The 142172-nt window shown below is 48.6% G+C and overlaps 3 protein-coding genes, 2 long non-coding RNA genes and 1 pseudogene across 6 annotated transcripts; 3 read left to right on the forward strand and 3 right to left on the reverse strand.

Moving 5' to 3' along the window:
* Positions 1-3382: 3382 nt before the first annotated feature.
* On the reverse strand, positions 3383-29973 carry Dpm1 (dolichyl-phosphate mannosyltransferase subunit 1, catalytic). Its single transcript, XM_045156481.1, has 8 exons — positions 29836-29973; positions 26017-26116; positions 18248-18281; positions 14782-14858; positions 14558-14583; positions 11039-11134; positions 4623-4737; positions 3383-3745 (listed from the first exon to the last, which is right to left on the reverse strand). The coding sequence occupies exons 1-8, from the start codon at positions 29970-29972 to the stop codon at positions 3641-3643; spliced, it is 690 nt and encodes a 229-aa protein (XP_045012416.1). The 5' UTR covers position 29973; the 3' UTR covers positions 3383-3640.
* On the forward strand, positions 12661-13526 carry LOC123462798. The gene is made up of 3 exons (XR_006638532.1): positions 12661-12879; positions 13115-13165; positions 13452-13526. It is a non-coding gene; the product is annotated as an uncharacterized LOC123462798 (long non-coding RNA).
* A 183-nt stretch (positions 29974-30156) lies between the features above and the next one.
* Positions 30157-31868, forward strand: Mocs3 (molybdenum cofactor synthesis 3). The gene has a single exon (XM_004663862.2). It carries the CDS (start codon positions 30298-30300, stop codon positions 31672-31674), a length of 1377 nt encoding a protein of 458 aa, XP_004663919.1. The 5' UTR covers positions 30157-30297; the 3' UTR covers positions 31675-31868.
* An 8182-nt stretch (positions 31869-40050) lies between these two features.
* Positions 40051-61187, reverse strand: LOC123462904 (annotated as a pseudogene).
* Kcng1 (potassium voltage-gated channel modifier subfamily G member 1) lies at positions 59219-84037 on the reverse strand. 2 transcript variants are annotated; one of them, XM_045155712.1, is made up of 4 exons: positions 83984-84037; positions 70079-70236; positions 69166-69967; positions 59219-62296 (listed from the first exon to the last, which is right to left on the reverse strand). In XM_045155712.1, the coding sequence occupies exons 2-4, from the start codon at positions 70207-70209 to the stop codon at positions 61526-61528; spliced, it is 1704 nt and encodes a 567-aa protein (XP_045011647.1). In that variant the 5' UTR covers positions 70210-70236; positions 83984-84037; the 3' UTR covers positions 59219-61525. The 2 variants fall into 2 exon arrangements, with proteins under 2 accessions (XP_045011647.1, XP_045011646.1); XM_045155711.1 differs by lacking the exon at positions 83984-84037 and adding an exon at positions 83855-83948.
* On the forward strand, positions 83452-89881 carry LOC123462711. Its single transcript, XR_006638477.1, has 3 exons — positions 83452-83519; positions 89012-89074; positions 89749-89881. It is a non-coding gene; the product is annotated as an uncharacterized LOC123462711 (long non-coding RNA).
* The last annotated feature ends 52291 nt before the right edge of the window (positions 89882-142172 follow it).

Consider the following 142172-nt stretch of genomic DNA (forward strand, 5'->3'; position numbering starts at 1 on the left):
TTACCTGGACAGGCACCCACCTGCCCCGAGGGTGGGTGCCCCCAGCACCCCAGCCCGCCTGGGGAAATTATATAATCCCCACTGAGAGGGAGCTCTCGCGAGAACGAGGCGGCTTTGCCATTGACCCACTAGGAGGCGCCGCGGATAATGGCCGCAGTGCGCTCTCGGGCCGTGCGCTAGGCGGGCGCCTTCCCCTGGCCGCAGCGCCGGGCGGAGGCAGCAGCAGCAGCAGCGGGCCGCAGCACGCCCGACGCTCAGTCAGGTGGCTGTGCTGGATCCCTGCGCGGGCCCGGCGGGGCCTGGACTACGTGTGGCGGGAGGGGTGCGCGGGCGCCGAGGCTCCACGTGCTCGCAGCGCGCGCTCTCACAGGCTAGCGGCGGCGGGAAGGGGTAGGGACGCTGCGGGTCGCCTCCGGATGCCTCCTGTCCTAGGAGGTGTGAGGACCTCGTGCTTCACACGCACTTCACATGACATGACAACCGAGGCCACCTTGGCCCTTCCCGGTGGAGAGCTCAGGAAGGGCTCAGTTTTATAGGTCTGCTGTTGCCTTTGCACTGCACATGTTTGCAAGTCACCAGGATGGCTGCTTCTCTCTGGCTTGAAAAAGTGGGGTGGGATCTCTGGTGTTGAGGCCATAGAACGGACAAAGACCAAGCATGAAGTTACATGGCCCATGGACCTCTCCCGGCTCCTACACTGTAGTTCTAGGATCAGTAACATTTCATCCTCCCCGAGTCTGAAGAACGTGACAGCACGCAATTTGCTAACTTTGTCAACCCGTAGTCCCGCCTTCAATGGCACAGGCATCCAAGGGTGTATTGCCGGCTAAATGAACCACAAAGTAGCAAGTGCACACACAGTTGGACAAGCCCATTTTAACAATGTATATCTCTACTATGTTACAAGTTAAAACTTATACTTAACAGTATCTCGAAAGAACCTCATAAATTCCATACATGCAGCTAAAACTCTTAATTTGGTTAAAAAGTTAAACTCTCACCCAACACACTATCCATTAACTTCTTGGATTACGATACTGTATCTATAAAAGTCAAATCAGGCCTGGCATGGTAGCACAAGCCTTTAGTCCCAGCACTAGAGAGGCAGCGGTAGGAGGATTGCTGGCAGGCAGTTCGATGACAGCCTGAGACTACGTAGTGAATTCCAGGTCAGCCTGGGCTAGAGCAAGGCACTATGGGAGGCGGGGGTGGGGAGAGGCAAATCAGTATTTTAATGGAAAACCAAAGATGCAAGAAGTTGTTTAAATAAAAAAGAAAGTGGAGATGGGGCAAAGAATTCCATCTAGATTACAGATGAAGAATCTACACATTGTACAAGACAGGGAAAGTTTTTTCTTTATACATAGATATTTCAGCACAAAGTTAGGACATCTGTATTCAACCCTGGCTTCTTTAAGCAAACAGGGCTGCTAAATTCAGATGTAGAGTCAGGGATTTTAGTGTTTATGCCACCAAGCAACACAGAAATGCATAGAAATAATCGATATTTTTAAAATTTTTATTTTTTTAGGTTTTTTTGAGGTAGGCTCTGGCTCTAGCCCAGGGTGAATTCACTATGGATTCTCAGGGTAGCCTCAAACTCACAGCAATCCTCCTACCTCTGCCTCCCGAGGTACTGGTGCTCCCATGCCCAGCTCCAGATTAGTTTCTAAATAACGATTTTAAATACAATTGAGAGAAGGAAAAAGATAAAAAGGCCGGGCGTGGTGGCGCACGCCTTTAATCCCAGCACTCGGGAGGCAGAGGTAGGAGGATTGCCATGAGTTCAAGGCCACCCTGAGATGACAGAGTTAATTCCAGGTCAGCCTGGACCAGAGTGAGACCCTACCTCGAAAAACCCAAAAAAAAAAAAAAAAAAAAAAAAAAAAGATAAAAAGACAAACTAATCTACATGCATGTGTTATGGGAAGGTAATTCTTTCTGCAGTGAGTTTTGAGGTCATTACTTAATTTCTGCTCCATGTACTTGATACTGGCAACTCTGTGTTTAAGATGAGTAGATGTGTCATCACTCCAAAAAAAAAAAAAAAAACCAAAAAAAAAAACAGACAATATTACAGTTTTATTACTGTAGCTTAAAACTGATTTTACATTAAACACTGATCAATTTTTTTTAGTTATTCATGATGAAAGTAGTCACTTCCCCAAGGAAGCTTGGGTAGGCCAGCCAAACAGGTTTTAGCAAAAGCAAGAGAATAGTGGCTCTCACTGAAGTGTGTATTATACATGCAGGTGAAGAGGGAAGGGTACTAATATCCAAAATGACACCAAAGGTGTTAGTCCAACACTACTCATCCTGGTAAGATCAGACAGATATGAAAATGAAACCAGACTGCCAGTTTCTCCATCAGCCAAATTAAGATGAGAAAATGTAAATGATATAATACTGTCTGGGTGTGCTGGTGCATATATATATTCCCAGCACTCAGGAGGTGGAGGCAGAAGGATCAGGAGTTCAAGACCAGCCTTGATTACATAGTTGGAGGTCAGTTTTGGATTATATGGAATTCTGTCTTGATGCATGCAAGGCATGGTGGCACATGCCTTTAATCCTAGCACTTGGGAGGTAAGGTAGGAGGATCACTGTGAGTTTGAGTCTCAGGCCAGCCTGAGACTACATAGTGAGTTCCAGGTACTGTCTCAGTTCACTAAGCATGATTATAAATTATCTGAGTGACACTCTTTTTTTTTTTCCTCTAGGATTTTTTGTGTTTTCCAGGAAGGGTCTCGCTTTAGTCCAGGGTGACCTGGGATTCACTCCGTAGTCTCAGGGTGGCCTTGAACTCAGGGGGATTAAAGGCGTGTGCCACTCTCCTTTACAAAGAAAAGTCAGCTAGAGCTTATAAGCTTATGCGCATACTGGCAAAGTAAAGATGCTGCTTAACTCCAAATAATTACTCCCACTACTCACTAGAAGTCTAATGAAATAGCTGTTTTAGAGAAGGTATGTAAATGAGTGTCAGCCCTAGCTCCATGGAGCAATTTATCCATTTTAACTAGCAGAACATCTTCCTCAAGAGAAAAATATTAGATATTTTGTCATATTAGAAAAGATATGAATCTTGAAGTAATGTAAAAAGCCACTATTTTGAGGTAAACAAAGGGAAAATATTTCCTTCCAATAATGTTATTGCTTGGGGGGGGGGGGCTGCCCAGCTATGCAATCAGCAGTTGCAATGTTTTTCTGTCTTCCAATCTACAAACTAACTTCACACAGGTTTGCTCAGACCTATTCTGGTTATCTAGCACAGTTTAATCTAGTTTGGGAATTTGGGTATAAAGAACTAAGACTGGCTGTTAGGAAGACTATTTCCGATTCTCCCCATATAAGAAACCACACTCATACACTCAGGAAAGCAACATCTTATGCAAAACCTACATGCATTTATTCTTATGTCTTCATACAGGAAAATGCACATGAAAATAGACACCACTGTTCATTAAACCAATAACTATACATTTTAATTTGGAAAATAAAATGGGCTTTTTCCAGAGAAAAGATTTGTACAAAATTGACCTTACCTTATAATTCAGGCTCTAAGGGTACATTTATAAAAATTAGTAATCAGGCTTCTTTTTAAGTTGAAATGAACATGGTAAACATTAATGAATAATTTCTTTTATGTAGTAGCAAAGAGAGTCAATAATCCTTTTAGGAAAGAGACTATTTCATTTCCTCCCAACTTGGATTCACCATAAACTCGATCCACAAATGATATGGGAACCTGTTTAAAAAAATAGATTAAAGTTATTTTTTAAAAAACATAAGTGTACCAAGGACACAACAATTACTAATAAAAATGGCAAAAGGGCCAGCCCTACAACAGAAGTCCTTCAACCAAGAGCAGGATGAGGGGATCAAAGTAATGGCCTTTAAGCACATACTTTGTTATCTAAAAATAAAGTCATCTGAAACAAATCTGCAAGTGTTTAAAAAGCACCGACCTTGAATACAACCTTAATTTATTCAAGTTTTGGGCTGTATTTCCAGGAGAAGCTATACTTTCCAAGGACCACATCTTGCATTGTTAAGAATGCCACCTTAAGGCCAGGCATGGTGGCACACAGCTTTAATCCCAGCATTAAAGTATGATGACTGCTGTGAGTTCGAGGCCACCCTGAGACTACATAGTGGAAGTCCAGGTCAGCCTGGGCCAGAGTGAGACCCTACCTTGAACCCCCCCCCCCACCAAAAAAAGGTACCTTCTACTATCACTGGTGACATTAAAAGACTGCAATTTCCACAAAAGAAGGGACATCCTAGGGTGGCTGTTTTCTTGCTATGATTAAGAAGTTGGCATTGAATGAGGGGATCCTCTAATAACTCAGCCTGGAGCATTAACCCCTGACTCCAGACCCTGCTATGAAACCCTGGCAACACACGCTATGATGCTAACCACAGGAAATAGCAATAACAGTTACTTAAAAGGAAGCTGCCTTGGTGTAAGTCACAGTAAGTCAATTCCAGTAAGTCACTGGAATCTCACCCTCTCGGGCATGGGCATTCCAAATAGCCAGAAGGCCAAGGACATTACTTCAGCAATTAGGAGAGGAGCTTGTGAGCCTCCACCTTCTAGCTCCTGTAAGGAGGAAGCTGCTCACCTCACCCACAGTGCAGCCCAGCTGTCGGGCTCTCACAATCACCTCCATCTGGAAGACATAGCCTTTAGAAACACAGCTTTCTATTATTTTCTGTAGGACTTCTTTTCGGTATAATCTGTAAGGAATCAGAATGTATATAAAATTGTGGACAGACACACTTATTTACATACATATATATATGTATGTAAATAAATAAAATATATATATATATATTTTGTTTGTTGTTGTTGTTTTTTTGAGGTAGGGTCTCACTCTAGCTCAAGCTGACCTTAAATTCACTATGTAGTCTTTGCGTGGCCTTGAACTCCCAGCAATCCTACCTGTGCCTCTGGAGTGCTGGGATTAAAGGCATGCGTCACCGTGACTGGCTCTACATGTATCTTAAACTTTCAGAGGTGGTTGATATTTTTGATGCACAGAAGCTCCACTAGCCATTGGTGTACAGACACATCCTCTCCTTGCTGATGACTATAGTACATATACATTATGCAAGGAAAAGGGCATGAAATCCATGCTAAGGAACTTGGTACAATTTAAAAAATGAATTCTTATTGAGAATTTATACTGAGAAATTATTAAAATATGGAGGTTTTCTGATACAGCAGCACTTATTACTTTTAGGTTTTTTTTTTAAACATTTTTTTTGGGCTGGAGAGATGGCTTAGTGGTTAAGCACTCGCCTGTGAAGCCTAAGGACCCTGGTTCGAGGCTTGGTTACCCAGGACCCACGTTAGGCAGATGCACAAGGGGGCGGCACGCGTCTGGAGTTCATTTGCAGTGGCTGGAAGCCCTGGCACGACCATTCGCCCCCTTTCTCTCTCTGTCATTCTCAAATAAGTAAAGTAAACAACAAAAAATTTTTTTTCTTCGGCCTAGAGATTACTCAGTGGTTAAAGACACTTCTTTGCAAAGCCTGACAGCCCAGGTTCTATTCCCCAGTACCCACATAAAGGCAGATGCACAAAGTGGAACATGCATCTAGAGTTTGTTTACTGTTCCAAGAGGCTGGGGTGTACCCATTTTCTGTCTCCCTAAATGATAACATTAAACAAACAAAAATAATGCATACAGCCACATACAGAGAGAACAAGGTATTACATGAAATGCGGTGAATGCAGCTGATGTGTGTTTGCAGCAGTAGGGAACCTTGGCACACGCATGCACACACACATGCAAATAAATAATAATACAGAAAGGAAAACAACTTAACATGAACATTTTTAACTATTCTGCAGATCCTGCTGTGGTTTCACATAACTGCAGAAAATGACTACAATTCAATACCTGTGTTCTTCAGTGCACACTCATGACAGCAATAATCAAAATAAGCAGTGGAGCCCAGCACTTGGGATCAGTACTCTAAAACCTGGCATGTTGCTTCTAAAGAAAAAAATTCAACAGGTTTCCTTAGGCTTCACTAGAAGTTTCTCTGGAATTGCAGTTTACCTTTTACCATTCCAAATAAAATCAGGATGGAAGGAAAAGCAGTTCTTTAAAACAGCCGCTGTAAAGGAAGGCATTCTAGGTAAAATGTCACAGATGGTAGAAATGTTCACTGTACCTGAAACTCCCAGTTAAATCCGACGCTCCTGGTCTCAGCAATATCTGAGTTATGAAATTGGCCCCGCGGCTGCCAAATCAATCAGACTGTCCTTAGTAATGTCATGTAGCAAGAAGAGAAACACCCAAGAGCCGAGTGTAGGAAATGCCACCCTTGCCTTCTAAGTATAATACTAAGTTATCTAAAATAAAGACAAAATTTTGCTCAGTGAAATAAGAGCTGGTGCTTATCTTTTAGAAAACGGGGATTTTCCCCACCTTTCTAAGTGAATTTTGGACCTAGAAAGTAAGCATCCTTCCAAACTTCAGCCAAGAGGGGTCTGTCTGAGATGGGGCTTGCATGGTGGGGGTTTGCTTATATATGAAGCCCTGGGTGTGGACAATCAGAAGTTCAGCTACATAGCCAGTTTGAGGTCAGCACGGAATACGTCAGATACTACCTTAAACATGCAGACACACGCTGTCTCTCTCTTCAGCTAAAAATACAGATGATTTTGTAATTTAAAAAAAGTTTTCTTATTTATTTGAGACAGAAAGCCCAGTCTCAAAAACAAAACAAAACAAATAGACCCCAACAAAAACAAATAAAATTGATAAGGAGTTTGTCAAAAGAAGAGGGAAGAATATGGTAATCAGTTTCCAAGAAACAAAGAAAGCTGGGCATGGTGGTGCACGCCTTTAATCCCGGCACTCAGGACACAGAGGTAGGAAGATCACCATGAGTTCAAGGCCACCCTGAGATTACAGAGTAAATTCCAGATCAGCCTGGGGTGGGACCCTATCTCAAAAAAAAAAAAAAGAAGCAAACTGTGGTAGTTTGAATAGATGGTGCCCAATATATTCAGTTTTTTATTTTTTATAGTTTGCATCTGCAGCTACCTGGCTGGAAACAGTGTTACTGGGTGGATCTAAGGTGTGGTGGTGGGTTTCAGATTTCAATCTAAAGATATGCAAGTGTGCCTAGTTGGAGTTCCTGAAGTGGCTTTTTGGCTTAGGCTTCTCTCTCTCTGCTTGGTCCTGTGAAGGCAGGCCAGCTTTTTCTGCCATTTATGGAACTTCCCCTGGATCTGTAAACTTCAGTAAATATCCCTTCCTCCATAACTGTGCCTGGTCTGGAAGTTCATCTCAGTGAACCTGAAGCTGTCTGACACACAGACAGACAGACAGACAGACAGACAGACAGACAGACACACACACACACACACACACACACACACAGAGCCAGGCATGGTGGCATACGTCTTTAATCCCAGCACTTGGGAGGCAGAGGTAGGAGGAGCACAGAGAGTTCAAGGCCACCCTGAGACTCCATAGTGAATTCCAGGTCAGCCTGGACTAGAGTAAGGTAAGGCCCTACCAAAAAAAAAAAAAAAAAAAAAAAAAGCCTTCTTTACCTACCATGGTGGGGCATACCTGTAACCCCAGATGCTAAGGCAGCAGGATCAGAAGTTCCAGGTCAGCCTGGGTAATTTAGCCATCTCAAAAACACAAACAAGGGCTAGAAAGATGACTTAGCGGTTAAGGCACTTGCCTGCAAAGCCAAAGGACCCAGGTTCGATTACCCAGTACCCATGTAAGCTAGATGCACAAGGTGATGCATGTGTCTGGAGTTAGTTTGCATCAGCTGGAGGCTGAATAGTATGCCCACTCTCTTGCTCTCAAATAAATTAGAAAAAACAAAAACAAAAACAAAACACCACAAACAAAAACCTACTAAGAGGATATACAGGTAGAATGAATGCCTTAGTTTCTGGTGATCTTTGGAAATTGACTCGTTCCTGGAGTCTCAGTCTGTGCGGCTAACAAAGCATCTCATGCTGGTCTAAACTATGACCTTTTGTTTTTCCTGGCTTTGGAGGCTGTGAAATCTAAACCAAGAACCTGGCTCCTATTCTCATGCACTGCCTGAGGTAGTGGTGTACGAATGACAGGTAAGAAAGTGCATAAGGACACTGATGTCCACCATGGGGCCCGTACTCTAAACTCATTAACTTCCCAAAGACACAACAGCCTCTACCAAAACACTGCAGGGGTCCTGATTACCACATGGCTGTGTGAAGCATAGTCTATACCAAGGGCTCTGGGGCAACTGCCTCAACAATAACTATCAAGCTATTAGTGACTAACTGCTGTATAACACTTCATAATGAAGTACAGGATCTAAAGAAAATAACTTTGGACTGCAGCCATTTTAGTACAAGTTTCCAAGACAAGTGGAAGGGAAGTTTCTCTCCATAAGCCAGGGCTTCCTTAGCAAAGACCATCACACAAGTCACAAAGTGAGGGAACACAGCTAGATGCTGATCAACACAAAATTTTTTCTTTTAATTTGTGCCTAATGGCTATTCACATTCCAAGACACAATTTAACCCCTACAATGTATTTATATGAAATAAATACATATGAGATAGGGTCTTGCTATGCTGTCCTAAGTGATCCTCCTGCTTCAGCTTTCTGAGAATCTGAGATTACAGGCATGTTCCATACTGTTTGGTGATGATTTTTTTAATTGCATGTACTGGTGGTGGAGCAATGGATTAAGAGGGTTAACAGGGAGGGTTTTGGGCTGGAGAGATCGCTTAGTGGTTAATGTGCTTCCTGTGAAGCCTAAGTACTCATGTTCAAATCTCCAGGTCCCACATAGCCAGATGCACAGTGACACAGGCACACGACATCACATAGGCACCACAGGGGGACGCACACATCTGGAGTTCGTTCGCAGCAGCCTGAAGGTCCTGGCGTGACCATTCTCTCAAAAACAAAAACAAAATAAATAAAAAAGACAGGGTTTTGCTATGTAGCTCAGGCGGCCTTGAACTGGGGTCTTTTGATTATTATGCACTCAGCCTGGGTCTCAATTCCAGTTCTGGGTCATGCTAATGAGACCTACAGCTTCCACTCTACACAGTGCTGTTACTGTTTAGTAACCATGATGAGTATATACAACTCAAGGACACACCTAGAAGGCTGGAATGTGTGTGTTTGGGGCTAATTCTTGATGAAATTCAGAGTGCCTTAAGAGAGTGCTCTCTTGTCGTCTTGGCTACACAATGGCACCATGTGGGGAGTCCATGGAAAATGGTTTGGCCTTTGGATACTCATTCAAATGGTCTGCAGTGCCAGAGAGGGGGAGAGAGGATAAAGGTAGTTGTGCCTGGTTTTCCCCCTCATGTGATTCCAGTGTTTAACAGGAATAAAAACCATTGTTTCATCCAATCAGTTCATTTCATGGAAGACTGTTTGTATTGACTGTCCCAAGGTTCCATAGGAGAAGACATTAATGACAAGACTGGGGAGATAGTTCAGTGGCTAAGTCAATTGTTTGCAAAGCCTGCTGGGGTCTGGGGTTCGGTTTTACAGTGCCCACATAAAGGCAGGTGCACAAAGTTGCACCTGCATCTGGAGTTTGTTTGCAGAGGCAAGGGGTCCTGGCATGCCCATTGATTCTCTTCCAAATTAAAACAAGATGAATGACAGAACAAATCTAGCCTTTCTACAGCCTTGAACAGGAGATGCACTGATGAGAGTTCTTGGTGGTCATCAGGAGATGACAGGGACTCTTTCCCTCACCCTTTATTCACAGGATGCTGTGACCAAAATACTCATGATAAGGAGCCCCAGAGACCCTTATTTAGGAGTTGCAGTTTCTACCTTTGTGTTTGTGGATACTGCCCTTAGGAAGTTATGTGGAGGGTAGGAAAGATGGCTTAGCAGTTAAGACACTTGCCTGTGAAGCCTGAGAATTCAGGTTCCATTCCCTAGTACTCACATAAGCCAGATACACAGGTGGCACATGCATGTGGAATTCATCTGCAGTTGTCAGGAGGCCCTGGTGTGCCCATTCTATCTGACCCCTTCCTCCCTCAAAATAAGTGCATAAGTACACAGATAAATAATGTGTGGAGATCCTACATCCAAAAACAAAATTAAAAACCCAACTAAACAAACCACAGTTATGTGAAGAAGTTGCGCTAGCCTTGTGAGGAGAATTCATAATCAGAACTGAGGTGCTCCAGTCAACCACCAGCACTAAATGTCTGCTGCAAGTGAGGCCAACACACAATATTCCTCCTACTAGACTCTGGGGATGGGCCATCAGACAGTAACAGAAAACTGAAAACAGTAGGTTTTAAGTCAAAGTAAAAAGGTAAATAGCACTGGAGGATGGCTTAGCAGTTAAGGCACTCGCCTGCAAAGCTAAAGGACCCAGGTTCAATTCCCCAGGACCCACATAAGCCAGATGCACAGGACAACTCATATGTTTGGAAGTTCATTTACAGTGGCTGGAGGCCGTGACACTTCTATACTCTCTCTCTCAAATAAGTAAAACTATTTTTTAAAAAGGTAAAAATACACAAAGGAACATAGTAAAACAACAGAGATTTTAACCCAGATCTGTATGATTTAGCAGCTGAAACTGCTGTACATGGTGTTGCACGCCTTTAATCCCAGCACTCCGGAGGCAGAGGTAGGAGGATCACTGCGAGTTCAAGGGCAGCCTGGGACTACAGAGTGAATTCCAGGTTATCCAGGGCTGGAATGAGACTCTACCTCCCAAAAAGCCAAAAACAAAAGAAAAAAAAAAAAAGCCTGACATTATAAAGTGCCTCTAGGAGAACAACTAATACTAAATGGACCAATTATCAAGGAACCTAAAGTTCATGCTGATTTATCCTCAGTGAAAAACACCCAAATAAAACATTCTAAGCAAAGGAGATACTATAGAGGGAAGATGCTGAGAGTTTTACTACAGTTATAATATGACCCTAGAAATCCAAAAGTACCATGGTAATGTGATCTAAATAGTGTTTTCAGTGGTTAGGCTAAGAGTGAAATTACCACACATGTGTATTTACCTGATTAGTTTTCTTTTCAAATCCCAGCCATACACACCTCCATTTCCTTTGTAGCGAGTTCCAGAGACAATATCAAAATTACCCTCCTTTTGCTTCCTGCAGAAGAAACAACTGTTGATTAGGAAAAGCTATTGGACTTTCCTCTGAAAAGCAGAAAAAAGGAACAAAGCCATGGAACTAGACTATCTACCCTAAGATGTTTTAGAGGGAGCTTTCAAGCCTGATTGGGTTTCTTTTATTTACTTTTAAATGAATAGAGGAAAACCATGAAACTGTACTGTCTGTTGACTGGCCACCATATAAAAATATCTTACCAAGTGTTAGTTAGCAAGATGATACATTTTCTCAATCCCTGCTCCATCCTGTCTGTATACCCTTTGAAGATAGCATAATGTCAAAGAGGCCAGGGATACCTTGAGATGGCTCTCTTTCCTTGTAGAAAATAATTATACCCTTCCCGAAGGATTTTAGTTACATTTAGAAAGGCAGAATCCAAAAAGTCACGTTGTGACTTAGGTTTCATCAATTAGCAATATATATCATAGAATCATAGACATCCTACAGGTCAGCAGAGATATTCCCAATTCTTTTTTAAAGACTGGGTCACAAACAATCAAACAACAGGGTTTCATTCTATAACCCAGACTGGCTGCAAACTTCTGATCCCCATGCCTCAGCCTCCCCAGTACTGGGATTAAACGCATAAACCCTCACATCTGTTTAATACCTATAAAAATGGTTGAAACTGTTCCACTAAGACCTCTGGGTTTTATCTCATAGGAAGCTCTCCTTATCTCAACAACAAAATCACAATGAGTAACACCAGAATAAACTTTTTTTTTTAAACTTTTGGTTTTTCGAGGTAAGGTCTTGCTGTATAGCTCAGGCTACCCTGGAATTCACTATATAGTCTCAGGCTAGTCTTGAACTCAGTGATCCTCCTACCTCAGCCTCCTGAGTGCTGGGATTAAAGAAATGCACCAACATGCCCAGCCAAAATAAACATTCCTAAAAATATATATCATGGTGCTGAGACTCCTTAAATGGAATAGTCTATCATGGCCAAAACAAAGTTCACGAGTGCTTTACTTTTAACATACTTCTAGAAATTATTTTCAGAAAAGTTCTACAACTCACACTTCCTTCAGTAGTACTTGAGTTTGTACAGTTTTCATCCTCTTACTGTTAATGACATCTCTGCTCTAAAAGTTAAATTTTGACAAACTAATGGGTGATAGTAATTTTAATTTGTATTTTCTTGACCATTCTAGGATGGGCTTCTCATGTTCCATTAGTCATTTGGATTTTTAAAAAATATTTTATTTATTTATTTATTCACTCATTCATTCATTTATGAGAGAGAGAGAGGAAGAGAGAGAGGGAGGGGGAGGGAAGGAGGGAGAAAACGAGCCCACTAGGGCCTCTAGCCACTGTATATGAACTCCAGACACATGCATCCCCTTGTGCACATGGTTTACGTGGGTCCTGGGGGATCAAACCCGCGTCCTTAGGCTTCACAGGCAAATGCTGTAACCGCTAGGCCATTTCCCCAATCACTTGGATTTTCTACTGATGACAGGTTTTTTTCCTCTGCACCTATTTTCTATCCACTAGCTTCTTTCCTTATGAGGCCCAAGACGCATTAGTGTATGAGAGGTGGCAGAGAAGTCTATGAAGGCAACCTGACGCAGGAAGAGGGAACACAGCTCTGCGAACTCAGTAACCAAGTGAAGAGGCCTGAGATGAACAGGGGACAGTAGGGGGCACCAAGGAAGACAGAAGAACAGCTTATCCAGATTTGAGGGATACAGGAGAGGAAATCCCACTCTCCCATCCATCAGGTGTGTGGTAGTTTGAATGGATGGCCCCCAACATATTCAGGACTTTATTAAAGTTTGTAATTTAGATCTGCAGTCACCTGGCTGGAGGAGGTGTCACTCTAGGTGGATCCCAGGGTCCAGCCCTAAGGTGTAGGGTAGACTGGAATTCTAGTCTAAAGCTATGCAAAGTGCTGGAGCTCAATCTGCAGTTCCTGAAGTGTGCTTTCCATGGTGTTGCTTTCTCTCTCTGCTCCAGCCTGAGAACGTGGGCCAGCTTCTTCCGCCTTTATGAAACTTCCCTGAATCTGTAAGTTTTAATCAATCCCCTTTGCCCACAACTCTGTTTGATCTGGAAGTTGGTCCCAGCGTCTACCAGAGGGGTAAGTGGGAGCGTCTGAAGCCCCTTATGTCCATGAGCCCCACAGTCTGGTTTATCAGTTAGCGTACACTTAGCACAGGATCCAAGCTATTACTGAGCGATTCCCCAGGCTCTTGGGTTTCTAAAAATATAAATTTATCACCTTCAAATAAATGCAATTTTGTATGCTTTACCAGCATTTACCTAAAATTCTTATCTTCCTTGAAACCCCCAGGTCCAGTGGTAGCGGGCACAGTCATCTCACTGCACTGGTTGGCCGTGGCTCAGCGCTTCACTATTCTATTCTGCACAATGTCTGTATGAGGACAAAGCCATCTTATTTATTTTTATTATTATTGTTTTCGAGGTAGGGTTTCACTCTAGCTCAGGCCGACCTGGAATTTACTATGTAGTCTCAGGGTGGCCTTGAACTCAAGGTAATCCTCCTACTTCCTGAGTGCTGGGATTAAAGGTGTGCACCACCATGCTTGGCAGATAAAGTCATTTTAATTACACCTATGTGATTTCCTTCTATACCTACCCAAGTTCTAAAAAATATTCTATTTGGGCTGGAGAGATGGCTTAGCGATTAAGGCGTTTGCCTGCAAAGCCAAAGGACTCCAGTTCGATTCTCCAGGACCCACCTAAGCCAGATGCACAAGGTGGCACATGTGTCTACAGTTTGTTTGCAGTGGTTGGAGGCCCTGGTGTGCTCATTCTCCCCCCCCCACAAATAAATCAATAAAAATAAAGTTTTTTAAAAATATTCTATTCATTTATTTGCAAGCAGAGAGAGAATAAATAAAAATGAATGGGTGTTCCAGAGCCTATAGCCGCTATAAACAAACTCCACATATATGTATCACTTTGTGTATTTGGCTATCCATGAGCACTGGGGAACTGAACCTGGGTAGTTAGGTTTTGCTGGCAAGTGCCATAACTATTGAGCCATCTCTCTAGCTTCCAAATGAAGTTTTATTACAAAGGGTAACAAATACCTCTCAGCCTTTCTAAGCAATCCCACTACTTTCACTGTTAAAATGATAACTGAATTAAGCTAAGGGCTCCCTGTTGACAATCATCCTGGCACTCCTGGAATATACCCCATTTGTCTACTATGTAACTCAAGGCTTAATGCCAGACTATAAGAATTCATCTTTTCTTTGCTCTGAAAGGACCAACAACAAACGTTATCTACTGATTTGTCCCTACAAGCTCCTAAAACCTATCATGTAGTCACATCTAATTTATTAAGTTTCAAGGCTACATGTTGGTTGTTCACTTCACAGGAAAGTTTAGGTAGCACGTCCACTTTCAATTAATGAGAAGAACAATACCCACCTGATGAATTCAGGAATAAATTTTGGCTGAAATTTAGAAGAATAAACAGTAAGTCACTAAGACATGTCAATATTCATATGAATAGTATAAAGAAGTATGTGGCAGATGAGGCAGCCACATGGCATGCAGGAGGATCACCAACAAGTTCAAGACCATCTGTCCCATAGAGTAAGACCATCTCAAAATGACTCTGTGAATAAATAAGCAGTAAGCTAGCCCCTTACATGGTGTGAAAGATCAGCATCCATAATAATGATGTAGTTTCCTGTGGCATGCTTTATTCCATGAATGTACGCAGTTCCTAACAATGAAAGTGAAAATGAAAACCATTAGAAGTCACCATAGGGCTTAGGCAGGCATGCATACACATGAGCAGGGAAGAGATCATTCAGCATTCCCAAAGCAAACACCAGTCCTCTAGAAGTAATAAGACGGCAACTGCTCATCTATTTCCTTCCCATTTGAATGCTATATTTTTTTCCCCCCTGAGGTAGGGTCTCACTCCAGCCCAGGCTGACCTGGGATTCACTGGCCAGTCTCTGGCTGGCCTTGTATTAATAGTAATCCTCCTACCTCTGCATCCTACGTGCTGGGATTTAAGGATTGTGCCACCATGCCCAGCTCTAATGCCAATTTAATGGGAAATATCACACTTACATTTCAATTTAGCAAAAAAATGCGCCAAAGTCTCTGCCTAGATTTTTTGTTTTGGGGACGGGGTCTCACTCTGTAGACCAGGTTGGCCTCGATTTGATGGTGATCCTTCTGCCTCAGCCTCCCAATTATTAGGATCACAGAGATAAACATTATCGCATTCTTGTGACTTAAAAAAAAAATTCTTGGAGCTGGGTGTAGTGGCTCACACCTTTAATCCCAGCACTCAGGAGGCAGAGGTAGGATTGCTGTGAGTTTGAGGGCAGCCAGAGAATACTTAATGAGTTCCAGTTCAGCCTGGACTAGAGTGAGACCCCACCTTGAACACCAAAAACTCTTGGGGCTGGAGATGGCTCAGTGGTTAAGATGCTTGCTTGCAAAGCCTGGTGGACTGGGTTCAATTCTCCAGTACCCACACAAAGCCAGATGCACAAAGTGGTATATGTGCAGTGACAAGAGGCCCTGATATGCCCATACTCTCTCCTTGCAAATGAATAAATTATTTTTTAGCTGGGTGTGGTGGCGCACACCTTTAATGCCAGCATTCAGAAGGCTCAGATAGGAGGATCACCTGAGAGTACAGTGAATTCCAGGTCAGCCTGGGCTAGGGGTACCCTACCTTGAGCCACCCCCTTCCCCACAAAAAAAATCTTTTTGGCACTTCTTTAGTGTGCTCCCAAGACAGGTGGCCAGGTCTCTCCTCAGAACCCCAGAGTTATCCACCACCTTCCTGTATGTTCTCTTTACACGGCTACTTGGAATGATCACCGATTAGTTTCCTGCCTCCACACCTATGCTTTCCAAACTACATTTTCTAAGTCAAAGTGATTCTAATGCCCTAGCCATTTCTTGGATTCTCTTCTTGTCTCCACCATCATGTTTTGTCGCCCCACTGGCAGCTGATTCACTACTTAAGTCTCCTGCTCCTCCCAGTCCTCCAAAATCCACTTCCACAAAAGCCGTACACGAAGGCTGACTATACTCGGCCAGGTACATCAGGCTATCACTGGGCACAGCTAGCAATTCTTTTCATATTTTTGCCCAAAGTCTCCCATTTGGGGGCTTGGAAGATTGAAGTTAATGGGTCAGGAGGATTTGGGCATTGGTGCCTCTCCAGCCCCATACCAACATACTTAGGAAGACAATTTTTCATGTTCCACAGCATGGGCTAACAACTGATATTTCAAAATAGAGAGGATTAGGTCCCCCACATGCCACAGGTCTACTTAATCTTTTATTTGTTTGTGTTCCTTTTTCCCCTGAGAATTTTTTTGGTCTACGTGTGTCCATGTGTGAGTGTGGGTGCATGCATGCCATGCCATTATGCATGTGAAGTCAGAGGACAGCCTCAGGAGTCAGCCCTTGCCTTCTATCTAGCTTGAATGGGTCTTTTTGTTTACCACTGCATACAGCAGGCTAGCCGGCCCATGAGCTTCTGAGATCTCACTGCAGGCATGCTAGATTACAGATACTCATGCTACCTGGGTTCTGAGGATTTTATCCACTGAGCCCTCTCTCCAGCCCCAAGAAATTTTCATGTAACTCTGGATATGTAATTAGGTAAAATGTATATATAAAACATTTGCTGATAGTAAGTAATAAAGACATTGATTTTAAGACAAAAAAATTCAGACTGAAATAAGAAAATAGTGTAATAAAAATAGAGAGAATTTTAAATGTTCCCAACACAAATGATCTATGTTTGAGTGACAGATGTATGAATTGCACTGATCTGATTGTTACACACTGCACATATCACAATGTATTCCAGGAGTGTGTACAATTATTTTGTATCAATGAAAAATCAAAGCATAGTCTAATGGCAGTGGCTAAGCAAGCATGAAGAGTTTGAGTGTTTCACTGCTCAGTAATTCTTTTTTTTTTTTTTTTTTTAATATTTTACTTATTCATTCGAGAGAAAGAGAGCGCCAGCGAGCACACCAGGGCCTCCAACCATTGCAAACAAACTCCAGGAGCATGTGCCACCTTGTGCTTACGGCTTATGTGGGTACTGGGGAATCAAACCTGGGTCCTTAAGCTCCACAGGCAAGTTCCTAAACCATCAATCCATCTCTCCAGCCCACTGCTCAGTAATTCTTGGCAGCTTTCATAATAGTTTACAAATTATTTCCAATGCCAAGGACCCCCAGTGCTGCTGGGAACTGACATTCTTCAGGACAACAGCTTTTGAGCTTTAAGGGCTGTACTTTTTCCAAGCGCCCCGAGTTCTCAGTAATAAGTCCGTCCATCCTCAACAGGAGCAACTGCAACCAACAGCTACATAACGGTTCTCAGAGATTCACCTAAGAAGCACTGAATGTACCTGGAATACCCAAAATACTCTATACTTAAAGCCAAAAAAACTTTTCATGACTACAAAGAATCACCTTTTAGACTCAAAATGTAAATGGTGTTCAAAGGTTAACAACTAATGGCCCTTCCCTACTCTAGGCTACATGGTGGTCACCCCTCCTTTCATGGTTCTCTTGTCACTTGGCTTCCAGACACCTTTGAGAGGTACAAGAAGAGACATAAGGGAAGTTTACGGTCTGCCTCCCCCCACCCCCCGGCCAACCACTTACACTGTACCCAGCACAGTGCCTAGCTCCATGAGTTTATCTCCTGCCAGGCTTGTCCCTATCGTTTCAGGCCCCTCTAAGTAGATCAGACTTCCAAAAATACAAGTAACATCATCATTCTCCAGTGTCCTCTCATCCTTACTCCATGTCCAGGGGTGGGAGGAACCACCTGCAGTCAGTAATCTCTTAGCAGCCTCTGTTCCACTTGGCTTCCCATCAATTCCTTCATCCGTGTATAACCAGAGTCACTGTACTCATTTCTACACCATGGTTACTGTCTTAAGTGCCTGACCGACGCAGGCAACCCAAGGGAAAGCATTAAACATATTAAACATCATGAAGAGCCGTAAGCAAGTTGCTGTACTTTTGCCTTTTTCCAAATGAGGACAACACACACTGGATAATATTCCCTAGGCCAAGGAGTAGGAAAGGAATAAGGGCTGGAGATCTGACTCACCTAGTCCCAGCTTTTTTTCTCGTGGTCTTAAGAGCTGTAGGAATAAGAAACAATATTTGAGGACAAATTGAAAGAAATCTATTACATATTTTATTTTATTCTTATGAGCACAATTGTAACTTTGAAGCAGGGTATTTATTCTTTTGTTTTGTCAAAGTAAAAAAGGCATTTGGTACCATACTGACCAATTCAACACAACTCTGAGCAAAGCAACCTTTGGTAACTCTAACCTGACAGGCAATACTTGTATTTTTGTTTTTCCTGGTGCCACCCACCCAATATTTCACAGTACCACCTTTACAGGCATTACTTGATCTATTGTGTCAACCCTACCTATGGTTTCTTCCAGAAAAACAGCCCTTTTCATCATTCTATGGCTTTTTGGAGTGCTTGGCAGCCACACTCACCTTCTTTCCATTCTGAGGCGACTCTCTTCCATCAGCTGATCTGGCTGCACACCTGGATAACCATCCCTCATGTCCACCATCCCAAGGAAATGCTCTTTTAAAATGGAATAGAGGGGGGTATGCTCTTTTCTCAGCTTGTCACTTAGTCTTTGGAAACTTCCTGCTTAATAGCTGGACCTGTACTTTACTGTTAAGCCTTTTCCTTCTGGCTGGACACTAGTGAGCAGCATCCTGCTCTGTCTGCATCTGCCAAGCACCGCAGACCTCTAGACAAAGTCTCTTCAGCTTCATCCAGAGTGTGGTGTCACTGTTCTGAAACTACATGAAAGCTGCTGGAGTTCTTGGGTAGAATTAAAGATGAGGAAAAGATCTTCCTGTCCAATAAGAGATGACAGGAAAACAGACATTGCCGGGAGTGGTGGCGCACACCTTTAATCCCAGGATTTGGGAGGCAGAGGTAGGAGGATTGCGGTGAGTTTGAGGCCAGCCTGGAGCTATAGAGTGAGTTCTAGATCAGCCTGGGCTAAAGTGAGACCCTGCCTCAAAAAAACTAAAACAGCTGGGCATGTTGGCTCATGCCTTTAACCCCAGCACTTGGGAGGCAGAAGTAGGAGGATCGCTGTGAGTTCAAGGTCACCCTGAGACTGCATAATGAATTCTGGGTCAGCCTGGGCTAGAGCAAGATCCTACCTCAAAAAACCAAAAACTGAAACAAAGAAACAAGAAAAACAGACATTCAGCAAACATGTCATATGACAGCTAGACTAGATTTTCATTGTGTGACTGAAGAGTTCTGACAAAACCCAGATCCCACCTGGTATCTGACATAAAAAAGGAAATTCCTTAAAGCTCATCAGAAATTTCCTGTTAGATTTTATTAATTACATAATTTATAATTACTTATAATTCTCCAAGTGCTTAAAGGTTCAGTTGTATAGGAAAAAACATTAAAGTAATTCAAAGAAATACAGGCCTCTAGTAACAAAACCTTTCTCAGATATGACTGTAAGTATTAATGACACAGGCAGATCACATTTAAAAGAAAACTGCATACTATCTACTTCCATAAATGCGTGTACACACAAATATTCATAAGCTACATGTGTGTGTATACACACACATAGAAATGCATGCACATAGCACACACCGAACTACCGAGCTAACACTCCGCTACATGAGGAAGTGCGGCACAGAACAGGAGGTGCCCCCTGATGGCTGTGAAATGTGCCCCACAGGCTCACGTGCTTGAGCACTTGGTTCCCAGCTGGCGGCACTGCTTCGGAAGAAACATTCAGGAGACAGAGCCTTGCTGAGGAAGTCACTGGGAGCAGTCCTTGAAGTTTTATAGCTTGGTTCCACCTTCTGTCCCCTCTGTGGTCTCAAAGTGACCAGCTGCCTGACATTTCTGCCATCATTCTTCTGCCAAGATGGACTATATCCCTTCTTAAAATCTAAACCAAAATAAGCCCTTTCCCCTTAACTTGCTTCTTGTCAGACGTTTGGTCACAGATATAATAGGAACTCCCATACCCATCAGAGCCAACTTTAGTCTTACTGATAACATTTACCCTTTTAAATAATATACTTATTATTTATTGTTGGGTTGTTTTTTTGAGATTGAACTCACTGCGATCCTCCTACGTCTGCGTCCCAAGTGGTGGGATTAAAGGGTGAGCTACTATGCCCAGCTTTCTTTACTTATCGTGTGTGTGTGGGGGGGGGAGGGGGGGATGAATTGGTGTGCCAGGGCCTCCAGGCACTGAAGTTGATCTCTAGATGTATGTGTCACCTTGTGCACATGTGCCATCTTGCACATTTAGCTTACATGGCATCTGGGAAATCAAATGTGGGTCCTTAGGCTTTGTAGGCAAGCACCGTCAGTGCTCAGCCATCTCTCTAGCCCCTGTTATTTCTTGTGCAAGTAAGTTCAAATTGTTTCTAACTAGTGCTTTACTTTCAGACCCATAGTTCTACTTTCCACATTCCCTGAGCCCCCCTCAGAAACCTCTTCACATTCTCCTGATGGCCCCTTTCTGTTTAAGGCAAGGCACAATGGCAGGAAACTGGGACCAAAATAGTCATTTGCCAACTGACTCTGGGCACAGGGCTGGCACCATATGCTCAGAAGTACATGCACTTATTTTATGTAATATTATAATTTCATTGATCAAGAACTGTGTGTGCACATGTGAAGGTCAAGAGGATGTTGCTCCTCTCCTTCCACCTGGTTTGAGAGAAATCTCTCCTGTCTGCTGCTTGGGAAGGCAAAATAGCTGGCCTGAGGACTCTGGGATTCTCCTGATTCTGCCATGTGCCATGTGCACTGGGACTACAGAGGCATGTGCCTTTTTATATCTGGCTTTATTTGAATGGTGAGGATCTAAACTCTGGCCAGTAGGTTTATGGGGCAAATGCCTTTAACCACAGGCCATCTCCCCAGCCCACTTAGTGGTAAGTTTTTAGCACAGAAAATCTTGAGAAAAGATCATTGGTAGGCATGTCTGTTTAAAATGCAGTTTTGGATCGGAGAGATGGATTAGCAGTTAGGGCGCTTGCCTGCAAAGTCTAAGAATGCTTGTTTGAATCTCCAGGCCCCACCTAACCAGACCCAAAGTGACGCAAGTGTGCAATGTTATACAAGAGGGCACACACATCTGGAGTTCATTCATAGTGGCTAAAAGGCCCTGACATGCCCATTCTCTGCCTTTCTTTCTCTCTCAAAAGAAAAAAAAATTTTTAAATGCAGCTGTACTAGTTCAACGATACCTGAGTGTAACTGTTAACCACACTCCCAAAGCACTGGGTATTCAGGTGTGTCCAGAAGTTCATATTTTATGTACTCAAATCTCTTGAAGCTATGCTTAATGCCTTAAAAATAGTGAATAAAGGGATGGAGAGATGGCTTAGTGGTTAAGGCACTTGCTTACAAAGCCAAAGGACCCTGGTTCAATTTCCCAGGACCCATGTAAGCTAGATGTACAAGGTGGCACATGTGTTTGGAGTTCATTTGCAGTAGTTGGAGATCCTGGCATGCCCATTCTCTTTTTATCTGCCCCTCCCCCAGGAAATAAATAAGAAATGTCTAAAAGAAAAAGTACAAGTTGAGACTCTCATCAACTGTATGGTAAGATGAGCTATTAACATATTATAAACCTGACAACTGCAAGGAGAACACATCTTTAGTGTTTCTGCCACACTCAAGCAACCCACGTAGAAAGGGCAATGACATGGGGTGCAGGATGTGTGCAACATCCTTACCAAGGTAATCACTTCACAATGTAAACATATATCAGCACATTGCACACTTACAGGAAAATGACATGAAGAGATGTCTCAGCAGCTAAAGGCGCTTGCTTGCAAAGCCTGATGGCCTGGGTTCAATTCCCCAGTACCCATGTAATGCCAGATGCACAAAGTGGCACATGCATCTGGAGTTAGTATGCAGTGGTAGGAGGGTCTGGAATACCCATTGTCTCCTCACACCCCCACCCAACAAAAATAAAAAAATAAATTGCTGAACAGCTACCAGGTTTCTTGAATCTTGGGCCTGCAACTGCCATTGGACTACCGTAAGATAATCCAATAAATTTCCTTTAAAAAATTAAAAAAAAAAAAAAAAAAAAAAAAGCTGGGCATGGTGGCACACGCCTTTAATCCCAGCACTCGGGAGGCAGAGGTAGGAGGATTGCCGTGAGTTCAAGGCCACCCTGAGAATGCAGAGTGAATTCCAGGTCAGCCTGAGCTAGAGTGAGACCCCACCTCAGAAAAAAAAAAAAAATTGATGTGGGTGTGGTGCTATAAACCGTTAACCCTAGCACTCAGGAAGCAGATGTAGGACTGATGAGAATTCAAGGCCAGCTGGGCACCACCAAGTGAATTCTAGTTCAGTCTGGTCTAGAGTGAGACTCTACCAACGGGCGGGGGGTCTGACAAAGTATGGGTAACAATCTGTCCCCACATTAGTGGATCAGAAGACTCCATGACCTCACAGAAGCAGGTAAGAGAGAAGGCTGTCACCCTTCACAATCCTGGCTCCCTGCCCAATCAGGACTGCTCACAGGTCAGAGAGCTCTCCATGTTTTCCACAATCCCACCACTGCAATTTACAATCAGTTTCCTCACTCAAACTGCTGTTTGTTGGTTGGTTTGGAGATAGGTTCTATGTGCCCCAACTGGCCTCAAGCGCTCAGTCCTCTACTCCCACTTCCCCAGGGCATGCATCAGCACAGTGTTTTCCTCTACAGAGCTAGAGAGCTGATGTTCTTGGCTTTTTCTGAAACGTGGTTTCAACCACTGGAACTGTGCTGAGTGCTTTCTGAGCTATTCCAAACTGGCTTCATCATGCGCTTATAATACCCTCCACATATAATATGTACCCACTGCCTAAAGAAATGAGTACCATTCCTGTCATGGCTTTTTCCCCTTCAAGACAAATCACAATGTTGCAAGGCAGGGCTTCAACTACTAGGCTGAAGTGATCCTTCTGACTCAATCTTCCCAGAAACTGTAACTGCAGGCCCATACTATTGTGTCTGTATCTAAGGCCATAAAATAAAGAAGTGTTGCTGGGTATGGTGGAGCATGCCTTTAATTCCAGCACTAGGGAGGCAGAGGTAGGAGGAACACCGTGAGCTCCAGATCAGCCCAAGACTACATAGGGAATTCCAGGTCAGCCTAGGCTAGAGTGAGACCCTACCTTGAAAAACCAAAAAATAAAAATAAAAATAAAAATAAAAATAAATAGAGGAGGAGCTGGGGAGAGGACTCAGTGGTTATAAAGGCACTTGCTGGCAGAGCTGCCAGGCCAGGTTTGATTCCCCAGTGCCTTCATAAAGCCAGGCACAGAGTTGTGCATGCAACTAAAATTCTTTTGCAGCAGCAAGAGGTTCTGCATGCCCACCCTCTTTCTCACCTTGCAAATAAATATTAAAAAAAGGGGGGAGGGTGCTGGATGGAGAGATGGCTTAGCAGTTAAGGTGCTTACCAACAAAGGCTAAGGACCCAGGTCTGATTCCCCAGTACCCATGTAAGCCAGATGCACCTGTTGGCATATGTGTCTGGAGTTTCTTTGCAATGTCTAGAGGCCCTGGTGTGCCCCCCCCCCAAACAAATAAATAAATGAAATACTTTTTAGCAAGAAGGGGATTGGAGAGATGGCTTAGTAGTTAAGGTGCTTGCTTGCAAAGCCAAAGGACCCAGGTTCAATTCCCTAGGACCCATATAAGCCAGATTCACAAGGTGGCACATGCACCTGGAGTTTGTCTGCAGCAGCTGGAGGCCCTGGTGCACCCATTCTCTCGCTCTCCCTTTCTCAAATGAATAAATATTTTCTTAAGAAAGGCAAAAAAACTGAGCACACAATTTTGTATGAATGCAATTTTTTTCATTATTTTTAGTTTTATTGGGGTGATGGAAAAAAAACAGAACTCTTAATCAAAGTTGTTTACTAATTTGAAGAAAAAAATCAATTGAGTAGGTACTCTAAAATCAATCACCCAGCCGGGCGAGGTGGTGCATGTCTTTAATCCCAGCACCCGGGAGGCAGAGGTAGGAGGATCTCCATGAGTTCAAGGCCACCCTGAGACTCCATAGTGAATTCCAGGTCAGCCTGGGCTAGAGCAAGACCCTACCTCAAAAAAAAAAAAAAAAAAAAAAAAAAAAAGTAAAGCTCTCCTGAGCTGGGCATAGTGGCTCACACCTTGAATCCCAGAGCACTCAGGAGGCAGTGGGAGGAGGACTGCTGTGAGTTCAAGGCTAGCCTACTATAGAATGCGTTCAAGGACAGCCTGGGCTACAGTGAGACCCTACCTTGAAAAAGCAACACAGGGATGGAGAGATGGCTTAGTGGTTAAGGCATTTGCCTGCAAAAGCCAAAGGACCCATGTTCGATTCCCCAGAACCTACATTAGCCAAATGCCCCAGGTGGCACATGCATGTGGAATTCGTTTGTAGCGGCTGAAGGCCCTGACATGCCCATTCTCTCTCTGTGTTTCAAATAAGTAAAATTAAATTAGGGGGGAAAAAAGCAAAGCAAAGCAAAGCAAAAAACAACAAAAATTCTTCTGAGATTTCTTCTATTCTATAACAATGGTAAAAGGACAATTTTGTCTTTAAGAGGACACCTGTGGTTGCCAAGTAGGAAAGGAGGCTGCTCCTGGGATCTCACTGATAAAAAGCTGTAACTAACTACCAACAGTGTGGTGGTTTTAATGGGGTGTCCCTCATAAACTCATGTGTACTGAATGCTTGCTCCACAGCTGGTGGCAATGTGGGAGGTGTAGTCTTGCTGGAGGAGGTGTGTGGCAGGGGTGAACCTTGAGTTTTCTTGGCCTCCAGCTTGCCACTGTTAGCTCACTCTCCTGCTCATTTTGCCACCTGCTATGTCAGAGGTGATGTCTGCCTCTGCTTATACCATGCTTTCTCCTGCAATCATGGAGCTTCCCTTCAAGACTGTAAGCCAAAATAAATCCTTTCCTTCCATAAGCTGCTTCTGGGCTGGATGTCTGTCCCAGCAATGAGAAGGTAACTTCAACATAAAGATTACACAGAACAGCCAGGTGTGCACGCCTTTAATCCCAGCACTCCAGAGAGGCAGAGGCAGGAGAATCACTGTAAATTCAAGGTCACCCTGAGAATACATAGTGAATTCTATGTCAGCATGTGCTAGAGCCAGTCTCTACCTCCAAAAAAAAAAAAAAAAAAGCCAAAACAAAAATGATGAAGTTGGGAGCTGGGAGATGGCTCAGTGGATAAAGTACTTGCCACTCAAATGGGAGTTTGGAGCCCATCATCCACACAAAGGCCATGCATGGTGGTGTGTGCTTATATAATCCCAGCACTGGGGAGGTAGAGACAGATGGGTCTCCAAGACTTGCTAACTAGCTAGCCCAGCCAGTGATCTCCAGGTTCAGTGAGAGTCTGTGACTGACTTCAACCTCTAGCTTCCACAGATGTGCCCACATACATATGCAAACATGCACACACACCACACACCCATTAAAAAAATGCACAGCCGGGTGTGGTGGAGCACACCTTTAATCCCAGCACTTGGGAGGCACAGAAAGGAGGATTGCTCTGAGTTCAAGGCCACCCTGAGACTACATGGTGAATTCCAGGTCAGACAAAGCTAGAGTGAGACCTTACCTCAAAAAAACAAAACAAAACAAAAAACCCATATCTGCAGAAGTAGTCAGAAAGCTCACTCCTTTATCAAGGGTATGTAAACTTATAAGTACAGAGAAAGAGTGTGTAAATCCTATCAGCAAGCTGCCCTGGCTGCCCTGACATTTAGTCACATAAGTATTATTGTTCAGGTGTCAAACTTTCCTTACACAAATACAGAAAAACGTTCAAGTGACTTACAATTCTGTCTGACCCATAGATCTTTTCCAACTGTTCAGCAACTTCTCTTGTTCCATCTGGGCTTCCATCATCTATGATTATAATTTCATAGTTGATTGCACTAAAATAAAATTGAAATTTGCATTAATGTGGAGGAGAGGATCTCAAATTTTAAAATAATTTAAAAATTGTAAACTGGAATTGGTGGTAAAAGTAAAAAGTAAAAGTAAAAAGTAACTGTACAAGTGCTGTAGCACCTGGGAGGTGGAGGCAGGTCTGGGAGGTGAGGGCCAGCCTGGACTACATTAGAGCCTGTCTCAAAACCCACCCCAATAAAAAAGCAATTCCTGACCAGCATAAGTGGAGATTTATTGCCAGATTAGTCACTAAGGCAAATTTCAGTTCTCAAATTGAATAAATACTAAAAACACTTTGTATTTCACCTCTAGTCCAGTATATTGCTGGAAAAAAAAATGTGTTGGTCATCCATATAAATCAAAGAATTTAAGTTGAAGATAATACATGCATTCATATAGCCTATGCAACTTGATTCACCTACTTTGGAAACTGTGGAACCTTAGTAACAAATGATATAACAAACCTTCTCATGGCAGGACTTGGGAGTTGGAAGCAGAATGTTCAAAATCATCTTTGGCTACATATTGTGCCGGAGGTCAGCCTGGGCTACATGAGACCCTATCTCAAAAATGCTCCCCCCCCATATGGGGGAAGGGAAACAAGAGTGGTAGGAGGGGATTATGATCAAAATACTTAACAATATTCAACTGAAAAGATTAAAATACATAATGGGGCTGGAGAGATGACTCAGCAGTTAAGCTGCTTGTTTGTACAGTCAGCTGACCTGGTTAGAGTCCCCAGTACCCACATACAGCCAGATGTACAGGTTGATATGCACCTGGAATTTATTTGTAGCAGGCAAGAGGTTCTGGCATGCAGTCTTTCTTTTACTTTCTCTGTGTTTGCAAATAAATAAAGATTAAAAAGTACATCACAGGATGGAGAGGCAGATGGCCTAGCAGTTAAGGTGCTTGCCCACAAAGCCCAAGGACCCATGTTTTGTCGTCGTCTCCAAATCCCACCTAAGCCAGCGGCAGAAGGTGATGCAAATACATAATGTTGCACATGTGCACACGATGTCGCACAAGTCTGGATGCCAAAGGCCCTGGCATGCCAATTCTCTCTCTCTTACAAAAAAAAGTACCTCAGGTACATGTAAGAATTGTCAACAAAGAGTTAAAAAGTGGGGCTGGAGGGCTGGAGAGATGGCTTAGCCATTAAGCGCTTGCCTATGAAGCCTAAGGACCCCAGTTCGAGGCTCAATTCCCCAGGACCCACGTTAGCCAGATGCACAAGGGGGCACATGCGTCTGGAGTTCGTTGGCAGTGGCTGGAGGCCCTGGCGCGCCCATTCTCTCTCTCTCTCTCTGCCTCTTTCTCTGTCTGTTGCTCTCAAATAAATAAATAAAAATAAAAGAAAAAGATTTAATAAAAAAAAAGTAGGGCTGGAAACATGGCTCAGTGATTAAAGGTGCTTACATGCAAAGCCTGCTAGCTCAGGTCTGATTCCTCAGTACCCACATAAAGCTGGATACACAAAGTAGCATGTGCTCCTCTCTCTCTTGAATATATATGTATGTGTGTGTACATTATTTTTATTATTATGTTTTGTTTTTGGTTTTTTGAGGTAGGGTCTCGCTGTAGCTCAGGCTGACCTGGAACTCGCTATGTAGTTCCAGTGCACAGTGATCCTCCTACCTCTGCTTCACAAGTACTGGGATGAAAGGCACATGCCACCATGCCTGGCTTCAAATAAAATTTCTTAAAAAGTTTTGTAAAAAATATTTTATTATTTATTTATTTCTGAAAAAGAAAGAGACAGAGAGAAAGAGAGAATGGGCACGCCAGGGCCTCTAGCCACTGCATACGAACTCCAGACACATGTGCCCCCTTGTGCATCTGGCTTATGTCCTTTTGGGGACTCAAACCCGGGTCTTTAGGCTTCGCAGGCAAATGCTGTAACTGCTATGCCATTTCCCTAGTCCCCAAAAGTTTTTTAAAATATCTATCTATTCTGAGCCATTCACCACTTTGTCCATCTGGCTTATATGTGGGCACTAGAGAACTGAACCTAGGTCATCAGGAGGCTGGAGAATAGGGAATTTCAAGCCAGCCTTGGGCATAGTGAGGATCCTGTCTCAGAAAAAAAAAAAAAAAAGGATATTTAATAAATAAGATTGCAGTACATAAAAGATTAAACAACAGAGCAAAAAAATCATAAAATCAAATACAAGTGCAGAGTACAACTAGCTATGTAACGATTAAACTTTTCTACTTTGGAAAGAGCTTGTCAGAATCAAGTGAAAACAAGAGACTTAAACTTTGAGGGGTCATCATTTATATGACAACTGTTATTCAAAGCAACAAAATGCTGAGGACACAGCTCACTGTAGAGTGCTTGCCTAGCTGTAATCCCAACATTTAAAGAAACCGTCTTCAGTTAGACTTCAAGGCCAACCTGAGCTACATGACACCTTGTATCCCGTAAAAAAAAACAAAGTCCAGTAATCAGTGGCTTTCACCAAACAGTCAGCACTTCCAACAACTGAGATCTAATGCTTAGGTTGCCTCCTTTGTACGAAAACTTGCAGCCATATCCATCATAAAGACAAACTGCTGTCTTCTTTCTTTCTTTTCGAGACTGGGTCTTGCTGGCGTCCAAGTGCATGGAGACCCTGTTGCCTCCCAGGAGCTAGGATCACAGTCCGGATATCAAGTGCTTTCCTAACTGCTGGATAACATGAGCATCATGTCCCCATTCTCATTTGAAAGGCAGAAGTCAAAGAAGAAACAGAAAATTCACGCATCTCCGCTCGGGGGCGAGATTGGGCCGTCTAAACAAACAGCAGTCGCACGGGGCATTACCTGACTTCCAAAATCATGACTGGATGCTGAGATGGAAAAATGCCCAGACCTTTTTTTTTTTTTTTTTCCCTGGATGATCCTATTTGTCTCGCCATAAAACAAGTCCCCAAACACTGACAGCACGGGAGTTACTTCGCTTTGTTTACTTTGTTCTTTTTTTTAAAAAAAATTGCATAACGCTTAGAATTTCAAAATTCCCATTTCTAAGCTCATTCGCAGAGCGCTTGCCTAGGACGAGCTAGGCCCCAGGGTTTCACCTCCAACACAGCAAAATAAGCAAACACGAAGCAGACAAATTCCCCGTTTCTGACGACGACACCCAACGGATCTTGGGCGAAGGTGCGCATCCCTCCCTCCCTCCCTCGTTGGCGCAGCATCGGGACGCCCAGCCCATCGGTGGTTCCCTAACCCAGAGCAAACCTCAAGCTTACATAAGCCCTGGGCACCCGGTGTGTGTGTGTGGGGGGGGGCAGGGAGGAGGGAAGCGAGCTTGCTAGCTCGGACGACAGATCGTGACCGAGGGGAGCTCAGGCTTTCAACCTCGCCCCGAAATATAAATGTTGTGTGTGTGTGTGTGGGGGGGGGGTCAGACAGCCCTTCCTTGGAAGGAAGAGGAGGGGGAGGGTGATGACACCCATCTGTCATCAAGATAAACGACTGTCTCACAGATGCCCCGAGCAGGAAGGACGACCCAGGACACGTGTGGCAGGGCAGCCTCCTTGGCTGTCCTCGCAGGTCAGGGTGTCCTGCGTGAACCCAGGGAGCAGACGGGCCGGGTCGGGCCGCCTCGCGCGGCCAACCGCCGCTGCCGCAGCAGCCCGGGCCGGGGAAACGGACCGGCGACGTCTGGCTCCTCGGGGACCGGGGTCGGGGACAGGGACGGCGGGCGGCGCGCTACCTCTCCGAGAAGCTCTTCACCAGCAGCCACACGATGAGCGGCAGGTTCTCGCGCTCGTTGTAGGTGGGCAGAAGCACCGAGTACTTGTCCAGTCGCCCAGAGCCGGCGGCACGGCGCCCGGACTCCGCAGACGCCATGGCGGAACTGCGCGAGGCGCCGGAGGCGGAAGTACGTCACCGCGCGCGGTGGGCCGTACCATGTCTGGGAAGAGACGGGGGGGGTACGGTGCGACGCGACGGGAGCCCGCGATGCTACCAGCCTCCCTTACGCTTCGACGGGAGAAATTCAGAACTCATGAAGATATCCTCTACCTACCCTGGATGTTTGTTCTGGGAATATCTATTCATTGCATTTCCCGTCCCCCCACAAACGCAGTACAGTGTCTTGGTCTATTCCAGTCGCTAGGAGACAGGAGACCAGAAGCGGAAGCTCAGTTCTCGCGAATTTCCGGAAGAGGTCGTCATGGCTGCCCGCGAGGACGACGTCGCCGCCTTGCAGGCTGAAGTGGCTCGGCGCGAGGAGGAGCTGAGGTGTCTGAAGCAGAGGTTGACGGCGGCCCTGGTGGCCGGCCAAGAGCCGGTGCGGGAACGGCCGGCTCCGGTGTCGCCGCTGCCGCCCAAGGCCGCCCTGTCGCGAGGGGAGATTCTGCGCTACAGTCGACAGCTGCTGCTGCCGGAACTGGGCATGCGCGGGCAGCTGCGCCTGGCCGCCGCGTCCGTGCTGGTGGTGGGCTGCGGCGGGCTCGGCTGTCCGCTGGCTCAGTACCTGGCCGCGGCCGGCGTGGGCCGCCTGGGCCTGGTGGACCACGACGTGGTGGAGACGAGCAACCTGGCCCGCCAAGTGCTGCACGGCGAGGAGCGGGCGGGCTGCGCCAAAGCCCTGTCGGCCGCCGCCTCGCTGCGCCGGCTCAATTCGGAGGTCGAGTACGTGCCCTACGCGCAGGCCCTGTGCCCGGCCACGGCGCTCGAGCTCGTCCGCCGCTACGATGTGGTGGCTGATTGCTCGGACAACGTACCCACCCGCTACCTGGTGAACGACGCCTGCGTGCTGGCCGGTCGGCCCCTGGTGTCGGCCAGCGCCCTGCGCTTCGAGGGTCACCTCACGGTCTATCACTATGGTGATGGGCCTTGCTATCGGTGCATCTTCCCCAGCCCGCCGCCGGCGGAGACGGTGACCAACTGCTCGGATGGCGGGGTGCTCGGTGTCGTGCCCGGGGTGCTGGGCTGCCTGCAGGCGCTGGAGGTGCTGAAGATCGCCACGGGCTTGGGTCCCTCGTACAGCGGCAGCCTGTTGCTCTTCGACGCCCTCGGTGGACACTTCCGCCGTGTCCAGCTGCGGGGACGCCGGCCGGACTGCGCGGTGTGCGGCCAGCGGCCCACCGTGACCGACCTGCTGGACTACGAGGCCTTCTGCGGCTCCTCGGCCACCGATAAGTGCCGCCCTGTGCGGTTGCTGAGCCCGGAGGAGCGGGTGTCCGTGAGCGACTATAAGCGGCTCCTGGATTGCGGGGCACCACACTTGTTGCTGGACGTCAGGCCTCAGGTGGAGGTGGACATCTGCCGTTTGCCTCATGCCCTGCACATCCCTCTGAAACAGTTGGAACGAAGGGACGCAGACAGCCTGAAGCTCTTGCGGGAAGCCATCGGGGAAGGGAAGCGGGACACCCGGGAAGGAGCCCCCCTCTCCCTTTATGTGATCTGCAAGCTGGGAAACGACTCTCAGAAAGCCGTGAGGCTGCTGCAGTCGCTCACGGAGTTAGACTCATTACCAGTTCGGGATGTCGTGGGGGGCCTCATGGCCTGGGCCACCCAAATCGACGGGACATTTCCGCAGTACTGAGGTGACTTGGTCTAGTCTGTGGTCGTGACCATAATAGCTCAGAGACAATTTATTTGCACTTTTGCAATAATTTTAGGGAACAGCCTGAGATTCTACAGTGTCTGTGAATATATATGGTTTCCTTTCTGGTGGGAACCTTTTGAGTGTATCAGATGACCGACGTGAATGGGTTATACACCATTTCTGAGAACTGCCCTGTGTGTGTGTGTGTTTTTGTTTATTTGTGGGAATAGACAGAGGGAGACAGACAAACATGGGATGCACCAGGGACTGTTCCCTCTGCAAATGAACTCAAGACGTCTTCCCAGCCTGCCTTGTGTTTTGAACACTCTGTAAGGTACCTTGAACATTTGAGATGGAAGATGACAGGAGTTTTTGCACCACTATGTCTGGTTTCTATGTGGGTGCTGGAACGTGAACTCAGGTTTCCATGCTTGCACAGCAAACATTACCCATTGAGCCATCTCTGTGGACTGGGTCTGTCCCTCTAGGGAAACCCTTCACAAGGGCCATTCCTGCCAGAAGAAGGGGTTATCTGTTATAGATAGGACAGCAACTCATTCACTTCAGCCCTAAGTAATGTTTGGGGCTGCTGATAAGAACCTGAGGGAAGGATTAATGAATAGTTCCTAAAATTGGGGACCAATACAAGAACTCCTTACATTGGAGAATTCCATACAGAAATGCGGGCAGATCCCGAGTGATCTGTGTGATCACTTTCTTGCACACAAATTTTGAGCAATATCCCTTGGTAATTCCCTCCCTCCCTTCACTTTGCCCTTTGAAATTCCACTCTCCATCATATCCCCTTCCCCTCTCAATCAGTCTCTCTTTTATTTTGATGTCATGATCTTTTCCTCCTGTTACGATGGTCTTGTGTAGGTAGTGTCAGGCACTGTGAGGTCATGAATATCCAGGCCATTTTGTGTCTGGAGGAGCACGATGTAAGGAGTCCTACCCTTCATTTGGCCCTTACATTCTTTCTGCCACCTCTTCCGCAATGCTTTTCAAGGTATGGTCTGGCTCTAGCTCAGGCTGACCTGAATTCACTATGTAGTCTCAGGCTGTTCTCAATCTCACGGCGATTCTCCTACTTCTGCCTCCTGAGTGCTTGGATTAAAGGTGTGTACCACCATGCCTGGCTAGAGAATGGGTGTGCCAGGACTTCTAGCCACTGCAAGTGCACTCCAGATACCTGCAGCACTTTATGCATCTGGCTTTATGTGGGTACTGGGTAATTGAGCGCAGGTAATTAGGCTTTGCAGGCAAGTGCCTTGACGGCTGAGTCATCTCTACAGTCCGGGAACCTATTAAATTTCAGGAGAGAGACAGTTCCGACTAGCCACAATTTGCAGGCTCCTGTTGAAGGCTTGTTAATACTTTCATTGCTGGCTGATACACTGTTGCACCAAGGCGTGAAACCTACCTCACTCTCTGTGAGGCATAGGGTACAATCAACTGCACCAAAAGCATAGTTGATGCTTGGTGTCAACACTTGGCAATGCCAAGGTCCTCTGTGCCCAGCACCCACGACTTCATTCACGTGCATGAAGCTGCCACTTGGCAAGATACTTTGTCACAACTAGTGAGAGCAGAGCATCTACTGGCACCTTGTGAAGACAGAACAGGGGAGCTGGTGAACATCCTATAATGCATGGGACAGTCCTTGCTACAACTGATCCTTCCCCCAACCCCGCCGCCCCCCCCCCCATTAATTGTGTTGACGTAAAGAAGAAAATGCTGGTTTTCACCGAGTGTGGTGGTGCATGACTTCATTTTTTTTAAAATACTGTTTGTTTGTTTGTTTTTGATTTTTTCAAGGTAGGGTCTCACTCTAGCTCAGCCTGACCTGGAATTCATTCTGCAGTCTCAGGATGGCCTCGAACTCATGGTGGCCCTCCTACCCCTGCCTCCCGAGTGCTGGGATTAAAGGCATGTGCCACCATGCCCAGCCTGTTTTTTTTTTTTTTTTTTTTTTTTTTTTTTTTTTTTAAGTCAGAGTCTCACCTAGCCCAGGTTGGCTTTGAACCACTGATGGCTCTGCTCAGCCTCTCAAATGCTGAAATAGCAGTGCAGTGAGCCAGCAGCCCCTATGGGTGAACAGCTTAAAAAAATATTTTTTTTTTCAAGGTAGGGTTTCGTTCTAGCTCAGGTTGACCTGGAATTCACTATGTAGTTTCAAGGTGGCCTTGAATCTCTGCAATCCCCCACCTCTGCCTCCCAAGTGCTGGGATTAGAGGCATGCGCCACCACACTCGAAGGATTACCATGAAGTTTGAGACCAGCCTGGGCTACAGAGTGAGTTTCAAGTCAGTCTGAGCTAGAGAGAAACCCTAACTTGAAAACAAAAACAAAGAAAACAAAATAAAAATTATGTTTAAGTAATTTAAATGCTTTCCCCCATGTTTTGAGTCAGGGTCTTAAAATGTAGCCTTGATTTGACCTAGAACTTGCAATTCTAGAACTTGTGCATCTAGGCTCATAGGTATGCACCACCATGCCTGCCTCATATTTCAGTTTTGTTACAGGTCAGGAAGGGAAACAGCAAAGGAGTTTCTGAAAGGATGTAACTTCCCTTTCAGCGAAGGCCTCCTGAAGAAAAGACCAGAGACAGGAGGAATGCACGTGAGGCAGACAAGCCGAGGAGGGCAAATATTTGTTTGCAAGCAGAGGGAGACAAACAGACAATGGGAGTGCCAGGGCATAGTGCCACTGCAAACAAACTCCAGATGCATGTGCCACTTTGTGCATCTAGCTGGGGAACTGAACCCGAATCATTAGGCTTTGCAGGCAAGCACCTTACTTGCTGAGCTATCTCCCCCAATCCCTATTTTCTTTGTTTCAATTTTTAGGGGCTCACTCGATTGCCTAGGCTGGCCTTTGACTTACTCTGTAGCCCAGGCAGGTCTTGAACTTCCAATCTAACTGCCTTGGCCTCCTGAGTAACTGGGGCTACAGGTCAGTGTCTGCCTCCACAGCCACCTCTTCCTCCTCTCCCTCCTTCTCCACCCTCCCCCTCTTCCTTTTCTTCTTCTTTCCACACACAGTCTCATGGTGTTCTGAGGCTGCTGCAGCTCACTGGAGCCCAGGCTGGCCTCAAACTCGCAGCAATCCTCCTGCTTCAGCCTTGATGGCTGAGATACCAGGTGTGTGCTACCATGCCTGGCTTTGCCCTTGCTTTTTATTTTATTTTTTTATTTATATATTTATTTTGATTTTTCGAGGTAGGGTCTCTAGCTCAGGCTGACCTGGGATTCACTATGTAGCCGCATGGTGGTCTCGAACTCATGGTGATCCTCCTACCTTTGCCTCTCGAGTGCTGGGATTAAAGGCGTGTGCCACCATGCCCAGCTACCATTGCTTTTTAAAAATATTCTGTTTGTTTATTTCAGAGAAAGAGAGAGAAAGAGAGAGAGAGAGAGAGATACATAGAGAGAGAATGGGGCCCGCTGGGTATGGTGTCTCACGCCTTTAACCCCAGCACTCGAGAGGCAGAGGTAGGAGGATCACCGTGAGTTTGAGGTCACCCTGAGACTACAGAGTGAGTTGCAGGTCAGCCTGGGCTAGAGCGAGACCTCACCTCGAAAAAAACAAAAAGTAAAAGAAAGAAAGGAGAAGAGAAGATAGAAGAGAAAAGAGAAGAGAATGGGTTGCAGGGCCTCCAGTCTTCCTCAGACACATGCGCCACCTAGCGAATCTGACTTTATGTGGGTACTGGGTAATCAGACCTGGGTCCTTAGACTTTTCAGACAACTGCTGATCCATCTCTCCAGCCCACATTTTTATTTTTTTTCAAAGTAGGGTCTCACTCTAGCCCAGGCTGACCTGGAATTCACTAAGTAGTCCCAGGGTGCCCTCGAATTCATGATGATCCTCTTACCTCTGCCTCCTGAGTGCTGGGATTAAAGGCGTGCACCATCATGCCGGCTTCCAGCCAGCTAAAAAAATTTTTTAAAAATTTGTTAGAAAGAGGCAGATATATAGACAGAATGGGCATGACAGGGCCTCTAGCCACTGCAAATGAAGTCCAGACACATACTACCTTGTGCATCTGTTTTACGTGGGTCCTTAGGTTTCTTAGGCAAGCACCTTAACCACTAAGCAATCTCTCCAGCACCCCCCCTTTTTTTTATTTTTAAAAATTTTTTATTTATTTATTTGAGAGCGATAGACACAGAGAGAAAGACAGATAAAGGGAGAGAGAGAGAATGGGTGCGCCAGGGCTTCCAGCCTCTGCAAACGAACTCCAGACGCGTGCACCCCCTTGTGCATCTGGCTAACGTGGGATCTGGGGAACCGAGCCTCGAACCTGGGTCCTTAGGCTTCACAGGCAAGCGCTTAACTGCTAAGCCATCTCTCCAGCCCTCACCCCCCCTTTTTTGAGGTAGGGTCTCAAGATGGAGAAATGGCTTAATGGTTAAGGCACTTTCCAGTAAAGCCAAAGGACCCATGTTTGATTCCCCAGTACCCACATAAAGCCAAATGCACAAGGTGGTGCATGCATCTGGAGTTTTTTTTTTTTTTTTTTTGCAGTGGCTAGGAGACCCTGGCACATCCATTCTCTCTCTCTCTCTCTCTCTTTCTCTGTACCTCTTTCTCTCAAATAAATAAAAAAACATGAAAGGGCTGGAGAGATGGCTTAGCAGTTAAAGTACTTTCCAGCAAAGTCAAAAGATCCAGGTTCAGTTCTGTAGCACTCACATAAAGCCAGATGCACAAGGTGGCACATGCATCTTGAGTTTGTTTGTGGTGGCTAGGACGCCCTGGCATGCCCATTCTCTCTCTCTCTTTCTTTCTGTCTGCCTTTGATTCTCTGTGTCAAATAAATGGGGAAAAAATGAGGTGGGGTCTCACTGTATCCCAGGATGACCTGGAATTCACTGTGTAGTCTCAGACTGGCCTCAAACTCACAGTGGTCCTCCTACCCTGGCCTCCAGAGTGCTGGGATTAAAAGTGGATGCCACCACGCCAGACATTTTTTACAGGTCTCCTGGAGTGGTTTTCTCAGCACTGGGCTGGGAGAAGCATGCTTATCGAATTAAGACAGGCTGCCAGCATTCTGTCCTGAAACTGATTCCCTGTTACTTTTCCTTTCTCAAATTATGTTGAAACCGGTCATTCTATGAGGTTCATTAGAGGTTTGGTAATGAGAGTCAATAAACGCCCACAGTAAAAGCCAGCAGCACGTTCAGGTCTGAATAGAGAGCTTTATTGCACTTTCTGGGTCCCTTTCATGTCCAAAGGTTCCCTCGTAACTGAAAGCGCGTTAAAGTCCGGCAGAATTAAAGGCTGAACTCTCATTTCTTTGCTCTTAGGAGCGGCAAGAGGGAAGTAATTAGATCCTGTCTGGAGGATCAACTATGGGGGTTCTTGTGATGCCAGCCAAGAGGGGGGGGAGGCTTTCAGCAGCTGCAGCCCAGCCCGGCTGCCCCCTTACTCCTTTTGGCATTTCATAAGGCAAAACGAGTCCTCTGGGACCTCTTGTTATTTATTTTTTCCAGGTAGGGTCTCACTCTAGCCTAGGTTGACCTGGAATTTACTATGTAAATTTGAACTCACAGAGATTCTTCTATCTCTGCCTCCCGAGTTCTGGGATTAAAGGTGTAAGCCACCCTGCCTGGTTTAATATTTTTATTTTTTGGGCGGTGGGGGGTGGTTTGAAAGGGTGAAAGAATGACAATGCAACAAGGTCAGAGCAGTGCCAGCTTCATACCTACGACACTTTCAAAGGCAGCCAGCTCCAGCCCTGAGCAGACCCCCCTCCCAAGCAAAAGTATACTCCCAAGCCTGCTTCCTGACAGAATCCAGCCTGAAGGTATCACTGTTTAAGATAACAACACTGTTTAAGATAACAGCCCCGTGTGGGGTGAATGCTTGTAATCTTAGTGCCCCAGAGGCAGAAGCAGGAGGATTGCCACAAATTCTAGGTCAGCCTGATCTAAACATTGAGATAGTCTCAAAACAAAAACAAACACAAACAAAAAACCGGGGCTGAGGATACAGCTCAGTTGGTAGAGTGCTTGCCTAGCAAGCCCTGGGTTCAATCCCCAGTGCTGCATAAACCTTGCATGGTAGCACATACCTGTAATCCTAGTACTAAAGGGATAGAGGCAGGAAGATCACAAGCTCAAGGTCATTCTCAGCTACACAGGCTTCTAGGCCAGTCTGAGCTGGCTGTGACCGTGATATTCCTTTAACGCCTTTCCCACTGGCAAAAGAGTAATCTCACTGGATAACTACCAAGGTAAAGCAAGGATGGGGTGGGTGCTTTGATTGGCCAGATCTCACGCCCACCCTGGAACTGGACTAGGGATGGGATGATGCCAGCTAGTCTCAGGGCTGATGGGGTGGGGAGGCCGTTTTAATAAAGTGTAGAATTTATTTTGATTTAGAATAGAAAAGCTTGAGGGTGAAGAGCCAACTAGTGGTTATTCTCCCAGGTGTTGGGAAAACCTGGCTGGAGGCCCTAGCATGCCCATTCCCTCTCTCTGTCTGTCTCTCTATTTCTCTCTGCTTACAAATAAACACATAAATAAATAAAAAATATTTTAAAAAATTTAGTGTTTTTGAGGCAGGGTCTCATTGTTGTCCATGTTAACCTGGAATTCACTCTGTAGCCTAGGCTGGCTTTGAACTCACAGAAGTCTGACTATCACGGCCAGCATCTCTCTCTATTTTGATGTATTTTTTTTTGCCCTCCTCCCTCACATAAGGCAAAGTTGATGGGCCCAATATTGTGCAGGTAATGACAGCTGAGGTCACGTATGTAATGACCACTTTGTGTCCAAAAGACAGAGCGTTTTAAAGCACTTGTCCCCATCATTTGGCTCTTACATTCTTTCCTCTACCTCTTTTTCAATTGTCCCACGAACCTTGGAAAGTATGATAGAGATGTCTCATTTAGTGCGGAGAACACGGTACTCATTTAGTTTCAGCACTTCAATGACTTTTGAGAGTCCCCAGTAGTCACCGCCATCTGCAGAAAGAAGCTTTTCTGACCAGAATTGAGAACAACACTAATCTATGGGCACAAATATAAATATTTAAAGAGCAATATTATGGGCACAACATACCCACTTAGCCAGGCAACAGCAGTAGCTTCCCCTAGGATTTATTTAAAAAAATTTTTGTTATTTATTTTTATTTATTTATTTGAGAGTGACAGAGAGGAAGAGGGAGAGAGAGAGAGAGAGAGAGAGAATGGGCACTCCAGGGCCTCCAGCCACTGCAAATGAACTCCAGATGAATGTGCCACCTTGTGCATCTGGCTTATGTGGGTCCTGGGGAATCAAACCTCAAACCGGGGTCCTCAGGCTTCACAGGCAAGCACTTAACTGCTAAGCCATTTCTCCAGCCTCCGGCCATAAGCTTTTAACTTGGCTTTTGGTAGCAGGTATGAATTCCCTCCCATGAAGGAGGCTTCAAATCCAATCAGAGAGTAGTCAGTTACCCCATTAACAATTGTGCCACTATTATACACCGTGGGCACATCTTTGCTGCGAGCCAGTTATGTAACTGTCAGGGTCCACTGCGGGTCAAGACTGCGTAGCACTTTCTATGCATTATGACAGCCAGTCAGCAGAGAGAGGGTGAGAGAGAGAGAAGAAGGCAGATAGAGAGAGAATGTGTACGCAGGGTCTCCAGCCCCTGCAAATGAACTCCAGGTGCATGCACCACCATGTGCATCTGGCTTATGTGGGATCTGGAGAATTGAATCTGTGTCCTTAGGCTTTGCGGGCATGTGTCTTAACTGCTAAGCCATGTCTCCAGTCCTAGTTTTAGTTTTTTGAGGAACCAGCGTACTGGCTTTCATAGTGGCTATACTAATTTACACTCCCACCAATAGTGTATAAGGGTTCCCAAAACTTCTATCAGCATTTGTTGTTATTTGTTTTCCTGATGATAGCCATTCTTTTTTAAAGTATTTTTTTTTTCTTGGGCTGGAGAGATGGCTCCACAGTTAAGGTATTTGCCTGCAAAGCCTAAGGACCCAGGTCTGATTCCCCAGTACACACATAAAGCCAGATGCACAAGGTGACACATGCCTCTGGAGTTCATTTGTAGTGGCTAGAGGCCCTGGAATGCCCCTTCTCTCTCTCTCTCTCTCTCTCAAATTACTAAGAATATTAATTTTTTAAAATTTATTTTCAAATTCTAAAGTATTACATTTATTCAGAGGAGTTAGGGGTGCACAGAGGAGTCTGTGAACCAAGGAGATGGGGGGTTCACCCACATGGTATGCGAGCTCATGTGGGAAACCATGAAAGGGGATTTATGGAGGGGGATAGCAAAAATCTAGAGCTTAAGAAAAACTCAAAGGCCCTAAGAAAATAGGAATATCCTTTCCCACCCCGGCAGAATGGGAAGGACATGGTTTTACCAGTGCAGGCTGGGGTCTCCAGTGAGCTTTCTAGCAAGCCAGAAGAAGTGCTTCTCAAACCTGTAGTTGCCTTTGGCAGAAATGTCCTAGTACTGAAGATTGTTCTTTCAGTGGAAGACAATAGATTTTGCCTTCATTTTCCTGTCCTTAATAGCTACTTCATTGCCACATGACACCATGGACATGTTTTCATAGATTTGTATCAGATCTCTATGTCAGTTGGGCACATTCTTGTAGGTGACTCTTGATGTCACATCAAACATCACACATAATAATGGCACACTGGAAGCCGGGCGTGGTGGCGCATGCCTTTAATCCGAGCACTCGGGAGGCAGAGGTTAAGGAGCTTGCCTACTTGGGCAAAGGACCCAGGTTTGATTCCCCAGGACCCACATAAGCCAGATGCACAAGGTGATGCATGTGTCTGGAGTTCATTTGCAGTGGCTGAAGACCCAGGCACGCCCATTCTATCTGCCTCTTTCTCCCTCTCTCAAAATAAAACATTTGAAGCCGGGCGTGGTGACGCACACCTTTAATCCCAGCACTTGGAAGACAGAGGTAAGAGGATCACCATGAGTTCGAGGCCACCCTAAGATCACATAGTGAATTCCAGGTCAGCCTGGACTCTAGTGAAACCTTACCTTGAAAAAAAAAAAAAAAACCCACCACACTGGGCTTGGATGTAATAGCCACCTCCCAGTGCCCCCCAACTTTTCCTGGCCAGCCGTGCCCCACACATTGCACTTGATGGGCCCTCTGTTGGTGTGGAATACTAGCAGGTGCACCTCGATGCCCAGCATCACCACATACTTCTCAAACTCGCCAGTCAAGTGCCGCTGTCGCCCACCAGCAGGAGCTTGAGCTGGACCTGCGGCTCTCCCTGCACGGCCACGGCGGCAATCCTTCACGCACCTCTGCCTCGTCCCACTGAGCCTGTTAAACACTTTTTACTGACAGCTGTCATAAGTCTAGGCAATAAACGATGACAACCCCTTTCCCCTCCCTCAACCTCGCCCCTCTTAAAATCACCCTTCACTTAATCCCCTCTTCCTTCCAATCAGTGTCTCTTTTATTTTGACATCATCATCTTTTCCTCCTATTACGATGGTCTTGTGTAGGTAGTGTCAGGCACTGTGAGGTCATGGATATCCAGGCCATTTTGTGTCTGCGGAGCATGTTGTAAGGAGTCCTACCCTTCCTTTGGCTCTTACATTCTTCCCACCACCTCTTCTGCAATGGACTCTGAGCCTTGGAGGGTGTGATAGAGATATGCAATGCTGAGCACTCCTCTGTCACTTCTTCCCAGCACTGTGGTCATCCCAGTGGTCACCACTGTCTGAAAAGAGAAGCTTCTCTAACCCAAAGGGAGAGTAGCATTAATATATGGGTATAAACATTTTAAAAAGTGCTTAGAGGGCAGTTTGGTGGGCATAATATATACATTTATCCAGGCAACAGTGGGTGTTACTCCCCTAGGGCTCAGGACCTCCCCAGCCATAGGCTCTTGACTAGGTTTTCAGTACCAGGCATGTATTGCTTCCTATGGAGTGGGCCTCTAGTTCAGTCAAGAGAGCAGTTGGTTTCCCCCATAACAGGCACGCCACTATTGCACCAGTTGGCAAATTTGGCCTAAAATCCCAAGGTCTGCCCCCTCTCCAGTGACACGCCTCCTCCAGAAAGTCTCCACCTCCCAACGGCTCCACCAGTTGGGGATCACAAACATGTGAGGCTATGGGGACATTTCACATTCAAACTACCATGCTGACCAGGGGAGAGACTCTGACTCCCGGAGATATACAGGTGAGCGGGGGAGGGCACCAGACATTCTCCTCTGGCCTCTGAACACGTGGCACATGAGGTATGCATATCTACACACATACATGTACCACTCCTCACACACTACACACACACACACACACACACACACAATGGCACTGCCTCTTGGGCTTCCCTGCTGTGTTTTCACCCGAGTTTCTGTTGCTATCTCACATATGTTTCTCTTGAGCGTTAGCTGAAGGACTGATCAATCGCTAGGGCAACGGTCTCAGGGTCTGAGTAACGGTCTGGAACATTGGGGGGCTGACTGGGAAATCTGTGTGGTGGGTCTGGGCATGCTCATCTGTGACAGGCTTCCCTTTGTGCGGAGCTCTGAATGGTCAGTGTGGTGGCTTCAGGGTGAGGAACCCTTTATTTTTTTTTTTTTACCAGGAGTGAAAAGTCCCATTGAGGCCGTTGCTCCCCATATTCTCCAAAATGTCAGTGTGAGTCACAGCTGTGAGATAGCTGCAAGGCCCTGGGCCAGCAAACCAGACAGCCTGATGACTAAACCTCCCCATGTAATGGCACCAGATTCTGACTTGGAAGAAGTCAGGTACTTGAGGTGATCCCAGGCCCAAAGGGAAAAGTGATCTCATCTGAGATGCCGAGTCCAATGCAGGTGCAGCAGAAGTCAAATGAATGACCTTTGGGACGTCGTGACAGGGATGCCTTGAACAAGTCACGGCGCTCCTCTGAGCTTCCTGGAGCAAGAAGTGAGCTTGAGGTGGGTCCACTCAGCTAATACCCATGGGCTGCAGGGGCCGCAGATGCTGAATAAGCCAGGCAGGAGGGGGTCACCTCTCATCCCTCACCTCTTCCTGCTGGCTTGGAGATCACGATTTGTGAGAGAAATGGGTTATACAGGGGCGTGATGGTTAATCTTCATGGTCACCTCAATGAGATTTAGAATCACTGGGATGTGATTTTAAGGGTGTTTCCAGAAAGGTTCAACTGAGGTGGGGAAGGAAGTACCCTAACTGTGAACAGCACCACAGCCAGCTGGAGAGACAGTTCAGCAGTTAAAGGTGCTTGCTTGCGAAGCCTGATGGCCTGGGTTCCATTCCCCAGTACCTATAAAGGGACGTAGGAGCCTGGAGTTTATTTGCAGTGGCAGGAAGCCCTGGTGCACCCATTCTCTCTCTCTCTCACACACACACACACACACACACACACACACACACACACTCCCACTCTCTCTCTTCCTCTTTCTTTCTGTCTTTCTCAAGTAAATAAATAAAAATATTTTAAAAAGGGGCTGGAGAGATGGCTCAGTGGTTAAGGTGCTTGCCTGCAGAGCCTAACAACCTGAGTTCAATTCCCCAGCACCCACGAAAAGCCAGAGGCACGAAGTGGTGCATGCCTCTGGAGTTCACCTGCAGTGGGCCTGGTGCACCCATTTTCTTTCTTTCTCTCCTTGCAAATAAATAAGTCATAAATAAATAATAAATAAAATATTTAAAAAAAAAAAAAGAACGGAGAAAATGCGCTGAGCACCAGCATCCCTCTCTCTCTATTCTTTCCCACCGCAGATGCCGTGTGACCAGCTGCCTTGCACGGTGCCACCACACCTTCCTCACCCGCCTCCACTGTGCCCACACGGGGTCCCAGGGTGGGCAGATCGATGGCTGGGTCCGGCGGTTTTTTTCGCTTTAAGCTCTCAGTTACTATCAAATAGTGACAAGTGGTCAACTGGTCAGCTACATCCACCCTGCGGGACCTCATTCTCAGGATGGGACCCCTGGGCCCCTGGGGACAGCCCTAAGCTCGCTCAGTCCGGGTCTGCAGAGCTGGAGGCAGCGTCAGGGTCGGCTGCGAAATGAACGTAAGCAGCGTCAGCAGGGAGCGCTGGATAGCTTCGAAACCTGCACGGTCAATCAAGTCACGTGGTTTAAGTTGATTTTTTTTTTTTGCGTTGAAAACGCACATTAGTTTTCATTTTTAGCTCTAAGTTCTTTTAATTTTTTAAAAAAGCTTTATTTTGTTTAGAGAACGAAAGAGGCAGAGTGGGGGGGAGAATGGGCACTGCCAGAGCCTCCAGCCACTGCAAAGGAACTCCAGACACATGCACCACCCTGTGCATCTGGTTTATATGGGTACTGGGGAATCGAACCTGGGTACTTAGGCTTCTCAAGCAAGTAAGTACCTTAACCGCTAAGCCATTTCTCCAGCCCAGAAATAAGTTTTTTTTTTTTTTTTTTTTTTTGAGGTAGGGTCTCACTTTAGCCCAGGTTCACCTGGAACTCACTCTGTAGTCCCAGGTTGGACTTGAACTCACTATTTTCTTATTTCTGCCTTTTGAGTGCTGGGATTTTAGATGTACACCACCATGTCTGGTCATATTTTTTCTGTATTTAAATTTTTAAAAAATATTTACTTATTTGTAAGCAGGGAAATTTTTTATTTATTTGCTAGGAGGGAGAAAGAGAGAGGGGAGAGAGAGAAAAACAGACAGAGGGGTACACCAGGCCCTCTAGCCACTGCAAACAGACTCCAGATGCATGCGACACTTTGTGCATGTGGCTTTTACTTGGGTACTTGGGAATCAAACTCAGGTTATTAGACTCTGCAGGCAAGTGCCTTAACTGCTGAGCCATCTCTCCAGCCCCTTTTGAAAACTGTTTCATGTATGATCCTACTATTCCACTGTAAGAAAAAAAAATTGTATTTTCATTTGAAAGAGGCTACTTTTGTTTGTTTATTTTAGTTTTTGTCTGTGTATGTGCGTGGTGTGCATGTGTGTGTGTGTGGATACACGTGTGTGGGTACATATGTGTGTGGGTGTATGAGCATGTGTGGGTATGGCAGTGCATGTTGAGGCCCGAAGTTGATGTTGGGTGTCTTCCACTGCTCCCCACCTTATCCGTTGAGACACAGTCTTTCACTCGAACTCAGAGCTCATTGGTTTGCCCAGCCAGTGTGCCTTGGGGAATCCCTTGTCTCTGCCTCCTGAGCTCTGGGGTTATGGCAGGCCAACGTGCCTGTCTGGCATTTACATATGTGCTGGGGATCTGAACTCAGGCCCTCATACTTATACAGCAAGCACTTCCTTAGTAGAGTCTTACTTTAGCCCAGGCTGACCTGAAATTCACTCTGTAGTCTCAGGCTGTCCTTGAACTCACAGTAAGCCTTGTGCCTCTTTCCCCCTGAGTGCTGGGATTAAAGGCATGAGCCACCATGCCTGGAAAGCTTTTTTTTTGGGGGGGGGGGAACAAAATCATCTTATTCTAATTAACTCACAAACATCACAGCTGGTTCAGGAGGCTGTGCAACACTTGCCCAGCCCAACCTACACATCTCAGCGACCTTCTGAGTGTCCATCAGGACACTTTTCCACGGCCACTCTCATGCAATGGAGCTGTTAATACAGAGTTTAGTCTAGAGTTTTACACATTCATTATAATTACATTTTTATGCTAAAGCAATTTGGTCATCAGAGCAGATTTTCCATTTCTTCAGGCTGAATAACTGCTTAGATTAATCCATTTGCTACTCTGCACTGTTTCAGCACCTCGTTGAAACCCTCACAAGAGCGTAATGTCACTCCGGTTCTGGGCACACTCCAGGAACTGTCTGATTTAAAAAAAAAAAAAAAAAAGCAAGGCTGCTGCTCTGTTGGCCTGGCTCCCTGAGGCTCCGGGTAAGTGATATTAACCTTAGGGTGCTCGGCACTTGCACCTCCAATGAAGCCCCCAGTGAGGCGTGACCCAGGCTATGCCCAGGGCCACACGGCTGCCGTGGCTGCCATCTGGGCCATCAGACCCAGCTGCTGGGGTGCAGCAGCAGCAGCAGAGCCCCCGGCAGATGGGGGCGCTGCTCCTGGTAGCTGAGCTGCAGGTGCTGGCCTGGGTGCAGCTCTCATCTTAGGGGCACAGCTGGCAGGGGTGGTAACCCTGGGAAGTGAGGCTTCCACGCCCCCTGCCCCATGTTCAATGTGTGCTCACAAAGTTTGCTCTGAAGCACGGTGGGGAAGGACCAATTACACCAAAACTTGCATCTTGGATTTTGGGTGGTAAACGGGCAGAAAACATAAGCACCGAGGACCAGCACTGAGGAGGGCAGGGCATAGGAGTGGCCGCCTCTTAGAAGCGAGCCAAGGACCACCTCCAGCGGTGATGGTGTTTGGGAAAAGACGTCCAGACCGAGAAACGGCCAGGTTGTGCAGATCTGGGCGAAGCTTGTGAAGTTTCCCACTCGCATGGTCCTAGCTGGGGACTGACCTCTCAGTGGAATTGGAACCGTGAAGCCATATGGAGGAAACTGGCCGAGGCGAACGGTTCCCCCTGCCGATGTGGAATCCTGCGGGCCATTCCAGCGTCTTCCACATCTGCAGGTAGATCAACACCCCTACTTCTATTAAGGAAATGTCTGGATGTGGGTAATTTGCAGGGTCAACAGGGAACCCCTTTCCCTTGACCTCAGATTGTAATTCCAGAAACTACCAGCAGGCGGAGGTAAAGGACAAGAAACAGACTTGCCTCTCCACCCAGAATGCAGTTCAGGTCTGTGGCTCCTGGAGTATTCATTAGCATGTGTGGGCCCCTTATCATGGTGGCCGGAAGGGGGCAGTGGATTAACAGGCATGAGGCTCGGGTTATGGACCAGGGAAGCCTGAGACCTCACGCAAACTTTGCTGGCTTCCTACAGCTAGCTGCATGCACCAGGGCGCACGGGGCTGGATGAGGGAGACAGGCAAAGGTGCAGAGCTAAGAAACATGCTCTCAGGATACTTTCATATCCTTATTTTGGGTAAATATTATAAGTAGATGGGAGTATTTTTTCCACAGCCGGCAGTGATGGAGACAGTGATTAAAGGGACAGCAATGTTCAGCTGCACGGTGACCACTGCTGCTGAGAAGCCAGACATCTAAATGTTGTTGTTTTGGGGAGAGTGCCTTGTATCTTGGGCTGGCCTGGAAGTTGCTATGTAGCTCAGGCTGGCCTTGAACTTTCAGAAATCTTCCTGCCTCAACCTCTAGAGTCACCACAGCCAGAAGCATAGATTTCTAAAAATTATATATATTTTGGGGGTTGGACAGATGGCTTAGTGGTTAAGCGCTTGCCTGTGAAGCTTAAGGACCCCAGTTCAAGGCTCTATTTCCAGGGACCCACTTAAGCCAGATGCACAAGGTGGTGCATGCATCTGGAGTTCGTTTGCAGTGGCTAGAAGCCCTGGCATGCCCATTCTCTCTCTCTCTGCCACTTTCTCTTTGTTGCTCTCAAATAAATAAATAAATAAATAAAATAAACAAAAGTATATTTTATTTATTTATTTGAGAGAGAGAAAGGTTGGGGGGAATGGACGTGCCAGGGCATCCAGTCACTGCAAATGAACTCCAGATGCATGTGCCCCCTTGTGCATCTGGCTAACGTGGGTCACTTAACCTGAGTGCTTAACACTGAGGCATCTCTCCAGCCCTATATTTTTTAAAAATAATTTTTCCATTATTAAAAATATTTTATTTTATTTTTTTTTTGAGGTAGGGTCTCGCTCTAGCCCAGGATGACCTGGAATTCTCTGTAGTCTAAGAGTGGCCTTGAACTTATGGCAATCCTCCTACCTTTACCTCTCAGGTGCTAGGATTAAAGATGTGTGCCACCACGCCCGACTCTTTCATTATTTTTATTTGTTTTCTTGGGAGAGAAAAAGGCGCAGGGAGAGAGAGAGAGAATGGGTGCACCAGGGCCTCCAGCCACTGCAAACAAACCCCAGAAGCATGTGCCACCTTGTGCATCTGGCTAACGTGGGTCCTGGGGAATCAAGCCTTGAACTGGGGTCCTTAGGCTTCACAGCAAGCGCTTAACTGCTAAGCCATCTCTCCAGCCCAGAAATTTTTTTTGAGGTAGGGTCTCACTCTAGCCCAGGATGACTTGGAATTTACTATGTAGTCTGAGAGTGGCCTCAAACTCACATCCTCTGCCTCCCAAGTGCTGGGATTAAAGGTATGTACCACCACGTCTGGCCATAGAGAGAAAGGGTGAGCCAGGGGCTCCAGTTGCTATAAATGGCCTCCAGATGCATGAGCTACTTTGTGTATCAAGTTTCACAGGGGCATTGGGGAATTGAACTCAGGCTGTTAGGCTTTGCAGGCAAGTATCTTAACAACTGCACCATCTCTCCTACCTCATTTTAGCATATGTGTGTATGTATGTATATGTATATATACACATACATACATACATACATATATATACATACACATACATACATATATATATACACATACACATACATACATACATATATATACATATAGATATATATATGTATATATATGTATATATATATGTATATATGTATGTATGTATAGACTGTTTATTGAGAGAAACAATGAGGAGCAGCAGTCTTCCCGCAGGATGAAGGATGAAGCACTGGGCCAGGCTGGGGTGCAAACTTATAAGGAGGATTCTAAGAAAAACAGACTGTACCAGCTTCAGGTCCAAGGGAAGTAGATAAGGAACTGTGGTTATTTGTGTCCTTGCTCAGAATAAGCTTTTTTAGCCAAATTGTCTAGGGAGCATAACTCACTAGACGGTTTCTGTTCCCTCAAGGTTTTCTGAGTTAAGGGAAGTTTATCAATTGGGAGTAGCCTGTCAAGGTCACACATCTCTGTGACTTTTTTTTTTTAATTTTAATTTTTTATTGACAACTTCCATATTTTAGCTTTTTTAAAAATTTTAGCATATTTTTAGAGAAGCCCTTGGGAGATGGTGGGGTGGCAATCAGATCTTAAGCCCTCCTTTCTCCCTTTGGCAGTGAGCTTGACAGCGTGGGATGGGAGCAGCATGTCTGGGTGGTTGTCAAATCTGCATTTCCAAGAGCCCCTGGGGGGGGAGGGTGCTGTGGGGGGGGAGGGGCTTGGACCCCCATAAAGACTGTGGCGAGATGAAGTGTAGCAGTTAGTTTCTCACTGCTGGGACAAAGCACTTGAGCAGAAGCAGCTTATGAGAGGAAAAAGGGTTATTTCAGCTTACTGTTTGTTTTGAAGGGACGCTTCTTTGTGACAGCGAAAGTACAGCAGAGCGGACGACTGAGTGTCACATCCCGTCACATCAGCTGGGAGGCAGCAGCAAGAGCGAGCTAGTGTGCACTGGCAAGGGGGGCTGGACTATGAAGTCCCAAGACCTGCCCCCAATGGCACACCTCCTCCAGGAAGTCTCCACCTGCTGGGGGACACGAATAAGGACAGACATTTGAGACAGTGGGGGGCCCTTTCCATCAGGGGGTGCTGTGGTTTGAACGTGAAATGTCCCCACCAGGCAGACGCAGCAGGCCGCACACAGCAGGCCCCCAGCTGCTGCTGGTGTTTGGGAAGGTTGTGAAACTTTTGGGAAGTGGAGCCTTGCTGGAGGAAGTGGGGGCTGGTCTTGAGTTAGTATTATTATTATTATTAATTTTTTTTCAAGGCAAGGTCTTGCTCTAGCCCACCCAGGCTGATCTGGAATTTACTATGTAGTCCTAAGGGTGGCTTCGAACTCATGGCGACCCTCCTATCACACCCCCTGAGCACTGGGGTTAAAGGCGTGTGTCGCCACACACCGGCCTGGTCTTGAGGTTTTATAAGCCAGCACCATTTCCTGTTCACTCTCTGCTTCCTATCTGCCAATGTGAGGAGCTGGCTTCCTGTTCCTGCCACCATGCCTTCCCAGCCATGAAACGTCCACTCAGAACTGTAAGCCAAGGGGTTGGGGAGATGGCTCAGTGGTTCAAGGAGCCTGCTTGCAAAGCCTACTGGCTGGGGCTCAGTTTTCCAGTATCCATGTAAAGCCAGATGCACAGGGTGGCACAGGGTGGTACATGAATCGGGAGTTCATTTACAGCTCTAATATATATATATATATATATATATATATATATATATATATATATATATATTTTTTTTTTTCTCTCTCTCTCTCTCAAATAAATAAATTAAATAAATAAAAATCTGTAAGCCAAATGAAACTCTTTCCGTGCCACCTTTTTCTGGATAATATTTATTTGAGAGAGTCAGAGAAAATGAGGGAGGGAGGGAAGGAGGGACAGAGAGAGAATAGGCGCACCAGGGCCTCTAGAAAATATAAACGAGCTCCGGCCACATGTGCCCCCTTGTGCATCTGGCTTATGTGGGTCCTGGGGATTCATTCTGGGTCCTTTGGCTTTGCTGGCAAATTCCTAAACTGCTAAGCCATCTCTCCAGCCCAGAGAGAAAAGAATATTTTGAGAGGCTAAATAACGATCTCAAGCCCCCCCCACCCCCCAGCTCATGAGTGGCAGGATAGTCTTGAAGCAGAAAGCAAGGCAGGCATCCCCCTTCTCCAGGAGTCAGGGCGGAGCATCTCCTGGTGGACGGAGGGTGGGCACAGGCCAGGACTCTGCTGCCTCCACACTGGCTGGCAGGCCGCAGCCTGGAGTGGAGAAGCTGCAAGCCAGGCTGCTTCCTGCGAGCCCTCCCTCCCTCCCTCCCTCCTTCCCTCCCTCCCAGCTAATGAAAAGCTCCCAGAGCATGCCTGCCAAGGCTGTTGAGTGTAAGTGTGAACACACGCTGGCAATTAGCAGCTGGGGTGCTGGGCAAGGAAGGAAGCTTGTGTGAAAGCCTTGGAAGCCTCTGGAGAAGGGCGGGGCGGCTCCCGAGTGCTGGTGGGGGACCGGACCCTTCCTGCTTGCCACTGATCCTTGGGGACAGCACTCACCAGGGACAGGCTCCTTCCTGAGGAGTCACACCCTTCATTTCATTTCCGTTTCATGTCACCCCAAAGGGGTGGCTGTCAGAACTGAAAACGCAGCTGGGTAGGGTGGCGCCCCCCCCAAAAGCCCAGCACTTGGGAGGTGGCGGCAGGAGGATCAGGGGTTCAAGGCCAGCCTCAGGTACATAGTGAGTTTAAGGCCAGCCTGGGTGATGTCAGATCCTGTCTCAAAAGTCAAAACCAAACAAACAACAACAAAAAAAAAACAAACTAGGGGCTGAAGAGATGACTCAATGCTTAAAGGCACTTACTTGCAAAGCCTGATGGCATGGGTTCAATTCCCCAGTGTCCATATAAAGCCAAATTCAGAAAGTGGTGCATGCATCTGGAGTACGTTTGCAATGGCAAGAGGCCCCGGCATGCCCAATCTTTCGCTCCTTCTCTCCCTTCTCTTTCTGCTTACAAATACCTAAGTAAAAAATATTTTTTTCTTCTTTGTTTTTTTTGAAGTCGCCTCTTGCTTTAGCCCAGACTGACCTGGAATTCTCTATGTGGTTTCAGGCTTGCCTTGAATTCACAGTGATTCTCCTACTTCTGCCTTCGAAGTGCTGGGATTAAAGGTGTATGCCACCATGCCTGGCATAAATAAAGTGTTTAAAAAACAAAACAGAGCAAAACATGGGCTGGAGAAATAGTTTAGCAGTTAAGGCACTTGCCTGCAAAGCCAAAGGACCTAGGTTCTAATCCCTAGTACCTACATAAGCCAGATGCACAAGGGGGCACATGTGGCTGGAGGCCTTGCTGTGCCTATTCTCTCTCTCTTTCTGCTTCTTCCTCTCAAATAAATAATAAATTTAAAAAATCTCTACCCCCACTTTCCCCCCAAAAAACCAGGGTGGGATGGGGAGATGGCTCAGTTGTTAATGACACTTGTTTGCAAAGCCTGTTGGCTTGGGTTTGATTCCTCAGTACCCATGTTAATCCAGATGCACAAAGTAGCCCATGCATCTGGAGTTTGTCTGCAGTGGAAAGAGACCCTGGTGTGCCCATACTCTCTCTGCTCACAGATAAATAAGAATTAAAAAAAATTAAAAAAGGAATTTAAAATAACTAAACAAGATCTGGAGAGATGGCTCAGTGGTTAAAAGCCCTTGCTTGCAAAGCCTGCCAGCCCAAGTTCAATTCCCCAGCACCCGTGTAAAGCCAAATGCACAGAGTGGCACATGCATCTCGAGTTTTTTTTTTTTTAAGATTCTAGAATTTTTAAAAAATATTTTTTATTTTTTATTTATTAGAGAGAACAAGGCAGAGAAAGAGAGAGAGAGAGAGAGAGAGAGAGAGAGAGAGAGAGAGAGAGAGAGAGAGAGAGAATGGGCACGCCAGGGCCTCCAGCCACTGCAAACAAACTCCAGATTCATGTACCCCCTCGTGCATCTGGCTTACGTGGGTACTGGAGAATCCAACTGGGATCCTTTGGCTTTGCAGGCAAATGTCTTAACTGCTAAGCCATGTCTCCAGCCATGCATCTGGAGTTTATTTGCAGTGGCAGGAGACCTTGGCATGCCCATATCTACTCTCCTTCTCTCCACCCTGCACATAAATCAATAAATACTTTAAACAACAACAACAAAAAAGTAGGAAAACCCCCCTAAAGATGTATACCTAGAGGCCATTACTGCCTCAGCCTCCTGGCCTCCAACTGCATGCTCTGGCCACAGCGGGAGACGCACTCGCCCTTTTTCTTCAGCCGGTTTCTGATTTTGGCATGGAAAGTGGCAGCTAGATGGGGCATTCCAGAAACCCTCCGGGTCTGAGAAGATGGGTGGTGGGTCTCCTTCTCTGGCTTGAACACATCGCAATGCTTCAGGGGCCATTCCTTCCTGGATGGGTGACACAGGCTCTGCACCCTGTATCTACCAGCTTCGGCATTCCCAGTTACAGTGTGACTGCAGTGTGACAAAACACCCGACCAGAAGCAGATTTTGGAAGAAAAGGATTTATTTCTGGCTTACAGTTTTTTTTTAAAGCTTCCCTTTTAAAAAATATTCATTTTATTTATATATTTGAGAGAGAGAAAGAGAGAGAGAGAGAATGGGTGCTCCAATGAACTGCAAACAAATGCCAGATATGTGTGCCTCCTTGTGCATGTGGCTTATATGGGTCCTGGGGAGTTGAACCTGGGTCCCTTGGCTTTGCAGGAAAGCACCCTAACTACTAAGCCATCTCTCCAGCCCAAAAAGCTTCTTTTTTTTTTTTTAAAAAAATTGTTTATTTATTTATTTGAGAGTGACAGACAGAGACAATGGGTGCACCATGGCCTCTAGCCACTGCAAACGAACTCCAGATACATGTGCCACCTTGTGCATCTGGCTTACGTGGGTACTAGGGAATCAAGCCTCAAACCAGGGTCCTTAGGCTTTAGAGGCAAGCGCTTAACCACTTATCCATCTCTCCAGCCCCTCTGGCTTACAGTTCTGAGAAGTTTCATGATGGTGGGCAAAGCATGGCAGGAGCGGCCAGCCAGGCATCCCACCTCTACAGAGCCAGGGAGGAGGTCCACAGAGGGAGGTAAGTGAGACAAGCGAGGCGATGCTGTAATACTTCGAGGCCCGCCCCCAGTGACACACCTCCTCCAGCAAGGCTCTACTTCCCAACCGCTCCTCCCACTGGTGACTAAGAAGGAAGCTTAACCATAAACCCTTGAGGCATAGGGAACGTTCTGCATTCAAACTACCATGGTAGCCATCCACCACCAGGTCCTATGGTCTCAGGCTGATTCCTGGAAGCAAGTCCAGGAGAGGGGTCAGGTGGGTTTCATTATTGAGGCTGTATTTTATTTTTATTTGAAAGAGAGAGGGAAAGATATATAGATATATATATATATATATATATATATATAGATAGATATCTATATCTATCTATCTATCTATCTATCTATCTATCTATCTATCTATCTATCTCTATATATATATAGTAGAGAGAGAATGGGCATGCCAGAGCCTCTAGCTGCTGCAAATGAGCTCCAGACACATGTGCCACCTTGTGCATCTGGCTTTACGTGGGCCCTGGGGAATCAAACCTGGGTCCTTTGGCTTCATAGGCAAGCGCCTTAACTGCTAAGCCATCTCTCTAGACCAAAATAACCTTTTTTTTTTTTTTTTTTTTTTTTTTTTTGCAAGGTAGGGTCTTGCTCGAGGTGAGGCTGATGTAGAATTCACTATGTAGTCTCAGGCTGGCCTTGAGCTCACAGTGATCCTCCTACTTTGACCTCCCGAGTGCTGGGATTAAAGGCCTATGCCACCACAGCGGGCGCAAGGCTGTATTTCTAGGAGAAACCTGGGGGTGGGGGTGGGAAGTAGGAGGGAGCAGGTGACAAGGCGGCGGGAGGCTGAGGCTGGAGTTTGCTCATCGCCTCATCCCGGGAGCTGTGAACATGAAGAGGATTGTCCTCATGAGTTCCGTCTCTCGGCCAGGCCTTGGTCTGCCCTGTGACCATCAGTTACTGTCATGGGTTCTCTTACCAGTATATCGGGACTCTGGGGTCCCATGACCTGTGAAGAGACGGTGTTGGGGTTCACTTATGAGAACACAGAACTGTGAGCCGGGCTTTCTCAGCAGAATATCAGCACTGCAGTGTGGGGCTTGAACCCAGGACATGCTGGGCAAACCCTCTACCACTGACCTATGTCTCCAACCCTCTTTTTCACTTTAAAAATTTATTTATTAGCCGGGCGTGGTGGCGCACGCCTTTAATCCCAGCACTTGGGAGGCAGAGGTAGGAGGATCGCTGTGAGTTCAAGGCCACCCTGAGACTCCATAGTGAATTCCAGGTCAGCCTGGGCTAGAGTGAGACCCTACCTCGAAAAACCAAAAAAAAAAAAAAAAAAAAATTATTTATTTATTTATGGGCCCATGCATATAGAATGGAAGGTCTGGGACAGCCAAGTTATTGGGGCTGTAATGTGTGACATTGTGTGTTTGTGTCACTGTGCACTTGGGTACGTGGGATCTGGAGATTCGAACACAAGTTCTTAGGCTTTGCAGGCAAGTGTCTTAACCACTAAGCTGTCTCTCTAGCCCTATTTATTTGCAAGGGGCGGGGGAGAAAGAGACAGAGAGAAGAGAGAAAGAGACAGAGAATGAGTGTGCTAGGGTCTCTGGCTGCTGCAGACGGACTTCAGATGCATGCGCCACTTTGTGCTTCTGGCTTTACGTGAGTACTGGGGGAAATGGACCCAAGATGTTAGCTTTTGCATGTAAGTGCCTTAACCACTGAGCCATATCTCCAGCCCTCATTTTATTCATTTTTTATTTATTTATTTGCAAGCAGAGGTAGAGAGAAAGAGTGTTCCAGGGCCTCCAGCCACTGCAAACAAACTGCAGACACATGTGCCATTTTGTGCCTCTGGCTTTATGTGAGTACTGGGGAACTGAAACCAGGCCATTAAGCTTTGCAGGCAAGGGCCTTAGCTGCTGAGCCAACTGTCCAGCTCCCCTGCTTCATTTCAATGTCTCTCCTCTAGACCATCCTAGGTACCTTGGCAGACAGTCAGGGCCAAGGAATCGTTATGCCAATCACCAAAGAACCTTGGACTCCTAAAGTGAGGCACTTCCTATCCCATCCCCTTTATGGACAAACATAAACCGTCCATTTCCCAGCCTCTCTGGCCACCCATTAACTATACTTGTCATTAAGGATGGTCGAAGTGCCTCTTTCTGGGCGCACGCATACAGAATGGAAGGTGTGGGCAAGCCAGAGCTACCACGTCACTGGGCCAGGATCTAATCCTGCTCCCTGCTCTGCCCTTTATCTCTTCTCTTCTTTGCTCTTCCTTTCCCTTCTCCCTCCTCTTCCTCCCCTTCTCTTTCCTTCTTTTCCTCCTCCTCTTCCCTTACCTGCCCCTTCCTGTTCTTTCTCCTTCTTCCTTTCTCCCCACCCTCTTTTTTCTTTTCTGTTTTAAAACTTGTTATTATTTTAAAAACTTTTTTCTTTTTCTGTTTTATTTTATTTTATTTATTTGACAGAGAGAAAGAGAGAGAGAGAGAGGGAGGGAGGGAGAGAGGGAGGGAGAGAGAGAGAGAGAGAGAGAGAGAGAGAATGGGCACGCCAGGGCATCCAGCAGCTGTAAATGAACTCCAGATGCATGCACCCCTTGTGTATCTGGCTTACGTGGGTCCTGGGGAATCGAACCTGGGTCCTTTGGCTTCACAGGCAAATACCTTAACCACTAAGCCATAACCCCAGCCCTTTTTTAAACTTTTTATTGGCATCTTTTTTTTTTCTTTTTAAAGCAAGCAAGTTAGTAGATTTCAATCTATTTCAACAAGCCTGGTTGTTTACAGGTCATTTGGGCAGACAGCGTGTTCTTTGCTGGAAGGAAAATAAAAGGTCCTTTGGGCTCTCTCTGCTTTAGTGTTGGGGGTGAGGAATGCCAGCCCCACAGTATCTGTTCATCCATTTCGTGTGAAATAAAAGGTTGCTGAGGGAGGATGAGCCTCACAGGATGGAGGCTGTTTCCAAGCAAAATCTGAAGGTGACTTGGATGGAGCTGTCTGCCTGTCACACTTCCAGTGTCAGTGAACAGCAGTGAATAACAGACAGAACGTGGGAGGTGAGGGGACACCCGAGATTACCCGTCCTCCGACCTGTGAGACGTGCCCCTGTGCACTTACCTGTGAACAAGACACACACACACACACACACGCACCCCAAAACCAAAAGTCAAAAGACGCGTGGGACTGCGGTGGCCAAGCATGCCTAAGCCCTTCAGTCCAAGCTCCAGTTCTGCAGAGAAAGCAAACAAACGAGGTTTACTTTTTATTTAAGCATGGTTGGGCCAGCATGACTGCAGAGGAGAAGGCTTCCAGGAGGAGGGTGGCTTATGTTCCCATGGGAGGGGGCATGGGGAGATGCCAGGGGCTTAGGAGGTAGGGGAGGGGTCACTAAGGAGACCTCCATCAGCAGCTTCTGGGAGGGTCAGATGAGGCAGGGTGAGTGGGTGTAGGATGGGCCAGCTTCAGTTGTCTCAGTGGGCGGGCTCTGGGGCAGAGGGATCATCCGGAGCTGCCTACTGCCTGGCCCGAGTGACGCCAGTGGCCTGGAGTGAGGGTCCCACTCAGGAGCTGGCTGGGTGTGGGCTCTAGAGGTGGGTTTGTATGTACCAGATGGGTTCCAGGTGACGCATTTGCTGTCTCTAGGGACTGGCCACTTGGAAGGGGCAGGACTTTCAGAGTAAGCAAGACCCTAGATGTCAAAGCTTGAGAATATATATATATATATATATATATATATATATATATATATATATATACACACACACACACACACACACACACACACACACACACATACATACATACATACATATGCAGTATTCTGGGATCATGTCAGGAACATGGTGTTTTACACAAAGCTTGTGGGGCCCAGGCTGCTAAAGCCTCCTGACTTCAGTGACATCTGAGCAGAGATGTGAATGAGCAGCAAGAGCCAGTGATGAAGGAGGAGTCTTCTGGGCAGGAGAGCACCAGTGGAAGACCCTGAGTTAGGACTGCACTTGGTCTACTCATTGAATAAGGAACAGGCTGCAGGCTGGAGGGATGGCTCAGCGGTTAAGGCGCTTCCCTGCAAAGCCTAAGGACCAGGGTTTGATGCCCCGGGATCCACATAAGCCAGATGCACAAAGTGGCTCATGTACTTGCAGTTCCTTTGCAGCGGCTGGAGGCTCTGGCTAACCCATTCTCTCTCCCTCCCTCCCTTCCTGCTTTCAAATAAATTTTAAAAAGGAAATTAAAAAACGAAGAGGTTGGGGCGGCTGGAGAAATGACGGGTGGCCAGGAGAGCAGGCTGGAGGGAGCGTGTCTCAGGTGTGTGTGTGGGGGGTGGGAGGGGTTAAGAGTGCCGGGCAGGTAGCAATCAAGGCAGGGGTGAGCCGGTTCTAATAGGGGCCCTGTGCTGGAGGGCAGAGGATTGCCAGGAGAGGCTGGAAGAAGAGGAGGATCGGGGTGGACTTGAGGGCCAGGTGAGGATCATGTGAGCTGAGAAGGCTGCCAGGAGAGGGCTGAGGGAAGACGGCCAGCGGTGGGCAGCAGGTGGCGTGAGGAGGATGCTAGGTCCTCCACGGGAGGAAGATGCAAGGCCAGAGCGCCTGCCTCCCGCTATTCTGCATGTGCGCCCTTTTCCTTTTCCTTCCGGGTGTGGTTCGTCTTCTCTGCGGATCACCTGGGGCTGCAGGCTTGGAGTTGAGCCACTTGCTGGGGCTTCGTCCGTTTGCTTGGTCCAGGCCTGGAAAGGCATACCGAAAAGTGCCAGCAGGGGGCGCTCATCTACCCTCTGTTCTCTTCACTGGCAGAAGTTTCCAGTCTTTCAGGCCTTGCCCTGGCCTTCCTTTTTTTTTTTTTTTTTAAATTATTTATTTGAAAGAAAGAGAGAGGGGTAGGGAATGGATGCCAGGCCTTCTCTTCGGGTTGCTGTCCTTACCCTCTCCAGGTCTCCCCTTAAATATCACCTTCGGAGACCTTCTCTGAACGAATATTTTTTTAAAAAAAATTGTGGCTGGAAAGATGCTTCAGTGGTTAAGGTGCTTGCCTATAAAGAGAATGGGTGCGCCAGGGCCTCCAGCCACTGCAAACGAACTCCAGACGCTTGGGCCCCCTTGTGCATCTGCCTAAAGTGGGTTCTGGGGAATGGAACCATTTATGTGAGAGTGACAGAGAAAGAGAGAGAGAGAGAGGGAGGGCGGAAGGGAGAGAGAGAGAGAGAGAGAGAAAATGGGCGTATCAGGGCCTCCAGCCACTGCAAACGAACTCCAGACACGTGTGCCCCCTTGTGCATCTGGCTAACATGGGTCCTGGGGAATCAACCTGGGTCCTTTGGTTTTGCAGGCAAACACCTTAACCACTAAGCAATCCCTCCTGCCGGACATTTGTACTTTCTTTCTTTCTTTTTTTTATTTTTGTGTTTTTTTTTTCGAGGTAAGGTCTCACTTTAGCCCAGGCTGACCTGGAATTCACTGTGTATTCTCAGGGTGGCCTTGAACTCATGGCAATCTTCCTACCTCTGCCTCCCAAGTGCTGGGATTAAAGGCATGTGCCACCATACCCAGCTTATTTGTACTTTCTTATCATTGACTTATTGCTAAGGAATTTTCTGTTTGTGTCCCAAAACCATGTAACCTTAGAAACTTAGAAAAAGGTGTGGTAGCGCCTCCCAGCACTCGGGAGGCAGAGGTAGGAGGATCAACATGAGTGTGAGGCCACCCTGAGATTACAGAAATTTGTAACCCATCAATAGTGTAAAGAATTCAAGATGATGTCAGACTGCCTGCCATATTGTCTATAAAACCTCTGAGCTATTAGAGCTCAGCACTCAGGCTTTGGAAGACATTCCCCTGAGTCCATGTTGACATGAATAAAGTTTCTGATTCTCCACTATATCTCTGGTGCTGGTTCTGTGAGCCTCAGTTTCCCTTATCATCAGGACTTGGATGATATTTCCACTCTGGCTCATTGTGGGTGTGGTGTGCTGTGCCACCCCAGGAGAGGGAGAGGGGGAGAGGCGGAGGATGAAGAAGAAGAGGAAGAGGGGAAGGAAGTGGGGGTGCTCGGGGCGAGGGAGCCCAGCCTCCAATGTTACAGACAAATGCTATGATGGACTGTTGCGACAAAATACCTGAGAAAGTCAACTTGAAGGAGGAAAGTTTTATTTTGGAGCAAAGGTCTCAGTTCATGGCTGCTTGGTTCATTGTTTCTGGGCTCACAGGAAGGCAGAACATCCTGGTGGGAACATGTGGGGACAGAGCTGCTTACCTCAAGGCCACTGAGAAGCAGAAATTGAGAGGAAGGGGCAGGGCATGGGATACCTCTGTCAGGGCATGGTCACATGGTCCTCTTCCTCCAACCAGGCACCCCCTCCCAATGACTCATGAAGGTACGTGTTCATCGGTGGGTTGATCCACAGATGGCAAAGGCCTTCTCAATCCAGTCACCTCCCTCTGCACCCTACTGCGTGGAGGACTGAGACTTTGACATGTGAGCCTTTGGGGGTCATTTTGGATGCAATCTGGTATGTCCGAGGTGTTATGGCTCTAGATAGTTGAGGGCATTTCAGATCCAAAGTAATAGGCACGTTTCCTTCTCAGTCCCTCTTTCATGGTTACCAGTCATTCTTTTTTATTCCAGTGTTTTTTAAGAAATGCATTTAATTTTATTTTTTAGAGGGAGAGGGCCTCAGCCACTGAAATAGAATGCCAGACACTTGCGCCACCTAGTGGGCATGTGCAACCCTGCACTTGCCTCACGTTTGAGCATCTGGCTGATGTGGGATCTGGAAAGTGGAACATGGGTCCTTAGGGTTTGCAGGCAAGCGCCTTAACTGTCAAGCCAGCACTCCAGCCCTGTTCCAGTGTTTCTGAGCACTTGTGAGATTCTGGCCCTGCATGAAGGACCTAGAGTCCCTGCCAGTGTCCCCTGACCTGGCCCTGCAGAAGACAGACCAGAGCTCAGTAGCTCAGAAATGAGGCAGAGGTGTTTCCAAATGATGAAGATCAAACGGGGTAAGGAAAGTGTGGTGAAGCGGCTGGTGTGGGCTCTTGGGAGGGGTAGGCTGGGGGCGGGGGAGGGAGTAAAAGGGACGAGATAAGCCAGGCGAGGTTCTTCAGGGAGGGCAGAAACCTGCGGAGACGGGGTGGGAGGGGCTGGGAAAGCCTGAGGGAGGAGGAAGGGGCTGGCAGAATGACAGAACCTATGGAGGTGGGCTGGAGAGGCCCCTGGATTTTACTGCCCATGTGATGGGTTTGGAAGCTAGCCAGCAGGTAGTCAGAAGCAGGCTGTTTCTCCTGCTTGGCTGAGGAGAGCGGCCCAGGTAAGTCAGGTGTGGGATACGAGCAACCTTCTGTCATCTGTGCTGTGGGTGTGACAAGGGTGTGAAGTCCCCTCCCCATGCCAGACACGCAGAGCTCTGACACTGAGCCAAGGCAGAATGTTCTGGACTGGCCTGGGGTCCTCTCAGTCCACTACCTGTACTTTCTGAAGCTGGAGCATGGTCCTGGGTCCAGCAGGTGCCCCCTTTTTGGGGCACACGGAGCCCCCCCACCCCAGTATCCTTTGCAGGTTGCCCAGCGACCAAGAAGCCAGTTTCCTCTGGGGTTTTCCAACTGAGATCTGGGAAAATGGTTAAAAGTGCCTTTGTAATGTTAAAATGTGGAATAGAATAAAAACTTAGTTTTTTTTTAAAGATAAAATGAAGAGATTTCACCTTTGAAGTAAGCCGAGAATGTTTCTTTGGGGTCCCTCCACCCCACCCACGACTGGTGGGTAGTTTGAGGGGCAGCCTTCCAGGAGTATGTGGAGAAGAGAGACCGGGAGAGGAAGGGAAAGGAAGAGTCTGAGCCGCAGGAGCAGGCATGAAAAGTGCAAGAACCCAGCGCTGATGGCAGTTTTCCTAAAGATCTGTTCTCCTCTTTCCCCTCCCAACTGGCTAGGACCTCACCGGCTAGCCAAGCGACCCCAGCTGGCAGCCCCGTCACTCACTCACTTCCCGTACCCCTGTGTTGGCTTCGCTGGGAGAGGGCACCGTCTTTGAAGACAGCGGTTTCTTCCTCTTTCCGGGGACACACTCAGGCCTGGCTACGGCGTCGCTCCTGTTTTTCTCCATCCGGGCAGAGCAGGCGTGTACACAAGGCTGCGCTGGGCATGTCATTTATTTACACCGTGGGGGGAACCGGTGAGGTTCCGAGGGAGGGAGGGTGGCAGATGGCAGACACAGGACCAGGGCCTGCCCCACACTGGCTCCTTTCGCTGCTGGGCTTGGAGGGAAGGAGGGCAGGGACCGTGGGCCATGTGGCATGTGTGTCCTTCCTTGGGCATGGCTCACTCCTCAGTCCTAGGCGGGCCGGTGTGGAAGCAGTCCGTCCGCTTCCAGGCTTTGGTTGGTGCATGGCGAGAAGCGTCAAGCCGCAGGTGGCAGGCAGGGCAGGGGCGCGTCCACCCAGCTCAGTTGTTGTCCCTGGTGTCCGACGAAGCACTTCCGAACAGGAGGTCGCTGTCCTGGGACATGCCGCTGAGCTGCGACTTGCTTTTGATGAGGAACTGAGCCCTGCGGATCATCACCCTCTCCTGCTCCTGCTTCAGCTCCAGGTAGGAGCGGGAGAAGGTGTGGAAGATGGACGTGACCGGGAAGGCCATGAGCAGGATCCCGCTGAGGATGCTGCTCAACGCCACCACCTGGCCCGGCGTGCTCCTGGGCACCATGTCTCCGTAGCCCACGGTCGTCATGGTAATGACGGCCCACCAGTAGCAGGCAGGGATGCTGGTGAACTCGGGGCTGTCGGCCATCTCGTTCTCGATGACGTAGAGGAGCGGGGCAAAGAGGGCGATGGCCACGCACAGGAAGAGCAGCAGGAGCCCGAACTCGCGGGTGCAGCGGCGGGCCGTGAGCCCCAGAGTCTGCAGCCCCAGCGAGTGGCGCGCCAGCCGCATCACGTACAGGATGCGCAGGGCCCGCAGCACGCGCAGCACCAGGCCCACCTTGTCCAGGTAGCTGTTGCCCGTGCCGGGCTTGCGGCGACTCGACGCAGCGCCGTCCACCAACAGCGTGACGTAGTAGGGCAGGATGGCCACCAGGTCGATGAGCGTCAGAGGACTCCTCAGGAAGGCGAGCTTGCTGGGCGCCTGGATCAAGCGCAGGAGGAACTCCAGGGAGAACCAGCCCACGCACACCGACTCCACGATGAAGACGCTGTGGCACATCTGGGAACACTGGCCCTGGGGCAGGGGGACAGGTCGGGGGTCACAGCCTGGCCTAGATGCTAGGCCTCCTGCCTCTCCATGTTGCCTGGCCCTCGGGTCCTCTGCCTAGCTCTGTTTGCTGCCAGGATCTGGTTATGGACAGCCATCTCTCCTGGGCTGCAATGGCTTAGCGGTTCAGCCAAGCCTAAGGACCCAGGTTCCGTTCCCCAGAACCCACGCAAGTCAGACGCACACGGTGGCGTTGTTTGGCACACCCATTCTCTCTCTCTCTCATAGACAAATGAAAAATAAAATATTTTTAAAAAGTAAATAAAGCCTGGCGTGCTGGCGCATGCCCTTCTTTAATCGCAGCACTCGGGAGGCAGAGGTAGGAGGACTGCCGTGAGTTCAAGGCCACCCTGAGACTCTATACTGAATTCTAGGTCAGCCTGGGCTAGAGTGAGACCTTATCTCGAAAACCGCTCCCCCCCAAAAAAAGTAAATTAAAAACAAAGCCATTTCTCCTTGCAGCCCTGGCCTTCACCCCCAGACACCTCAGCAGCTGCCGCCCTTGGGTTTGTCACGGTGGGGCTGTCTCATGAGTGTCTTAACCGCATCTCGTACGAAATGGAGTTCCTCTCGCCCACTTGCTGCCTGTGGAAGTCCCTCCTTAGCATGCATGGGACCACAAACACGTCCAAACTGCAGCCCAGGACAGCTGTGAACGAAGCTGGCCACATGTGTAGATGACATAATGTTGGAAGGCTGGGCACCCCGGTCAATCCTTCCAGCTTCTTGGGTCAAGAACATATGCCTCATCTCTCTCTCTCTCTCTCTCTCTCTTTTTATTTAAAAAAATATTTATTTATTTATGAGAGAGAGAGAGAGAGAGAGGAAGAGGCATATAGAGAGAATGGGCATACCAGGACTTCCAGCCACTGCAAATGAACTCTAGATACATGTGCCACCTCTTACATCTGGCTTTACATGGGTACTGGGGAATTGAACTTGCGTCTTTTGGCTTTGCAGGCAAGTGTCTTAACTGCTAAGCCATCTTACCAGCCGGTGTCTCTTTCTTGCACCTCACACCTTCCACCTTCTATGGAAACCTTGTCAATGTGTCACATAAAATACTGCTGGCATTGAACCTCTGCCCTGTCTGTCCACAGCGCCCGTCCTGGCCCAGCGACCAGCGGCTCCCCTGTACGGTGGCGTTACGCCCTCGGGGGCCCTCACTCCGCTGTCCACTTTCCACCTGCAGACCGAGTGGTCTTGCCCCTCCCCTGCATAGCTGCAGCATGGCTCAGAGGAGCAGAGGTGAAGCTCTCGAGGGGTGCTTCAGGCCTGCTCACCCCCCAGCTCCCGCTTCGCTGTTCCCTGCTTTCTCTGAGCCCACCCACTCCACTGCATGGCACGCCGCCATTTCCTGCACTCCCTGCCCGCCGACAGCCCAGTCTGGGACTGTCTGCTCCTTCCGCCTGGTCCCTCCTCCCCACCATCCCCCCTTCCTCCTGCTCCCTCCTCCCCACCATCCCCCCCCCCGTTCGCCTGGTCCCTCCTCCCCACCATCCTCCTCTTCCTCCTGCTCCCTCCTCCCCACCATCCTCCTCTTCCGCCTGGTCCCTCCTCCCCACCATCCTCCTCTTCCTCCTGGTCCCTCCTCCCCACCATCCTCCTCTTCCGCCTGGTCCCTCTTCCCCAAGAGTCCTTTTTCTTCTGTCTGCTCCTCCCTCCCTCCTTCCCTCCTTCCTTCCTTGCTCCAGTTCTGGGAGCTCTTTCGCGAGCTGTCGGCATGAGTGCTCATCATCTTTGATGCGTTGCATGTTATCTGGCGTGGGCCGGGAGATGCCCAGTGGGCGCAGTGCTTGCCTTGCCAGCACGGGGATCTGAGTTCGATCCCCAGAACCCACGGGCATGGTGGTATGCCTGCAATCTAGTGCTAGGGAGGTGGTCACAGGTGAATCCCTGAGCCCACTACCTTACTAGGCAAGCTTTAGGCCTTGTCTCAAAAACTGTGCCTGGAGCCGGGGAGTGGTGGCGCACGCCTTTAATCCTAGCACTGGGGAGGCAGAGGTGGGAGAGTTCGAGGCCACCCTGAGACTACATAGGGAAATCCAGGTCAGCCTGAGCTAGAGTGAGACACTACCTAAAAAAAAAAAAAAAAAAAAAAAAAAAGAAAGAAAGAAAGAAAACTGTACATGGGGGCTGGAGAGATGGTGTAGTGGTTAAGGCGCTTGCCTGCAAAGCCAAAGGACCCAGGTTCAAGTCCCCAGGACCCACATAAACCAGATGCACAAGGTGACACATGCATCTGGAGTTTGTTTGCCTCAGCTGGTGGCCCTGACGTGCCTATTCTCTCTCCCTTTACCTCTTTCTCTCTCTCCCTCCCTTTCTCAAATAAATAAATAAAAATAAAGCATTTTAAAAATGCGTATGGCATTGGAGGAATTACCCCCGAGGTTACCCCTTGGTCTCCACATGCACACACGTGTGCCTCTGCACTCACACATGCACACACGTGTGCCTCTGCACTCACACATGCACACACGTGTGCCTCTGCACTCACACATGCGCAGTTATTTATGATGTTTATGTGCCCTCAGGTCTTAGCCCACCGAGCTGGACCATCCCAGGCACTTTTCACTGCCTCAACCCCAGCGCCTAGGAGGGCTCTGCACATCAAGGTTTTTTTTTGAGATAGGGTCTCCCTGCAGCCCAGGCTGATCTGGAATTTACCAGTCTCAGGGTGCCCTTGAATTCATACCGATCTTCCAACCTCTGCCTCCCGAGTGCCCAGCCCAACATCAGGTATTTTGCTCATGGGGGGTTTTATGAATGAATGCAAGAAGCCTGGGTTGGAGTTTAGGTGGATGGGGAGACTCAGAGCCGCTGGTGAGGGGACAGACAGGCAATGGGAAGAGGCGCGGTCGCCGAGGAGTCTCCCCACACCCGGCCTGCACCCCAGGGGATTTCAGGCCAGGGCTGCCTCACCCAAGCCTTACAGGGAAGTGGGAGAGGGAACTTCAGGTTGATGGCAAAGCCTCCGTGACAACGGCTGGCTAAACTGGTGGCAGGTTGGTTTGGGTGCTGGTGACGATGCAGTCCTGGGACACAGAAGGGCCAGTGTCCCTTCAGCCTGGATCGTCACTGGGTGGTACACAGGCCTCCGTGGAAAGGACCTCCAGAAAGGTACATGTGTCCCAGCGGGGAAAGCATCAGACCTTTGGCACAGCTGGTTCTCAGAGGCCTGCTCTAGTCTATCTCTCTGGGAACGCACACAAGTAGACAATATGAGCAGTGAGTGGGGCCCTGGGGTGAGGATCCCCCTGTGCCAAGAAGCCTTTCTCCTTTCCTCTCCTTCCCCCCTTCCTTTATTTTGAAATACAGTCTTATGTAGCCCAAGAACTCGCTATGCAGTGGAGGATGACCTTGAACTTCTGATCCGTTCGCCTTCACGTTCTGGGATTCTAGACCTCTACTACCACACCTGACCCATGTTTTCAAACAAGCAGCACCAGGTCTGGGAGCGTACCTCAGGGTTGGGGTGCCTGCCTAGCATGGGCAAGGTCCCAGGCTCCTCCAGCCCAGCATGGGATCATACAAGACTGAATAAAAGTGGCTTTGTTATGATGTTCTTGATAAAATTAGGATTAAAGATGTTGGAGGGCTGGAGAGATGGCTCAGTGGTTAAGGTGCTTGCCTGCAAAGACTAACAACCCGAGTTTACTTCTTCTCCAGAGCCCATGTCAGCCAGATGCACAGAGCGGCGCATGCATCTGGAGTTCGTCTGCAGTGGCTGAAGGCCCTGGTGTGCCTATTCTCTCTCTTTCTGTCTCTTGCCGTGTCCTCCCTCTATCCCAGTCCCTGTGCTCATCAAAAGTTAATTTTGTTGGGCTGAAGAGATGGTGTGGTGGTTTGATTCAGGTGTCCCCCATAAACTTAGGTGTTCTGAATGCTAGGTTCCCAGCTGATGGAGATTTGGGAATTAATGCCTCCTGGAAGGAGTGTATTGTTGGGGGTGGGCTTATGGGGTTTATAGCCAGTTTCCCCATGCCAGTGTGTGGCACACCCTCCTGTTGCTGTGGTCCACCTTCTGTTGGCCAGGGGGTGATGTCCACCCTCTGCTCATGCCATCGTTTTCCCCTGCCATCGTGGAGCTTCCCCTCGAGCCTGTAAGCCAAAATAAATCTCTTTTTCCCAGAAGCTACTCTTGTTGGGTGATTTCTACCAGCAATGCGAACTGGACTGCAACAGATGGCTTAGCAGTTAAGGTGCATGCCTGTGAAGCCTAAGGACCCAGGTTTGATTTTCCAGGTCCCACATAAGCCACATACACAAGGTGGTGCACGCGTCTGGAGTTCGTCTGCAGTGGCTGGAGGCCCTGGCGTGCCCATTCTCTCTCTCTCCCTCCTTCTCTGTCTCTAATAAATAAACATATAAAAATAAACATTGAAAAAGTTACTTTTGTTGGCACAGTGTGTTCTTAATAACTCTTTTACAAAAATAATCAATGCAAGCTAGAGAGATGGCTTAGTGGTTAAGGTGTTTGCCTGCAAAACCTAAGGACCCAGGTTTGACTCCCCAGGACCCACGTAAGCCAGATGTACAAGGTGGTGCATGTGTTTGTTTGCAGTGGCTGGAGGCCCTGGCGTGTCCATTCTTTCTCTATTTTCCTTTCTCTCTCTCAAATAAGTAAATATAAATAAATATAAAAATAAACATTAAAAAATTCAGTGCATACATGCATCTGGAGTTCATTTGCAGCGGCTGGAGGCCCTGACACGCCCATTCTCTCTCCCTCTCTACATCTTTCTGCTTGAAAATAAATAAATAAAACTATTGAAAAGGTTTTTGAAAGCTGAAAAAAAATTCAGGGCATAAAACAGTTCCAACAGGCCTCTCTGGGTCACAGTTACTGCTGCTTCCTCTCTGTCTACAGATGGAAAAACTGTCCCCTGCGTACATCCAAGGTTAAGTCACATAGTGGAAAGAGCTTAGCATGGGCAGGGTACATAACCAGTGCTCAAGACGTGCTGGTTAGCATGACATTGATCTTTAATTCACACCACCACACCTATCTCTCTTCTAATTTTTCTGGAAACTTGCTTCTAGAACCCTCAAGTATGGGGCAGGGGTCCCAAGCTAAAGGCCCAGGGGTCTCCCATAAAAGGAAGCTGAACAGGGGCCACCCCTCCGCCCCCGCAGCTTCCAGTTCTCGCTAGGAGCTGCTGAGTAGGGTGCTGGCATTACGTCATCTTTAAGAGAAGCTGTGTGCGTCTTCATACGGATGCATCTCACTTCCAAGTGTTTCTACCAAGTCCAATTTGTGCACTTCTTTGGGGGTCATCCTAGTTTCCAGTTGCCACATAGGACACAGAGTTCATGGTTTCCATTAACCGGGGCTGGGCAAGTTTTTCTGCCTGCCTTAGAGTCCTCACCTGCTGGGTGAGACCATCTCCCCCCCCCCAGGGCCACAGGACAATTCACTGGAAGAAAAGATACAGGCAGCAGCTGCCTCGCTCTGAGCTCCTGACTGCTGGGCACATGGGACCCTAGAATGACCTGTAGCCTATGTCAGGCTGGGAGGAAATATATTTTTTAAAAAAATGTTTTTATTTATTTATTTTGAGAGTGACAGAGAAAGAGGCAGATAAAGAGAGAGAATGGGCGCGCCAGGGCTTCCAGCCACTGCAAACGGATTCCAGATGCATGCGCCTGTTGTGCATCTGGCTAACGTGGGTCCTGGGGAATCAAGCTTCGAACCGGGGTCCTTAGGCTTCACAGGCAAGCGCTTAACCCCTAAGCCATCTCTCCAGCCCTGGGAGGAAATATTTGACATGTAATCTCATACTTGACACAAAGACATGCTCAGAGGCCTTTGGGTCATGCACTTGCACACACACCTGGGGATAAAAATTGTTTTCATGGCCGGGCGTGGTGGCGCACGCCTTTAATCCCAGCACTCGGGAGGCAGAGGTAGGAGGATCGCCGAGAGTTCAAGGCCACCCTGAGACTACATAGTGAATTCCAGGTCAGCCTGAGCCAGAGTGAGACCCTACCTCAAAAAACCAAAAAAATTAAAAAATAAATTGTTTTCATGGGGCAGGAGAGATGGCTCAGTGGTTAAGGTGCTTGCCTGCAATGCCAAACAACCTGGGTTTGATTCCCCAGTACCCACATAAAGCCAGATGCACAAAGTTGAGTTCATCTACATGAGGCTGGAAGCTCTGGGATGCCTATTCATCCTCCTTTTCTCTTTCTCCTTGCAAATAAACACATAAATTTTTAATTAATTAATTTTTTTTTTTTTTTTTTTTTTGGTTTTTCAAGGCAGGGTCTCACTCTATCCCAGGCTGACCTGGAACTCACTATGGAGTCTCAGGCTGGCCTCGAACTCACGTCGATCCTCCTACCTCTGCCTCCCAACTGCTGGGATTAAAGGCGTGCGCCACCACACCCGGCAGTGAATAAAATAATTAAAAAAATGGTTTTCGTGACCCAGTCAACGTCTTGGAAGTTTATCATACAAGGGGCTGGGGAGGTGGAGAGCGTGCAAGCCAGAGGGGTGACACAAATCACGCCACGTATACGTCCACTCACTCCCACATTCCACAGCAGAGGTTCAGTGTCTCCTCACTCCTGGCCATGCCTCTAGATCCCGTTGGATGGGAAGCTGGGGAACATGGCAGAGACCAAGGCTATCTTATCGGTCCACACCTGGGGCATTCACACATCAGCGGGGAGGCAGACGAGACACCGCACACGCACCAGCACGGTATGGTATCAGGAGGGATGAGGCATTAGGTCAGCCAGTGTGCAGTCAAGGAAGGCTTCCTGGAGGAGGAGACGGCAACGGTGGGCGGAAGCACCAGAGGACTGGTCCAGCAGACCATGGCCAGTCTTACCTGCTCCTCTTCCTCCCGCAGGCTGGGCAAGGTGCTGACGGACAGGTTGACGGCGGTGACAGTGACAAAGAGCACGGACAGGCAGGCGAACACCTTTCCAGGCAGCCCGGAGTGTGGCCTCTCCACCATGTCGCGCAGCCTCCGCATGCAGCGACCCAGGCGCCCCTCGCCGGCCGAGGGTCCCTCGCTGTCGCGGTCATCGCTGTCCAGCGGCTCGTCCTCCTCCTCGTGCTCCATCATGTCGGCGAACTCCTCGATCTTCTGCAGGTAGCGGCGCTTGCAGCAGCCGTCCAGGTGGTCCTCCGCGATGCCCCAGTAGAGCAGCTCCTCCTGGAAGGAGAGCGCGCACATCTCCCGCAGCAGCCGCAGCTTGCCGGCCCGCAGGAAGGTGAGGATGGTCCCGAAGGCCCCCGGGTTGCGGTCGAAGAAGAACTCGTTGCAGGTCACGTCGTAGTCGTCACACACGCTGAGGATGTCGTCGAAGTTGGTGCAGGCCTTGAGCTGGCCCAGCCGCGTCAGCGGGAACTCGTCCAGCGTGGTCCAGGGCAGCGAGTACTTGATGCCACCCACGTTGATGATGATCTGCCGGCGGCGGTCCCCGGGCGCGCAGCCCTGGCGGGGGTCGTCCTGGGGCCCGAGCCGCTGGGCCCGGCGGTAGAAGACCCCCTTGATGGCCTGGCGCTGCGGGAAGAAGGCAGGGTGGAGGGAGGCATCCGAAGCACAGCTCAGGGCGCTGTAGTCGTAGTCTGAGTTGTCTCCGGGTAACAGGGTCATTTTTGGGGGTTTCACATCCCTCTCGGGCCTGGGGGAGAAGGAAGAGAGAGCCTCAATGAGCCCCGCATCTCAGCTGAGCCCCCCTCACCGACGGCAGACTGTGGTCTGTGGCCCGCAGGACACAGGTTGAAGCTGGGACCTGTAGGTGCTGGAACTCGGAGGCGGAGACTCTGAGGTGTGACCGGGCACCCACGAGGGCCAGAGTGTGGCTGCGATCGGGTTAGGAGCGCCTAGGAAGAGGCACTGTCTCTCCGCGTGGAGTCCCACCATGCAGGAATCCGGCTCCTGAGACCCAGCCTGCAGACAGGGAGAAATAGATAGCTGCAGTTTGAGCCTCTAGTAGGGGGGTGAGGGGAATGGGACCAGGACAGGACCCAAGAGTGAAAACATCAGTGAAACCCTTTCCAGAGCCGCCGCTTTTTCGCCAGCAGCAGAGACCACTGCGTAGAGAATCGGAGCCCTCAGCCTGGCAGACAAGTAACACTGCCCTGTTATTGACAAAATGCTTACTATAAAAGACCTTGGTTTTGTTTTTTTCTCTCTTCTCTGTGTGTGTGTATGAGATATAGGCATGTGGGTGAAAATGTGTGTGCCATGTGCATGTGTGTGATACACACGCCACGTGCGTGTGTGTGCATAGGCCAGAGGAGACCTTTGGGTGCCTTCTCTACCATTCAGCCACATACTTGCTTGACATGGGTCTGTCTCTCAACCTGGAGCTGCTATTGGTCCATGAGCCCCAGTGACTCTGTTCTCCACCCGCACAGACTGGGGTAATAGGTGTGTGTGTGTGTGTGTGTGGCCACGCCTACATTTTTATGTGGGTTCTGGGAAATTGAACTTGGCAGTTCCCAGGCCAAGAGGTCCTCATACCGAACCACCCAGCCATCTGCCCAGCCCAACATTTTGTCTCTTTTGGAGACAGTCTCACGTAGCCCTTGGACTATGTAGCTGAGGATGACCTTGAGCTTCCGATCTGTCTGCCTTCACATCTTCACCTCCAGATTATAGAGATTATATGAGATTATAGGCATGGTGCACGTACTGCTGGGAATTGAACCCAGGACTTTGTGCATGCTAGTTAAGCACCCCAGCTGACTGTTATTAGTCTCCAGCTATGCAGCATTTTTTTAAAGTACTTTTAAATTTTATTATTTACTTACGAGAGAGAGAGAGAGATGGAGAGAATATGAATATGGGCATGTCAGGGCCTCCAGCCACTGCAAATGAACTCCAGACACATGTGCCTTCTTGTGCATCTGGCTAACGTGGGTTCTGGGGAATCGAATTTGGGTCCTCTGGCTTTGCAGGCAAATGCCTTAACCACTAAGCCATCCCTCGAGCTCCTAAAGTACTTTTAAAATTTTAATTAATTAATTAATTTTGTTTTTTTTCAAGGCAGGGTCTCACTCTAGCCCAGGCTGACCTGGAATTCACTATGTAGTCTCAGGGTGGCCTCGAACTCATAGTGATCCTCCTACCTCTGCCTCCTGAGTGCTGGAATTAAAGGCGTGAGACACCATGCCTGGCCCAGCTAACTTCCAAACAAGTTGACTTAGCTTAGAAAGACAGCACAGTACAGACCAGCGTTCCCAGCTACAGCTGACCTGGTCCTCAACCTTGAGGCACATGTGACAACGCCTGGTGGCATTTAAAAAAAATTATTTTATTTTGGGCTGGAGAGATGGCTTAGCGGTTAAGGCGCTTGCCTGCAAAGCTAAAGGACCTCCGTTCAATTATCCAGCACCCACATAAGCCAGATGCACAAGGTGGCACATGGGTCTGGAGTTCGTTTGTAGTGGCTGGAAGTCCTGGTGCACCCATTCTTTCTCTCTCTCACTCTGCCTCTTTCCCTCTCTCAAATAAATAAATAAATAAAAACAAAATAAAAATATTTTAATTCATTTATTTGAGAAATAGATAAGGAGGAGTTGAGAGAGAGAGGGAATGAATATGGGCATGCCAGGGCCTCCAGCCACTGTGAACAAATTTCAGATGCATGTGCCACCTTGTGCATTTAGCTTACGTGGGTTTTGGGGAATTAAAGCTAGGTCCTTAGGCTTCTCAGGCAAATGCCTTAACTGCTAAGCCATCTCTCCAGGCCCCTGGAGGCATTTTTGTTTTGTTTTGTTTTTTGAGGTAGGGTCTCACACTAGCCCAGGCTGACTTGGAATTCACTGTGTAGTTTCAGGGTGGTCTTGAACTCACGGTGATCCTCCTACCTCTGCCTCCCAAATGTGCCACAATGCTTGGCTCTGGCATTATTTATTTATTTATTTGACAGAGAGTGGGCACGCCAAGGCCTCCAGCCACTGCAAACGAACTCCAGACACACGCGCCCCCTTGTACATCTGGCTAACATGGGTCCCGGGGAATCGAACCTGGGTTCTCGGGCCTCATAGGCAAGCACCTTAACTGCTAAGCCAGCCTTCCAGCCTGGCTCTGGCAGTTTTGATTGTCACAACTAGTGAGCATTACTGGCTCCCAGCAGAGAGCGGCCAGAGCTGTGCTGAACAGACCTCTTACACTGCGCAGGACAGAAAGCACCTGCCACAGTTATCTGGACTCAGATCTCCACAGTGCTCAGGTGGAAAAGCTCTGGTACTGGGGTTGAGATTTTGGAGCCACACAGGTAGCCATGTTACTCAAACACAGGGTATTTCAGTTTTCTCATCTGTAAAATGAGTATAACCGTGTGACTCACTTCATAAGATGACCAAGGAGAAAGTGGGCACCTGGTGCACAGTAGGTGCTCAATAATGGCTTGTTCTCATTGCCATTAGTGTCTAAAGGGACACATTGCACTGTTTCTACAACTAGCATGCATCACTGGCCACTGAGCAGAGGCACCTGACAAAGGAAGGCTCAGTGATCAAAACGCACGTGTCAGCGAGTCACCTCGAAGACCCCGGGGGTCCTCCCAACCATCGTCCCCTTCTACACCTCCACACCTCCAGTTTCCACTGTCTGTGCGCACGCTCGGCTCCCTGGGGGAGTTCTGTTCCTGACTCGCCTGACTCACCTCCAAGTCCCTGCACCCAGCAGGGTAAAGGCTCCGAGGCCTGCTTGCTGGATCAACACGCTTCTGCGGACGAGCCAACAGCATGAGGCCAAAATATCAGTGAGCAGTGACTCTTCCTTCCCGGCCACAAAGCAAAGAGTCTGGACCATGAGAATGGGTCAGCTGGCCCGGCACCCACTCTCTGGTTCATCATATTTCTCTTGGCTTGGACAACTTTCTGACAACTGAGGATTTCATGTAAAACTCTGTATTCTTGGCTTCTCTCGAAAACTCAGAACAATTGGCAACACTCGGCGCATTCTAACTGAACAACTGCGAAGGCACGCTCCAGCCCACCACGGTCCCCACAGTCCTTTTCACCCAACTCTACCTTATCTGGTAGTTTCCTTCCTGCCCTGGCGGTGCCAGGTAATCTAAGACAACGCATAACAAAGTATTAAAGGGTTAGTACTTATTTATTTAAGAGAGAGACAGAAAGACGGAGAGAGGGAAGGAGGGAGGGAAGGAGAAAGGGAAGGTAGAGAGAGAGAGAGAGAGGGAGAGAGAGAGAATGGGCGCAACAGGGCCTATCTGATTTTATTTGAGTACTGAGGAATCGAACTTGGGGCTGGCAGGCTGAGCCATCTCTCTATCCCCAGATTGTATTTTTCAGTCTCAGATTTTTGAGGCAGGGTTTCACTATGTAGCCCAAGTTGGCCTCTGACTCTCAATCCTCCTGCCTCAGCCTTGTGAGTGCTGGGATTATAGGTGTGTTCCCCCATGGCTGATAACACATATTTAAAAAAAATATTTTTATTTATTTCACAGAGAAAGAGAGAGAGAGAATGGGCATACCAGGGCCTCCAGCCACTGCAGACGAACTCTAGATGCGTGCTCCCCTTTGTGAATCTGGCTAACATGGGTCTTGGAGAATTGAACCTGGGTCCTTTGGCTTTAGGGGCAAACGCCTTAACCATTAAGCCATCCCTCCAGCCCCTGGATAACACGTTCTTTTTAAAGATTACCATTCATAGGCCGTTGTGGTGGTGCAGGCCTATACTACCAGCATTAAGAAGGCTGAGGTAGGGCTGGAGAGATGGCTTAGCGGTTAAGCGCTTGCCTGTGAAGCCTAAGGACCCCGGTTTGAGGCTCGGTTCCCCAGGTCCCACGTTAGCCAGATGCACAAGGGGGTGCACGCGTCTGGAGTTCGTTTGCAGTGGCTGGAAGCCCTGGCGCGCCCATTCTCTCTCTCTTCCTCTATCTGTCTTTCTCTCTGTGTCTGTCGCTCTCAAATAAATAAATAAAAATTTTTTTAAAAAAAGAAGGCTGAGGTAGGAGGTCAGTGTGGGCTACATAGTGAGACTCTGTCTTAAAAAATAGGACAAAACACAGCTGGGCGTGATGGCACAAGCCTTTAATCCCAGCACTGGGGAGGCACAGAGGAGGATCGTCATGAGTTCAAGGCCAGCCTGAGACTACATAGTAAATTCCATGTCAGCCTAGGTTACAGCAAGACCCTACCTCAGGAAAAAAAAAAAAAAAAAGAAAAGAAAACACAGAACACAATCAAAGGGATGTAGCTGGTAGAGAGGGCTTGCCTGTCATGCCAAGAAACCCCAGCCCTGAAGCCTTGTGTGTTGGTGCATACCTGTAATCCCAACATTTGAAAGGATCAACTCAGCTATAAAGTGATTTCAAGATGAGCCTGGGATACATGAGATTGTCTCAAACAAAATTCAACACAACCCACCCAAAATTCAACACAACCCACCCCTCTCTAGGTAGAGGGGGCAGCTAGTTTGCTCCATGACTCGAGAGCAGGCTAAGGTGGAAGAGTCCTACGTTATAGGAGCAATACATTCCCAGTGTTCCATTGGTGCCAGGGAAGGGTGTAGGGCAGTCACACCATCTCCCATACCCACTGCAGGGATGAGAAACTGTTCTACTGGGCACCAGGGGGATGTGGGTCCTCACTTGCCAGGGTATCCTTCCTGGCAAGAGCCACTTTACAAAGGCATTGCTCCACGCTCTCCTTTGGGGAAGGCAGCAGCCTCTCAGCTCAGTTTTTGGAAGCGGGGGCACACCTGTTTAAAATTAAAAAAAAAACAAAAAACAAAAAACAAACCGGGCTTCTCAAAAAGCACTGGGAACTTCTACTTTGCCTAAAATTGGATCTCATCTCCTCCGGCTCAGGCTGCCGGGATCCCTGGGAGGGAGGCGTGGGAATATCCCTTTCAGGCTTTCCAGCTCGGCTGTTTGATCTCGCCACCAAAGACACGCGAGGCGCAAAGCAGCGGGCGGGCGTTCCCCCTGGCAAGAGCGGCAGGAAGCCACGGGGCGTCCCTCCCCTGCCCAGGTTCTCCTGGGATCCCCACCTGTAACCAGCTCCTCTGTCCAGGAATCTCCTCCCCACCGCCTCTTGTCTTTGAGAAGAAGCTTCCCTTAGTAGCAACTCCTTGATCCCCTCCCCATTGTGGGGCTTCAAGTGGAATTACTCATCTCAATGGCTATTTAGACCATAGGGCTCTAGAAACCTCTGAGAAGGCCTGAGGCAGAGCTTCAGACTTCTCCCAGGCCGTGGCTGAGCTGTCACCCAAGGTGTCGGGCATTGGAGAACTGAGGCTTGGTATTTCTAGACACCAAAGTCAAGCCCATTCGCCAGACAGGCCCCACAGCCAGCTTTTCCTCCCTTCCTCTAGCTCCGGAGAGCATGGGGGCGCCTAGGCTTGTGTCTCTGAGGGGCGCTATAGCTGCTCACAGGACGCTGGTTGGAGAATTGAGAAGTTCTGAGGAAGCTGTCACCCACTCATCCATCTTTTCTCCCTCCTTCCCTTTCTCCCTCCTTTCCTCCCTTCCTTTCCTGAACATTCTCATGTGTTGGGTGTGAGGACTCGAGAGCAAGACAGACCCTGTCCCGTCCTCGGGGCGTTGGCACTGTGTGTGTGCAGACAAGGGTCCACACAAGTTCACCAGGAATCTCAGGCTGTGATGGGTGGAAGACAGTGATGAGGAAACGATATTGTCTGGAGGGATCCAGGAGGGCTTCTTGGACAAGGGGACACCAGGCAGAGCCTCACGGATGGGACTCAGGCAGCCCTGGGGGACAGCGTCTCCAAGTAGAGATGCAACCCCAGGAATAGGCTTCCATAGTCTGAGACCAAAGGACAGGCTGAGCATCTTGGTGGGGGGGCGTGAGAGAGAGAGAGAGAGTGAGAGAGAGAGAGAGAGAGAGAGAGGGAGAGAGGGAGAGATTGGTGCACGGAAAGGCAGGGGGTATGACTGGAAGTTGGCAGATGCAGGTGGAGGGGCATGGTGGCACTCAGTAAGGAGCTGGAGTTTATTCTATGACGGGTAAGGGGCCTGTCAGGGGTAGACTGAGGCTAGGCTGGGAGACCAGACTGGAGGAAGAATCAGTCATGTTAGGAAGAAATGAGCGTTGCTTGGGCCTGTGGAGGGGACTAGAGGCTAGCATCGATTTGGGATAGACTTGGAGGAAGGGCTGACAGGAACTTGCTAAGGGATGGGCCCCGTGGGTGAGGAAAGAATCTGGATGATTCCAGCACTGCCGTTCACAGAGGTGACAGGTAGGTGGCGCTGTGATGGGCACGGAGGAGGACAGGGCCCTGAAGAGGGACGTGTGTCTCTCTCTCTCTCTCTCTCTCTCAGGCCGATGTCAGAGCAGCAGAGCTGATGTGTATGTATGTGTGTGTGTGTGTGTGTGTGTGCGTGCGCGCACTTGTATGAACCAGCAGTGTTGCAGGCAGGGGCCAGGCTACGGGGAAGCACAGTGTCCCGAACACTGTGCCCTCAGAACCCAGCGTCCTTTTGAAGCTGCGCTCCGACCCAGGCCCCAGAGGTCAGTGTGGCAGGAACCACAGGGGGATGTAGGCAGAGCCAGGTCCCCCAGATGCACACATTCCAACCCTACGAGCCCGTGTACACGTGTCACACTCTACAGCAAGGAGGAACCGAGGCTCCAGAGGGAGCAAAGGCCACTAACCAGCTGGCTGGAGACGAGGAAATCACCTTGGACTGTCTGCATGGGCTTGTGGAAACCATGGGGTCCTTTATGAGAACAAGAGGCAGAGAGAGAGAGAGAGAGAGAGAGAGAGAGCGCGCGCGAATGCAAGGGAGGGGGGACTGTCGGAGAGACATGGACGAGAGGGCCAGTGGCCATCGCTGGCTTTGATGATGGAAGGGCCTGGGAGCCATGACTTTGGGCGGCCATGGTCCATTAGGACAGACAAGGCAAGGCTTCCCTGAACAACATGGACAGGCTGAAGCGGTAGCGCAGTTGGGAGAGTGCTTGCCTCGCGTGCATGACGCCCTGGGTTCATACAGCCCCAGCCCCGCGTGAACCAGGCCAGGAAGTAATCCCAGCACACAGGAGGCGGAGGCAGGAGGTTCAGGAGTTCAAGGTCACCCTCGGCTACTGTGATGGTTGGAGTCTATTGCCATTTTGGGGGGAGGGGGTTGTGAAGACATTTCCAGGAAGGATTGACAAGGGTAAAAGACCTTCCCACAGAGTGGGCGGCCCTTCTGGTGATGGACTGTGGACCTTTCAAGGGCTGTCTGTGCTGCTGGCTGGTGCACATGTCCATCCACCCGGGTTCAGCTGTCCTCTATGAACATCGGAGCCCAGCTTCGCCAGCCTTTCTATGTGGCCTATGTGGCAACCAGCAGGTCTCCAGAAATCCTCTAGGCCTTCAGTGCCACACAGGGACCGCTGAGGCGTACAGCCACGCAGGCTGGACAGCTTCCGGGTTCTCTAACTCTCCATCCCGCAGACAGCTGCTGTGAGACTGCTCAGCCCATATCAGCTAATCCAACAAATTCCCTTTATAATACGGAGTCATTCTATTGGTTCCGCTCCTCTAGAGAATCCTGACTTACACAGCCACGTAGCAAGTTCAAGGCTGCCTGGTAGACATAACACCCCATCTCCAAGAACAAAATGGAACAAAAAAAAAGGGAGGAAGATGAGAGAGAGAGGAAGGGGCACGGCATTGCCAGGCCCACATGGACCTTCCAGGCTTTCAGAACTGGAAGACCATCAGTTCATTCGTCTTAAGTCATTCCACTTGTGACAACAGAAAGGATCACAGGCGATGGTTGAGATAAAACCGGCTCTCCTCTCCCCTGGGGGACAGAAAGCTGACTTGCTCACACGAGGGAAGAGCTGCACAAGAGCCCATCCATGTTGAAATCAGCAGCCCTGGGTTCAAGGCCTGTACTGACTTTGGGCGGACTCACTTTGCTCATCTGCAGAATGGGGATACTGAGGAGAGCAGTGCACACGAGCCATGTGCTTGTCCCTGTGCCTGGCACAGTGCAGCCTCAGCAGACACCTGCTGCATTAGCATCAGCCACGAGGAGAGTCCACTGTCCGCCCTCACCCATCAGCCAAGACCTGATCTGCTCGGGGCTTGGTCTCAGCTTCCTTTGATTCTCGCAGCCCGGGGCAGAAGGGAGTGCAGTCTGGCTGGCTCTCTGGGAAGACCACCGAGTAGAACTAAGGGGAGTGTGGGATGTTGTGACCCTGAGATCCTGGAACCCCATTCCTGGGCCCGTTTCCTAGAACTGGGACCACAGAAGTGACGGGTGACATGGTCGCTAATAAACGACCTGCCCTTGAACCTTTGGCTCAAGGTTTGCTCCAGGGACTCTGATCTCTGAGAGGAATCAGGTGCAAGAATGTTGCCCGCGTTACCTGTGGCCGTCGGAGGTCCCTAGCGTCCAGCCTCGGGGACTGTCATGGTAGAGGCAGGTTGCAGAATGCAAGGGAAGCAGCAGTGATGGGGTGGAGGGTTAGCAGCTCTCATAGGTTTTAAAGACAGCGAGCCGCAGGGGGGAAAGCAACAGAAGTTCACAGCTCTTTGCTATTTATGTACATGAACACACACACACACACACACATGCGCGCACGCGTCACATAGTTGACAAGGACTCAAATGCATGCAAGGAGCCAGGTTAGCCACATGGAAGACCCTGGAAGGAGAGGAGAAGGAGACCAAGCCCAAGAATGAGAACAAGGAGAAAACTGTGGAAGATGAGACAGCCGGGCACTGCCAAGGGGGAGGAGATAGACAGGTGGTCCCCATAACTCTTGGTCACCAAGGTTACAAGAAGAAAATGAAGAGCACAGACCCCAAAGCCTCTACTCTGTGATGCCTGGGTGCTTGGCCAAGATACTGGACACCTGGCATCCTACTTAGACCTCCTGTCAGGTAGACAGGAAGGTCCCAGAATCATGTCAAACTTTGCCAGCAAGTCTTCCGGCGAGAAGGGGAGGGAGGAAACTATGAATGTCTGGAGACCCCAGGGGGCGACAGGGCTACATTGTAGGAGTAGAGATCCTTCCTTCCGTCATTTAGACTTTATTTATTTACTTTATTTTGAGAGAGAAAGAGAGACATAAGGAAGCAGAAGGGGTGGGAGGGAGCGTGCGCATCAAGGCCTCTAGCCACTGCAAACGAACTGCAGATACATGCGCCATCTTGTGCATCCGGCTTATGTGGGTACTGGGGAATAGAACCTGGGTCCTTAGGCTTCACAGGTGAGTGCCTTAACCACTAAGCCATCTCTCCCGCCCAACCCTCCCTTCTGGCTTGCCAGAAACATCTTCACTGGGGTCACGTTTGCTCCATTCTCCAGTTCAGAGGACCCTGGTACTCCTGAGGCCATTTCCCATCCTCCTATCTGGAAGCAAGATGGTGCCCAGGAGCTTTGACTGAGTCCAGCACACATTTCCAAGGATAAGTGATCACTCAAGTGTGCTAAGTTCTCAGAGCAGTCAGACCCACCATGGGCTCAGCATATTGTATGGCGCAGGAGCTGGGTAGGATTTAGGGGGGGACAGTGTGAAGGGCCCTGCAGTGTACGTACTTATACAGCCTCTGGCCTCTCCGAGCCACCCCTGCCCTGGAAAACAAGGCCTGGCGAGTACAGGTTTTCGGGAGGTTTTAGTCATCATCTGCCCCATGGTCAGTCACATCCATCAAGGACGGAAAAGGGTTCTGTGAACTGTCACATGCTTGAGTCTCTTTCAAGAGACCGCTGGTCTGCCCTCTGCTCTTCTGTCTAAACGCAGCCCTTCAGAGGAGCTCTGGGCCCTTGCTTGAGGGTGAGAGGGGCGCGGAGGGAGCGCTCCGCCCCACCAGGACATAAATAGCACCACTCACGGCTTCCCCTCCACTGCTCAGTCACTAAGTGCCAGGCGTGGCGCCAGGAGCACTAATTGCAGGAGCCTGTCCTTTCCTAAAAGGCAGGCGTTATCAGCTGGGCGGGGCCATGCATGGCCAGCAACCCCAGTCCTGTGGGGGGTGGAGACCAGAGAATCTCTGGGGCTTGTTGACAACAGCTTCAGGTTCAGCGAGCCACTCTATCTCAAGGAAACACACAGATGAGCAATAGAGGAAGATGCCTAATATACCCGTCTGACCTCAGCGTGTGTGCACATGGTGCACACACACATACACACACACACACACCACATATAAACACAAACACACACACATAAAAAGGCAGGCATTATTATGAACATTCCCATTTTACAGATGGGAAAACTGAGGCTCAGAGAAATGACCACACATGACTAAGTGGTACATGATGAAGCCAGAGTCAAATACGGTCGGTGGGACTCCAAGCCAGGCCTCTTGGACCCCCACGTTCCACTGTTCCTTGCGGGAAAACAAGATGGTTGGCTTTTCTGCCAAATACGGGGAGCTGGAGGCTGGATGTCCCCTCTGTTTTCTATAGACAAGCTTTGGGAACTGGGAAGCAGGTATTCCCAGTTTGTATCTGCGGTACAGCAGGACAGGAAACCAACGTGTTTGGTTTTGTTCAGCTTTGGGCTGCTGATCACAGCAGCAGAGGGGAGAGCAAAGAGGGCCGTGAGCCAAGGACTGCAGCCGGCTTCTAGGACAGGGAGCACGTGCGGGTTCTCCCTGGAAAGGGTGTGTCGATTTCAGCCTACTGGGAACCACTTTGGATTGCTGATCTTCCCCAACTCTAAGACAGTAAACGCCTGATGCTTGAAGGGCCACATTTCTGCTAATCCATGAAAGCAGGAATCTAACACAACAACTGGGGAATTTTCTAGAAGTAAGGTGTTTTGTTTCTTAAGCTCTTGGTGCCTTGAATCCTATTTCTCCACCATGCCGGTCCTAACCGAGAGGGACTTGGGGATCTGTCTGTAGGCTATGCTTCCCTGACCCTGGGCGTTTTGTTTCTCAGCCTGTGAACCTCATCTGTCAGGATGAGGACTCTTGGCTGGGCTGATTCAAAGCCGGTGATGCTGCATTCACCAATTAAATCGTTAATCAAAATGGATCCAGCCATTAGCCTACCCAGGTCCTGGCGTGCTGGTCCCAGTAATGGTTCGGTCTTGTGCGGGAATCTGTCTTAGCTGTCTGCTGTCCATCCTTGCCACGACCCAGTCACCACAGACCCCAGCCTTGCCTCCTGGGAGCTGGGCTCAAGGCCCTGGGGGATTATGTGTTGGGATCCATGTCCACGTCTGTCCCTCACCTGCACTAGGATGAGAACAATGTGCCAGACTGTCGCCTGCTGCCTCTAGGGCTACCTGGCTCTACTGCTGGCGAAATGACGCTCAATGTGTGCCTGTCCTCTACCGGGAGTAGGGCCGAGCTGGGCCAGGACACCTGCTCCACTTGTCTCCTGGTAGCGGGAAGCTGGCTGAAGCAGACCTGCACTGGGGACCCAGGGGCCGCAGGGAGGACTGCTCGCAAGGACAGCACAGGTAGGGGACAAAAGTCACATAGCGCAGGACACAACCTCAGGCGCAATTCAAATCCTGTCTGTGACAAATTTCCCTCTTCAGAGACAATCTTCCAGGTCACACGAATGGCCAGCAGTGATCGAAGGCTTGTGGCAGCCTCCCTGGCCCTCTCTTCTTATTAATTCTACTTAGGGGATATTTCCAGCCATCACTTCCCACCCAAGGGTCCCACTTTCGGGTCTAGTCAGTTAATCCAGATTGAGCCCTTGTACTCGCATTCCTCTGGGAATACGCTATCATTCAGTAGGAAATGGGTTGTGGAGAAAGGACAGTTAAGTTAAGGGTGAAGCCCTTAGACGTGGTGTGTGTTGTTTGCCCCTCCCTGTTTGCAGGACACCCCTCTGCTCTTCCATCTCCCTGGGGAAATCCCTCACCTCTTGCCAGCACCCAGCGCAGCCTGGTGCCAAGAGCTCAAAGCAGCTCCACCAGCCTCCGGGGTGCCCCACGGTCTGGGTCTCCCAGCCCTGGGAGAAGGGTCCAGTATCTTGTTTCCAGCACACTCACCCCTCTGTGGGTTGGGAGTGTGTCCCACCACGACAGACATCTTTCCACGGGCATGGGCTGGCATGGAGCAGGGATACTAAGTCACCCTGGGAGGGGGCGGTCAGGCCTTGCCTCACTCTCCTCCCTTGCCACCCAGCAGGTGCCTCTGCAAAGCTGTGAACGCTGCACAAGACACGGGGCTTGGCGCCTCCTGAGAAGCCCACCCAAGAAAGAGGGTGTGGCCTGGTCATGTGCCCATGCCACTGCCCGAATTTCTAGCAGCGCCACTTGTAATTTGGAGGCATCTGCTGTGGTGACTGTTAGTGTGGGAGTGTCAAACACCCTAGTGAATACACCTTTGCTCAGTTTCACAGGGGCAGTTCCTGCCCCTCCCTTCCCCTCCCCTCCCTTCCCCTCCCCTCCCCTCCCCTCCTCTCCCCTCCGTTCTTCTTCTGGCACTTAGCTCAGAGTGTCAGTGAAGGGGGTGTCTACATCTCCTCATTCCTATCACCCTCACCCCTGGAAACTCCGGTGCCCAGCACCCTTCCAACGCACCAGAATAGCGAAGGCATAAGCAAATGTTTGCTAAATGGACAGCCTCGCTGATAATCGTGCCCACCATAACATCAGACCAGCGTTTCTCGGCCCGCTGAAGCCCGCTATTGCTATGCCTTAAGGGGCTTTGTAGAAATTCATTTTTCCTTTCCAAGACGCCCCTCCCTTCCACACACACTGAACGCATTAGACAAAGCCAACCTTGGGCTGTTGGGGTTGTAGCTGTGACCTTGTCTCAGTCTCCCTAAGCTGCGTGAAGACTGCCCGCCCTTATCATCTCCCCATCCCTTTCACTTTTCTCCCCCCCCCCCCACACACAGTGTTTCCGTCCTGTTTGTTGGCCCGTTGGAAGGACGTCGAATGCTTCCCATGGTGAGCAGCCCCATGGTGGGTGCCCGGCCAATTTTTGTACAATCCAAGCAAGGAATGCAGGAACTTGCCTCTCTTTTCCCATCTCGCGGGAAGACTCCAATCTATGCAGGCTGGACGGAAACCCCTGGGGCGAGGGAGACCCACTAACTTCCCGACCAGAAACTGGGGTGGCCCGGGGATTGACCCTGGGCCCCTAGCGCCTTGCACACAGTAGGCGCTCCACAAGCGCTGGCTGAATTCATAGGTAGCGGACGGCTCAATGAGGCCCACGAGTGGGGCTTGCTCCATTCGGTGCCTATAGATAGATAATGGATGAGCAAGTGACAGACCCCCCCTCTTCCCACCTCCCCTCTTCCCGGGATCCGGCAGGTAAGCCCCCCCTCCCCCAGCAGAAACCCGGGCCCACACTCAGGATGCGCCCTCTCTTAGTTTCTTGGTCCCCGCCAGGGTCACGGATCCCGAATACTTAGCATCCCGGGGGAGGAACCGAAGCGGGAAACGTATGGTCACCAGCGGCTGCCCGCGGGTCCTGGGGGCGCCCTGGGCTCTCCTCGGGCGGGTTCCGCGGACGTCCCCAGGTGCGTCCGTGGGTACGGCCACGTGTGGCGTCCCCCTCTCCCCGGGAGGAGCCCGAGTTTGCGGGCGCGGGGTCCCGCCCGTGGCCCCTCTGCGTCCGGCGAGGCTGCGGCGCGCAAACTTCCCACCTCGAGTTCCCGTGGCGGCGTCCCCGTGTCGGAGTTGGCCGGGCCGCAGCTCCGGGCCCCCGGGGCAGGCGGATCGCTGAGCCCCGTGGACACCGGCGGCCGCCCGCGACGTCCCGCTCCGTTACCCACCCTTCCTTCCCCGTCCCCGGGCCTCGGCGAAACTTCGGCCCCGGGGACCGCTCCGCAGGGCGCACGGACCCCGGGCCGTCCCGCCTCCGCCTCCGGGTCCCCGCCGGGCTGCGAGTGCGCCGGCAGCGCGGCACGGCGCGGCGGCCGCCGGGGGAGGAGGGAGCGGGGCGGGAGGCGGGACGGAGGGAGGGGACTGCCCGCCTGCAAGCACGCGCACGGGGCGGGGACAGCGGGCCGCGGCGGGAGACCGGGGGCCTCGCGCGTACCGGCCCCGGGGCACCCCCTCCCCGGCACACCGACCCCCTCCCTCGCCCCGGGGGGCGCCGTCGCCGTCCCCTTTCCCGCGCCTTCCCTCCTCCCCCACGACCTCTGGGTCCTGGGGCTGCCTGGCCCCGGGGCTGGGGTCAGCTCTCCGGGTCGCGTGCTGTCCCGGGGGTGTCGTGGGCCCCTCGAGTCACCGCCCCAGGGGATGCGCAGGCCGCGCGCTGAAGCCCCTGGCGCCTCCCGATGCGCTTCCCCGTCTGCGGACCCCCTGCGCCGCGGGGTCTCCGGGCTTTTCTCGGGAGCTCCGGGCTCCACGGGGGTCCGGGCGGGACCGCTCTCAGCACTGCCCAGGGCTCTGCGAGCGGTTCCGGAAAGCAGCTGCGTCCTGGGGCAGGAGGGCGCTCTCAATCACTGGGCCTTTTCCACTGGGGCCTTTGGGTCCTCCCTGCCGCTGTGGCCCAAGAGCTGCATGACCTTTGTCGTATGAACTTTTTAGGGACAGAGTATGTCATGCCTGGCGCTCTCCTCTTTAGACCTGTGCGCTCCAGAGGTCCAGACGCAGGCGCTCCAGGGGACCTCAGAGTTGATGGTAGTCTCCCAAATTGCTGGAGTTTGGGTGGGAGGTCGCCACTGGAGAGAAGAGGCTGCCACTGTTAGGCCAGTCTCCCTCTCTCTCTCTCTCTCTCTCTCTCTCTCTCTCTCTCTCTCTCTTTCTTTCTTTCTTTCTTTCTTTCTTTCTTTCCCTCTCTCTCTCCTTCCTTCCTTCCTTCCTTCCTTCCTTCCTTCCTTCCTTCCTTCCTTCCTTCCTCTTTTTTTTTTTTTGAAGGGGGTGTGGTTCGAGGTAAGGTCTCGCTTTAGCCCAGGCTGACCTGGAATTCACTATGTAGTCTCAGGGTGGCCTCGAACTCATGGCGATCCTCCTCCCACTACCTCCAGAGTGCTGGGATTAAAGGCGTGCGCCACCATGCCCTGCTCAGGCCAGTTTCTTGAGTGTTACCCTCACTTCCCCTCGGTCGGAAAAGCAAGAAAGGATATGCCGAAACCAGGCCGCAGGGAGCTGGGCGCCCCACTCCTGATCCGGCTTTACCAGAGAGGGTTAGGGCCAAGTCAGCAAACATGAGCCCACTGGCTAGTGGAGGCAGGTGGCCAGAACAGGCGAGGACCTTCCCCCAAGAGCTCTCCTGATGCGGCAGAGGCAATGCCCAAAGAAGCAGCATGGGGGATTGTGGGAAGCAGAGGAGAGGCGCATTCGGAGAAGTTCTTAGATTAGTGAGGGAGGACCCTAACAGGAGCGGCAAGACCCAGATCCCCTGGCTGGGAGAAGGGCTGGGAGGAGACCTCCACGTGGGGACAGAACAGTAAAGGCAGAAACCTGGAAGGGAAGACAGGGGATGCTGGAGGAACTGAAAGGAAGCCAGTCAGGCGGGCAGGGAAAGGGACAAGGACCGTGTGGACTGTGGATGTCATGTCTCTGATCATGTGCATGGCCGCCTGGTCCACAGCAGCCTCTCAGGGGGAACAGTTGGGATGGTCTGGGAGTCAGACCAGGCCACTGCTGTCACAGAGACGATAGGACACGGATGCGGTCAGGGGTTCTCCGAACCTTACTGAACACCCACCAGAGTCCTCTGGAGAGCTTGTGCAAACCCAGAGGGCTAGCCCCACCCTAGAGTTCCCGATTCAGTGGGTTTTGTCTGGGACCTTTCCAGTAAGATCCCTGGCTAGAGATCTAGACTTTGAGAACCGTTGCTGTTGGAAGCTTGAGCCCCAACCCAGCTAGGTCTGACTTCAGAGCCCACACAAGTTACTAGTTCCATTGAAGGGCTCAAGCCCTTTGTGAAGGATCCTGGGAATACATCACCACCTTTGATCGGAACCTCCCTCTGGGCTGCGCCTGAATCACATGCTGGGGTAGCAGCAGATCCAGCAGCGCATACAAGGCCTGGATTCCCTGCTACCCACACACACAGACGCAGGTTGTGCTCAGAAGTTAGACTCCTGCCTGATTTTACTGATCTTATCCCCTGACTGTTCCACAATGTCCAATAAAATCCTTCTAAATCCTTTTAAGGCATTCTGTCTTTACAATTCCTCCCTCCCGTTAAAGCCTTACAGATTTTCAGCTCTTCTCTTTCCATCTTCATTTCCCACCTGAGAAGCATCCTGCCGGAGCTGTCCTGTGGAGAGAGGCGCTCATGGTGCTGGGGAATGGTGTTCAAAGACAGGGACCATCAGCTTGCTAAGCACTAGGTGCCAGGCGGTTGCTGAGGGATCTGTAGTTATCAGAGGCACACAGTAAACCAGTAGGCGGGCTGTGACACACAGATCTGTTTTATTTGTCCCCACTGGGTTAATTAAAAAAATTTTTTTTTTTTGTTTTTGTTTTTTCAATGTAGGGTCTCACTCTAGCCCAGGCTGGCCTGGACTTCACTATGGAGTCTCAGGGTGGCCTCGAATTTATGGCGATCCTCCTACCTCTGCCTTCTGAGTGCTGGGATTAAAGGTGTATGCCACCACGCCTGGCCAATTAATTGTTATTTTTTATTTATTAATTATTTAGCTTTTTGAGGTAGGGTCTTGCTTGAGCCCAGGCTGACCTGGGATTCACTATGTAGTCTCAGGGTGGCCTTGAACATGCAATGATCCTCCTACCTCTGCCTCCTGAGAGCTGGGATTTAAGGCATGCACCACCACACCTGGCTCAATTAAAAAAAATTTTAAACTGGTTACCAACATTTAAAAATCAGATTTCATGTGTATTTTTTCCTTTTGGACACTGAGAGACCTGGGTCAACATCCTTTATTCCCTCCCCCTGCCTTTAGTGTTTGAGATAGGGTTTCATGTAGCCCAGGTTATCTTCTAACTTGCTATGTATCTGAGGATGACCTTGAACTGTGATCCTCTTACCTCCCTAGCCAGCATCTTATTTATTTATTTTTTTTGAGATAGGGTCTCACTCTAGCCCAGGTTGACTTGGAATTCACTATGGAGTCTCAGGGTGGCCTTGAACTCATGGCGATCTTCCTACCTTTGCCTCCCGAGATCTGGGATTAAAGGCGTGTGCCACCACGCCTGGCTCAGCATCTTTTTTTTTTTTAAAAAAAAACTTAATTAATTAATATATTTGCAAGCAGAGAGAGACAGAGAGAAGAGAGACAGACAAAGAAAATGGACATGCCAGGGCCTCCAGCCACTGTAAAAGAACTCCAGATGCATGCAGTTCTCTTTGTGCATCTCCTGGCCAGCATCCTTAAAGGAACAGTTCTGTGGGTAGTGTAAAAGTTCCCTGTAGTTTGCTCCTCAGCCCAGACTGTGCCTTTTTTTTTTTTTTTAGAAAAATTTCTTTTTCTTTACTTATTTGAGAGAGGTGCATACACAAGCATATACATACATACATACACTCACACATACACACATATGTGTGTGTGTGTGTGTGTTTGTGTGTGTGTGTACATGGAGAGAGAGAGAGAGGAGGGGAGGGAGAGGATGGGCGTGCCAGGGACTCCAGGCACTGCAAACAAACTCCAGACATATGTGCTACCTTGTGCATTTGGCTTCCGTGGGTACTGGGACATCCAGCCTAGGTTCTTAGGCTTTGCAGACAAGCTCCTTAACCACTAAGTCATTTCTCCAGCCCCATAGCATGCCTTTTTAAGTTATAGACAGGTCCCTGGAAGCCAGAGTTGGTGACCTGTCATCTTGGCAAATTGCCCCGTGGTCACGGGATATTTGGCCATGGATCTGTCCGATCCCAAGGCCAAAGGAGGGTTGAAAACCTCCTGTGGGGACAGGAGGAGATGTGTGAGCGCTGGTCCCGGTACATGCCTTAAAAGGGAGTTTCTGTCAGCAAGTTAAGAATATATTTTCTTTCCCATCCATGAGCTGTCAGCAAGTCTGGGCTGTTTTTCCAAGACAGGAAGGAAGGGTCTCCTGCACAGCTGTCCAGTGTTTTCATGCATCCACCCCCCACCCCCTGACACGAGAAGACTGAGATTAGATAAGAGGTGAGGGAGCTTGGACTGGCTAGCGGGGGGGTAAGCCTTGTCTCCTGGCCTGGATGTTCCTGGGTTTGTGGGGTTTGCTCACTGTCAGGAAAGGGCTGGTCACTCAGTCAAGTCAGAGGGAGAAGGGAGCAGGCATCCTTCACTGTTTGTTTGTTTATTTATTTATATGTTTATGTGTGTGTGTGTGAGAGAGAGAGAGGGAAAGAGAGAGAGAATGGGCACGCCAGGGCCTCCAGCCACTGCAAACGAACTCCAGACACATGTGCCCCCTTTTGTGCATCTGGCTAACGTGGGTCCTGGGGAATTGAGCCTTGAACCAAGGTCCTTAGGCTTCACAGGCAAGTGCTTAACCACTGAGCCATCTCTCCAGCTCCAGACTGGCCTTTTTATGAGAGAGAGAGAGAGAGAGAGAGAGAGAGAGAGAGAGAGAGAGAGAGAATGAGAATTGGTGTGCTAGGGCCTCCAGCCACTGTAATGGAACTCTAGACACACGTGCCACCTTGTACACATGTGCAACCTTGGGTGTGAGGCAACTTGTGCGTCTGGCTTACATGGGATCTGGGGAGTTGGGCTTTGCAGGCAAGTGTCTTAATCACTAAGCCATCTCTCCAGCTTCTTTATTTAGTTTTTAAAAATTTGGTAATTTGTTAATGACATTTTCTGAATTCATTTTAAAATACTATCTTGAAATGTTACTGGCTATTCTTACCAAGCTTTTTGGAAGTCGTTAAAGTTTGCACCCCACCTGTTTCTTCCCAGCTCCAGACCTGTTCCCAGGCCCCAGCTCTTCACAGAGAGCTCAGAACAGAGAGTCAAGACCAGGTTTGTGTCCAGCCTCTGTCCTCGGCCACAGGTTCCCATGGCACTCTGATTTTCTTAGCTTGGAGTGAAAGCTCATCATCCTTCCAGGGAAGATTAAACCCTGACTCTGATTCTAGAATGACCCACAAGCCCCACAGAGCTCGGACAGGCGGTGCACTGAATTATTCCCCTTGATGGTTTGGGGACCTTTTAGGCCTCGCCAGCCCCACCTGTGATGAGATGCCACTCGCTGTTTTTCTCCTGGCACCCCATGCAGGGTGTTGCCTGGTGCCCAGCCAGTCTCCATGGATGCTGTGTGCAATGGTATCGAGCTGAGCCCATGGTCACTTCCTCTCCTGAGGAGTGTTCAGCTTGGGGGGTATGCCAGACACCCGATTCTCTGACAGCTCAGGTTTTATTTCCTGTTCCATTCATGGGATCATTTGGCAGACCTTTGATATGTGAAGCACTGAGCCAGCACTTGGGCTGCAAAAACCACGGCTGTGGCCTGACTTGTTAATATGGGGCCTTCCAGGTGAGATTCACAGCCAGTCCCATCTCCAGATACGGTCAGCCCCTGGCAGCAGGAGCCTTCTCCACACTGTGCTGTGTTTGGGATCCCAAGCCCAGCACACAGCTGTAAGCTGAGGCTTTCTGCTCCTTCTAACTTCCCCTTTCCCTCTATCCCTCCTCAGGCCGTGGTTCCTCTACCCTGATCACTTGCTTCGGAATCCCCTGGAAACCTACCTTCTGCAATCCTTGCTTTCACCTGCTCAGCCCTGCAGGCTCTTGAGATCTTCACCGGCAGTGCTTTGCACTGACAGATGCACATCATGTACATCATGGCTTGGTGAGGGGCACATGGAAAACGCGCGCGCGTGTGTTTGTGTGTGTGTGTGTGTGTGTATGTGTGTGTGTGCTCGTGCATGCATGACTGTTGGATTAACTTGGAAGAGTAGAGTCAGGCAGGAAAGTGTTTGCCCTGAATCCAGTTCATTTACATCTTTTAAATTTTTTCTTTTTCCAGGTAGGGTCTCCCTCTAGCCCAGGCTGACCTGGAATGGACTATGTATAAGTCTCAGGGTGGCCTCGAACTCAGGGTGATCCTCCTACCTCTGCCTCCCGAGTGCTGGGACTAAATGCGTGCACCACCATGCCTGGCTCCCCAGTTCATTTCTAGAACTCAGATGACTATTTGAACTTGACCAACTCTGTGTGCCCTGTGTGTGTGGAGTTACTGCTAGTAGCAGCATATTATTATACTGCATATTATTACAACGAGTATAAAGTATTACATTTGCAAAAATAAAAATAATTGGGGCTGGACAGAGGGCTTAGCATTTAAGGAGCTTGGCTGCAAAACCAAAGGACCTGGGTTCAATTCCCCAGTACCCACATAAAGCCAGATGTACAAGATACATCTGGAGTGTGTTTGCAGTGGCTAGCGGCCCTGGCCCGCCCATTCTTTCTTTGTCTCTACCTGCCTCTTTCTCTCTCTCAAATAAATAAATAAAGTAAAATAAAATATAAAAAATAATCTAAGCTGGGCTGAGAGATGACTCAGCAATTAAAGTGACTTGCTTGCTAGCCTGATGATGGGCTGAGTTTGATCCTCAGCACCCAAGTGGAGCTGGTCACAAAGTGGCCGGTGTGTCCCTGGCCCCAGTGTGCCCCTGGCAGTGGAAGGCAGAGCCAGGAGAGGCCAGAAGCTCACAAGCAGCAGTGGCAAGATAGACTGCCTCCAGAAAGTGGAAGGAGAGAAGAAATACCTGAGGTTGTCCCCTGACCGCCACACAGGCACCACGCATGACGTGTGTGTACACACCACACACACGTACAGAAGCAAATAACTAGAAAAAGGACAAGGAAAAGCAGAAAATAAGCTGGCCACAGTGATGCATGCCTGTACCTGTCCCAAGTACTTGGCAGGTTGACATAGGTGGATCTTTTGAGCCCAAAAATTCTTGGTCAGCCTGGGCACTAAAGTTACCCTGTCTCTTAAAAAATAATAGTAAAGGGCTGGAAAGATGGCTTAGTGGTTAAGTGCTTGCCTGTGAAGTCTAAGGACCCCGGTTCAAGGCTCTGTTCCCCAGGTCCCACGTTAGCCAGATGCACAAGGGGGCGCATGCGTCTGGAGTTCGTTAGCAGTGGCTGGAAGCCCTGGCGCGCCCATTCTCTCTCTCTCCCTGTATGTCTTTCTCTCTGTGCCTTTTGCTCTCAAACAAATAAATAAAAAATTAAAAAAATATATTTAAAAAGATAAAAAATAATATTTAAAAACAATCTGGGCTGGGGCTGGAGAGATGGCTTAGTGGTTAAAGCACATGCCTGTGAAGCCTAAGGACCCAGGTTCAGTTCTCCAGGTCCCACATAAGTCAGATGTACATGGTGGCGTCTGTGTCTAGAGTTTGTTTGTAGTGGCCAGAGGCCCTGGCCTGCCCATTCTTTCTCTTTAATAGATAAATAAATAAATAAATAAATAAAATTATGTCTTGAAAAAAATTTAAAAAGACCTGGGCTGGAGAGATGGCTTAGTGGTTAAGGTACTTGCCTGTGAAGTTTAAGGACTTATGTGCAATTCCCCAGTACCCACATAAGCCAGATGCACGAAGTGGCACATGTATCTGGAGTTCATTTGCAGTGGCTAGAGGCCCTGATGTACCCACTCTCTTTCTCTCAAATGAATAAATAAAAATATTTAAAAAAATCTAACTAGGCTGGGCATGGTGGCACACACCTTTAATCCCAGCACTCAGGAGGCAGAGGTAGGAGGATTGCTATGAGTTTGAGGCCCTGAAACCACATGGTTAATTCCAGGTTTAGCCTGGACCAGATTGAGGCCCTACCTTGAAAAACCAAAAAAACAAAAACAAAAAAATCTGAGAGGAATGACTATGGACAGATAATGTCTTTAATTCTAAGGATTTAAAAATATTCTTCTTCTTTTTTTTTTTTTAAAGGTAGGGCCTCACTCTAGCTCAGGCTGACCTGGAATTCTGGAATTCACTGTGTAGTCTCAGTCTGGCCTCAAACTCAAGGCAATTCTCCTACCTGTGCCTCCTGAGAGCTGGGATTAAAGGTGTGTGTCACCATGCTAGGTTCCAAAAATATCTTTTTTTTTAAAAAAAGATTTATTTTTTAAATGTATTTATTAGAGACAGAGAGATGGCGAAGGGAGAGAGTGAGAGAGTGAGAATGGGCATGCCAGGGTCTCTAGGCACTGCAGATGAAATCCAGACACATGTGCCACCATGTACATCTGGTTTACATGGGACCTGGAGAATCCAACTTTGGTCCTTAGGCTTCACAGGCAAATGCCTTAACTGCTAAGCCATTTCTCCAGCCCCATCTAAAAATATTCTTAATTTGTGAGGAGAGAGGGGGAGAGAGAGAGGGAGAGGGAGAGAGAGAGAGAGAGAGAGAAGGAGAGAGGGAGAATGAACACGTCAAGGCCTTGTGCCACTGCAAACCAGTTTCAGATGCATGTGCTACTTTGTGCATCTGGCTTTATGTGGGGACAAGGGAACCGAACCCAGGCCAGCAGGTTTTCCAAGCAAGGGCCTTTAACTCCTGAGCCATCTCCCCAGCTCTCAAGGTTTTTTTTTTTTTTTTTTTTTTTTTTAAATCTTAAGGTTTATTTTTATTTTTACAAGTCTACCTATGATGTCCTCTCATGGCTGTTTCTATTATTCTCCCTACTTTCAGGACAGGAAGCAGGATCCAGGGAATAAACTTGCTCATTCCCGATGTGGTGGCGCACACCTTTAATTCCAGCCCTTGGGAGGCAGAGGTAGGAGGATCACCCTGAGTTTGAGGCCACCCTGAGACTACATAGTGATTTCCAGGTCAGCCTGGGCTAGAGTGTGACCCTACCTCAAAAAACAAAACAAGGGCTAGAGAGATGGCTTAGTGGTTAAGGTGCTTGCCTGCAAAGCCAAAGGACCTCTGTTCCATTCCCTGGGACCCAGGCACATAAGCCAGATGCACTAGGTGGTGTATGCATCTAGAGTTTGTTTGCAGTGGCTGGAGGCCCTGGTGCACCCATTTTTTCTCTCTCTCTGTCTCTCTCTCTCTTCCTCTGCCTTGTTCTTTCTCTCAAATAAATAAATAAATAAAAATAAAAAGCAAAACAAAAACAAAAACGAAACAAACAAACAAAAAACTTGCTTAGGATCCCCAAACTAGAAAACTAGATGCTGTGGTTGCCATGTGGGCAGAACCCATGGCATACAGACCTGTTTCTGTTACTTCCTTCCTTCCCGGCCAACTAAGGCTTCTCTGCCTATCTCGTCCCTCTGCTTTGTGACATGCCTAAGGACTGTCTTCCTTGAAGTCAGTGGGTTGGCTGATTAGGAGGCACACAGTATATGAAGCCAGGGGACCCCAGGTTGGGGTGGGCAGTACAGGAAGGTCATGATCCCACCAGCCATAGCCAGATCCCTTCAAAGCAGTGACTCCCAGAAGTGCAGATCCCCTGGCCAGGCCCACGCATGAGCTCATTACCATGTCCCCACATCTGAGGTCAGTGCCGTTTGCGCCACTGAGCCGCCGTTTGCTGCAGTGGAAGATTTTTGGTGCCCTGTTCCTTTGCATCGTTTCTGGGCTCCGTTCCCTCTTATTTCATTTTCATCTGAGATCCCGAGCTCACCTCCTCTGCAGCTGGCATGACCATTTATTTCCGAGGCTGCAGCGGCGGAGGGCGGCCGACAGCTGAGCAGAGCGCTCTGGGCGTTCGCTCGCCACCTTGTTTTGTTCTGCAGACAGAGGGAGGCGCAGGACATCTCCATTTGGTGGCCAAGGCCGTCAGAGCCTGGGAGCCTCTGCTCTCGCCCCCTTGCCTGGAAATGTGTTTTATGCTGCCTGGCTGAGCAGGGGAGTCACTGCCTTATGGACTCTGTCCCTCTGTCATTTCTCCCTTGGGTCTCAACACCTCCAAAGAGCATCGTGTGCTTCACAACTGTCCTGCCCAATCACCCCATCTCCCGCTCGTCCTAGCTGCATCAGCTTCTAGCGGCCGTGCTGCGGGGCTTTTGCTCAGTGCAGCTGATGAGATGGAGGTTAGTGACCCGGAGAGGGCTGTGCCGCCTTTGACTGGCGGAGCACGAGCTGGCAGCTCCCAGATGTGAGGTCAGCTTTCCCTTATAATCCCAGGAGGTCAGGCTGGGGAGATGCTTGGTGAGTAATGTGCTTGCCGTGGAAGAACGAGGTCCCGTGCTTGATCTCTGAAGTAAAATGCCAGGTGTCACCTGGAGAGGTGGAGACAGGAGGATTCCTGGGGCTTGCTGGCCAGCCAGTGTACCCTAATCGGCCATTCTCAAAAACAGAAAACAAACAAACAAACAAACAAAAAAAAACAGATGGTGGCGCCTAAGTAACAACACCTGAGGATGTCCTTTGGTGTCCACATGTATATACATACCTACACGCATGTGTACATGTGTGAATGCGTGCACACACACACAACACACACACACATACCTCTCGGAAGGCCAAGCATCAAGGGACTTGCACCTCTACACCAGAATGTTCTGGAATGTTCTGCCAGTTCTTTGAGAGGATGCTCCATGCCTGTCTGGGGTCTCAAACGACACTGTCTAACCCCCACAGCACCCCTGACATGTGCATACAATCACTTCCTAGCACACTCCCCAGGCTCTTGTCCTTGGAGCTCTGGCAACTTCCTGAAGTGACCAGTTAGTTTCATATCTTTGCTTTCCTTGGAGGTATTCAGAGTCCACAAGGGTCTCCTGAGCCCAGGAGTGTCAGGTCAGCGTGGGCAATTTACTAAGTCTCTCTCTTTCTCTCTAGTTTTCCAGGGGTGGGGTATCACCATAGCCCTGGCTGACCTGGAACTCACAGTGATCCTCCTACTTCTGCCTCCCAAATTCTGGGATTAAAGGTGTGTGCCACCACACCCGGTTTAGACCCTGTATCTTAATATGTGTGTGTGTGTGTATGTGTGTGTATATATCTACATATAGATATTTTGGTTTTTCGAGGTAGGGTCTCACTGTAACCCAGGCTGACCTGGAATTCACTATGGAGTCTCAGGGTGGCCTCAAACTCATGGCAATCCTCCTACCTCTGCCTCCTGAGTGCTGGGATTAAAGGCGTGTGTCACCATGCCTGGCTTTAAAAAAATATTTTAAGGGCTGGAGATATGGCTTAGCATTTAAGGCACTTGCCTGTGAAGCCTAAGGACCCAGGTTCAATTCTTCAGTGCTCATGTAAGCCAGATGCACAAGATGGCACACACATCTGGAGTTCATTTGCAGTGGCTAGAGGCCCTGGTACATCCATTCTTTCTCTCTCTCTATCTCTCTCAAATAAATAAATCTTTTAAAAAAATTGAGAAATTGAATGCATTGAGGGGATTTATAATGGGACAAACATTGTTCTAACCGTGTCCTTCTCTGATGATGTTATTAGTCTCCCTCTCTCCAAGCCAGGGGTGGGTTTACATTTCCAGGGATCTTGTTGGCCTTCCTTACTGCTGACTTTCAAGACTCCAGGACATGAGGGGTGCTCAAGAAGGGTGTATGGAGTGAAGGAAAGACCCAGCCAGGTGATCTCAAGGCCTCCAGAGAAGTCTGAAAGCAGGAAATGGTTTTCAGCAAGCAGTGGAGAGTTGAATGCCTGCGGAGTCCCTCTTACCTGCTTTAGGTATGATTTGTCTGTATGTACACGTGTGTGCGTGCACATGTGTGTGTGTGCGCGTGTGTGAGTGCATGCGTGTGCATGTGTGTGTGTGTGCGTGTGTACTCCAGGGTCTGGGGAGACGGCTCAGGATTAAAGATGTTTGCTTGCAAGTCTTCCTGTTGGAGTTCAATTCCTTAGCACCCAAATAATGACCAAAGTGGTGTCTGTGATCCCAAAGAGCCTATGACCGTGGGAGGCTGAGCCAGGAGCATTAAGAAGCTTAAGGGCTAGACTGAAGCAGCCTTAATAGTGAAAATAATGAAGGAGATCCTGCCCCCAGCAGGAGGAGAAGGAGAAGAGAAACACCCTGAGGCTCGTGTGACCTCTACATGCATGCACACAAGCAAGCTCACACGTGTGCACACACATGCACACATCATACACACATATACTCACACACACATATATACACATATACACACATACAATCCAAAAATACTTCAGGGCCACGTGTTGAGCCCCCTTTCCTGGGGTGTTCAGCAGCATGTGCCGGGCTCCATTCTGGCACACTCTCAGCACGGTGCTGGACTCAGACCACAAGCCACGCCAGTCCCTGTTCTTGTCATGTTCACTTCTTCCCTCTTGCTCTTCTGCTTCTCATGGCTTCTCAGCATAGGGAATGATTCCCCAGCTCCCAAGCCCACACTCTTGAATTTATACTGCCAACATGGTATACATTATGTATAATGAAATGCACAAATCTTTAATGCATATTTCAATCACCAAAGCTTGCACCTGTATAACTTAACACCCAGGTCAAGATGTGCAGCTGCCATCAGCCCAGAAGAATCCATTCTGCCTCTTCCAATCAAATTCTGAGGGGTTCCAAGACCCTGGCCTCCCTCCCTTCCCCCCGCCCCCAGAAACCATGTCTCTAATTATTTTTCAGTAGATTAGCTTTCCCTCTTCCCAGTACCTCACACAATGGAATCGCCCGGAGTGTACTTTTTCATATCTAGCTGCTTTTGCTCAGTATGAAGTTCAAGGCCCCCCACCCATGCTGGCACACGGGCCAGTCACCCATGGCTCCTTGCTGAGTACTGTTGTGCTTTGCCTTCTTTGCCTTCCTTTCTCCCACCCGTGGACATCCAGGCTGTTTGCAGCCATGACCACCTTGTGTGTATAAACAGAACAAGTCTCTTTTTTTCGAGGTAGGGTCTCACTCTAGCTCAGGCGGACCTGGAATTCACCATATAGTCTCAGGGTGGCCTCGAACTTGTGGTGATTCTCCTACCTCTGCCTCTCGAGTGCTGGGATTAAAGGCATGCGCCACCACTTCTGGCCTAAAACAAGTGTGTTTGTGGACACACGCACTCATTGGCTGGCTTTGCTGTGGGGAAGATAGCATAGTAGCCCTGCCCTGGAGTCTGTCTGTAGGTACAGCAGCCTAGCACTTGTGGCTCAGGAGACAGGGTGAAGAGAAGCCCGTGGTTGGGTTGAGCAGTGTGTGTGTGTGTGTGTGTGTGTGTGTGTGTGTGTATTTGAGATGTGTGTGTATGAGAGAGAGAAAGAGAGAGAGAAAACATGGGCATCTCAGGACCTCTTACTACTGCAAACGAACTCCAGATTCACGCGCAACTTTGTGTGTCTGGCTTTATGTGGATACCCGAGGACTCGAACCCAGGCTGACAGGCTTTTGAAGCAAGTGCCTTTAACAACTCCCCACCTCCCCAGCCCTCTTTCATACCATTTTTATGGGGTAAACCTCATCCTTAGCTGTCCTGTACTCTTCAAGATGCTTGCCGCAATTTCCTTTCGAAGTAGAAAAAAAAAAAAAAAAAAAAAAAAACCAGAACAGGAAGCTTATCATTTCTTCTTTCTTTTCTGCAGAAACAATTTAACTTCTTTCCACACAATGGGAAGAGCTTACACAGGCGAGAGGGAGGGAAAGCAGGGGGAGCATGAGACTGACTTCCTGGTGCTGTATGGCACCTAGGCTCTCAAGTCCCTGCTTTTCACACCTCTGTCTCTGGCCAATTCAGCGAGTACTTATCTGTCACCTACTGTGCGCCAAATGCTTTGTTGATTCACAGGTCCCAACTGCTTGAAAGATGTGTTTTCTTCTCAGTGGTCAATAGTAGCTTGTATTTCTTTCCCTGTGGGCTGGAAAGCATACTCTTTTATTTTGAGGAAAGAAAATATGTTAGCTCTCAAATCTGGTCACAGCTTGTGCATTCATTACCCGAATTATGTATTCTTCTTTAAGCGTGCGTTGAGCACTTGCCATGTGCTCTTCTGCTGGATTTTGCAGACATGGCTTTGAGCATGAGAGCTGGTAGCAGTTACCTTCTTGTCAATGAGACAATATACCAGATCAAAAGCAGCTTATGAGAGGAAAAGGTTTATTGTAGGTTTAAGGTTCAAAGGGGAGTTTTGTTATGGTGGACAAAGAAAGGTAGAGCAGAGGTTTGCATCACGTCTTGCCACAGCAGTTGGGAGGTAGCAGCAAGAGTGGACTCACTAGCTAAGCACACAGTAGGGCTGGGCTGATAACTTCAAAGTTGCACCCTCTTTCCTGCCCCCCACCACCAGTGATACACCAAATCCAGCAAGGACCCAACTCCCAAAGACCCCACCAGCTGGAGATTGAGGGCGAGGCTTTGTTGCAAACACATGGGGCCATGGGAGATGTGCCACATTCAAACCACCATAGAGCAGAAGGCAGTATTGATATGTGACTAGCATTCAGGATGCTGGGAAGAGCTATGCAGGCTCTTGTTGGAGAAGAGTCAATGGTCTTGGCCAGCAGTGGAGCCCGCAAATGTAGCAATTGATGTAGTGGGGGAAGCCAACTGCTCTCTGATTGGATTTCAGACTCGCTCCATGAGAGGGCGTGGTGGTTTGAATGTGAAGGTACGTCCTCCCCATAGACTTAAGTGTTTTATTAAACATGGAACTTGGGTCTCCAGCTGACTGGTTGGAGGAGGTGTTATTGGGGACAGATCCTGGGGTCCAGCCCAAAGGTGTGTTTTGGGGGGGCAGGGGTGGATCATGCTTGCTGCTTTTTGGTGTTTTCTGGCTTTTTTTTTTTTTTGTTGTTGTTCCTCTCTCTCTGGTTGGATGTCTGGAAGTAGGAAGCTTCTTCCACCACAGATGGAACTTTCCCTGGATTTATAAGCCTGAAATAAACCCCTTCCTCCCATAAACTGTGTCTGGTTTCGATGTTCATGCCAGCAATGTGGAACTGACTGTGACAGAAGAAATTCATGCCTGGCACTGAAAACCTGATCAGAAGCCTATGGCTGGGGAGGTCATGAGTCCTAGATGGGGAAACTACTATTGTTGTCTGGCTAGATGTTTATTCCATCCTCACCAAACTGCCCGGTAAGCACTTCTCTTGACGTTCACACCCATATATTAATGGAACTCTCACTTGTGGTTGGAGAAACTTCTCTTTTTCAGCTGGCAGTGACCACTGGGGTGACATCATACTCCCCAAAGTGCTGAGAAGTGACAGTGGAGTGTTCATCACTAAGTGAGACATCTCTGTCACACCCTCTAAGGCTCAGGGACCATTGCAGAAGGTGGTGGAAAGAACGTAATAACCAAAAGAAGAGGAGGAGTGAGCCAGCACAAGCTAGTTCACTCTTGCTGCTTCCTTCCATCCGACGTGACAAGATGTGACTCCTGGCGGTCTGTTCATGCCATGGCTTCCCCGCCACGATGAAGCTTCCCCTTGAAACTGCGACCCCAAATAAACCCTTCCCTCCCATCAGCTGTTTCTGGCACAGTGTTTTGTCTCGTCGGTGAGAAGGTGACTGCTTTTCAGCCCTTTCTTCACCTCCCTCCGATCTAGCTGAGGTTCTCCATTGGTTCAACTAGGAGATGGGGGAGGTGTGAGTCATCTCCAAGAAGGCAAGAGACCGTGACATCAAGGGGAGGGGCCTCAGGTACTCACTGGAGCCCTGGAGAGTTGTTTTGTCTCAGGGCTGTGCATGGAACCCAAGGCTTAATACTAGGCAAGCGCTGTAACCACTGAGCTACACCCTGAGCTCTGTAGAGTTTTTAGTAAAGGCTTTTTGGGGCCATCATGGTGGCAAGAGGTAACCCAATGGGCTGGACTTTGAGCACCCCACTGACATTTCTAGGAGTGTGTCCAAGGTGCAGGGCGTGGCAAAGCCTGGAGCTGAGTTCCAGTTCTGCCCCTGGCCAGCCATGTGGCTTTGCAGAAGTGCCCATGTGCTCTGAGGCCAATCCTCACCTGTTTGTACAGCTGTGAAGCCCTGGGTTCAGGTCCTTTTTCTTTTCTTTTCTTTTTTTGAGGTAGGGATTCACTCTAGCCCAGGCTGACCTGGAATTCACTATGCAGTCTCAGGGTGGCCTTGAACTCACGGTAATCCTCTTACCTCTGCCTCTCGAGTGCTGGGATTAAAGGCATGCGCCACCATGCCTGGCTCCAGGTCCTTTTTCTTGATGATGTTACCAAATACCTGGCAAGAAACAACATAAGGAATGAAAGGCTTCGGGTTACAGTTTGGGGCACAGTCCATGGAAGTGAGGAAGGCACGGTTGTGGTGGCTCCGTGGCTGCAGGAGTGTGCATCTCATCTCTGGCTCTGAAAATTTTCTAGTAACAATCTACGGCTTCTGGGTGCACCATTGTCCAAAAAAGTAGGTTTCCATATGGCTTATTCATACTCTTAGATTTTGATTAACCCTCCTTCCACCCTCCCTTTACTCAGTCTCTTCCCCTGACCCCACTTAGGCCATTCCACCCCTAGTAATCTGTTCATCTTTAAATTTTTTTTAAAAAATTATTTATTTGTGAGACGGGTGTGGTGGCGCATGCCTTTAATCCCAGCACTCGGGAGGCAGAGGTAGGAGGATCACCGTGAACTCGAGGCCACCCTGAGACTCCATAGTGAATTCCAGGTGAGCCTGAGCTAGAGTGAGACCCTACCTCTCAAAAAACCAATAATAATAATAATAATAATAATAATAATAATAATAAATTTATTTATTTGAGACAAAGAGGGAGAGAGAGGGAGAAAGAGAGAATGAGAGAATGAGTACACCAGAGCATTCAGCTGCTATAAACAAACTCCAGACACATGTGCCACCTGTGCATCTGGCTTACATGGGTCCTGGGGAATTGAACCTGGGTCCCTTTGGCCTTGCAGGAACTGTCTTAACTACTAAGCCATCTCTCCAGCCCCCTAGTGCATTTTTCAGCCAGCACTTTGTACACTGAGCTGTCTCCCCAATGCTTCCCTTTGCTTTTAGGAAAGCAACCAAAGATTCTCCCCAGGTAGCCGGTACCCCTGCCTTCCTGTGGCTCATTTCTCACCATGCTGCTGTTCCACCATCCGGGACCTCTTTCTGCCTTCAGCAGGCTGCATTCTCCCTTCTGTGCGCTCACGGCTGCCTCCTTCCTGTTCTTCATGCCTCTCCTCAGAGCTGCTCCTGGTGGGGTGACGTCTCATTGACGCTGAAAGCTTTCAGGATCTGTCATGACAGATATTCCAGAGTCCTCATGTTCATTTCCCACCCTAGACGTAGAGCCGCTGCTTTCCCAAAGGCCTTTGCTCCTTTCACGGGAAATCACATTGAGGGACCAGAAACTCTGAACCAGGGGCTTCGTGGCTAGGCAGTCCATGTTTCCAGGTCTTTCCAGGGGACGGAGTTAGGAAATATGTATTTTAAAAAATGCATGAAGCAAGTCATGATTTCACACTTCAAATTTAGAACTGCAGGGAGTCACTTGACCTCATTAATTTCTTGCTGTCTTTTTTTCTGTCTCATCAACAAACACATAATTGCTCAGCGTCTTTGTCCCAGACACACACACACACACACCCCTCAGAATAATAACAACATCACTGTCAACAGGGTGATTGCTAAAAGCTGGTTGTGATTGATTCACCATCTTTTTTTAAAAAGATTTCATTTTTATTTATTTATTACAGACAGAGAGGAGGAAGAGAGAGAGAGAGAGAGAGAGAGAGAGACGGAGAGAGAAAATGCAGAATGGGTGCGCCAGGGCCTCTAGCCACTGCAAACAAACTCCAGACGCATGTATCACCATGTGCATCTGGCTTACATGGGACCTGGAGAATTGAACGGGGGTCCTTAGACTTCATAGGCATGCACCTTAACTGCTGAGCCATCTCCCCAGCCCTGAACATCTTTTGGCCCCTCAAATAGCAGTAGTCAAAATATCTACTGTAAGAGCTGGAGAGATGGCTTAGTGGTTAAAGGCACTTACTTGCTAAGTATGCCAGCCCGGGTTTGATTTCCCAGTACCCACATAAAGCCAGATGCACAAAGTTGGGCATGTATCTGGAGTTCATTTGCAGCAGCAAGAGGCCCTGGCATGCTCATACTCTCTCTCTCCCTCTCAAATAAGTAAAATATTAAAAAATACCTAGTTTCTTCTCTCCGTGAGGCTATCTCATAAAGTGGAGACATAAGGTCTTTCATTCCATTGCTTTTTTTTGAGGTATGTTCTCACTCTCACCCAAGCTAACCTGGAGTTCACTATGTAGTCTCAGAGTGGCTTCAAACTCACAGAGATTCCCCTATACCTGCCTCCTGAGTGCTGGGATTAAAGGCATGGACCACCATGCCCGGCCTTCCATTGCTTTTAATTATAATTTTTAAGTGTTGTCTTTTGGGGAACAGGAATTGGAATTGAACCCAGAACCTTGTGCATGCTAAGCAAGAGCTCTACTACTGAGCTGCATCCCCAGCCCTAATTTTACCTTTTTTGTTTGTTTGTTTTTTTCAAGGTAGGGTATCACTGTAGCCCAAGGCTGTGTATTCTCAGGGTGGGCTTTAACTCACAGTGATTCTCCTACCTCTGCCTCCCAAGTGCTGGGATTAAAGTTGTGTGCCACTACGCCCAGCTCCTATTTTTACTGTTTAAAAATTTTTTATTTTTGAAAGAGAGAGAGAGAGAATGGGCACACCAGGGCCTTAGCCGCTGTGAGCGAACTCCATACATGTGCGCCCCCTTCTGTGCATGTGTGATATTGTGCACTTCCATCACTGTGTGTCTGTACCTGGGACCTGGAGATTTGAACATGAGTTCTTAGCTTTGCAGGAAAGCGCCTTAAATGCTAAGCCATCTCTCCAGCCCCTATTTTACTTTTTGTTTTGTGATAGTCTTACTAAATTGCCCTGACTGGTCTTGAGTTCACTCTATAGTCCAGGCAGGTCCAACTTGAAGTTTTTTTTTTTTTTTTTCTTTTAATTGTGTGTGTGTGTTGGTTACTGCAGAGACTAATAACTGGTCAAAGTGCTGACAAGAAGGGACAGTTAAGTACTCCACCATAAATGAGGTTTCGGTATCACCCCCTCTAAGGCTTAGGGAAGAGGGGGAGGAATGAGTGGAAGAGCTAGGGAGAGGAAGGAGTGCTGTGGAACACTGCCTACTGGACATGGCCTGGCCATTGACCTCGTGAGCTTAGGGAAGCTGTGGTCACCTACACAGGACCTGGACAAGACATCAACATTTGCTCATGGGTGGGGGAGGGGCTCATGAAACCTCACCCCTCCCTGAGTTGCTAACGACAGTCAGTGGTTGCTCGGGGAGGGGGCATTTCTTCAGTGGTGTGGTCACAGGTAAGGTGTCTGTGCTCCAGTCTGCAGGCTCTTGCAAGGCACCCTAGTCAAACCCGGTGGGTCATCAAAACAGAAAACAACATCAAAGTATCTGGGAAGAAGCTGGTCATGGTGGTGCACGCCTTTAATCCCAGCACTCGGGAGGCAGAGGTAGGAGGATCGCTGTGAGTTCGAGGCCACCCTGAGGCTACATAGTGAATTCCAGGTCAGCCTGAGCTACAGTGAGACCCTACCTCAAAAATCCCCCCCCCAAACAAAACAAAACAAAATCAACAACAATAACAAGAAACAAACAAACAAACAAAAACAAAACAAAACAAAAAGTACTCGGGAAGAAGAATGGGTTCCCTGGGAGTGGGAAGGGGACAAGAGTGACGAAAGTACATCGCATACATGCATGGAATGATGAAAACTAAATTAACCTTACAAAAGCACTTGAAAGTTTAAAACCTTCTTCATCTTCACCAATGCTATAGTGAGTCTTGACAGAGAAGTCGGACATAAATAATGTGATTATTATACCTAATTATTTCTCGGCAGTTCATCACACTTAGCGGAAAATTAATTTGAAATATCATGTGGGTTTCTGATTGCCATTTTCCCTTCCTTATTAAATTTCCAAGACATTTTTCTGTTATAATCCCAAGATCCTTTGCCATGGGTCTCAGAGCCAGCGATGCCTTCCCATGCTAATTCACTCTGCATCCACTGCTCCTATTTGTTTACCTTTCTGTAGGCTGTAGACTTCTTGACAAAGAAATGTTGTCTAGTCAACTTGCTGAGACCCCAAGTTATAAGCTGTTGTTCTTGAATGTTCTTCTTGCTGCAGTTTCCTGAAAAAGGCAGTACAAGATTCCAACACTTCTCCAACCGTTGACAAAAAGATCACTCTCCCACCTGCATCCAATACACAGACGCTTGCGAGAATCTATGTATAATAAAGTTGCCCTGGAATAAACCTGAGCCCGCATCACTCAGGAGCCTGAAAACACACCAGCTTTGGATGGTTGGGTGACAGGCATTTGAAGTCACAGTGGGTAGGAGGAGAATATGCTGCCAGGAGAGGAATCCACACTCTTGGTTCCTGTTGTCCTGGGAAATGGGGTCGCAAACCAGGCTGAGTCAGGTGGACCTGCTCAGAGCACAGCAGTCTTGTAGATGAGAATGAGTTAAGGGTCAATGGGAAGCCTGGCCAGGGGATCCTTCAGGATGTAGAGGGTTAGGAGAGCTTTGGAATGGAGGGAAAAGACTTATAATTATTTATCTGACAGGAGGCAGTAGTCAGACTTCATAAAGACCTCCTACAACCTCACGACAGCAAACCGTGATGGGAAATTAGCAAAGAGTGGATGGGGAGATTCCTCAATGGTTAAAGGCACTTGCTTACAAAGCCTTCAAGCCTGGGTTCAATTCCCAAGCCACCCATTTAAGCCAGATGCAGAAAGTGGGGCAAACAACTGATGTTTGTTTTCAGTGGCAGCACCCATCTCTCTCTCACACATAAATAAATAATGAACAAAAATTTAAAAAACCAGCAAAGAAATTGAATGGATGTTTCTCTAAAGCAGATATAACCAGGGCCATACCTAGATCTCTGCTCCCTAGTAACCTGAGATAAGAAATGTATGTGGATGGAAGCCTCTAGTTTTAAAATACATCAATATATTGCTAACAGGTAACCGAGTGGCCTAGAGAGGTGGTGGGACTTGTCTGTGGCCACATAGCTGAGAATCTAAGCCTGGTTCCCTTAATCCTCCGGGCAGCCCTCTGGGCTTCTAGAGTTTTAGACACAGTGGCCCCTGCTGGCTCAGGTGGGTGGCCCCTCTCAAGAAGGTTTCTGACTGAAGTGTGGGCTGAGGGGAGGAAGCCCACGTCTGTCCAGACCATGTGTCCAGGTCATAGGCAGTGACTGGATGGATGTGTGGACCACACTGCCAAGCCCTTGGAATGCTGATGAGTTGAACTGGAAGTCAGAGGCTGGAAATAAAATTTATACTGTCTCCTTTCTGCCAGTCTGTTCACTGAACAGCCACATGTGTCCCAGGGTGTGGTGTGGTATGAGGCTGGGTCAGGGCATGGCATGGGAGTCACGTGTGTCCTGGGAAGGCTGGGTCAGGGCATGGCATGGGAATAATGTGTGTCCTTGGGTGTGGCATGAGGCTGGATCAAGGCACAGCATGGTCTTCTGTTGGTCACACTATATGGCTACTGACCACCACTCTGCTCACTCTCTTGTCCCAAAGGAGAGCCACTTGGGAGGCTAATGATTTTCATTTCTTTGTGACAATAAAGGCAGAAAATAGCTTTGCAGACTCAGGCCCACACTGATAATTAGAAGACACTTTATCACCAGCAAGGGGCAAAAACACCTGCCAATGGCCTTCCAGAGAAAGAAAAAAATAAAGCCAAAACTGTCTTGCTGTTATCATCAGTCTCCCTCTCTTCATATGGAAGTAGCCAATGGGCTGTGAACAGCCTGGCCTCTGCCTGCTCTGCGAGGCCTTCGCTACATATTTATTTGTGTGTGTGTGTGTGTGTGTGTGTGTGTGTGTGTGTGTGTGTGTGCATGTTCATGCGCCAGGGCTTGTTTGTTTTTTTGCTTGTATATAAATGTGTGTGTTTACATGAGTGTGTGGCCTTGCAGCACCCCGTGAGCTTGTGGGCAGTAGGGGGGGCTTGCCTATGGTGGCCAGAACAGGACATCAAATATCTTGCTACATTGCTCTCCCACCTGTTTTTGTTTGAGCTGGAGTCTGTCTCTCTCTCTTTTTTAAAAAAAAAATTATTTATTTGAGAGTGAGATAGATAGAGAGGCAGATAGATAGAGAATGGGCCCAGCAGGGCCTCTAGCCACTGAAAATGAACTCCAGCCACCTGCGCCACCTTGTGCATCTGACTTTATGTAGGTGCTGGGGAATTGAACCTGGGTCCGTTGGCTTCACAGGCAAGTGCCTTAACTGTTAAGCCATCTGTCCAGCTCTCTCCCCCTCTCTTTTCAACCAGCTGAGGGTGGTGGCTCATGTCTTTATTTATTTATTTATTTATTTATTATTTTATTTTATTATTTTGGTTCAAGGTCGGGTCTTGCTCTAGTCCAGGCTGACCTGGAATTCACTATGTAGTCTCAGGGTGGCCTTGAACTCACAGTGATCCTCCTACCTCTGCCTTCCAAGTGGTGGGATTAAAGTCGTGTGCCACCACACCTAGCAGAGAGAGACAGAGAATGGGTGCACCTGGATCTCTAGCTACTACAAAGGAATTCCAGATGCATTCACCACTTTGTGCATCTGGCTTTACGTTGGTACTTGGTTGTCAGGCTTTGCAAGCAAGCACTTTTAACCACTGAGCAATCTCTCTAGCCCACTAAGTTTAGTTATTTGCAAGGAGGGAGGGAGGGAGAGAGGGGGGAGAGAGGGGGAGATTGAGAGAGAGAGAGAAACAGGAAACAGGTACGCCAGGGCCTCTTGCCACTGCAAACAAACTCCAGACATATGTACTACTTTGTGCATCTAGCTTTATGTGGCATTGGGGATCCAAACCCAGAAGGGAAGCCTTTGATATCTTCTGCTTCCACTTTTTGCTGGGCAATGCATCTACTTTTACTGATGTTACAGTCATTCATGGACAAGGGTCCCCAGTTTCTTTGGCTTATTAAACATGGTACAAAGACCGGCAGATCTCCAGGAATTCTCCAGGCCTTCAGCATCAGATTAGGATGTCCATCCTCACGATGTGAGCAGCTCCTGGGTTCTCAGCCCCCTTGGCATGCAGCCCTTTGAGCAGTGCCATCTTCCTGCAATCGAGCTCTCTTCATTTCCCCAGCTCTGGTGGGATCAAGCAGAAATGACAAGGCGCCCGGAGGCCTCTTCCTGTCTTTGGCCAGAAACAGAAGCTCCAAGAATACTGCCTGTACCACCGCCAGGGAGATGAGCTCCCCGGGGCCTCGTGACGTGCGAGAAATCGCTGTAAAAAGCACATTACCACAGAGACAGTGCAAGGATGTCACCAGGCAGTCCCCAGGGAAGAGTGGGGTCCTGGCAACTCATCACAAGAGGCTCCAGGGGTGTGACTGGAAAGTCAGTCTGCGCTGGGAGTTAAGCTGTCTCAGCTCAGGAGATCTGTTTCCATTAGGTTCTGCTCATATGAAATCCCTTCGGAGGGGACCGCCATGGTCATGGGTGTTTCAGGGAAGTGGGTGGGTGGAGGATGGCCCTGGAATCCCAGGAGAGGAGAGGAGAGGAGAGGAGAGCAGAGGGAAGTTGTGTTTTAGGAATTAAACACCTGAGCAAGGCAAAGAGCCAGCCAGCCTCACAGCAGTGAATGGCTTGGGAACAACCAATTCTTGGAATTGGGACAGGGGCACTGTGGGGCAAATATCTGGAATGAGAGTTGTGTGAAGACTTGTATTTCTATCGACCACTTGTCGACTCATCCATCTGTCCATCCAGCCAGCCACCTACCCACCCATTGATTCATTCACTTGTTCACTCACCCACTGTGGTGGTTTGATTTGGTGTCCCCCATAAACTCAGGTGTTCTGAATGCTAGGTTCCCAGCTGATGGAGATTTGGGAATTAGCGCCTCCTGGAGGCGGTGTATTTTTTGGGGGTGGGCTTATGGGTGTTATAGCCAGTGTCCCCTTGCCAGTATGTGGCACACTCTCTTGTTGCTATTGACCACTTTATGTGGGCCGGGGGTGATGTCCACCCTCTGTTCATGTCGTTGTTTTCCCTGCCATCCCTTGAGCCTGTAAGCCAAAATAAACCTCTTTTTCCCACAAGCTGCTCTTGGCTGTGTGATTTCTACCAGCAATGCGGACCTGACTGCAACACCCACCTACCTATCCATCTACTCATCTGTCTGTCCATCCACCTACACATTTTTTTTTTTAAAATTTTGTTTATTTTTATTTATTTATTTCAGAGCAACAGACAGAGGGAGAAAGAGGCAGAGAGAGAGAGAGAGAGAGAGAGAGAATGGGCGCACCAGGGCTTCCAGCCACCGCAAACGAACTCCAGACGCGTGTGCCCCCTTGTGCATCTGGCTAACGTGGGACCTGGGGAATTGAGCCTCGAACCGGGGTCCTCAGGCTTCACAGGCAAGTGCTTAACCGCTAAGCCATCTCTCCAGCCCAACCTACACATCTTCTTATCCATCCATCCATCCACTCACCTACCCACCCATCTAGTCACCCATAGGTCCATCTATCCACCTGCCTACACATCCAGCCACTCCTCTTTCTGTCCATCTAAACACCCACTTACCCATACGTTCACTCATCCACCTACCCATCCGCCCATCTCCCCATGCATCCTCTTGCACATCTGTCACCTATCCACCCACCTACCCATCCATCCACCTATGTGTTCATCGACTCTCCCACAATCCATTCATTCACTCATCCATCTGTCCATCCATTCATTCATCCATTCACCCATCCATCGATTCATCTACCATTTCATCACTATTCATGAAGAGCATGCTGTACTTTTCACATTCCCATGGAAGAAACTAAAATAGAACAGAAGGAAAAAGGTAAGTCTAGTCACAGCAACTTGATTTTCCTCCCTAGAGAAAAAAGTGGCTGGTTTCCCCAATCCCTTCCAGAAATGGTTTACACACACAAACACTAGTATCTGTCTTTACCATTCTGTGCCTCAGTCTCTTAGTATACCTTACAGGTGGCCTTGGGATGTGGCGGCTTGGGGCCAGCCATGTGGATTTCAAATGGCTTCACAGGAATCAGAGGCAGCTGGGGGTTTTCACTTAGGTCACTTGGCTAGGGATTGGCCCCTTCCTGTTTCTTGAGCCCCCAGGATGCTCAAGCTGGGTATGGATACAGTAGAGGAGCTGGGATGTGTGAGCAGGGTGTGGATGTTGTGAGGAGCTGGGATGTGTGAGCAGGGTGGGGATGCTGTGAGGAGCTGGGATAGATGAGCATGGTGGGGATGCTGTGAGGAGCTGGGATGTGTGAGCAGGGTGCGGATGTTGTGAGGAGCCGGGATACATGTGCATGGTGTGGATGTTGTGAGGGGGTGGGGTGAGTGAATAGGGTGTGGATGTTGTGAGGGGGTGGGGTGAGTGAATAGGGTGTGGATGTTGTGAGGTGGTGGGGTGAGTGAGCAGGGTGCAGATGTTGTGGAGGAACCAGGCTTGGGTGTCAACGACTCAGCTACTGTTATTCCAGCCATGCACCTTCTCACTAGAGAGCCCCCTGAGCCATGGCTGTAATTAACTTCTGCTCAGTGCATCTTTCCCCCAATGCTTATTTTGAAACATTTTAAAATCTGCTAAGAAGGTAAAAACAAACAAACAAATAAACAAAAAACCCCAGCATAATTACTGCCCTTATGTCCTTTGCTTAGAATCACCAACTGTTGGCATTTGACATTTGGCTTTGTTATATATATTTTTCCAAAGCATTTGAAAGCAACATGCCGATATCAAATCCTTTCACCTACAAATGCCTCAGTCTAGGTCTTCTAAAAGCCAAGACATTCTCTTCCATAAGCATACCACTGTTATCATGCTCAATAATTAAGTGTTTGGTTTTCCAAGGTAGGGTCTCACTCTAACCCAGGCTGACCTGGAATTTACCGTGTAGTCTTAGGCCAGCCTTGAAGTCACAGTGATCCTCCTACCTCAGCCCCTCACATGCTGGGATTAAAGGAGTGTGCCACCACACCTTGCTCAATAATTAATTTTGATATAGTAGTTTTATTTAATGTAAAGTTTCTATTTGCTAAACAGTTAGATCAATCTCTCTCTACTAACACTCAATATTAGTAATTGCTTCTTTTCACCTCTTATTTAATTGACATGCTTCAAAACTAAAATTTTCTAAAAGGATAGTGTACCTCTCTCTCACTTCCCTCCCATTTCCCTTCCATCTCTTCCCATTTCTCTTTTTTTTTTAAAATTTTTATTTATTTATTTATTTGAGAACGACAGACACAGAGAGAAAGACAGATAGAGGGAGAGAGAGAGAATGGGCGCGCCAGGGCTTCCAGCCTCTGCAAACGAACTCCAGACGCGTGCGCCCCCTTGTGCATCTGGCTAACGTGGGACCTGGGGAACCGAGCCTTGAACCGGGGTCCTTAGGCTTCACAGGCAAGCGCTTAACCGCTAAGCCATCTCTCCAGCCCCCCATTTCTCTTTTATCACTCTCCCCAGCCTTCCTTATCCGTACAGCCGCACACTGACCATGAGGATCTGGGATCTGCCTGTGCCTTGTGGTACTGTAACACATCACACAACCACATGCTTGTGCACACACACTTTCACAAATAGACAAGTACACAATACACTCGCACACGCTTGCAATAGTCTAGTGCACACCATCACTCACAGGCACACATGTTGACACATATATGTGTGTAGATATGCATACATGCATGGGCATATGTGCACAAACATGCGTGCACACATTTACACATGCATACACATTGCACACACATACACATATATACACATATGCATGTAATGCACATTTGTATTCACAGCGTATTTACACCTGCTTGTATGCACATGCTTGCACATACATATATTTGTGATTCATGAACATGCACACACTTGAACACTCACAAACTTGTAAACACACTTGTACAGTCACACACACAGACACACACACACCCTTTGTTTAAAAAATATATTTTATTTATTTATTTATTTGACAGAGAAAGTTGAGAGAGAGGGAGAGAGAGAGAAAGAGAGAATGAGCACACCAGGGCCTCCAGCCACTGCAAACGAACTCTAGACACGTGTGCCCCCTTGTGCATCTGGCTAACGTGGGTACTAGGGAATCGAACCTGGGTCCTTTGGCTTTGCAGGCAAATGCTTTAACCACTAAGCCATTCCTCCAGCCCCTACACTCTTGTGCAGTGGCACATGCACTTCATTTGTGCGCACATAGGCACACCTAACTTGCACCTTGCTCCTCTTCTCTCGATATTATCCGCTGCCTCCAGGGATGCACGGCGAGCTGCCTCTCATTCCCTGCTTTCACGAGTGACGCTGTGGTGATTATAGTCACACAGGTTTCCTGCTCGTGGCACCCCAGCTGCTAAGTGCATTGGTGAATTGACTAGTAGCCTGCAGACGACTTGTGAGCTCGTCCTGCGCTTCCCTTCTCAGGGCTTGTGGTGCCCCAAACTCCTGCCAGCCGTGCCTGAGGTGCCCGCTGAGTTTGGTGCCCACTTTTGGACTGCCAATCTGGTGGGGGAGAAACAGAGCCTTGGTGTGGTTTTAGCTGACACTTCTCCCATGAATCAGGTTGAGCAGAGCAACTTTCTCAGCTTTGATTACAATTTGTATTAATGTCTTTCCTTTTTTGAGAGAGAGAGAGAGAGAGAGAGAGAGAGAGAGAGAGAGAGAGAGAATATATGAATTGGTACGCCAGGGCCTCAGCCACTACAAATGAACTCCAGATGCATGTGCCATTCTGTGCATCTAGCTTTACATGGGCACTGGGGGATTGAACCCTGGTCGTTAGGCTTTGCAGACAAGCGCCTTAACCGCTGAGCCATCTCTCCAGCGCCAGGGTTTTACGTACGTGCTTTGGCCATTGTGCTCATGTACCAGGATATTCTCCGGGTTCCAGATTTTTGGACCCTGGGTAGTTGGAATGATCTGAGACCTTTTAATATTGTCCAGTATATTCCTCAGGTTCGGTCTGTTTTTAAAGAATTCTTGTTTTTCCATCTGCTTTTCAGTTTAGGTCCTTTCTGTTGTTCAAGGTGAGCAGCTATTTCTCCTGTCATTTACATTCTTGAGATTGAATTGTCCTCCAAATTTCAGTTTTGTTTTTTTTTATAGTTCACTGTTTATAGTACTTTTCTTTTCCTGTGGAAACATCCTATCCTTTTATTTTATCCCTCAGGAAGGAATGGATTTATATATATATATATATATATATATATTTTTTTTTTTGGTTTTTCAAGGTAGGGTCTCACTCTAGCCCAGGCTGACCTATTCACTATGGAGTCTCAGGGTGGCCTTGAACTCATGGCGATCCTCCTACCTCTGCCTCCTGAGTGCTGGGATTAAAGGCGTGCACCATCATGCCCGGCTTCTTTTATATCTTTGAGTGGCTCTTGAGAGTTTTGTTATTTCCTTGTATGATTAGTAATTTTTGTTTCTGTCCTAGGTATGCAGTTTAGTGTGGACACTATATTTTTATTTATTTATTTATTGGGTTTTCGAGGTAGTGTCTCGCTTCTAGCTCAGGCTGACCTGGAATTCACTATGTAGTCTCAGGGTGGCCTTGAACTCACGGCGATCCTCCTACCTCTGCCTTCCGAGTGCTGGGATTTATATTTTTATTTTTTTTTAAAAAAAACTTTTTAAAAGTTATTGACGACTTCTATAATTGTAGACAGACAACAAACCATAATAATTCCCTCCCTCCACTTTCTCCTTCACAACTCCACTCTCCATCATATCCCCTACCCCCGTCAATCAGCTTCTCTTTTACTTTGATGTCATCATCTTTTCCTCCATTTTGATGGTCTTGTGTAGGTAGTGGCAGCCAGTGCGAGGCCATGGATATCCAGGCCATTTTGTGTCTGGAAGAGTGCATTGTAAGCCATCCTATACATTCTTCTCGTCACCTCTTCAGCAATGGACCCTGAGCCTTGGAAGGTGTGATAGAGATGTCTCAGTCCTGAACATTCCTCTGTCACTTCTCAGCACTATGGTGCTTTTTGAGTCATCCCAGAGGTCACTACTGTCTAAAAAGAAGCTTCTCTAACCAAAAGTGAGAGTAGCCTTAACATGTGAGTATAAACATTAAGAAAAATGCTCACTGGGCGGTTTGGTGAGCATCATATATGCGTTTAGCCAGGGTGTGGGCACTTTAGTTTCTTTTGGTGCGGTGCTGGGGAAGGAGACCAGCCTGTCACATGAGTTCTGGGATTAAAGGTGTGCACCGCCACACTCAGCCAGGCTGTGGATTCTTATTACCAGAGATCCAGCTACCCACACAGCACCACTCATGGCCTGACCTTGGGCTGAAGGTCACAGTAAATCGGGAAACAAAATCTCGCACCACTTCCTGTCTATCTGACCTCACTCTCTCTCCAGAGCCGGCCTGCTTTTGTGTGCTTTGACTCCAGTGTCCCTTGGAGCTTGTAGATTGCTCTTGTTGGGGGCATTGGTCCAACAGGAGCTTCGGGAGGAGTCAGCAGAAGGGATTAATCTTCCAAACCCACTCTCTGGTCTTTCCTTGTTGGTTAGAAATGGGCTTCTTGGAGATGGATGGCTCAGCGCTTACTGCCCAAGCATCAGGACCTAGGTTCGATCCCCAGTGCTCATGGAAAAAGTCAGACGTGGCTGCAAACGCCTGACGTCAGTGCTGAGGAGCCGGAGTCAGGGAGACGGGGCGCTCGCTGGGGCTGCCTGGTCAGCCAGCCTAAAATTGCAAGAAGCTCCAGGTTTAACGAGAGAATCTATCTCAAGAAAATAAGGCATAACAGTGATAAAAGAAGACACCTAACATCTTCTCCTGGTCTCCTGGTCTTCCCATGCATGCGCATGGGATGCACACATCTTCACACATATGTGCATACCTGATGCATGTGTGTGACATACTATAGATACATACAAAAAAAAAGCACTAGAGCTGAAAGGATGGCTTAGTGGTTAAAACGTTTGCCTACAAAGCCAAAGGACCCTGGTTTGATTCCCCAGGACCCCGTTAGCCAGATGCACAAGGTGACGCATGCATCTGGGGTTCATTTTCAGTGGCTAGAGGCCCTGGCATGCCCATTCTCTCTCTCTCCTGCTCCCTCTTTTTCTCTGTCAAATAAATAATTTAAATAAATATTTTTTAAAAAAGAACTAGCTTTAGTCTTCTTGTCGTATTTATTGATCAGGACGTGCAAGCGTAGAATTTGCACTCCAAGCTGCCGTTTTCTGACCCACAGGGTCTTCACTGCAGAAACCAGACCCAACCCCACGGGGCCTGGCGCAGGCTAGACGCGCACGCTGCATCTCCAGCCCCGTCTCTCTTGTTCTTTTGAGAGAGGGTCTCACTAAGTTTCCCAGGCTGCCCTTCTGCTCTCAGCCCTCCTGTCTCAACCTCCTGAGTGGCTGGGCCACCAAGCCCAGCTAGTGACACAGACTTTCAAGCAATCATGGGAAACGAAAATCTGTGTGTTGTCTGAGAATAAGTTGGGATTTACAAGAACAAAACGCAGCATGTGGAATTATTTCTAGTGATTAATATTTGTACGCTCAGTGGAGGGTGTGACTCAGAGCACGCTCTGAAGAATGCAAACTCTCAGCGACAAGTCAGCGTCCCCGCACCGGCTAAGGTCCTTTGTCACCGACGATTGCTAAAATTAATTCTGCTTTTCCGCATTTTGCTGGAAGCAGAGCCCTTCCCTACCTGTACCCAGGCTTTCGACTGTGCGAGGGTCTCCTAGCAACTGGGCTAATGATTGCAGTAAAATTTTCTCTTTTTGGTATTCCGGTATACCGTGCTATTTTTAAGCACCAAAATACTGTTTTTCCTTTAAAAAAAAATATAGTACTGTTATTTTGGTATCTTAACAAGTCTGAGGGCTGAGTCATTTGCATCTCGAGATATTCTGTGAGAGTTTTATGCGGCATTAAAAATTCAAATCGAACAAATGATGGCTTGTTTGGAAAACATGTTTCCCACCTTCATTATCCTGAGGAGAAAAAGGGGAAAAAAAAGTGGTATTTGGTGAAGCAAAGCGTGCGCTGCAAACACAGTCCTGGTAGAAATTCCCCGTAAGTGATGTAAGATGGTTTGCGGTCGTGTACCGGTAACTTGGGGAGAGCCACCAACAGCACTGGAGTCGCTGGGATGACCCGGGAGAGCTCGGAGCAGAGGTGGCGGCCAACTCCTTCCAACCAGATTTCAAGGGCAGCCACAGAACACTGGGAGGCAGAGGTAGGAGGATCACTGTGAGTTGAGGCCTGCCTGAGACTACATAGTGAATTCCAGGTCTGCCTGGGCTATAGCAAGACCCTACCTCGAAAAACAAAACAAAACAAACAAAAAAAAAAAAAGGTGGTGGCGGGGAGTCAGCTGGAGAGATGGCTTAGCAGTTAAGGCGCTTGCCTACAAAGCTAAAGAATCCAGGTTCGCTTCCCAGGACCCATGTAAGCCAAGATGCACAAGGTGGTACATGGGTCTGGAGTTTGTTTCCAGTGGCTGGAGGCCCTGGTGTGCTCATTCTCTCTCTCTCTTCCTCTTTCACATAAATAAATATAAAACTAAATATATATATATTTTTAAAAGTCCTTAAAGCTGCTTGAATGTGGGTGCATCAGAGGAAAGTATTTAGGTTAACTGTTCACGTTCTTCTCATTTAGGGGCATACCACTGTGTATGACAGCTGGGAAAATGTGCATAATAGGATGTTTGGAACTCATGTGTTATACAATGCACACTTTATATTTTATTTATTTAGTAAAGAGAGAGGGAGAGAAGGGGGGGAGAAAGAGAATGGGCTCACCAGCCACTGCAAACAAACTCCAGATGCATGCCCCACCTTGTGCATTTGGCTTATGTGGATACTGGGGAATTGAACCTTGGTCTTTAGGCTTTGCAGGCAAGAATCTTTTTTTTTTTTTTTTCTTCGAGGTAGGGTCTCACTCTGGTCCAGGCTGACCTGGAATTAACTCTGTCATCTCAGGGTGGCCTCAAACTCATGGCAATCCTCCCACCTCTGCCTCCTGAGTGCTGGGATCAAAGGCGTGCGCCACCACGCCTGGCTACAGGCAAGAATCTTAACCACTAAGCCATCTCTTTAGCCCCTATGCATGCTTTAAAAAATGCCTATGTGAGGGTCAGGTGTGGTGGCGCACGCCTTTAATCCCAGCACTCAGGAGGCAGAGGTGGGAGGATTGCCATGAGTTTGAGGCCACCCTGAGATGACAGAGTTAATTCCAGGTCAGCCTGGACCAGAGTGAGACCCTACCTCGAAAAAACCAAAAAAAAAAAAAAAAAAAAAAAGCCTATGTGTTTGTATGTTTGTATTTATGTGAGTGTGTACACGCGTGCGTGTGGAGGCTGGCTGACACTTAGGGTGTCATTTCCCATGAACACATCTTTTCTTCTTTCTTTCTTTTCCTTCCTTCCTTTCTCCCTCCCTCCCTCCCCCCTCCCTCCCTCCCGTCCCCTCCCTCCCTCCCTCTCTTCTTTCTTTCTTTCTTTCTTTCTTTCTTTCTTTCTTTCTTTCTTTCTTTCTTTCTTTCTTTCTTTCTTTCTTTCTTTCTTTTAGATCGTCTCTCATTAGCCTGGAGCTTGTCACGTAGTCTGGACTGACTGGCTAGCAAGCCCGAGGGATGCTCCTGTCGCTGCCTCCTCAGCCCCGGGACTACAAGTGCCACCACACCCAGCACTTTTGTGTGGTGCTGGGGATCAGGCTCAGGTCCTCATGCTCACACAGTAGGTCCTCATGCTCGCACAGTAGGTCCTCATGCTCGCACAGTGAGCACTTCATCCACTGAGCCATCCTGCCAGCCTCCTTAATGAACAATTTTAAAATTAATTTCTTTTAGTTAACATACAGAATAATGGGTTTCATGGTGACATTTTATACATATATGCCATTTTACTTGTCTCACATTTGCCCCCTTAACGTACTTTAAAAATTTATTTATTTATTTATTTGAGAGAGAGAGAGAGGGAGAGAATGAGCACATCAGGGCCTCCAGCCACTGCAAACGAACTCCAGATGCGTGTGCCCCCTCGTGCATCTGGCTAACATGGGTTCTGGAGAGCTGGGATTCTTTGGCTTTGCAGGAAAATGTCTTAACTGCTAAGCTATCACTCCAGCTCCCATTAATGTACTTTTATTTTTAGTGATGGCATGTAAGGAACCAAATAATAGTTTACTTAACTTTTCTTATGTAAAATTTTATTCCTATTCAGCTTTGAATTTATTTTTGTAATGCTTTACTGATTTTATATTGTTTAGTTCATACTAAACATATCATATATATATATATATATATATATATATATATATATATATATCTTATATGTCCCTTATACTTTATCATTGTGGTGCTTAATATTTCATAATGTTTATGAATTTATGTCTTCAAAATATGTTGCATGATTACTTTTGGTGATTTAAAAACCATTTTGTTAACTCAGCACACTTTTTGATCACAGCAGGACTAATTACTTAAATGCTGACAACATCCCTTTTTTCTGGCCTTAGATTCATGTCTCTCATCACTAGCTGGGTTCTTCCTTTCGGCAGAGTGAAACTCCTAATGGAAGATTCTTATCTGTGTCCTGCTAATCCTCAGGAGACTTTTGGAGGGCAAAGCTTTGAGGTCACCATCCCTAGAGGCAGCTGGGGTGTGAAAAAGAGAAAGGCAGTCAGGAGTGAGCTGTGGTGGAGAGGAACGTGTCTCTCCCAGCCTTGGCCCTGGTCTGCGGTAGCGCTGCGGTCTCCCTCCAGGCTGAGGTGGGTTAGGTGGGTTACAAAGACAGAGGAAACAGAGCGGGCATGCGGGGGAAGACTCTCTTCACCCGGATGCCTCGTTTGCATCTTTTGGTCAGACAGGAGAAACTTTAAGACCACTGATAAAGCTGGAACCGCATGCAGAGAAAATGAATTTTCCTAAAGATACTTCAAACAAGGATGAGGGGAACAACAAAAAACCACGATGACTTAGGGCCACCTATTTGCAACCTTCCCCACACGTGGACACCACACTTTACAACATGGCATTATCATTTTACTTCAAAAAGGAAAAATTCAGCTGGGCATGGTGGCGTACATCTTTAATCCCAGCACTTGGGAGGCAGAGGCAGGAGGATCGCCGTGAGTTTGAGGCCACCCTGAGACTACAGAACGAATTCCAGGTCAGCCTGGGCTAGAGCGAGACCTTACTTCAAAGCCCCCCGCCCCCCAAAAAGACAAATTCTTTCCGTGTGCGTGTGTGTGTGTGCGTGCGTGTGTGTGTGTGTGCATGTATGGGTGCACACATGCTACGGCATGTGCAAGGACAGCAACCAATATTCTGTTGTAATTACCTTTGCATTGCTAGGAGAAAATATCTGACCAAAAGCAGCTAGTGGGAGAAACAGGTTTATTTTGGCTTACAGTCTTGAGGGGAAGCTCCGTGGTGGCAGGGGACAGCATGGCATGAGCAGGGGCTGGACGTCACCTCTGCCACAGCGGGTGGGAAACAGCAGTAAGAGAGTGCGCCAACTCTGGCAAACCCCACCCCAGCAACACATCTCCCTCCAGGAAGGCTCCACCTCCCAAATTTCCACTAGTGGCTAAGTATTCAAAACGCATGAGTTTATGGGGACATCTGATTCAAAGCACCATATTCTGCCCCTGGCTTTCATAGACTCACGACTATTTCAAGATGTAAAAATACATTTGGCCCAATTTTAAAAGTCCTTGTGTTTTTGTTTTTTTTTTTTCTTTCGAGGTAGAGTCTCACTCTAGCCCAGGCTGACCTGGAATTCACTATGTAGTCTCAGGGTGACCTCAAACTAATGGCTATTCTCCTACCTCTGCCTCCCGAGTGCTGGGATTAAAGGTGTGCACCACCACGCCCGGCTCCATAGGTTTTTTTTTTTTTTTTAAATCAATCTCAACACTGAAAGTCCAAGGTCCCATCTGAGACTCAAGATAGTGTCTTAACCATGAGCCTGTACAAACAAAACACAAGTTAAATGAATACACACAATAGCACAAAATACACAGTCACACTGCACAAGTTGGCACTGGCGTATCAAGAAAAGACGGAACCAATGCACCATCTAAAACAAGCAGAGCAAAAATCCAATCCCGCCGCTCTGTGTACAGAACCTGCAATGAAATCTCTGAGGTTCCTGCGGCTGGGCTGCCTACACTCAGGGAAAAAGCTCGGTCCCAGGCCAGCAGCGACTCTCCTTGGCAGCCGTGTCACAGCCCTAGAAACGCCAACATCCTGGGGCAACCTGTAGTCACAGCGCTCGCCTGGCACCTTGTCTGAGGCAGGGTCTCTCTTGCTGTGTTGCCGCCGTGAACCCTGGGTGGGCTGGCCTTGGAACATCACGACTGTCTTGATTCTACCTCCCATCGCCCCAGGCACACTGGGATCACAGACACGTGTGCTGTTTGTGCCTGTTTTTTTTTTTTTTAAATTTTTATTTATTTATTTGAGAGCGACAGACACAGAGAGAAAGACAGATAGAGGGAGAGAGAGAGAATGGGCGCGCTAGAGCTTCCAGCCTCTGCGAACGAACTCCAGACGCGTGCGCCCCCTTGTGCATCTGGCTAACGTGGGCCCTGGGGAACCGAGCCTCGAACCGGGGTCCTTAGGCTTCACAGGCGAGCGCTTAACTGCTAAGCCATCTCTCCAGCCCTGTGCCTGGTTTTATGTAGGCTCTGGTGACCTAAACTCTGGTTGCTAGGCTTGGGAAGCAAGTGCTTTTGACCACTGAGCCATCTGCCCAGCCCAGGCAATTCCGTTATTTTATTTTACTTTATGTTATTGAGTTAGGGTCTCACTCTAGCCCAGGCTGACCTGGAATTCACTATGTAGTCTCAGTCTGGCCTTAAACACACAGTGATCCTCTTATTTCGGCCTCTTGAGTGTTGGGGATTAGAGGTGTGCACCATCATGCCTGGTACAGAGAGAGAATGGGCATGCCAGGGCCTCTAAAGCCATTGCAAACGAACTCCAGACACATGTGCCACTTTGTGCATCTGGCTTTACATGAGTCCTGGGGACTCGAACTCGGGTGGTTAGGCATTGCAGGCGAGTGCCTTACCTGTTGAGCCATCCCTCCAGCTCCCATACGAAATTCTTCGGGATGAGGAAAATAAGGGATCTGGGAATGTAGTTCAGTTAGTACAGTGCTTAGCATGCTCAAAGCCCTTGGTTCATGCTCAATAGACTGGGCATGTTGGCACATGCCTGTAGTCCCAGTACTCTGGAGATGAGGGCAGACAAATCAGAAGTTCAAGGCCATCCTTGGCTACACAGGGAGCTTGAGGCCAGCCTGGACTACATGAGACTCTGTCTCAAAAATAAAAAGGAAAAAAAAGGAAAGAGAAACAAAAACAAAAAGAATGGGTGGATGGATGGTTATTTTTGTACATAACTTTTAAACTTTGCTTAATTGTTAAACCATGTTATGCATGAAATCTTTTGAGGAATGCAACTTCAAACCCCACTGCATCATATCCATAGCCATTGGTGATCATGAGGGAACTCTTGAAAAAGTTACATCTCTTTCTATTTCTCTCTCTCTCTCGTGCTTAAATCTGAGGCATACATTCACATTCTGTTATCCTTACCTTCATGTTGCTGGGACAAAACATCCGGCAAAACACAGATCATGGGAGGAAGGCATTTATTTCAGCTTACAGTCAGTCTCAAGGGGAGGTTTCATCACGGCACGGAGGCATGGCGGAGCAGAGCCGGGGCATCACTTCTTGCCACAGCCAGTGGAAAATAGCAACCAGAAAGGGAGCTAGCTCTGGCAAGAGGGAAGCTTGGCTCTGATGCCCCAAAACCTGCCTCAGCAACACGCCTCCTCCAGCAAGGCACTGCCCACCAAACTGTCACCAGCTGGGGACCAAGCATTCAGAACACGTGAGTTTATTGGGACACATCTGATTCTGACCACCACATTCTCCCCCATCTCCAGTTACTAAACTCATAAGCTTTGCTTCACCGTGGCTCATCCTGAAATTGTTTTCTGTGGGGTAGTCAAGGGTCTGGCTTTATCTGAATGGCAGTCTCTAAGGGGGGGGGGGGTCCTGAGACTGCCAGGGGCAGTATTGGGCTGTGTCCTCTGCCATTGCTGCAGGGTCACTGTGGTCACTGGTGAGAACGTGAGTTAGCTTGACTGCTTCTGTGTGGAAGCCATCCACTGTGTTTGATCCTCCTCCACCCCCTCCATGGAAGAGGCCTTGTCTCTGGAAAACCTGTGCATAGAGCAGGAGACTGGAGGCCATGCCAGATGGGAGAGGGAGAAATCTGATGACACACGACTCTCTCTGGAAGCCCACATTCCATATTACTGCCTTTCTCTGAAGAGTCAACAGAAAACATTGGGGAGAGCAGGCAATTCCTTTCCATCTCCTTTCTTTCCAGGCAGCCCAGAAGGAACCAGCAGGACTCCGGAGCCAATGTTGTTTGGAAGAACACCCGCCCAGAAACAGGGGAAGGCCCTTCTGCATACTGCCCTCACTAATGACCTCAGGAAATGCCCTGCAAATGCACTGTCACCTAGGGGCACCCCAGTTTTTCCCACTCCCTCTTTCTCCTTTGTAGATAACTCAGAGGTCATATAGCTCCCAAGCCAAGAAACGAGTGGGGTGAATGCCATGTCTGCGGACATTGAATTCTGCAGAGCTCGCTCTGTTTACCTGATTGCATGAAATCAATCTACTTGCCCTGGCAATGTTGGCCAATGAACTCAGCCTGGCTCTGATGCCACCCAGGCAGGGTGAACCCTCCCTGGGGCAGGCCATCCGTCACTTCAAGTCAGTTTTCAAGATGCTTGTGGTGGTGTTTATTTAACTCAAGCTTTGTGCCCGCTGGCTCAACAGCTTCACCCATGGGGTGGGGGCCTGCCTTACAAAGCTTTTACACGCCTCACTGTGAACAGGTCTTTGGACCCCTTGCACTTGTCTAATTGTAAGATTGGTGCTAAGCACATGTTCTTGTTGCTGGGGCAAAACACTGGATAAGAACAGGGAGGAGAGATGTGGCTTCGTGATAGAATGGAAAAGCTGGCAGAGCCGAGGCTGGCATCCCCTCTGCCACAGCAGGTGGACGGCAGCCTCAGGAGAGTGAGCCAACTAACATTAGCTAGCTAGGTGCCGATAAACCCCAAGATCCACCCGGAGGAATACATCTCCTCCAGAGGGGGCCACCTCCTAAGTTGCCATCACCTGGGGAGCAAAGCATTCAGAAACCATGAGTTTTTTTTTGGGGGGGATGCCTGACTCACATCACCTCAGCACTATTGAAAGTACTTTCTGTATTTTGTTTTGCTTCTCAAGGTAGGGTCTCGCTCTAGCCCAGACTGATCTGGAATTCAGTATGTAGTCTCAGGGTGGTCTCGAACTCACAGTAGTCCTCCTACTTCTGCCTCCTGAGTATTGGGATTACAGATGTGTGCCGCCACACCTGGCTCTACACCTAGATGTTTTTTTATTATTTATTTGACAGCAAGCGAGCGAGCGAGCAAGTGAGAGAGAGAGAGAGAGAGAGAGAGAGAGAATTGGTGTGCCAGGGCCTCCAGCCACTGCAAATGAGTTCCAGACGCATGCACCACTTTGTACATCTATCTGGCTTATGTGGGACCTGGAGAATCGAACCTGGATCCTTAGGCTTCACAGGCAAGTTCCTTCAGGGCTAAGCCATCTCTCCAGCCCTGAAAGTACTTTTTATTCGGCATCTCTGAGAAGTCAATTTTGTCCAATGTGTTGCTCGGGATGCTGTCCATTCCTTCTGCCTAGGACCCAGTCCAGGGGCCACTTACTAAATCCCCTGCGGGGAGCTGCGCAGTGCTCAGATGATGGCTGTGCGTTGGCAGAGTCTTGGACTGCCCTGCTCAGGGGAGCACTTGTCTCAGCACCCCCTTCCATCCTACATTGCACGCTCTCCTTGTCCTTGGAATCTGAGTTCTGAACTCACCAGGGATCCAGAAGGTTCCTCAGCTAGGTTAGTGGTCCTTGGTCTGTTTGGGGTTACAGGTTCCTTTGAACTGCTGACAGAAGCTATCTGCCCGGGCAGGTGCCCTGTGCCTGACTTCATCTTCCACTCGGGAGATGCTTGCTGAGCCCTGTAAGGTACCACACCTGCTCCAGGTGCAGGGACACAGCAGCAAACAAGACGGGTGACAGTTCCAGACCTGGTGACCCAGGTTTCTGGGTTAGGAACGGATAGGGTGGATAAAAGCATTCCTTCCTGAGGGTAGGAGGAGGCCCACAGGCTCAGGAAACTCACAAGAAACTGACCAGGCTCACAAGGCATTTCCTTGACAGCATTTAAGAGAGAAGACTCCTCGGTGGAGCTGCCTGCAGGTTGTTCAGGGGAACTCCAGGGACGCAGCTTCCCTGGTCGTCGGCCATCTCGCTGGGATGGGTTTTCTGGTGACGTAGCTGCCCGAGAGTCACCCATGCTCCTTGTCGAAGCCAGCTTTAGGTTGCCGGGATGAACTTCCAACCACACACAGAGTAAAGCGATCCCTACCGGGCAGAGCTAGAGCACTCTGCGTATCTTTAGTCTAGAATTCCAGATACACCCCCAGACACCTTACGGCTGGACCTAGGAGCCACCAACAGTGACACCAAGTTATAAGCTTGAATGGAACTCCTGAATCTATTGGGGGGGGGGGGTGGTGAAATCTATTCAAACTACCATACTCCTGTACATAAATTAATTCAATGTGTCACGGGGTGCTCAGGGTTCAGGAAAGTCCTTGAACCCCAGACCCTAGGTTCAGTTCTAATTTTAATCAAAGAGTTGAATAAAAAAGACTGAGAAGGATAATTATTAGATTATTGTATTTATTGAGGGATGTACAGAGCCAAGGAAAGGCACCCATGTGGCTAGAGAACCCACGTGTAGGACTTGGGAAAACCATGGAAATGAAAGAGAGAAAAGAAAATTTCAAGGAGCTCTTTCCATGTGGTGAGCTGGAAGGGATAAAGAATCCATGTGGAGCTGGGCATGGTGGTGCACACCTCTAATCTCAGCACTCGGGAGGCAGAGGTAGGAGGATCGCCGTGAGTTCAAGGCCACCCTGAGACCCCATAGTGAATTCCAGGTGAGCCTGAGCTAGAGTAAAAGAAAAAAGGGAAAACAACAACAACAAAAGAATCCCTGTGGAGGGTAAGGGCCAGGGGGACCTCACAGCTGGGTCCCAGGCCCAGCTGAGGAAAAAACTCACCCACAGCTGGAAGTTCCCAAGTGACCAGAGAGAGCCTGTCCTTTCCTTACAAGGGTATTTATAACCTTATGGTGGTGGGCTGGCTTCTGGCTCAGGTGAATCGGAGGGCTAGCTGGTTGTTTAAGGCTAGGGGCTGTCTCAGGAAGAGGTTAGTCCTGACACCAAGTTCTAGGGGCTGAACTTGACCAACCACATTGTTTAAATCCTATGAAAGATCTCCCTCCCAGGGAGGGTCCTGGCTGGTGAGAAACAGGTCTAGGGAACCAGGCAAGAGACAAGAAGTCAGATCATCTTGGATTTCTGGCAAGAACAGACTTTCCCGCCTTCTTTACCTTCAGTGGCCCAGTCGCCCTAACTGTACCCCGCTCGAGTGGTTCACCGAGCTGGACTTGGATGACGTCATTTCTTTAGTCTGCTGGTGCCCTAAATGTCTGTCTGGGGTGAACAGAAATAGTCTCAGGACAAGTCATGCAACGGTGGCGTAGCTGCGGGGGGAGAAAGGAGCAGAGGAGAAAGGCCCGGGGCAGAGGCGGCTCCTCTTCCTGTTGGACACAGAGGTTCTCAGCTGGGCGCGTGGAAGAAACCGGCTGCTGTCTGGAGGTCAGGACGACATTGACAATGGCCGGAGGGTTAGAACAGATTTGTCCCAGCAATGTCTCCCCTGAAAGACCACTGACAGCTGGGCGTGGTGGCACAGGCCTTTAATCTCCGGAGGCAGAGGTAGGAGGATCAGGAGTTTGAGGCCAGCCTGGGGAGTACAAAGTGAGTTCCAGGTCAGCCTGGGCTCTTCCTTTTGTTTCAAGGGAGTAAGACCCTACCTTGGGTGGGGAATGGGTGGGAGCTTCAAGAAAAGAGGGAGGGGGGTAGGGAAAGAGCATTGAGTAAAGGGTCAGAGTAGGTCATAATGGTTCAAGCAGGAGAAGCTCACCTATGAGTCTATGTGGCGGGCTCTGCACCCGATGCCTCGGGTTCTTCTGGGCTCTGTGAGAAAATCTTCAAGCTCTTAACCTCTCCATCACTAATGCTCCAAGGACTGAGTGAATGACATTGGCTACCTGCTTCTACTGACCGGATTCTACATGGGACCTGGGGAACCGAGCCTCGAACCGGGGTCCTTAGGCTTCACAGGCAAGCGCTTAACTGCTAAGCCATCTCTCCAGCCCAAGGTAGCTAATTTTTAAAAATACATTTATTTATTCTTTGAAAGCTGAGAGAACTAGACAGAGAGAAAGAGAGAAGGGGCATGCCAGGGCCTCCATATGCTATAAATGAACTCCAGATGCATGTACCACCTTGTGCATCTGGCTTATGCGGGTACTGGGGAATCAGACCTGGGTCCTTATGTTTCATAGGCAAGTGCCTTAACAGCTAAGCCATCTCTCCTGCCCCCAAGGTAGCTTTTTTTTTTTTTTTTTTTAACAAACAAAACAAAACATTTTATTTGCAAGCAGAGAAATACCGAGAGGAAGAGAGAGAGAGAGAGATTGAGTGTGGGCACACCAGGGCCTCAAGCCACTGCAAATGAACTCCAGATGTATGCTCCATTTTGTGCGTCTGGCTTTACGTGGGTACTGGGGAATCAAACCCAGGTCTTTCGGCTTTGCAGGGAAGTGTCTTAACTGCTGAGCCATCTCTCCAGCCCAGCCAGGTAGCTTTTTTGTTGGTAGTCACTTAGGGACTGGCCCAACGAAACTTGGATGCCACCTTTTCCAGCCCTGGTGAGACCAGAACTCTAGCCTGATCCATTCTCACCCCAGATGGTGACAGCAGCTTCCTGCTTCTGGATTCTTCTGGAATGTTTCCCTGCTTTTGCACCCATGGGTGGGCCCTTCCTGAGCCAGCATGCCTCCTGGGCCCAACAACCAATCAAGATACTTCCTACGCATTTGAACTTGGCAATGGTATTCGCCTTAATTGGATAAAAGACCAGAGCCAAGCCTCTTCCTGAGAGGTTTTTTATTTTTATTTTTTTCATTTTAACTCCTCTCCTAGCTAAGTTGGGAGTGAAGGAACTCCTCTCTTGGTTTGGGAGCTTTCTTGCTTTTTATGTCTTGCCTCAACTCTCCCTTAATATCTTACCCTTCTCTTCTGTGCTGTGTGGTGTTTTTCAGTTCTTTGCTGAACGTGGACAAGAACTGAAGACTGGAGAGCCACTGGTGCGGGGGTCCTAAGCCCACCCAGAGCCCAGCCTCTCTTCCGCATCATCAGGGAGATCCAGCCCTTCCCAGAGCTCCGATACCATGTCACTACACCTATTAAGCTTCCCGAGTGTCCCTTGTGTGCCAGGCACTGTCCCATCACTAGGATCACAACACTTAGAGACACTACAGACAAATGCTCCTTCCTACAGAGCCGGCACTCGGGCTTTTCCAGGAGGATGCTAAGTGGACGCGGACGTGGACGTGGAGGTGGAGCGGCGTGGCTGTGGACGGGTATGGATGGGCCGGGCATGGATGGCAAGAAGCGGAGCTCAACCACCTGTAGCTAAAATTACAGAGGCAGTTAACCTTCTCCTAAAAGGACAGGAGGCCCCAGGGTTTGTGACTCCTCCTTGTCCTTGAGCTCTGGCCTCCTTCCATGGTTGGAATTTTGCAGCCAACCGGGAAGGAGAGACCTCAGGTCAGAATGGGGCTCACTATAACCCCTCAAAATCCATCCTCCCATGACCTGCATCCAATAGCTAGAGTCTGTGTCTAAGGGGGTCTAGAGTCTCCCCAAACCATACCATGAGCTGGGGATCAAACACATAAGTCTGTGGGGGGCATTTCATTGAAGCCATAACAGTGACCAAGAAGGGAGGAGAAATGACCATCCAACTGTCTGCTTCATGGCTGGCCTGAGAGTGACCTTGGCAGAGAGAGGTAAGAGGCTGGTAAGCCTTTTTTTTTTTTTTTTGAGATACTCGGGGTTCCAAGAGTGACACTCTGCACCCAAGGCGCTGCAGTACTTTTTTCATTGCTGTGACAAAACACCTAAGAAAACAACTTAAGGAAAGGAAGGGGTGTTTCTTTTGGGCTTACAGTTTGAGGGTTCAGTCCCTCATGGTGGGGGTAGGAAGGCATCCACAGCCATTGCATCCAGAGCAGGGAACTGTGAACGCCCGAGCTCAGCTCACCTCCTTTTTATTCAGTCTGGGACCCCCAGGCCCGGTCTCAGTTAATCCTCTCTAGAGACACCTCCATAGACATCATCGAGGTTGGTGTCCTAGGTGATTCTGAATCTAGTCAAGTTGACGGGAAAAGGTTAACTGTGACTGGGGAGTGTTCATTCTGTGGGATGCGTAGGTGACATTCGGCATACCCGCGGGGTGGCAGGAACAGGCAGCAGCAGGTGTCCTTAACAAACAAGTGGCCCGGGGCCTCTGCCCTAACCATGGGGTGGGCACTGGAGGCGGATGTGAGGCACAGATGAGTAATGACCCTGGCCCTAATCCTGAGGCTTCTGGCCTTTGTGCACAATCTGGACAGAACTGGGTCCAGGACCTGTCCCCAACCTGTTCTTCATCTTGTCCTCCCCTCTCAGTGGACGATGTCACCATTCACCTGGCAGCCAGCACGCAGCCCCGGGGGGAGCTCGGTTTGAACCTGCCCTCCCCCCCGTGGCCCCCCCGTGGTCCCCAAGACCCACATGTGTGTCTTTAGTCCAGCTGGATTGGTCCCACGCGCTGCTCTTGTCTCTCCTCCGATGCTAAGTTCTCCCAAGCTCCTGCTTGGTTGGGGTGGCTGTTTTGGGAATGGGGAGGTTCTCTCATAGGCTAGGCTAGCCTCTAACTCATCATGGAGCAGAAGATGACCTTGAACTGCTGATCTTCCTGCCTCTACTTCCCCATTGCTGGCGTGGAGGCCACCACACCAGGCTTTTCTTTTCCTTCTTTTTCTTTTGGCCTTGGCTCTCATTGGTGTGCCCTGGCTAGATTTGAACTCCTGTGCTCAAATGACCCTCTGACCTCAGCATCAAGTTGCCGGTAATGGCGCATATTGCTCCCAGCTTGGGACGGTCTTTTTTTTCAAGGGCAAGGAGCTTTAATTTGGGCTTAAGCTCAGTCTCTTGACTTCACCAATGCAGTGATTTCATACCAGAGCCCCGAGCAGTGGGAGGGCAGGGCTTTTATAGGGATTTGAACATAGAAAAAGGGGATGGGTACATGATTGGTTGATTTAAACAGTGTACTCTTCTGGTTGGCTTAGGATTTTGGCGGGCAAAGTTGGCGGGCTGGAGCTAGGGAAATTGAGCTCATCTATGACTACAGGAATGTATGGGATAATCAGTTTAACTGTTAAGTCTACCCTTATGGCAAGGTCGGCGGGCTGGAGCTAGGGGAATTGAACTTATCTTATGGCATATAATCAGTTTCCAGTAACTGTTAAACCCACCCTTAGATCTTGCCGGGAAACAGAAACTTAGGTCTACTGAGGACTTGAAGCCTGTCATGGCGTCCATCTGGTTCCTAAGTCCTTCATTCCCCCCTGTCTTTGTACCATGAGGAGCCAATCTTGGATCCCAATTGAATTACTGAGTGGAGTCTAGTGGTATATACTGTGATCTTAAAACCATAAGCTGTACTGTATTAATGCATTCCCTAACAAAAGCAAATAATCTATTAATAATGCAAGGTCCTATTGTGATTAGTAACAAAAATAAAAGTAATGGCCCTGCTAAAGCAGACAGCAGAGTTGTTAACCATGGGGAACAACTGAACCATAACTCAAACCATCCTCTATCATCTTTTCTTTCTTTCTTTCTTTCTTTCTTTCTTTCTTTCTTTCTTTCTTTCTTTCTTTCTTTCTTTCCTTTTTCCAAATTCTCTCGTACCTTTGCTATTGAGTCTCTAATTATACCTGAATGGTTGACATAAAAAAATATTCTTCCCTTAAGGCCACAGATAATAATAATAATAAGTCCAATCTCCATCTATTCTGTAATACAACTTCAGCTAAGGAATCTACATTTTTCTCTAAGTGAGTAATTCAGCGGCTGAATGTCTAAGTCTCTACTTGATGTTTTCTTGAAGGGTGAGTGCTGCAATGCCTGTTCTTGCCCCTACCAGGCCTTCACTGGGAAATGTTGTCACCAGCCAGACAGTCACCTGGATCATACCCAGTAACACACAGTCTTATTCCCCAGGTCTTTCCATCATCCCAGGACACCTGTCTCCCAGACACCTGTCTCCCTTTTTCTGTAAACTTGAGAGAAACGAAATCAAGGGTCTCATTTCCTTTCAAGGGAGGGAGGTAACATGGTCCAGTTTGGTCCCTGGTCTGGTTCAGTGTCATGGAGATAAGGTCCCCTTAGTAGGCGGGTTCCAATATACCCTTCCAGTAGGCACACACTGCCAGCCAGCACAGTACAAGGCTTCAGATCCTCCACAGCCCCCTTTGATTCTTGCTTTTCCTAAGTGCCCAGGGCATACATGGAAATAAGAAATTTCCTGATTCGCCACAGAGTCCCATGAGTCACCCACTAGTTGATGGAGGTCGAAGATCAAATCAGGAAACCGGGTTCCCCATGGGGCAAGAATTTCCACCATGGCAGTGTTGGTGATTAGCCAGGTCAGATTATACACTTGGTGGGGAGTAGCTGCCATAATACATACAGTTAGGAGCACAGTCAGGATCAGGAGCATTTGAGTTGAAGCTTGAGTGGGGTGCTGCGTTTCCATTGTGGCTGATAGTCCTCAGGTTTAGCCAGTGGATCTGCCAGTCGGATGTGAGTGTGATGAATCCAAGTAGCAATTCTGTCCATCTTCACGGTGGTAGGTGTGGTCAGGATGAAGACATAGGGTCCCTTCCAGCGGGGTTCCAGTGTCTCGCGGTGATGGCGACACCCAATCTCCTGGATTATTTACATATTTTACATATTTACATATTTTGGATTTGAAAATAACCCTTTGGATATCTCTATTTGTTTTTCTTTGTTATAGAATTAAAACTATGAGGAAAAGATGTCTTAATGTTTATTTCCCCTCTTGGAGGGACAGTCTTTTTTAAAAAGCTTATTTATTAACTTTGAGAGAGATAGAGAGAGAGAGAGAGAGAGAGAATGGGCACTCCAGGACCTCCAGATACTGCAAAGAAACTCCAGATGCATGTGCCACTTTGTGCATCTGACTTACATGGGTACTGGGGAATCGAACCTGGGTCCTTAGGCTTTGCAGGCAAACCCCTTAAGCATTAAGCCATCTCTCCAGCCCAGGTACAGTCTTCACTATACTCCCACCTCTGCTCTTGCTACCCTCCTCCAAGGGGGTCGTCCATGCTGCTCAGTGCCTGGTACGCTGCAGACCAGCAGAGGGGAGTGCAGGGGTGCTGTGACTGTGGTCCAGGAAGTCCGAAGTGGGAGCTGGTGTCCACCATGGGGCAGAGGGGGAGGGTGTTGCAGGGGGACAAACAGCAGGTGAGGTCGTGTCAGGGAATCCTGCAGTGAGTGAACATTTGCTGTTTTGTCTAATATTTAAAAATTTTATTTATTTTCAAGGAGAGAGAGAGAGAGAGAGAGAGAAGAGAGAGGTAGAGAGAATGGGCCTGCCAGGGCCTCTAGCTGCTGCAAATGAACTCCAGATGCACGCACCACTCACTCTGCATCTGGCCTTACATATGTAGTGGGGACTTAAACCTGGGGCCTTTGGCTTGGCAGGCAAGCGCCTTAACCACCAAGCTATCTCTCCAGCCCACGTCTGCTGTTTTACATACCTTCTCTACTTATCTTCTCATCAGCCCTAAGAGACGGGTACTCTTGCTGACCCCCAGTTTACAGAGAGGAAACCAAGACTTAGCCCAAACTCTGAGCTCGCCCAAAGTTTTCTACAGGGAAATGGTGGAGGCAGGGTTTGAACTGGGGCTTGCCAGACCCCAGTACCCGTGTCCATAATCTCTAGCTGGGGAGAGTGTCCGACACTTCATGCATTGGCATGTATGTCCTCAGCCACGTGTGACTGCCGACACTCTTCTCCAAAGACAGTGGTCTTGATCTGTTGCTGTGCATGCAGAAGGCATCTACTAAGTGCTGGATGGACGGATGACTGGGCAAAAAGCCCCGTTTGAAGCTGACCTTGGGTGCTTATATTCTGGCTGGGAAGGAAGAAAGCTTTGAGGAAGGTGGGAGCTCGCAGCTCCTTTCGGTAATCCAGACTCGAGCCCCTTTCGCCTGCATGGTGGTGGAGCAATGCTTCGATTTTGCTCCTTCAACATTTCCTTGTCTTTTAACCTGTGGAGCGAGGACATGGGAGGAAGTAACCACAGTGACGAGGTACGGAAGGCTCCTCTGGGCTCTCCTGGGGAGGTGTGCAGGGTGCATGGGTGCTCCTCAGCCTCCTGGGTTCGCCCAGCCTCCGCTCTGCAGCCGCTTGCTCGTGATTTATCGCGCTATCTGCAAAATCAATTCTTTTTCCTTCTCAACTCCACAGAAGAGTCTGGATTTCCAAACACACTCGCACCCTTAAAACTAACACACTCTGTCTTACTGCTTCTGCTGCCTGTCAGCAGACCCTTCTCCGCGAGGTTTTAGGATCCTTTCCAGGAAAATAATTTACTTTGCATCTTGCAGTCCATCCCGCTCAGCGAAGTGATATTCTTTGTGGGGTCACATGAGTCAATCCTGTCCTTAAAACCATGTGGATTTCAGCCCTTTCTTGCGGAGGAGGCCCCATGGCTGAGTCTATCGTGTGGAGGAAGAAGAGAGGCCAGCAGCTCTGTGCATCCATGACACCCGGCCACCTTCTATCGTGACTATTTTCCGAAGCCATCAGGACTGTTTGCGTTTAATAATAATCATGTTTCTATCAGGGATCACCGCCGCAGGCTAAAAATAACTCCTTCCCTGTCATTTGAAGTTTAAGAACTTACTTTGCAGCTGGGGGGACCAAGATTCAAATGGGAAAGTTACCTATCCGTTCTGGACTCAGTTTCTTCATCTGCTAACACAGAAAAGCTCACGGCAGGTGTGTCAGGGCACCTGTCTCTCAGACACAGGGGCGCAGGGTCTAAAAAATCCCTCCAGAGGTCCACAAAACGCTTACACTTTCCTTTCTTCTAAAATCCCAAGGTGGATTTGTTAAAAGGCACAGAAGTTACCAGCGAAGAAAGGGGTTCTTGTGACTGAAGGTTTGAGCAGCGCCGGTTACTGTGGTGGGGAAGGCACGGTGACAGGTGCTCACACCTGGGAGAAACAGGAGGCAGAGAGCAGACAGGAAGTGGGGGGCTGCGCCATTCACCTCAAAGCCTGTCCCCCCCCCCCCACTTCCTCCAGTGAGGTTCCACCTCCCAACAGTTTCACAACCTCCTCAAACATCAGCCACTAGCTGGGGACCAAGTGTTCAAACACAGAGACTGTAGGAGGGGAGTGTTTCACGTCCAAACCACAACAGAAGGAAACGAGCGAGTGTAACAATAACAAGTGTATAATAAATCCAGCTTAGATTATTTTAGCCTTTATGCCAATATAGTTGTAAAAATGTAATTTGAAATGCATTTTTACAAGAAGGAAAAATGCCCAAGGCTTATTAAAGTCATACTGGAGCCCTGGTGTGTGTCAGATGGAGTGTGTTTTCCTCCCTGAAGGAATCCAGAAGCGGGCTGTCTGACCCTGGCCTGGCAAACTGCTCTGTCCTCAAGACCCTGGACATCTATTTCCCACCACCAAACCCTTCAAGGTTGCTTCAAGGTCCAAAGTGGTAGCTGGAGTCTTTGTCATGCTGTCCATATTCCAGGCCTCAGGAGAGAAGAAAGGGCAAAAGGAAGCCACCTCTGACCTTGAGTCCCCACCTCTAAGGGACAGTCTGAGAATCCCCACTGTAGCAGACAGCTTCAGGTTCACTGAGATGAACTTCCAGACCAGGCACAGTTATGGAGGAAGGGATATTTATTGGAGCCTACAGATCCAGGGGAAGTTCCATAATGGCAGAAGAAGCTGCTCTGCCTTCACAGGACCAAACACACAGAGAGAAGTACAAGCCAAAAGACACATAGCACAGCACACTTCAGGAACTCCAGCTAGACATATTTTGCATATCTTTAGGTTGAAATCTGAAACCCACCACCGCACCTTAAGATCTACCCAGTGACACTGCCTCCAGCCAGGTGGCTGCAGATGCAAACTACAAACAAATAAACAACTGAATATATTGGGGGCCATCTATTCAAACCACCACGCCCACACAACACTGAACATGGTCCTAAAGCCATGGCTTAGCTGATAGAGAGCCTGGAAATGTCACATTTTTATCTGCGTTTCTGGCTTAAATGTGGGTTTAGACTTAAGTCCCACAAGTGGGAGGAAGGGAGCTCGGGCTGTCACTGCAGGGGGATCACCTCGACTGCGGGGAGAGCTGACAGGCACATTCCTCTTGCCACAACCTCCCCCCACCTGCAGGGGTGTCTCAGAGCGGAAATAACGACCCAGAATCATCCAAGAGAAACTGAGCGACCACAGGGCGTGACAGAAGGGACAGAAACCCCGACGTCTGGTCTGCTTCAGGCTTTGTTGGCAGAGTTTATGCGACGGCATCAAGGGATAACTTTCATTTTGCTTGTAAAGCACACTGGGAACAAGAGAACTATGGTTCAAGGTTAAGTATGAGCTATTTTGCTATTACTATTTTCTTCGGAACTTTCAGAGCACCCAGGAAACGTTCTTGGCGTTCCTTGTTAGCATAAACTGTGATGAAAACATCAAATTCCCGGAGTCCAGCCAAGGGCAGGCTTGTGTGAGAGTCCTTTTCCCATACAACTGTGGCTTTTGGAGGCCCTCAGTTGGTTATTTCTTTCCGCGAGTCTCCAACGTGGTGTGACATTCATCTGTGTCTGAAGGGTCAGTGCCAGTGAACATAGAGGGCCATCTACTCACGAGGGGGCAGAAGGGAGGGTAGAGGGGACAAGGTGGGGTCAAAGGTTCTAGGTCTATATAGGTGGGTCTGTCACCTGACCACGGATGATTACCTGGGGTGTCCCCTGTCTCCCCACTCCTCACCGTGCCCCAGTGTGTCTTCCCTGGGCACTTCCCAACCTCTTGTCCCTGCTGCAGGGAAAACTGCCCAGGGGCGGAACCCGCCCTTCTCCGAGCTCCCATGCTCCCTTCCTCACTCATGGCCCCAGCAGCAAAAGCCAGGGTGTCTTCTCCAGCCTGGTGGGGCATGCGGGAGAAATTCCCTTAAGGCCAGTCTGGACTACGTACCAAAACTCTGCTACAAAAACAAAACAAAACAAAACAAAAAAAAAACAACTGGGCTGGGGAGGTGGAGCAGGCACTTGCTTAAAGCCTGGCACACTTGGTTCAGTTCCCTGGCATCCACGTAAAACCAGGTACAAAGTGGTGCATGCCACCCCCACAAACAAACAAACAAACAAACAAATAATTAAAAAATAACCCAATCAAAACTGAGAGGAAAAAAAAATCCCAATGTCAGTCCTCTTCTTGTGGGGTTTTCTTGTATACATGTAGAGTATATACATGTGTGTGTCAGTGTGTGCGCAGGTGGGTCCACCCTTGCACACCCCTGTGGAGGCCAGAGGAAGACATTCAGTGTCGTAGATGTTCTTTTTTTTTAAAAAAAATTTTTTTAATTTAAAAATATTATTATTTTTGTTGTTTTTTTGAGGTGGGGTCTCACTGTAGCCCAGGCTGACCTGGAATTCACTATGTAGTCTCAGGGTGGCCTCAAACTCACGGCAGTCCTCCTACCTCTGCCTCCTGAGTGCTGGGATTAAAGGCGTGCACCACCACACCCAGCTCTAAAACAACATTAAAAAATTTTATTTGAGAGAAAGAGAGACAGAGAGAGGCAGATGGAGAGAATGGGTATTACAGGGTCTCTAGTTAGTGCAACAAAACTCTAGACACATGCACCACCTTGTGCGTCTGGCTTATGTGGGTCCTGGGGAATCGAACCTGGGTCTTTTGGCTTTGCAGGCAAGTGCCTTAACTGCTAAGCCATCTCCCCAGCCCTCCTATATGTTCTTTTTCTTTATTTTCTTGAGTCGAATCTTCCAGTGAGCCTTTCTGCGCCCCTTGTTTGTACTCTTTGGTAGAGAAAAACTTCTGAGTAGTTACTGGTTCTCATCCCAAGAGCTGACAGTCTGCCACATCCCTCACTGCTGCAACGAAGCTCTCAGCCCATGTGCACCCTCAGGTTTGCTCACCAGGAGGGGCCTGCACCAAAGCACGATGTCAGTCACGTGTGTGTGATAGTCAGTTCTCACGGCTACGATGTCACATGCACGGCCCTGGGCTGCCCCAGGAAACACCTCTGCCCGCCTGGGTCTTTGAGAACCACCCGCGGAAGGTGGTGCTCAGCAGAACCGGTGGCATTCTGTTCCAGCTTTCCATGACTCCAGGCCACCCTGGGGCTGAGACAGGAGCATGCCGCGGAGCTAGCATCGTGTTCTCAAGTGTCCCTGAGACCGCCTGGATGCTCAGGTGTTTGAGAATAAAAAAGCATTTGCCTTCTGTGGGTTTCCACGGGGAAAAGACACAGAGAAGTTATTTGCCTTTTTCTACATTTTTCCAATCTGTTCCCATGGCAACCCTAATAAGAATTGGGTTGCCAGAAAAGCATTCGTTTCTATAGAAACAATTTGTTCTATAAGAGAAAAAGTTTACTTGGTAGCACATGAAATCTAATATTAGGATTTTGGTTTTGTTGGTGGATTTTTTTTTTTTTTTTTGCCAAAAGAATATTCCCCGGGCCACCTACAGACATATGTTACATCTTTAGGCTCAAAAATGTCATCCTGGGCTTTCTCCTATGGGTGCTATTGGGGGGACAAGGGGAGGGGGCAGAGTGGTTTAGTCCCTTGGGATCTTTTACTAAGAATGCAGAGTTTTTAATAAGTGCAGTTTCAGATACAAGAGGCTAGGCTAAGTGATCTTGATTTGGGGCGTTATTTTAAGCATAGAAACTCGCTGTTCTCTTGACTTTCCTGTAAAAGCCCTGAGGGGTTTTGAAGAGAAGAAGGTAGGCAGTTTTGTTTGATTGCAAGCAACAGGAACTGAAAACTGAGTAAGGAAAAGAAAAAAAAAAGGTGGGGGGAAGGATGTATTAGTTCTCCAATTTGAGAGGGCTGGAGGTTTCAGGAATGGCTGGATCCAGGTACTTGTGGAAAATCTAGACCTTCCCTCACCTCTGCCTTCCAGTGGGTTAGCATTAGGATGCTTCACCTATCCAAGCTTGTGCCCAGGAGATGCCATATTGAGTCTTTCCAGGAACGAGGGAGCACCCATTTGCCAACAGAGCCAGGAAATGTGGAATTCCACGGGGAAAAGACACAGATAGTCATCACTGATTGGTCATCACTGTGACAAAGTACCTGGCTGGAGCAACTGTAGGGAGGAAGGGTTCGTGGAAGCCATGCGTCTCCAGGGCTGGGAAGGTGTGACGGCCTGGGTGGCAGGAGCCCACGAGGAGGTTCCTCACGTCTTGGCAGAAGGGGAAGTAGACAACCTGGGCAGGAAGCAGAGGTGCATGACACCCACTTCTGCTACCTGGACCCCATGTCCCAAAGGTTTTACAGCCTCCCCAAAACGGCGCCTCCAGCTGGGGAGCAAGTGTTCATTTCACATCCAATTCTCTCCAAAACTGGTTGACTTAAGTCACATGTCTATCATCCCTGGGGTCTGGGGACAGAAGACATGAGCTGATTGGCCAGGCCCCCCTGGGGGGCGCCCCTGTGGAGTCACAGGTGAGGTCCGCCATCCGCCAGCCCGCACACACTGAGGAGAGAGGAGGAAAGTTCCAGAGAGGAGCCACCATCACTCCCCTGACTGACTCCCAGTGCCCAGCAGACCCGCGGGCCACCTTGGGAAACCGGAGGATGCTCCATGCAGCCCACTGGCATCCCAGCTTGCTAGACTGTGTTGTTTGCTTGGTTGAGGCAGACTCTCACTCTGGCCCAGGCTGACCTGGAGCTCACTGCGTAGTCAAGGCTGGCCTTGAACTCACGGCCATCCTCCTACCTCAGCTTCCGGAGTGCTGGGATTAAAGGCGTGCGCCACCCGTGGCTGCTTCTTCCCATCCCAGCCCGGACAGCCAGCACCTCTTCCCTTGGCTGTTTGCTAATTAACCTCCTACCAGAGCCGCTTCCAGAACAACTTTCAACTGACACTTTTTTCTTCTTCTGAAGGGAGTTTAAAAAAAAAGTCAGAATACATTTGAGTGTTCGCTCAAATATTCTCAGGCGTGTCTTATCTCATCACTGTGCATAGCCTTGCCTCTCCAGTGCCGCGAGCTGTGTAATTACAGCCACCTTCAGCCTCGCCACCTCTGCTCTGAAAAGGTTACTGTGAATAGGGGACAAAAAAAAGAAAAAGAAAAGAAAAGAAATCACTGGCAAACACAGCCTAGGCCTATTCTTCAGTTGTTTTTTTCATCCCAAAGTTCAGAGTTCCAGAAAGTCAGATTTCAGTAGGAACAGCACAAAACTATCTCATATATGTGTATATGTGTGTGTATATATATGTATATTTTATTTTTCCCTGAAATGATTGAAGGTGTGAATTATTTCAGGCAAGGTGTTGGTATGTGGCCAGTAATTTAAATTAACAGGATTTCCAGGGCTTATTAAGAGCTTAAAATAAGATTGTTAAAATTCAGAGAGTGTTTTAGTTTGAATTTAATTTTTGCTGCTACGGGGGCTTTTTGGCTTTGAAACTGCCTCGTTTCCTTACCGTTAGCTTGCAGAGATATTTGCAAAGTTTAACGTGTCCTTGGGATTTTCCCCTTGTTAATAAGCGATTTCTGTGGCCATCACTTCCAGTGCGCTCCTGTCCTCCAGGCTCCTTGGGGGCCTCAGGGGTACAGAGTGTGACACCTCAGCAGAGCTTGTAAATGGGGGGCTTTGGCAGGCTGCTCATGGGAAGTGTGTCTCCAAAACGTTTCTGTTTTGAAATATATTTAAATTAATTTATTTATTTGAGAGGGAGGGAAGGAGGGGAAGAGAGAGAGAGAGAGAGCCCCAACCCAGAGGCTTCAAACCATAACCTTCTATGCCATAGACTGCATTAATCCCATGCCATCACGTTGTGAACTTCAAATATACACATTGCTACTTAACTTGAGGCATTTTGAAAAAAACGAACGGTGGAACAAAACACGAAGCTTTCATTTTCCCTCCTGAGTTGGGCGAGCCGGGCAGCTGGGCTGTTTGTGTGTCTGTCAGCAGGCAGGTCCCCTGGCAGGTGGGGGAGGGGAGTCCCGGCAGCCCAGAGAGGACATGGCTGGGCCGACTCAGCTCTTCTTCTGTGTCTCCAGGGTCGTGGCAGTGGCTCAGAGGAGCTAGGGTCCCAGTCATGCAGGAGGGCCAGGGGAGCTGTGCTCACGTCATCCTGGTTAGCATGGCTCTGTGTTGTCACCTTTCTCGTCACTTGACATGATGGGTTTGCAGAGGGAAGAGGTTGGTGTCCCTCCTAGTGCGGGAGGTGACAGTCTGCAACGAGGTGGAGCCATTGCTTCGGGTCTCTGGAGGGCAACGCTGATGGCAAGGCCAGGGAATCTGTGGTGGGACAGACTCACGGCCAGGTCTTAGTAACTGTTATGATCACGTGACAAATACCGGGCAGAAACAGGGGGAAAGACTGATTTGGGCTCACTATTGTTTTCATTTATGGAATTTTTAAATTTATTGGACAGAGAGAGAGGAAAAGAGAGAATGAGAATGTGTGCATCAGGTGGAAGTGCACACTGCAAGTGTGGATTATGTGGGATCTGGGGAATTGAACCTGGGTCCTTAGGTTTCACAGGCAAGTGCCTTAACTGTGAGGCCATCTCTCCAGCTCCTTGGCTCACCGTTTTAGAGGGCTCAGTCCACAGTTGCTTAGCCCAATGTGTTGGGCAGAACATCCACGGTGATGGAGGACAGGAAGCAGAGAGAAAGGGGATTACAGAAAGGGAGTGGGGCAACATACAGTCTCCAGGCACACCCTCAGTGACCCACTTCCTCCAACTGGGCCCCACCTCCTAGTTATTACCACCCTCCAATAATGCCACAGTATTAAGAGTCTACCAAGGGGCCAGTCATGGTGGCACATGCCTTTAATCCCAGCACTCGGGAGGCAGAGGTAGGAGGATTGCTGTGAGTTCGAGGCCACCCTGAGACTCCATAGTGAATTCCAGGTCAGCCTGGGCCAGAGTGAGACTCTACCTCGAAAAACCAAAAAAAAAAAAGAGTTCACCAAGGGGCTGGAGGGATGGCTTAGCAGTTAAGGCACTTGTCTGCAAAGCCAAAGGACCTGGATTTGATACCTCAGACCCCAGGTAAGCCAGACACACAGGGTAGCACATGCATCTGGAGTTTGTTTTGCAACGGCTCGAGACCATGGTGCACCCCTTCTCTCTCTCTCATAAAGAAATAAATAAAAAAATACGATTTTTTTTTTTTTTAAAGAAAAGAATCCACCAAGGAGCTAGGGAGATGGCTCTGGGGGCAAAGGTGTTGCTAACTACACTTGGCCACCTGAGCTCAGATCCCCAGAACCCATATAAAACCACCCTCATCGCACAGATGTCTGTAACCCCCGTGTCTATAGCAGGATGGGAGGTGGTTATAGGAGAGCCCTGAACCTCACGGGCCACACAGCTGCAGGCAAGAGACCCTGCGTCCAAACAAGATGAAAGGTGGGGCAGACCTTAGGTTGTCCTCTGACCTCCACACGTGTGTCATGGCGAGCATGCACCTGCGTCCATACGTGAACTTAACATACACTCACAGAGTCCTACGCCAGCATCCAACCATAGAGCTGCGTGGGGTTGTGGATGCAGGGAGGCCCTTGGTGGGGAACAGGAGTGAGCTCGCTGGCCACACAGCTTCCAATTTAGAAAACATTTTTTTTTTTCTTTTGGCTTTTCAGGGTAGGGTCTCACTCTAGCCCAGGCTGACCTGGAATTCACTATGGAGTCTCAGGGTGGCCTCGAACTCACGGCGATCCTCCTACCTCTGCCTCCCGAGTGCTGGGATTAAAGGCATGTGCCACCACGCCCGGCTTAGAAAACAGTTTTAATTGGCACATAATGATTGTACATATTTATGGAGTAAAGTGTGATGCTTCCATAACACAGAGAACTTCTTACGATCAATTTGGCTGGTAAACATCCCCAGACCCTCAGGTATTGATGGCTTCTTTGTGTGGGGAAGACTCAAAGTCTTTTTTTTTTTTTTTCTAGCAATTTTGAAATATACAAAAACTAAAAATCATTCATTGTAATTTCGTTCCATGCTGGGTAGGATAGTTAAGGTGTTGTCAACTTGATCTGTTTAGTAATCCACAGGTTGCTTCTAGGAAGGATCAACTAAAGGAGGAAGTCTTTCCCCCAGGGTGAGCCCTTCCCCCAGAGTGGGCGGCCCCGCTCAGAGGGGGACTTGATATAAGGAAACTCTGGGTAAAAAGAGCACCTTCCTTCCTTCCTTCCTTCCTTCCTTCCTTCCTTCCTTCCTTCCTTCCTTCCTTCCTTCCTCCCTCCCTCCCTCCCTCCCTCCCTCCCTCCCTCCCTCCCTCCCTCCCTCCCTTCCTTCCTTCCTTCCTTCCTTCCTTTCCTCCCTCCCTCCGTCCCTCCCTCCCTTCTTCCCTCCTTCCTTCCTTCCTTCCACTTGGCTGCCAGCATGGATTGAAGATCAGTGCGGACTGAAGAGCATCATCAATTGAAGACCCGCGTGGATCCCGAAACCCAGTGGCTCCTCAGGAAGCCTCCAGGCTTTCCGCCACCATCTGCAGTGCCGGGTCGGGACCACTGAGGCATCTGGACCGGAGGACTGAGCAGCTACCAGGTTTGGTGATTCTTGGGCCTGCAACTGCTATTGGACTACTGTAAGTTTATCTAATAAGTCCCCTTTTTTTTTAATTTTTTTTTTAATTCATTTATTTGAGAGCGACAGACACAGAGAGAAAGACAGATAGAGGGAGAGAGAGAGAATGGGTGAGCCAGGGCTTCCAGCCTCTGCAAACGAACTCCAGATGCGTGCGCCCCCTTGTGCATCTGGCTAACGTGGGACCTGGGGAACCGAGCCTCAAACCGGGGTCCTTAGGCTTCACAGGCAAGTGCTTAACCGCTATGCCATCTCTCCAGCCCATAAGTCCCCTTTTTAAATAATTCATTCTAGCAGTTCTGTTCCTCTAGAGAACCCTGACTAATGCAGTGGGACTTGCTCCTTCTGGCGTGTGTGTGTGTGTGTGTGTGTGTGTGTGTGTGTGTGTGTTTGTGTAGGGGGGTGCTCTTACACAGGTGTGCATCTAGAGGTCAGAGGATAACCTTGGGTTTCAGTGGTCCTCAGGAATGCTGCCGGCTTCTTTTTGAGGAGGGAGCCCACCAGGTAGGCTATCCTGGGTTACTGAATCCCTGGGAACCTCCTACCTCTGCCGTGCAGTGCTGTGATTACACGTGTGTGCCCCCACACCTGACATTTAACATTTTTTTTTATTATTTATTCGAGAGAGAGAGAGAGAGAAGGGGAGAGAAGAAAGAGAGACTGAGAGAGGCAGATATAGAGAGAATGGACACACCAGGGCCTTCAGCCACTGCAGACGAACTCCGGATGGATGTACCACCTTGTGCATCTGGCTTAAGTGGGCCCTGGGAAATCGAACCTGGGTCATTTGCTTTGCAGGCAAGGGCCTTAACCACTAAGCACTCTCTCTAGCCCCCACCTGACATTTTTCTCTGGGCTTTGGGGAATGAAACTCAGGTCTTCGTGCTTAGGAGGTAAGCACTTCACTGAATAAGCATCTCTCCAACCTCTACCTATGTTTCTTTTTCTTTTAATTTTTATTTCACAGAGAGAGAGGGGGAGAGAGAGAGGGATAGAGAAAAAATGGGCATGACAGGGCCTTTAGCCGCTGTAAGTTAACTCCAGATGCATACACCACCTTGTGCATCTGGCTTACATGGGTCCTGGGGAATTGAACCTGAGTGTTTCTGGCTTCGCAAGCAAATGCCTTAACTTCTAAGCCCCCCCACATCTATATTTTTGTACCTGAC

Source organism: Jaculus jaculus, chromosome 8 (assembly GCF_020740685.1).
Source record: "Jaculus jaculus isolate mJacJac1 chromosome 8, mJacJac1.mat.Y.cur, whole genome shotgun sequence".
NCBI classification, from domain to species: domain Eukaryota; kingdom Metazoa; phylum Chordata; class Mammalia; order Rodentia; family Dipodidae; genus Jaculus; species Jaculus jaculus.

Bases quoted from the DNA above. Each gene is read 5' to 3' on its own strand.
- Dpm1 (XM_045156481.1), bottom strand. From the start codon at position 29,972: ATGGCGTCTGCGGAGTCCGGGCGCCGTGCCGCCGGCTCTGGGCGACTG. The intron at 14,859-18,247 runs GTGAGTCAGATC...TTTCATTGTTAG, and splicing joins AGAAAAAAAGCTGGGACTAG to GAACTGCGTACATTCATGGA. The intron at 11,135-14,557 runs GTGGGTATTGTT...TTTCTTCTGCAG, and splicing joins TTTATTCCTGAATTCATCAG to GAAGCAAAAGGAGGGTAATT.
- Mocs3 (XM_004663862.2), top strand. From the start codon at position 30,298: ATGGCTGCCCGCGAGGACGACGTCGCCGCCTTGCAGGCTGAAGTGGCT.
- Kcng1 (XM_045155712.1), bottom strand. From the start codon at position 70,209: ATGGTGGGACTCCACGCGGAGAGACAGTGCCTCTTCCTAGGCGCTCCT. The intron at 69,968-70,078 runs GTCCCAGCTTCA...CTTCTCCCCCAG, and splicing joins CCGAGTTCCAGCACCTACAG to GCCCGAGAGGGATGTGAAAC. The intron at 62,297-69,165 runs GTAAGACTGGCC...CCCCTGCCCCAG, and splicing joins TGCGGGAGGAAGAGGAGCAG to GGCCAGTGTTCCCAGATGTG.